Source organism: Pan paniscus, chromosome 5 (assembly GCF_029289425.2).
Source record: "Pan paniscus chromosome 5, NHGRI_mPanPan1-v2.0_pri, whole genome shotgun sequence".
NCBI lineage: Eukaryota > Metazoa > Chordata > Mammalia > Primates > Hominidae > Pan > Pan paniscus.
Window position 1 is genome coordinate 115,589,042 of NC_073254.2, and position 115,959 is coordinate 115,705,000.

Sequence of the window (115,959 nt, forward strand, 5' to 3'; positions counted from 1 at the left end):
CCTGAGAAGAGATGAACTTTTTATTTAAGATAAAACAAATTTTGATAGGAAAATTCATATTTTAAATAAGACCAATACTTACTGGTGAGGAAACGAAGTTTATAATCTTTGTAGGAAGTTATAGTTAAAATACTGAATGCACTAATTATAAACATTCCTTTAAAGTTCTTCATGAAAACCCTGAAACTTGAAATCATAGCCATAAATCACCTCTTTCTAAACTCTCCTAGTGGATCCTGACTAGCAGCACTGAACAGCAGAAATTCCTTGTTTCATTGGTCAGATTTTTGTTAAATCACCAGGTTCTCTCTAAAATACTAGAAATATGAAGACAGGTTAGGTATGATTTTACTTCTTGATAAGGGGCCTACAGTCTAGATAAGAATAAAAGCCGAAAGAAATAGTTCAAATAAAATAATATAGCTGCTATGATAGAAGTCTGTATACAACATAATGCAAACATAAAGAAGTCACTCTACCTGGCAGAGATAAAGGGAAGTAAACATTAATAAAGGAGGTGATATTAGATGTAAACTTTGCTAACGAGGTAGATGTTCTTAAGGTGGACAGGAACAGGAAATGGTAGGTCAGGTAGAGGAGTTGGAATGACCAAAATCATAGATGAATACAATTCTCCAGTAGATCTGAGAATTGTGCATGGGGAAACAGTTTTTGCTTGGGACCAAGACTCAAAGGGAGGGGAGGTAGCTTTTTAACTTGAGCAGATGCAAGCAGATGGTGGAAGAACAGATACGCCATAATGCCAGAGTTTCAGAACTGTGCACCGAGGCAACTCAGGATGCCAGAGAAGACAATCAGTAACACCATAGGATATATTCAATTTCAGGAGGAAACACAGCAATATCTGTGAAACACCATAAACACTACTTCTGTTAAGTTGCCGGAATCTAACTACTCAATAAATAAAACTGCTCAATATTTATTTTGGCTGAGAAGTGCTTTGAAGAATGGACTCCAAGAAGCAAGAAAGTTTGGAAATCATGGCCTGAATGGGTTTTTAAAAATAGGGAAATTCAGAAGAATTTTAAGTAGGGGAATAAAATGGGCAAATATGTATTAAGGGATGCTCATTCTGGCAGCAATGGGAGCATACATTAGAGATTTGCCATTTTGGATAAAATATGAGATGTCTAGTAGATCATGGGAATCAAAAATTAAAGGGACAACTGTTATTACTTAGGTGGCTCTCAATTTCCGTGTTTTCTTTTAATATGCTAGAGGTTTTTGGCAAGAGTCTTGAAATTAGTAAGTTATATTCACATTTACTTAAGATCTTCATTTAGTCACATTTTATTTACTGTTTGGCTATTTGAGTAAAGCCATTTACAGTCTGACACAGAGCAGCAGTCTGGCAGAGAGCAACATTTTTGCATGTCCCAGTAATATGGCGCATTTAAAGTACTAGGTTGGCATCACACTATACCTTTAACTTACTTTACAAAGAAAGTCAATATTCTACTAATTGAAAGCCAGTGATTTAGACCAATCAGACTAATGGAAATCACTTAGCACATATAACTCACACAATATCTTCACACTTAAGCAGAATTCCTGGTTACCCACATCCCAAAGCTTCCCTTGCTACTGAAGTCCTTATTTGTAATATCATTTTATGACTTCAGCAACCCAAGTCCTATATTAAAAGACAGCTGAAAATATGTTATGGTTAATATTTAGTAGGTTAAAATTTATTTCTATGAGCCAGGCACTCTTCTCAACATTTGGCATCCATTATTTTACTTATTCCCTACACCCATACCATGATGAAGATGCTATTATTAGTGTTCCCAATTTACACATAAAGAAACTGAAACACAAATTTAAGTGTTCCAGGTCACATGAATACAAAGGTGGATCTGAGACACAAGCAAGATTTTATGACTCCAGAGTCCATAGTCCTAACAACAACTCTATATCTCTTCCATGTGGGAGCAATAACTAAATTTTGTGTTTATTTGTAATTATTTATTTTAAACATTTTATGTGTACCTATTTGTAAAGTTCTCTTTGACTTAGATAAATTGAATAAAAGTGGTATTAACTTCATTGTAAGGAAAATGTAATTATGGAGACATATGTTAATAAAAAAATATAAGTCTGACTAGAGCAGTTAGAGGGAGATAACATTAAAAAGGCAGCTTCGCTAGCCGTGATACTTTGGTGCTCATGGCATAGTCCTTAAGTTTGTGAATGCAAGAAACGGGCTTTTTAATTCTTTTAGATTTATAAGGTCTTCAGGTGCTGGTTGACATTAATACAGTCATTAAGCATTGATGTTTAATTTCAAATGTTAACATGTGGACACTGACATACTAGACTAGTCACCAGAATTCTTGTGCCTACCAGTTGGGCACTTGATTGTATCAAAGTGCTTGAAAGAAATATTTGAAAAATAAATCAAATGGTTGGAAGATCATATGATGATCATAAAGTTAGATCAAAGAAAAGCAGAAGGTCTTTAGAAGTAATTCATTCTTGCTATGATGAAGCTTAAATACTTATAACAAAGTATATCCTTAAAACTGAGGTGATCAAGGGTGGGGAAAGTTTTTTTTAACTTTTATTTTAGGTGTAGGGGTACATGTCAAGGTTAGTTATATAAGTAAGCTGTGTGTCATGGGGGGTTAGCACACAGATTTTTTTGTCACTCAAGTAATAAGCATACTACCTGATAGATATTTATTCTGATCCTCTATATCCTCCCATCCTCCACCATAATTAGACCCCAGTGTCTATTGTTTCTGTCTTTGTGTCCCTGAGGTCTTACTATTTAGCTCTGACTTATAAATTAGAACACATGATATATTTGGTTTTCCATTTCTGCATTAGTTTGCTTAGGGTAATGACCTCTGGTTCCAACCATGTTAGTGCAAAAATTATTATCTCATTCTTTTTTATGGCTTCATTGTATTCTATGGTGCATATGCACCACATTTTCTTTATCCAGTCTACTATTGATGGAAATTTAGGTTGATTCCATGTCTTTGCTATTGTGAATAGTGCTGCAATGAACATACATGTGCACGTGTCTCTACGATAGAATAATTTATATTCCTTTGGGTATATACCCAATAATGGGATTGCTGAATCGAATGGTAATTCTGTTTTAATTTCTTTGAGGAAATGCCACATTGCCTTCCACAATGGCTGAATTAATATACACTCCCACCAGCAGTGAATAAGCATTCCCTTTTCTCCTCCATCCCAGCAGTATCTGCTATTTTATGACTTTTTAGTAGTAGCCATTCTGACTGATGTGAGATGGTATCTCATGGTTTGGATTTGCATTTCTCTAATGATTAGTGATGTTGAGCATTTTTTAACATGCTTCTTGGGCACATGCATGTCTTCTTTTGAAAAGTGTCTACTTAGGTTCTTTGACTACTTTTTTATGGGATTGTTTTTTGCTTATAAATTTGTTTAAGTTCCTTACAGATTCTGTATATTAGACCTTTGTTGGATCCATAGTTTGCAAATATTTTTCCCATTCTGTAGGTTGTCTGTTTACTCTGTTGATAGTTTCTTTTGCTGTGCAGAAGGTCTTTGGTTTAATAGGTTCCCATTTGCCAATTTTTGGTTTTGTTGCAAATGCATTTGGTGTCTTTGTTTTGAAATCCTTGCCAAGTCCTATGTCCAGAATGGCATTTCCTAGGGTACCTTTCAGAGTTTTTATAGTTTTAGGTTTTACGTTTAAGTCTTTAATCCATCTTGACTCGATTTTTGTATGCGATGTAAGGTAGGAGTCTAGTTTTAATCTTCTACAAATGGCTAGCCATTTATCCCAGCACCATTTATTTATTGAATGGGGGGTCATTTCCCCATTGATTGATATTGTCAGCTTTGTCAAAGATCAGATGGCTGTAGGTGTGCAGCTCTATTTCTGGGCTCTCTGTTCTGTTCCATTGGTCTATGTGTTTGTTTACTGTACCATGCTGTTTTAGTTATTGTAGCCCTGTAGCATAGCTTGAAGTCAGGTAATGTGATACCCCAGCTTTGTTCATGTTGCTGAGGATCTCCTTGGCTATTTAGGCTCTTTTTTGGTTTCACATGAACTTTAAAACAGTTTTATTTTTTAATTATGTGAAGAATATCATTCGTAGTTTGATGGAAATCGCATTGAATCTGTAAATTTCTTTGGGGTATGGTCATTTTAACAATATTGATTCTTCCTATCCATGAGCATGGAATGTCCTTCCATTCATTTGTTTCATTGTTTCATTATTTGACAGTGTTCTGCAATTCTGCTTGTAGAGATCTTTCACCTCCCTGGCTTGCTGTATTCCTATTTTATTATTTTCTGTTGCCATTGTGAAAGGGATTGCATTCCTGAATTGGCTGTCATCTTGTATGTTGTTGGTGTATAGAAGTGCTATAGATTTTTGTATGTTAATTTTGTATCCTAAAACTTTGCTGAAGTTGTTTATCAGATCAAAGAACTTTGGGGCTGAGACTATGGGGCTGTCTAGGTATGGAATCATGTTGTCTGTAAACAGGAATAGTTTGACTTCCTCTCTTCCTATTTGGTTGCCACTTATTTCTTTCTCTTGGCTGATTGCCCTGGCCAGGCTTCCAATACTATCTTGAATAGGAGTGGTGAGAGAGGGTATCCTTGTCTTGTGTCAGTTTTTAGGGTGAATGCTTCCAGCTTTTGCCCATTCAGTATTATGTTGGTGGTGCCGAAGCTGGAGTGCAGTGGCACAATCTTGGCTCACTGCAACCTCCACCTCCCGGGTTCCAGCAATTCTCCTGCCTCAGCTTCCCAAGTAGCTGGATTACACGCGTGCACCACCACACTGGCTAATTTTTTATATTTTTAGTAGAAACGGGGTTTTACCATGTTGCCCAAGCTGGTCTCAAACTCCTGACCTCAAATGATCTGCCCGCCTCAGCCTCCCAAAGTGCTGGGATTACAGGCTTGAGCCACTGTACCTGGCCTGTCATAAATAACTCTTATTATTTTGAATTACGTTCCTTCAATACCTAGTTTATTGAGGGTTCTTAACATGAAGGGATGTTGAATTTTATTGACAGCATTTCTTCATCTATTGAGATAATCATGTGGTTTTTGTTTTTAGTTCTGTTTACGTGACGAATCACATTCACTGATTTCTATATGTTGAGCCATCCTTGCTTCCCAGGGACAAACCCTACTTTATCATGGTGGATTAATTTTTTGATGTGTGCTGGATTTATTTTGCTAGTATTTTGTTGAGGATTTTGAAATATATATACATCAAAGATATTAGCCTGAAGTCTTTTTATTGTTGTTCTGTCTCTGCCTGGTTTTGGTATCAGAATAACGCTGCCCTCATAGAATAAATTGGGGAGGAGTCTCTTATCCTCAATTTTTTGGAGTAGTTTCAGTCAAAATGGTATGGGTTTTTCATTATACTTCTGGTAGAATTTGGCTGTGAATCTGTCTGAGCTTAGTTTTTTATTTTTTATTCGTAGGCATTTTATTACTAATTTGGATTTGGAAACTGTTATTTATCTGTTCCGGGTTTCAATTTCCTCCTGGTTCAATCTTGGGAGGCTGTTTTTGTCCTGGAATTTAAGCATTTCTTCTTAATTCTCTAGTTTGTGTGCATAGAGGTGTTCATAGTAGTCTCTGATTTTTTTTTTTTTTGTATTTCTATGCAGTCAGCAGTAATGTCTTGTCATTTCTAATTGTGTTTATTTGGATATTCTCTTTCTTTCTCTTTATTAGTCTAGTGGGTGGCCTATCTATCTTATTGATTTTTTCCAAAGAACCAACTCCTAGATTCATTGATATTTTGTATGGTTTTTCATGTCTCAATTTCCTTCTGTTCAGATCTGATTTTGGTTATTTCTTGTATTCTACTAGCTTTGGGTTTGGTTTGCTCTTGCTTCTCTAGTTCTTCTCATTGTGATGTTAGGTTTTTAATTTGAAATCTTTCTAATTTTTTTCATACTGACGTTTAGTGATATAAACTTCCCTTTTACCACTGCCTCAGCTATGTCCCAAAGATTCTGGTATGTTTTATCTTTGCTCTCATTAGTTTCAAAGAATGTCTTCATTAATGACTTAATTTTATTATTTACCCAAAGGTATTTCAGGGGCAGCTGTTTAATTTCCATGTAATTGTATGGGTTTCAGTAATTTTCTTATTATTGATTTCTATTTTTATTGTTTTGTGGTCTGAGAGGGTGGTTGGTATGATTTCATTTTTTAAAAATTTGCTGAATATGATTTTATGTTCAATTGTGCAGTTGATTTTAGAGTATAAGCCATGTGGTGATAAGAAGAATGTAAATTCTGTTGTTTTTGTTGGAGTATTCTGCAGATGTCTATTAGGTCTATTTGGTCAAACATTGAGTTCAGGAGTTCAGGTCCTGAATATCTTTGTTAATTTCCTGCCTCAATAATCTGTCTAATACTGTCAGTGGGGTGTTGAAACCTTCCACTATTATTGTGTGGGAATGTAAGTCTCTTTGTAGATCTCTAAGAACTTTCTTCATGAATCTAGGTGTTCCTGTTTTGGGTGCCTACATATTTAGGATAGTTCGGTGTTCTGGTTGAATTGAACCCTTTATCATTATAAAATGCCCTTCTTTGTATTTTTTGATCATTGGTGGTTTAGTTTGTTTTGTCTGAAATTAAAACTACAATCCCTGCTTTTTTTCTGTTTTCCATTTGCTCGGTAGATTTTTCTTCATCTTGTTATTTTGACCCTATAGAAGCCATTGCATAGCAGATGGGTCTCTTGAAGACAGTATACCATTGGATCATGTTCCTTTATCCAGCTTGCCATGCTGTGCCTTTTAATTAAAGCATTTAGCCCTTTTACATTCAAGGTTAGCATTGATAGGTGCAGATTTGATCTAGTCATTGTGTTGTTAGCTGGTTATTATACAGTCTTTTTTTGTGTGGTTGGCTTATAGCATCACTGGTCTGTGTACTTAAGTGTTTTTTTGCAGTGGCTGGTAATGATGTTCCTTTCCATATTTAGTGTTCTTTTCCTCATGTAAGGCAGGTTTGGCAGTACTTATTTCCCTCAGCATTTTCTTGTTTGACAATAATCTTATTTCTCCTTCATTTACAAAGCTTAGTTTGGCTGGATATGAAATTCTTGGTTTGAAATTTTTTTCTTTAAAAATGCTGAATATAGGCCCCCAATCTCTTCTGGCTTGTAGGGTTTCTGCTGGAAAGTCCACTGTTAGCCTGATGAGCTTCCCTTTGTAGGTGACCTGCCCCTTCTCTCTGGCTGCCATTAAAATTTTTTCTTTCCTTTTCACCTTGGAGAATCTAATGATTATGTGTCTTGGGGATGGTCGCCTTGTGTAGTATCTTGCAGAGGTTCTCTGCATATCCTGAATTTGAATGTTGGCCTCCCTAGGGAAGGTTTAAGGTGAAAGTGGATGAAAAAGTAAAGAAAGTAAAAACTTTCTTGGGGATGGTCTCCTTGTGTAGTATCTTGCAGAGGTTCTCTGCATATCCTGAATTTGAATGTTGGCCTCCCTAGGGAAGGTTTAAGGTGAAAGTGGGTGAAAAAGTAAAGAAAGGAGAAAACTTGATAAAGAACAAGGGAAAAGAGGAAATGCAAATTTGGAAACACAAGTATTTTTAAATACCTATTTATCTACTAATTAATAGATAGGAATACAGAGATTATGAGTGACAACTACAAGAAAGGATTTAAGACTGGTTATATAGTGAATAGATGTTTTCTTGAGAGCATTGATAGATTTTAGTGTTTAGCTATAAAGGGGAGAAGTATTTGGAGGTTTTCAACCATAGATATATTTGCGAGGCTTTTAAAAAATTACTACCACTTAATGAATCTTACTCTGTGGCAGTGAGTAAGTGAATACTTTGGATATATTAGTAAAAAGATAACTTTTCATATATTAGCTCATACAATTTAACTATTTTTGGCATAGCATTTATTAGAAATAGAAAACTTTTGTAATAAAGAACAAAAGCTCTTTATAAAAATTGTTATAAAAACTAAATGGAGACTTTTTTAAGTGTAAAGTTATTTCTGTTTTGGGGGGAAATAAATATCAAAGAATCACAGCTACAGTTCCAGGTTCAAGGTGGCAAGCCGACTCCTAAGACAGAGATCAGCTTTAATCTATTGCTACATTTGTTTATTTTTTGACAGGATACAGGCAGAAACTATAGCAACTAGAGCATCTTCAACTTATCTTTTTCTTGCTCAGCAACTTCCAAGTACACAGGTTGTCTGCCTCACTACATGGATATTTAGCTTCCATGGATGAGAGTCAAGATGTGTGTAGATCACCTTGACAGGTAAAAGCAACAGGCTGTGCTTTCCAGTAATCCTTTGTGCTGTTCAAGTCTATAGGCCCAAACATGCATGCCCACTTGTAGCTCTCCTAACCCAGAGCTGACTTCACTCAACATACAGAAATACCATTTCTCATTTTTGTTGCTTCATTCCTCCCAAGACAAGAGTGCTATGGGAAACTGAGGTCACTCTCCGAGAAGTCCATATCAGACCAGGCTAATGTTAAATTCTTACTTACAGTTTCATCTCCATGACCTCAAGTCAATGTTTCACAAAACATACTCCTTAAATGTTCCTTGGTATTTTTTCTGATAGGCACATCTCTAATATTTTGTACACAGGAAAAAACAAACTACTATACTTGTGACCACCAAGTTTGTACTGTTAGTATAGTTATCTTCTTCCCAAAACATGTTCATCTTAACCGACATACTAGACAAGTCTTTTGATGCCTTATTAGTGAATTACAGTCTCCCTCTCACTCAATATCACATATATCTTTTAAAAGTTTTTAGGGACACTTAGACGTGTGTTTAGTTTCTCTAAGGACAATTAGTTTCTATGGGGTTATCATCAAGTGGGGATCTCAAATCAGTTTCTCAAAATATCTTTTGATCCTGAGGGTTCATGATCATTATACATTTTATTTCCTTTAATTTCCATATATGAGGCCATAAAATACTTTATTATACCAAATAGCAGTAGATGAGAGATTAAAGTAATGCTTAGCACACAAACTACTTGTTAACATTGCAGCAGATAGCAGCAGATATTAAAGTAATACATAGCACACCAAACACTTATTTTTATTACAGTATAATTTCCTCATCCTTCCCAACAGAACTATCTCTTGCCCATATGCCATACATTTTCAATGACAGGAATAGTCACTAGAGTATTCAGTAAATCCAGAATTCTTTCTGTCCTGGGGGCCTAATCATACCTCTGCTATGAAGAAGCAGGATTTTATTGACACTGGTTCCCACATATAAAAGTAGAGCACAACCAATTCACCCTATAGAGAGGACACAGTGTTGGTCTTTTGATGGCCACTAATTGCATCACAGGAAATGGTGGCTTTTTTTAAATTCATGGTGTATATATTGTAAGGGAATGATAACAGGATCACTTGTCCCAGTGACATCCTGCTATAGTTCAGGTGGTCCTTACCATTTTAATATTGCATCTGTCCAGCTTGGACTTCTAAAGCACTCAGACATTTTCCTTTAAACACAATAGAAATAAAATGTAGCAGAGAGCACTTCCTGGACGAGCATACAGGCCCTCTCCCATAGGTTTTGTACAGGATAATGTCCCAAATGACTTTTCTTCCCTCCAGATAAAAATAAAGCCTCACCAAATCCTTTTCCCACTCTTATAAATAGATGATAGGTTTGCAAAGGTAAAAGATAACAGGTCTTCCTCTACCACTAGGCAATAAAGCAGTACTTAGGGTCAGTCTTACTTTGGTCACACTGGGCAAAATAACTATCTACATGTCCTTAGGAAAACATATACCCAAGTGCAAAGGAATACAGTATCTTAAGTAGTATGCTTCCTTTCATTGGAAGAAGGGCAAATGCAATGTTTGTCTAATGCACTTGATCTGATAACAGAAAAGGAAAGGTTTGTAAGGTATCAAAGACGAAGATTTATGTCACAGTATCATTTCCCAACCCTTTATTCCTGGTACACAAAAAGCTTTCTTAAGGCTGTTCCGCCCTCAATGTCTCCTATGTTTAGGTGAAGCACATACCCCCTTATAAGCTTCCCAGCCAGCCCTTCTTATCCTTCACTTCCTTAGCATCCTCTGTCTTTCAAAATGAATGTTTTAGTTGACTATTCCAATTTTTAATTAAGCCACTCCTATGTGCCTGGTAGGAGTATATGTCCATTACATATGGTTCTTTTTGTCTCATTTTGGAAACTTGGCCATGGTGAAATTCATTCCCTATGAAATATAGTGGGGGGACTCAAAACACTCATCTATCCCCAGAAAGACTCATTGGAATACTCCAGGAGCAATGAACTGGGTTCGGTATAATCCATCTGCCAGTGATGTGCTTGCCATTGACCTCAGGGAATTCTCTCCAGTGCCATTTTTGGACTTTTTTTTCTTCTTGATTGCATTCAGGACAGCCTGTCACAATAGTAATGGCTTTTCTGGGTAGCACTGGTCTATGCCATTGCTTCCAATTGTCGTGGCATGGCTTGAGCACCACTGTGACAGCTCATCTCATACACTCAACTGATTTTCTCCTTTGGGAGACCAGGGCATCTACTTTGGCTTTCTAGCGCTCCTCTGAGACACTACTGGCTGTTCTTTGTAGGCATCTAGAAATGTGCTTCTCCCCAGGAGTTTCCATAAAGACTTCCACAATTGCATCTCTTCACATGAAGATAATCTTGTGTATCTATGTGTCAAGGAAGCATTTGCCTGTCTGACCCTGCAACACAGTCCTAGGGAAAGCCCAGGAGGCTTTAATATTTAGACACAAGCCTGAGGCCAAGAACCAAGTTCTTCCTGAACCATTAACATATAACATACACTGACCTCTATTCAGGCCACTGTGTATGCTTATCATTGTGTCTTTTTTACAGTACATTGGAGGTTAGCTGTAGCCTTCCATATAGAGTCCCATCATTCAGTGCAAGGACTCTCATTAGCAAATAAGTCAGATATTTTGTCTCAGCAGGGTTCAGAACCTTTGGCAATAAGAGTGGGTAGCTCCTCCAGAGTGCCACTGTAGAGGCAGAGATGTTACCTGCTCATGGATAGAGTGCATTTCCTCAGAGTCGATCTTTTTTAGCATGTTCCCAAATATATTTTATCAGTCCGTTCTCACACTGTTAATAAAGACACACCCAAGACTGGATAATTTATAAAGAAAAGAGGTTTAATTTTTCAGCATGGCTGACAAGGCATCAGGAAACTTAAAATCATGGTGGCAGGAAGGAGAAGAATGAGAGCCAAGTGAAGAGGGAAGTCCCTTATAAAACCACCAGATCTCATAAGAACTTACTATCATGAGAATAGCATAGGGAAACTGCTATCATGATTCAGTTACCTCCCACTGGGTCCCTCCCACGACATGTAGAAATTATGAGAAAGTATGTGGAAGTTATGGGAGCCACAATTCAAGATGGGATTTGTGTGTGGATACAGCCAAACCGTATCATATATCATTCATATTTTACCAGGGAACTTGTTGTACAACTCCCTTTCTATTGGAATCTCTTTTTATATCACCCATGAGACCGTAGATAACTCAAGCCTCAAGTCATCATAGGTAATGCAATGTAATCTGATGCTCTTTGGGTATGAGGGCTGTTTCTCACTAGAGCCAAAAAACATGCTAATGCCTGTATCTCAAATAGGCTGTTCTCAGACACAATATCATGAATTTTTTTTAGTCCAGAACTCCTGCAACCACCTATAAGTAGCATTCTAAGGCTTTGGCTAGGGACTCAAGTCTATGTGTATTTTAGTAGTGGACTTCTCTAAAACTGCTGGTTGTATCAGGATTATAAAATCCCAAAAAGACAGCTTGGCCTACCCTCTGCTCTGGATATCATTCAAATCCATTGCTTTTTCTAGTCACTTTGTATATCGGGGCCAACAGGATTTCCAAATATGGCATATGTGTCCTAGAATCCAACAACTCTTTGAGAGTTTGTGCCTCTCTTGCTAGTAAAAATGGGTCAGGACAATTTGTTCTTTACTGTGTGTGAAGTGCCTGTAGCGGCCAGAGTATTCCTAGAGAAAAGACTGACCAATCTGGGTCCTGAATCTTAATCAGATTTTTTAGACATCTTTACCTAGTCCTATTGCAGCTATTGTTTGTAAATCCTCCTTGCCTCCATTCTCAGCTTACTTTCTGAGAGGGGAGGTATCATCATATCATCAACTTCATGAATCAATGGGCTTTCAGAAATGAAGAGACTCAAATCTTGTCTTATAGGGCAGTAGCTAAATCCTGGAGAATGTGCATAACTTTAGAGGAAGATAGCAAAGTATATGTAATGAAATATCTCTCATGCAGATACAAATGATGCTTGGCATTTTTTCCAGATTCTATTATCAAAGCACATTCCCTGCCGAACCTCCTGGTAGTTTTTAATCATGTCTGGCATAACAGAGACTTTGGGGAAAATTGTTTCACTTAATTCTGCATTTTCTCACAGGACAGACAGGACTAACGTGAAGAGAATTGATGGGGATGAGCACAACTGTTTCCATGACCTCTTTAATCACGACTGAGATTTCCTGCTACTTTCCTGGAAAATGATGCAGTTTAGTATTTATTACAGAAAAGGGCAATTGTAAAGCCTCCCACTTAACAGATCTGATAAAAACCTGGCAAAGGGCAAATCCCTAGCATTCAGCTATAGACCAGTAAGAAGGGCAAGACCTTCTGCTTTTGCTTCATAACCTTTCCAGTTATTCATTCAAGCAGAGAATAGCAGCACTATTCTTATCTATTTCCACTATTTCCTTATCATGTTCCTCTCTGGTGCTCTACTAGGGCCTTGGTGTCTTCCCTCACAGAATCTCCTTCCCACCCCAGCCCTTAGCTTTCTCTTTGGCTTCTTAACATTGTGTTTTTGCTCCCTACATGTATTATAGTACTTTATGTACCGATATTCAATTGTCTCAAAATGTTTTGTTCACCAACCCTAGGATATTCGACTTTAACCAAAGCACATGGTCTTTGAACTGCTCTGTGGGATAGGACAAAATATGCTAGCCTTCAAGTTAATCTTTATTGGTTTCTACTGTTTCTACCAATGGTGTTTATTTAGCACACTTTTTATTCAGCACTTTTGTTAGCACAAAGTTTATTCACAACTTTTGTTCTTACAGCATCATTGGATTTTTTAGTAGTGGACTTCTCTAAAACTACTGGTAATGTCAGGTTTATAAAATGTAATACCAAAGGGACAGCTTGACTTGCTTTCTTCTCTGGATCTCATTCAAATCCATTTATTTTTCTAGTCTCTTTGTATACTGGGGCCAACGTATGTGTCCTCCAGAATCCAAACAGCCCTTTGGGCCTTTGTGCCTCTTTTACTAGTAAAAACGGGTCAGGACAATTTGTTCTTTACCGTTTGTGAAATGCTTCTAGTGGCCCTAGGCCAGATTATTCCCAGAGAAAGGACTGACTAATCTGGGTTAAACTCACACAGATTGGCTTAAAGGGATCATATCTCATGGGATTCATTAAGGAAGGCAGCTGGCAGATACGGAGCAAATGTTCCTTTTCCCAACTGGTGATAATGAGCCAGTAAATCTTTTCAGATAATTCAATAAATTTCTTATCTTTTCATCTTGTGTCTTAACAATAAATTTCTTATCTTTTCATCCTGTGTCTTAACAGCCACCTAATGACAGCTGTATCTGATTCACCCTTTTCTTATATCTTTAACTGCCCCTTCCCCTTGCCTTTCTTTGACTATCCATTTTAACGGTTTCCTAGGAGATAAATCTAGGTAACTCAGCCATCCAGGCATGAAATGTTCATCAAAATCTGCACCCCAACCCTATCCTGTCCTATTTCCTGCATCACAATGATTTGACTCAAGGGCCTGAAAGCCAAGGCTACTTCTGACACCATTGTCTAGCACAGCATTTGTCTTCGGCTAGCAAGCTGAGTCAGGAGACACAGGCAAGCTTTAATATAATACTGTTTACTTAGCATTATAGAAGGAAATAGGCAATACATGAAACAGGTGTACCATCTTCATCTCATCATCACCTCATCTCAGCAGCTACCCAAGTACAAAAAAGTAGTTAAAAAAAAAAAGATTTCCTTTACATCCTCACACACATATGTATGCATGGCTGCCACAAATGATTGCCAAGATGTGTGTGCAACCTTGAAACATGGAAGCTACAGCCTCTATTTCCCACCAACTTTTTATACCATAGTTATCCCACAGGCTCAAAGCCCATGTGCATGACAACTCACAGCCCCTCTAACCTGAGGCAGATGTTGTGTTCCGCAAAACAAATGAGCCAGTCAAAACATTCCTCATTTGTCTTAAAACTACTGTTTCCATGGAAACAGCCCTATGAGAATCTAAGATCTTTCTGAAGCAGTCTTGATATGCAGGCTTAATAGTAACTCTTTATTCACAAAAGCTTTATACATACATATGTATGTATGTATGTATATATGTGGTTAAATGTGATGTGTTAATCACCTTTTTAAAATATCTGTATTTATATATTGTTTTCATTTACCACAATCCTTTTGTCTAACCATTTCTAATTTATGAAACACAACACAAACAGAAAGGTGCACAAAATATTAAATACAGTAAAATATAGTATGTATATATAAATCATCATGCATCCATCCCCCAGATTGAGAAACTGAACACTGTCATCACCTCCAAAGCCTCCAGGCTGTTACTTCCCAAACTAAGACTCCTCAATATTCCTTAGTCTTGTGCCTGTCTTTAACTTTTATAATAATCACAACTACATATTGTTCCAGTTTTATCACTAAGTACACATTGCTAAACAATACAGTTGGGTCTTTCCTATTTCAAATTTTTTATAAATACTACCTACTGATTTGTGTGTTTTTTATTTTTATTTTTTTTGCTCAACATTCTCTTTCTAAGATTGTGCAGTGGCCATTTGTTTTTCATTACTATGCAGTATTCTATTATATAAAAATGTCACAATTTATTTAATTCAGTCTCTTATTAATGGTTATTTGTTTTATTTCAAGTTAGGGTAACACAAAGAGTGCTCCTCATAATATTCTTTGCATTTCTTTAAGGCAAGCATTATCACTTTTGTTTTGTTTTGTTTTTGTTTGTTTGTTTTAAACAAATAGAATAATGGATAAAGAGAGAAAATGTCATTTACTTAATATCATGATGCTGGTAGAATTGGACTTTAAACCTAATTCTGGAGTCTCTGTGACTCCAGAGTCCATGTTCTCAATTTCTTCAATAGTCCTTGTAATAAGAAGCACGTTTTAATGAAAATAGTGACAATTGAGATGAAGAAAATTGACAAATTCAACCAGTTCTAAGAATACAGATTCAATATGATTTTGTGATTGAGGCAGTTGCTGAAGGAGATGCAAAAATCGATAGTAACATTGATTAAGCACCTGGCTTGAGTAAGTGATTGGTGGTGTCATTTAGTGAAATACTAAATACAGAAAAATGACCAGGGTTGGCAGATGAGGAATTTAGATGGACTTGAACACACTGCATTTCGTACCTGCAAGACACCACTTGACTAATAGTAATAGCTAGCATTATTGAAAACTAGCAATATGCCAGGAATTGTTCTGAAGTATTTACATGCATTAATTTGATTCTCACAACAAACCTATGAGGCAGATCCTATTATTGTGTCCATTTTATAGAGGAGGAAAGAAAACTGAGGGAAACAAAAGCTTAGTAGAACCTCAATGTTACAAAGCTAGTAAATGAGATGTTTACATAAGCAGCCACTTCTAAAATTCCTATTCTTAAGCATAAAATATGTAAAGTCTTTTGATAAAATGTCATGGGCAATAGGCAGTGAGCTATACAGAGGCTGAAGCTTAGGTAAGAGATCTGGGCTGGAATATAAATCTGAAAGTATTTACATGTCATTGAATATATGTAAGTTCAATTACATCATTAATTATGAGCCATAGGTGATTTTGCCCCCTAGGAGACATTTGGCAGTGTTTGAAGACATTTTGTTTGTCTTAACTGGGGTGGGTGCTAATAGTATCTAGTCTGGGGGTTGGGGCAGGGAATTTGCTAAACATCCTACAATGCACAGGATTGGCCCTCACCACAAGAAATTATCCTGTTCAAAATGTTAAATTGAGAAACCCTGTCCTACACAGATTCATCATTGGATGGAGGCCCACCTAGGAAGGAAGAGTGATGCGGACTAGGAAACTCTTCAGCTGAGACTTGTCTACTGACAGCACTTACAGCAGCTCTGGTAATAAGTTCTTTATTCCTAACTAGGAATGTATCAGTGTGTCACAGCATCTGCCATGATTATGGAAGGGAGATAAAGAAACACAGCCAGATGGGTCCCTGACGCAGGGGGAACCCTGCTTTCAACCACCTGCTGGGTTCAACAGTGTATGAAGTCATGCCTTTCCATTTCCTGCAATTCTGATGCTTTGACATCTCAGGGTTTTGCTGATCCTGGAAAGCCTACCCCTTCCAGGACTAGCCATCTCCTACATAGTAAATGACTGGCCCAGGACTGTGAGATTCATATGCAAACCAATAATGCAGAGCTTTCACACCCCACAACCTCCTCTACGAGGCTGTCACACTCAGGGCCACTATCCGCTGCCCTAATCACTGCAGAGTCAAATACTAGACAACTAGGGACAGCTCCTATACCCCAGAGTCTGCTGGGATTATTTAAACAAGCCAATTCTAAACCTGTTTACCTTGCTGCAGAAACCAAAATAAAGGCTCTTGCTCACGCTCTCCATCACCCCTCAAATCCTTCTGCCTCCTGATTGAATCTGGTGCTTCCCAGCATGGCCTTGTGTGGCATGGCATACCCCTTCCTCTTGGGAACAAACTGTCTATACAATGGCCAGTGTCTCCTGATTTTTGGCCTCACAATACCTGAATAATAATGAAACCTACATTTTAAACTGACTAGGTTGTTTGAATGATTAACTTATTTCTGTTAGGGTTTTATTTGTACGTATGTCTTTTATTTCTTGTTTTTGTATTGAAAGCATTTAAAAACTCTCTGCACATGATTTGGTGGTCGAGTGGGTGCTATATTTACTATATTAATGCAAATTTTCATTTTTTAAAAATCTGTTTAATCTCCATGAGAAAAAGTATATCCACACATGGTATTTGTTATAAACATTATAGATGCACTGTTGTTGTCTTATTCACTATCTACCTATTGCTAATACATTCCACCTCTCTGATTTTGAGTCAGATAGTTTATGCACATAAAGCTTCTACAAATATTTAATGAAGTATTGTCATTTGTATTGCTTTGTAAACAATCTGTAATCCCCTTTGATCTGTGTTAATGAGTCATGCATTGTTTATTTCCAAATAATTAATTTTTAACTTTAGCTATTAATGGCTATTTTGTATTGTGATCTAATAACATGGCATGCACAACTTCAGCTTTTCTTTTTGTAACTGATTTAACATTTTTCTGGCCTATTAGATGACCAGTTTTTACAAAAGATCCACTGGCTTTTAAAATAAAGTGTATATTCTGTTTATTTGGAATATACTTGATCTCTTTATTTTAAAAATCTATAAATTAGAATAGTATATAGCCTTTACTTTTTTACTTTTTTTTAAATGAGTATTCAAAACCCGGGAGATGTTTCTTCAAAGCTAATTTTTTTTCTTTTCTAACTTCATTTTGTAAAATTTTATAGCACAGCTTTTACTTTAAGTATTTTGTAGCTATGTTATTTTTCATATAAAGGTTTATGATTCTAATATCTTCATTGTGGATATATCATTTTTAAACATAAAACTGAAGTCTTTTATAATTTATGACTTCTTTGCCTCAAAATCTGATATAGCTGATTTTAATGTTATGATCTTTCTTTTGTTTGCCTTTAGATGATGTATCTATGCCAGTCTCTTTTTCTATTTTTCTTTTCTTCCTTTTTTTTACCTCTCTAGGTCATATTCCCTTAGGTACGTCCCTTGGAAACCACATATAATTGGACTGATCTTTAATAGAACAGTTTAACCCATTCAAATTCAAAACTTTTAAGTTGTTATATCTGAAAACTTTGTTCATTTGCCCTTTCAATTTTAACTTAAAAAACGCTTCTTTACTGTCTTTTTCTTATCTGGATCCTTACGGAATACAATGTTCTCACCTGTATTGCTAACGCTTCATATAATATATATCTTATTTTAAAATGTTACAGATACATAAAAGTTAAAAATAAATTCCAATGATCAATTTCACAAACCAAATAATGCTTTGATACCACCTGATAGAATTCTGAATATTAGTATTATTTTACTTTGCTTCCTTTAGCTCTCATTCACCTCTCAGTTGGGTGAAACGAGGTTTTTATAATCAGAAATTTGAGATGTAGATTATTATGGTCATTTTCACATGTTATATATTCTATCTTATTAATTTCCTTTGTATTTTGTTTCAAAACCTATTTAGAATATTTAGTTCAACTTATTTGATTTCACCATTTATAATGCCTAACACTGAGCATTCTTTAGTCTTTTATGTGAATTAATCTCTTAGCTGTATATATGTACATCTTTCAGTAATTTTTTCCTCATGGAGAGAGTTCTTGTTATTATATCTGTCACTTCAATTTTTACCTTCCTCCTTTCAATTAACATCCTTCTTTTGTCAATCTGTTGATATTTCATCTTGTATTTTCTTTTTGTACCAGAGACCATATTTTAAAAATTGTACTAACGACACAAGCAGATGCTTTAAAAAATGTGCTTTAAATTTCTGATAATAAACCTTTTCCAAAGTATGTCCTTGCAGCTTAAATGCTGCTATATTTCTTTTATGTAGCATTTGCTAATATACTCACATATCTTTTATATCTGCTTATCCTGATGAGGAAAATATATATCCAAACAAGATATTTTTCCATAAACATTGTGTGTGAAATTATAGACCATCTGACTCTATTACAACCTCCCCTCACATGGATTTTGAGCCAGAGAGTTTATGGACCTGCAGAGTCTCTATCAAAATTTCTTATGTCCAGAAGACATTTATCTTTTTTGGCTATCTGGTAGTCTTTTGAAAAGGATAATTTATAGTTCGATGATTGGAAATATTCTCTGGCTCTTCAGATACGCTGAGAGGGAAATGGGAGCAATCAGAATACAGGGCTTTGCAGCTCTTTCAACCACAGTACCTTCTACTGCTGCTGCCACATGCCTCAGCAGAGAGCACCAGTTGCCTTCCATGTCTGTCACTGGCAGGAATAATACAATGATCATTTTATTTCTTAAATGAACAGAAAGAGCCACAGATGGGACAAACTGGATGATATGGTGGTCTTAAATGTTTTAGAAAACAGCTCCTTCCACAATATTAGAGGATTAAAAGGTTAGTGTTGTGGTTAGTACAGACATTGGGCATTGAGGCAAGAAACTGTCTGTGGCAGAACAATGCAGACTAATGATCTGTAGGTTTACTCTTTTAATATTCCTCAAGAGACAAAAATAAGTGGCAGTATCACCCATTAATTGAAGTTTTTTTCTTTCAGTATTTTTCACTTGTAGGTGTCTGTCTATCCTCTGCTCCCTGTTCTCTAACAGCTGGGGTTTCCTAACCCCCATCCATAGCCCTGTAGGTTCTAGGGCAAGATTTACCTAGATAGTTTTATCTAGTCCAACCATCTGACACTGAGCTTTGTCATCTGTGCCACTGGTCTTGCTGTTGTTTTGAAATTTGTCTTGCCTTCATTCTCACATGAAGCTCTGAAGAACTGGGCCCCTGCCTTTCCCTCTGTGGATTCAATTCCCTCTCTTGGTTAGTTTCCCAATACTTTAGGTTCACTGGGTTGACCCACGCTTGCGACAAAGAGAGGGATTGTAGTCTTTCCTTGACATTCAAAGCCTGTTGCCTGGTCTGAGGGGGACTTTCAGATGCCACCTGTCTGTCTGTCTTCTTGGCTGCCTCTCTGCCTCCCATCCAGGATTGCTAAATGCGTCCCTATCAGCATGCTTTGTCTCTGACACCACAGCTTCCAAAACTAACATCTATTGTGATTCCTTTTCAACACTGTACTCTATGTCCTGAAATGCACTTTTCCTAACTTCTGGCAGCAAGTTCTATTTTACCACTATGGTTAGGCTCATCTCTAGGTCAAGGTTCCTCTAGGGTTATTCAAACCCCTGTTGTTCAGCCATACATGGTCATATTAAAAATAAGAAAACTCCAGATAGGTCAGTATTCTTATCTCTGGGTTATACTAGGCAGTTTCTTCCTTCTCGTTCCAGCCACCATACAACCAACTGATCACTGATTTAGGTGGTTTCTCATGCAAATTTTTTTTTTTTTTTTTTTTTTTGAGACAGTCTCACTCTGTCGCCCAGGCTGGAGGGCAGTGGCACAATCTCAGCTCACGGCAACCTCTGCCTCCCGGGTTCAAGCAATTCTTCTGCCTCAGTCTCCTGAGTGGCTGGGATTACAGGCGCCCGCCGCCACACCCAGCTAATTTTTGTATTTTTGTAGAGATGGGGTTTCACCATGTTGCCCAGGCTGGTCTTGAACTCCTGACCTCAGGTGAGCCCTCTCAAAGTGCTAGGATTACAGGCGTGAGCCACCACGCCTGGCCGCAAAATGTATTTCATAGCTGACCAATTTTCATGAACTTCACTAGAAGACCCTACATCAAGTCACTGTTATCCTTTACCTAGGATAAAAATGCTTTCAATGTTCTCCCTGTTTATTCCTGCTCCTGCCTCATTCCTTCTCCATAGGGCAGTCAAAAAATCCAGTCACTCCTCTGTTTAAAACCCTTAAGGGACTTCCCACTTCTTTCGCTTATTATTTTTAAAAAAAAATTTTGTTTAGACAGGTTCTCACTCTGTTGCCCAGGCTGGAGTGCAGTGATGCAAACACAGCTAACGGCAGCCTCGATCTCTTTGGCTTAAGCAATCCTCCTGCCTCAGCCTCCCAAGTAGCTGGGACCACAGCCACCACCATGCCTGGCTAATTTTTACAAAAATTTTTGTAAAGACGGGAACTTGATATGTTGCCCAGGCTGATCTTGAACTCCTAAGCTCAAGAGATCCTCCTGCCTGGGCCTCCCAAACTGCTGGAATCACAGGCATGAGCCACCATGCCTGGCCTCACATATTCTTTAAGCTTATGCTGTGACTCATCTTCATCTTCAGCTTCTTTTCCAGCTACTTTCTCTCTTATGCTCTATCCACACTGGACTGCTTTCAAGATTTTTATTTACATTCTCTTCTGTCTGGATTGCTTTCAACTCTTGTGGGCAAATGCTAACAAATTTATCCTTTATCCTCCTCAAATGGCATACCCTCTAAGAGGTTCCTTACTGATTTCCTTATTAGATTACTCTATTAGCACCCTGCAGATTAGATTCTCTGAGAGCACCCTATACTTTTTGTTGGCAGCATTAACTTTTTGAATAATGTATTTGTTTGAATATTTGTTTCATGTTTGTTTCTGATATTATCCTGTAAACTTCATGATGATGTCTGTTTAGCACATCACTTCTTGACTAGGGTCTACCAGTATCTTCAATGAACAGAGACTCAAGCATATTTGCTCAATAAAGAAAAATTGGGGTGAACATGAAATGGAAATAAAATGTTAGCAATTTACCAATAATATTAAATATTTCTTATTAATTATATGTCTAGTGACAATATTAGGTATTCTGTGAAAATAGTGTTAGTTTGTGAGGAAATCTATCAATATTTTCTTCACATACAAGAAAAGGGAGAGGGCGTAGAATAGTTTAGTGAAAGGGAACAATATAATAACAAGTTGTAGGCCTGTGAAGAGAGTCTCATTTCTGAAGATATGCCAGAGTTCTTTGAAATATTTCTTAATTGTTCATATGAATATTTATCTGAGGCTGGAAGGGTGCAACTATTATTTTTTATTCCTTTAGAGCTAACAGTGAAATGAATTTTTTTTTTCAAAATTCATGTAGCAGGTAAGAATATAAATGAAATTTCTTAACTTTCCATCCTAAGTTTTGTCTCCAAAACTGCTGATAAAGCAGGTTCCTGCACCCTCCACCCTCACCCTATTCTGTGCACCTAACTCTCCATTTAACTCTCATCATGTTGTCTTCAAAGAATTGAGACTTAATGTAGCATGGCATATGAGACATCTGAAGTCAGCTGCTCTCAAAGAACAAACTGATGACCCTTGTTTACTCCTCCATGACTTTCCTTTTTCCTCTCCCCTTGATTCTTGCCTATGACCCTATAAGCAGCACTTCCCAGAGGTTAATGTACAAGGCTACTTCAAGGATTTGGTAAGGTTTGGGCAAAAAAAAATCAGATTCCTAGGTCTTACCCCACAAATTTTTATTTGGTAATTCTGAAGCAGGGCCTAAACATCTGAATTTTTTTTCCAACTTTTATTTTAAGTTCTGGGGTACATGTGCAGGATGTGCAGGTTTGTTACATAGGCAAACATGTGTCATGGTGGCTTGCCACACAGATCATCCAATCACCTAGGAATTAAGCTCAGCATTCATTAGCTATTCTTCCTGATGGTCTTCCTCCTCCTACCCCCCACCCTCCGACAGGCCCCAGTGTGTGTTCCCCTGACAATGTGTTCATTTGTTCTCATCATTCAGCTCCCACGTATAAGTGAGAACATGTGGTATTTGGTTTTCTGTTCCTGTGATAGTTTGCTGAGGATAAAGGCTTCCAGCTTCATTTATGTCCCTGTAAAGGACATGATCTGGTTCATTTTTAGGGCTACATGGTATTCCATGGTATATATGTACCAGATTTTATTTATCCAGTCTATCATTGATGGGCATTTAGGTTGATTCCATCTCTTTGCTATTGTGAATACTGCTGCAATGAACATACGTCTGCATGCATATTTATAATAGAATAATTTATATTCCGTTGGGTATATACGTAGTAATGGGATTGCTGGGTCAAATGGTATTTCTGCCTCTAGGTCTTTGAGGAATCGCGACACTGTTTTCCATAATGGTTGAACTAGTTTACACTCCCACCAATGGTGTAGAAGTGTTTCTTTCTCTCCACAACCTTGGCAGCATCTGTTGTTTTTTCAACTTTTTAATAACAGTCATTCTAACTGGTGTAAGATAGTATCTCATTGAGGTTTTGATTTGCATTTCTCTAATGACAGGTTATGTTGAACTTTTTTTCATAAGTTTGTCGATCGCATGCATATCTTCTTTCGAGCAGTGTCTGTTCATGTTCTTTGCTCACTCTTCAATGGGATTGTCTGTTGTTTTCTTGTAAATTTGTTTAAGTTCCTTGTAGATGTTGAATGTTAGACCTTTGTTAGATGAATAGATTACAAGAATTTTCTCCCATTCTGTACATTGTCTGTTCACTCTGTTGATAGTTTATTTTGCTCTGCTAGTTTATTTTGCTGTGCAGAATCTCTTTAATTAGATCCCATTTGTCAACTTTTGCTTTTGTTGCAATTCCTTTTTGGATCTTTGTCATGAAAATTTTGCTCATGCCTATGTCCTGAATGGTATTGCCTAGGTTTTCTTCTAGGGTTTTTATAGTTTTGGATTTTACATTTAAGTCATTAATTCATCTTGAGTTGATTTTTGTATGTGGTATAAGGAAGGGTTCGAGTTTCATTTTTTTGCATATTGCTAGCCAGTTCTCCCAGCACCATTTATTAAATAGGGAATCCTTTCCCCATTGCTTGTTTTTGTCAGGTTTGTCAAAGATCAGATGGTTGTAGGTGTTTGGTTTTATTTCTGGGTTCTCTATTCTGTTCCATTGGTCTATGTGTCTATTCTTGTACCAGGACTATGCTGTTTTGGGTAATGTAGCCTTGTAGATAGTTTGAAGTCAGGCAGCATGATGCCTCCAGCTTTCTTCTTTTTGCTTAGGATTGTCTTGGCTATTCTGGCACCTTTCTGGTTCCATATTTTAAAATAGTTTTTTTCTAATTCTGTGAAGAATGTCTATGGTAGTTTAATGGAAGTAGCATCAAATTATAAATTGCTTTGGGCAATATGGCCATTTTCACGATATTGATTCTTCCTATCTACGAGCATGGAATGTTTTTGCATTTGTTTGTGTCATCTCTGATTTCTTTGAGCAGTGGTTTGTAGTTTTCCTTGAAAAGGTCCTTCACTTCCCTTGTTAGCTGTATTCCTAGGTATTTTATTCTTTTTGTGGCAGCTGTGAATGGGAGTTTATTCATGATTTGGTTCTCTGCTTGACTGTTTTTGGTGTATAGAAATGCTAGCAATTTTGGGACATTGATTTTGTATCCTGAGACTTTGCTGAAGTTGCTTATCACCTTAAGAAGCTTTCGGGCTGAGTTATAGGGTTTTTTAGATACAGGATCATGTCATGTGCAAACAAAGTTTGACTTCCTCCTTCCTATTTGAATACCCTTTATTTCTTTCTCTTGCCTCATTGCACTGGCCAGAACTTCCAATACTATGCTGAATAGGAGAGGTGAGAGAGGGCATCCTTGTCTTTTGCCTGTTTTCAAGGGGAATGGTTCCAGCTTTTGCCCATTCAGTATGAGTATCTGAATTTTTTAAAAAACACAACGGCTACTCCTTATGCTTATGATCTACAGAAACCCACTAAAGAAAATCAGCAGCAGTTTTGTTTTTTACATTTGGCCACCTATTGTCTGAAGTTTTCACAGGCATCAACAAATTTTTTTCACTAAAGCATCCACCTATGTATAGGGTCAGCTTCATTAAAAAAAACATTTTTCACAAATCACCACTCGTTAATTCAGTATTGCTTTTGATAACTTATAAGCATTTACAATTAATGTAGATTTGTTTCTGTTTTTGTTTTAAACCACTTTATTGACATATGATTGACATGTAAAACGCTGTACGTATTTAGCATATACAACTTCATAAGTTTAGCAGTAAGTATACATCCATGACGCATCACCATCTTCAAGGTTATAAATATCCATCACCTCCAAAAGTTTCTTCCCACTCCCTTTTTTTTAATCTGTGTGTGTTTGTGTGTTAGAAAGAATTAACATAAGACCTACTATCTTAATAAATTTTAACAATAAAATAGTATTGCTACTTATGGTCACTATGCTGTATAGATATCCAGAACTTATCTTGAATAACTGAAGCAGTTAGAAACTGTTAATGTTCTGAAAGGCATAAGTTCTTTAATTATTTTATTTTATCCAGCTGTCAATATAATGAATACAGACAAAGTGGATTCAACTTTTGAATTTTTATATAATGTTTCTTATTCTACCACTTTGATTACATAGGTAAAAATGTTTCCAAAGAGTGCATAAAATAACTTAATATACTTTAAGTGATTTTGGCAAGATGACTAAATATCCAATAATTTTTTAAAGTAAATTTTAATAGTTCAAATATACAGATGAAATTTGTATTATGTTACTTTTCAATCTGACTACCATATAGTCCTAGATTACCTCCAAGAAGCCCCTTTCCAGTTGAAAATGATGATAGAAATGTGATGTTTTGCATCAGACACCTGACTGAAGTATCTCTACTCATCAGACTTCTGAGACTCAACCTGCAGGTGGTCCTGCATTTAGATGTCTGCTATATTTCTCCATCTTAAATCTCCTTCGAGTAAAACAACTTAAAGGAATATCAGGAAGCAATTTATGGGAGATTATGTCTTTATTTTAATCAGCATAGAGAATTAACTCAATGACTGTAATACATCATCTGGATTCAGCTACATTCTGTGTGTTCTCATTTTAGATGAAAGACTAAAATTTTCTGCAGTTCATTGTGATATGGTTTCCTTTTTAATTGAATTTGAATCTGTATAAATTATTATTTTTCACATTAAGTACTATTCTTCACTCCAGTTCAAGACATACTACCTCACGTTTCTATCTCATAATCATGTACCATCTGAAATTATTTTCTATGCTTCTCAAAATCTTTGTAAATTTGACTACCTTTATGCTTTGCAAAAATAAAATGAAACCTATATTCTTCTACCTATCTGTGTCAGGGCTGAAGCAGTATAGATGTAATTGCTGATTTTTAAGATTAGGAAACTAGTATACTCATACTTACACCCCCCAATTTTTAGCTGTATAATTGACATGTTTGAAACAACATAACTTTTTAAAGTTATTGAACTTTTCTTTCCAAACTGTTTACATTAATTCCTTTGTTTTATTAAAAAAAAACTATTTTTGGAAATTATTTATTTAAATATTTAAATGATCACAGCCATAAATGACCCAGTTCTTATTAGTTCAAGCTGATTTATTTTTCTATTTTAATAGAAATAAAAGCCCATTGTTAAAAGGAAGGCTATCTAAAATTGCAACAAGAAAATAAAAGTTCCTGTAATTCTGGATAAAAATATCTTTGTTTTTCTTTTCACACATTTTTATACCTATATATAAAAAGTTCTGTATAGCTACCTGTAGCATTTCACTATCTTTGCTGTTACATAGTTGGCTTTCCACGTAACAATGAATCATGAGTATCTTTCCATATCACTCTACTGTACATCTTTACATTTCAAATGTGTGTGTTTATACGTATATTTATATCACATTTAAGGTTGAAGCATAAATGAAACTACAGAAATGTATCCTTCAATATATAACCAATTTTTATGAACATTTAGATTGGTTCACATATTTTTGTTATTATTAGCAATACTGTGATAAATATCCTGATTTTTATGTATGGGTTCAATTAGTTCCTGTAGATGTATTCCTGTAGAAAAAAATGCTCAATAAAAAGTATTCACTTTAAATTTTGATATATGATTCTTGAGTATTTGCAAATGGTTGAACTAAAGGTATATGAGTGTTTCTTTTTCTGCATTCTTGATGTTGTCAAGTAAAAAAAATAAGTGTTTTTATTTTACTGTTTTCAACCTAAAAACAATTTTTAAATTCAGGTTTTAATTTGTATTTCACTCAGTATATGGGAAGGTTAACTAGGATCACTACCTAATTTGCAGGACTGAGTGCAAAACGAAAATCCAGGGCTCTTTGTTCAAAAATTGTTAAGGATTTCAAGACTGTGACAGCAGAATATCAAACCAAGTATGGGGCCATTATTAACTATGGTCCTGTGTGACTCCATAGGTTGGACACTCATAAAGCTAACCCTTTAGCTTTTAAAATACATACTAGCCTTCTGACTTTGATTTCTGGCTACTGTTTATGAGTGGATTTCACCATTTTAAAAAATTAAGTGAGTGAAAATGGTTTTCACCCAGTTAAAATGATTTTAGTATATCTTTTAATTGATTTATTATAAAATTACCGTGTAGACCCACATCTGAAATATAGAAACACTTATCGAATTTTATTTATATATTTATGATTTTTTTGATTTTACATATACACATTTAATCTATTTACATTTTTTTCTGGAGGTCAGATCTTAACTGAATTTTCTTTTCTCTAAACTAGTTATCCAATAGGCCTAATGTCTTTTATCTTATAATCTATAAGTTCCCCTGTGATTAGAAATGCCACAGTTTTCACGTGCCCATAGAAATATAATAATCAATTTCTTGCTTTTCTATGCAATTTCATTAATCTAACTTACTGATCTTTCCCCCCAAACCATCCTATTTTAATTATTGTAGCTCTATGATTCTACTCATTCTTCTGATTTTTTCTAGTATTTTCTTACTATTTAATTTTCTAACATGATTTTAAATAGTTTCAGGTTGTGAAATGGAGCTCTTGGGACTTTGATTTAAAAAATAATGACCATGTTGATCCAGGTGGATAAATGGATGTCTTTAAACATTAACTTTTTATACCTAAAATCAAGCCATAAGCCTTCATTTATCTGTGTATTTTTTCAGGTACCTTGGTAGAGTATAGATTTCTTTATATAGATCCTGCACATTCTTATTTTTATACTGTTTTTTAGATTTGATCTCTTCAAGGAAAAAAAATCTGTTAATTTTCTGTATACATTTTGTGACTGGTCACCATGCTGTTTGTTTCTCGAGGTCTACTTTGTACCTTTCCCCACCATGTTCCGTGCCACAGGAAGAAGTCCTCTGTGAACTGAAATAATCGAGTGCCCTTGTATTCTGATTTCCAATTGGGTTCCGTCAATGAAAAACAGCAAGACAAAACTGGAGGGTGAAAGAGAGTGAGGTTAGGGGAAAGTCTTGATTAGTCTAAAGGAAAGGATTTTTTTCTACTATTTTTCAGCCCAGAGAGGGTACCATTTGCAATTTTCAAAGAAAATAACTTATGTGATACAAGAATTTCGTAGAATTCTTCTAAGTCTTCTATTTATTGTGCTTCATTTTATCATTCACGTAGAACGAAGTTGAAGGGGATGGAGGAGTATAACGTTTTATTATCTGCTTAGTTGTTTAGCTGCCTAAGGAGAGTAAGACCTATTATTTCAGACTATCAAGCAACAGGATTGTTATTTTTTAAATTACTTCATCAGATGCTATATTCACCACTTGTTGCAAGAACTTGTAATATAAACTGTTCTTCCATTTTATGGAAAATTTGCCACATTGTTGAAGAGACAAAAATAATAATAATAATAGCACGATGTTGGTATTCTCTTTGTTGCATGAGTGCCTATTTCCTTTGTATGAAGGGGTGGCCCCTCCACACCTGTGGGCGTTTCTCGTCAGGTGGGACGAGAGACTGAGGAAAGAAAGAGACACACAGAAAAAGTATAGAGAAAGAAAAGTGGGCCCAGGGGACTGGCGCTCAGCATACAGAGGACCAGCACCAGCACTGGTCTCTGAGTTCCCTCAGTAGTTATTGATCATTATCTCCACAATCTCGGAGAGGGGGATGTGGCAAGACAATAGGGTAATAGTGGGTAGAGGGTCAGCAGGAAAACATGTAAACAAAGGTCTCTGTGTCATAAACAAGGTTAAGAAAAGGTGATGTGCCTTGATGTGCACGTATACAAACATCTCGGTGCATTAAAGAGCAGTATTGCTGCTAGCAGTCTTACCTCCAGCCCTAAGGCGGTTTTCTCCTATCTCAGTAAATAGAACACCTAATCGGGTTTTACACCGAGACATTCCATTGCCCAGGGAGGAGCAGGAGACAGATGCCTTCCTCTTATCACAACTGCAAAGAGGCTTTTTGTCTTTTACTAATCCTCCTCAGCACAGACACTTTACAGGTCTTTCCCTTCCCAGGAGGCCATATCTCAGGCTAACACATGGGGAGAAACCTTGGACAATACCTGGTTTTCCTAGACAGAGGTCCCTGTGGCCTTCCACAGTGTATTGTGTCCCCGGGTACTTGAGATTAGAGAATGGTGATGACTTTTAACAAGCATACTGCCTTCAAGCACTTTTTTAACAAAGTACATTCTGCATAGCCCTAAATCCATTAAACCTTGAGTGAACACAGCACATGTCTCTGCAAGCACAGGGTTGGGGCTAGGGTTACAGATTAACAGCATCTCAAGGCAGAAGAATTTTTCTTAGTACACAACAAAATGGAGTCTCTTATGTCTACTTCTTTCTACACAGACACAGTAACAGTCTGATCTCTCTTTCTTTTCTCCTTATCTTTACTTCTACCTTTCTACGTGTAGGTCTTTATTTACGGATTTTGGTCTAAGCAATTTTGGTGCACTCTCATATCCAAGTTTTACATGCCCCTTTATCTTATAAAAACCCCTACTGTTAGCCCACCACCAGACCAGAGAAGCATAACAAAGTATCTTTCTATGGGTAGTTTCCTGTCTAGCCACTCATACAGTCTGACGTCCATAGTCGCTTGCTTTGACAGGTGGTGGGGAATGAAGTCTCACTTATAATATGCATCTTCAGCCCAAATCCCATAAAATTAAGGAATATTAAAGAGTGTTTTGTAGAATTTGAACCCAGTATTTTGTTCATCACTTCATCTTATATTTTTGCTGTAAGAGTCCTTGTGAATTTCTTTGACAGTATAATACAGGCACATTTTAAAAATTTTTGTTTCTAAACGAAGATTTTTTTGAGAACAATCTTTAGACAGTTTTGTTCTACTACTGTTATTAGAAAAATCAATTCCTTTTTGTATTTTCATCTTTGTTTCTCCTTCTTGAATGAAGAGGGGTCATTTATGGCCTGGTATTTGTCCAAACAGCACATGGGAGAAAACCTTTTTGATGTCTTCATTGCACCCCTGAAATATATTTCATGTGTACTACACATTACACATTGCACACACACACACACACACACACATATGCGTATGTATGTATATACATACAATATGCCAAGTATATTTGTATATTTTTTGGAACATCTCTCTAATGTTTTAAACTGGAAAGGCAATTAGTGTAAGTTTTAATAATCCAGCATTCTAAAAAGAATTAAAAGGAGGGTATGGCATGAGCAGATTTAGTGGAACAATTTAATCTGTGTATGATTTCCTCTGTCATTTAAGGTTGCTGTACTAGGGGCCAGTTCTCTGTATCTCCTTTTCCATTTGGCCCAGCCTTCAGTCTAGGAATATCATGGTATCCAATCGCCTTTTCAAGGTTAGTGCCCAAGCTTTAGGAAGAATCGGTAGATCAGAGAAAAGTTACCACATGCTGATTTCCTTTTTGAGTAGCTTACTTTCTTGTACATCTCCCAGTGCAGATAATTCCAAAAGCTGCTTATCAGAGAAAGTAAGGGTCTGGCTTGCTCTAGGCTGTGTTTGCCATTGCCTTCATTCCTCCCTACTGAAAATTATGAAGCGCCAGAATTTCCTGTATTTACTTTCTGTAATGTCACACTACTCTTCAGAAGAAGCAATGCATCTTCCTTGATTTGTTTTAAAGTAAATTACTTCAAGTTCAAAGTAGACTGATTAGCCATGGCTCCTACACCATATAGGCTCACTATTTTCATGTTCCTTTAGACATTTTAGCCTTTAATTACCAGGTAATTAAGAGCATTAGGTAGTCAAAGTGTTTAGGTATACCAGTGTTTAATACATTTATTTGTCTGGAAGTCATTGTCAACAGCTTTTTCTTCTCAAACATTAATTCTTATTAATTTTTAACTGCCTGGAGTCCTTTTTTTTTGGCCTAGAATCCTTAATGGAGTTTTTACTCACTTGATTTCAGGTGTACTGTGCTTTCAGCTAAAAATTGATATAGGTATTTCCAAATGTTTCATCGTTACCTGTCTTCTCTTTTCATCTATATTTTCTATATCCAATTTCATCTAGTCTTATGGCTTCAACTCTCTCTACTTTGTGGATGGCTCTCAGATCTCACTCTCTACTTTTGTACTTCCCATAAGCTCTGCTTTACCCATGCAGATGATTTCCTGCTCCTGCTTGAATATTCTGGTAATGCCTTTAGTCAAAGCAACATGCCCAATACTGAGATCATCATCTTCTACCTTCCCAAATGTCTCTACCTGTTCATTCAGATGTTCATTTGTTTATTTATTCATTGTTGTATTTATCAAATACCTCCTTTGTATCAGCTCCTTTTGCTGGGGGTAATCAGTGAAAGAGGTAGATAAGTTGATTCTCCCGCAGAAGTTTGCACAAAATTAAGAGACACACATGCATATAAGTAAGCAGACAAATACCATGCAACATGATAAGGCCAAGATATAATGAGTTTGGGATAGGATGAAGAACAAAATGGGGAACCTAGTCTTAACTTGGGTGTCAGAAAAATTTCTTAAAAGGAATAATGTCTAAGTTGAGCACTAAGGCTTGAATGGTAATTAGCCATGTAAAGGGGAGAAGGAGAGAACAGCAGTGTGGGTGTAAGAACAAACATGGAACACAAATAAGTCTAGAAACAGAAAATTGTTCATGACAGCTAAAGTGAAGGGAGTATGGAGTAGTGAGTTTTGAGAGTGAAAGGGTAATCACCAGCCAAATCCATAAGGGTTCTATATGTTGTGTTATAGAATTTGGACTTTATCCTGAGAGACAGAGAAAGTACTGGAAGTTTATAAGGACAGGAATCACATGATCAATTTGATTTTTAGAAAGATCATTCTGACTGCAGTGTGGAGGTCGTATTGAAAGGCCAAAGGCAGGTGAAAGATCAATCAGAATGAGAGATCTTACATGAAAGATAATAAAATATTTCATCGGAGTGGTGATATTAGAAATAGAGAAAAGTTAAAGTTAATAGGGAAAGAAATAGAGAAAAGTTAAAGTAAAATTATTTTGAAAGATTTATATTTTCTCTGAGGGGCAAAAAGAGGCCAAAAATTATGGCTTGATCTATAAGATCTATAATTATGGCTTGATCTATAAGATGTATAAGGATACTTTCCACTGAGATATGGACAAGAAGAGCACAAAGTGGTTATTGAAGGCATGAAAATGAAAAGAGACTTCCAACAGTGAGTATGTATCATATGAGAGAGCGCCTAGACAGAAGAGAGTCTATTTAATATCTAGACCAAGAAAGAGAAGTCTACAGGGGAATTGTGGAGTTTAAGAAAAGTAAGAGAAATAATATTAGGACTCAATGTAATATGTTTAGAACATGTGAGTGTGCACAGAGGATTGAGTGCAGTAAGCACTTTACATGGATGCCTAATGTCAAATTGGAGAATGTGAGGTCAAGGAAACTAGAGGGAGAAAATGTTCAAGATGGATGGAGCTGAGTATAGAGCTGAATATAGCCAAGATATCAAGTATGGTATAGACTGAAAATATATTTAGTGCAAGGAAATCACTGGAGACTTTGTGAAAAGCCATTCCTGAGGAGTGCTGGGGGCAGTAACAATTGTACAGCAGGTTTGAGAAGTCAGAGAAGGTGAGAAAATGTTTCCCATGCCTTGCCAGCAACTCCATTAGCCTATGTATCTAGAAGGAACAATATAGAGTCACCTTTGATTCTTTTCTCTCATTTGTCTTCTGCTGCTCATTCTAATTGCACAATAACTCTTGGTTCTCTCTGGCTTCTCCTTGCCATTACCTCCAAAAGAGCCACTCTTGTTCAATCCTGCTTTGATATTGTCACACTACTACTCCATTCTTGTTTATAGAAAATATTCCATAATTAGTTATTATTTAATACCCAGTATAAATAGTACTTGTGTGAGTAACCGCCCCCTCCAAATAACTTTTCTCTGAACTCTTACAACACTTCATTGGAACCCTTTTAAATAACACTCATGACTTTTTGCTTTGAGTGAAGCCATCTACATGCATGTCTTATCCCCGTTCATAGACTGTTAACTTCATGAGGGAAGAAGTCTTATTTATTTTTATATTGTACATAATTCCTAAAACAGATAATCTAAGTACATAGTTTGGTTCTGCATAATTTTGGCCTATTGGACCTTGAGCAAGTCTTATCTAGGTCCTCTAAATATTTTTCCTTCCAAAATGTGATAATTTTCTATGCTGCCTACTTAATATTAAAGATTGTTTTCAGAATTTATAAGAGTAATGTAATTGAAAATGTTTTGAGAGTGATAAAATATAAAAGAAACTATTTTTATATTTTTACTATGATTGCAGGAGTTAGTAGTAGTACTGTTATGATTATTATGTACTGAGAATTGCCACTCTATTTAGACATGCAGCAATTCAGCCAATCAATACTTTAAAGGTTAATTTCTTCAATTTAGAGCATAACACCTACAGTGAAGTCTGCCATTTATTTTGATGAATAATTCATGGAACACATATTTTACTTAGAGATTGTTTCTTTCCCTAGGTGTTTATACTAGGAAATATAGCAACTGAATTTGATCAAGTGCTTGAGCCTAATTGATCAATTAATTTTTTTTTTTACCTTTTAAAGTGCAATATTAATGTGTACTTGTTGTACAAATACAAACCATTCTTAAAAGTATATATAAAAACTGAAACCCACTTTCCATAAAAAACACTGTTAAAGTGTTTGGTATGTTTATTTCTAAAAATTTAGACACATACACATTTGTTTTTTGTTGTTGATGTTCTCTCTCTCTCTTTCCTCATTCCTGTATGTATACATATTTGTATATGTCTATATATTTATATAATATAATTTATATTAAATGTACTTACAGATACTGGGGTAGGTGGAATAATGGGCCCCCAAATATGTACACACCCTATTGCCCAAAACCCGTGACTATGTTACTTTACATGACAAGGGAGCTTTGCACATGTGATTCAGGTTAAAGATTCTGAGATGGGTTGGTTATCCTGGATTATTCAGTTGGACACAATATAATCTGATATCCTTAAATGTGAAAGAGGAAAGCAGATGAGTGGGTCGGATAAATGTGATATGAGAAGAACTGGATCTGACATTGCTGGCTTTGACAATGGAGGCAGAGAGCCATGAGCCAGATAACATGGAGGCCCCTAGGAACTGGAAACTGCCTTCAGTATATAGCCAGCAAGAAAACATATACCTCAGTTATACAACTGAAATCTGCCAAAAAAAAAAAAATTGAACAAGCAAGGAAACAATCTCCCCAAGAACCTCCAGTAAGCAAGGCAACCCTGATGACACCTTGATTTTAGCATAGAGAGACCCATGTCTGACTTCTGACCTACAGAACTGTGAGATAATAAATTTGCATTGCTTAAGCCACTTAACTTGTGGTAATTTATTATGTCAACCATATAAAATTGATACAGATATATCTTTACATAGCTACCTACATAATTTTGCAAATTCATTCTTCTTAAAAACTATATATGGACATCTTTTCATGTCATTTACAAAGAGAGCTCACTGTATGCAGTTTTTTCTCATTATGGGTATAATTTTGTAGGAAAAATAGCTAAATAGAATAGCTCACTCAAAGAGTAGTGCAGCCAAATTTCCCTTCAAGAAGGTTCTACCAATTAATATTCCCACCAATGAAATGTGAGAGTATACATATTCCACATCCTGGCTACAACTGGATATTATCAGTCATCTTAATGCCATGGCCTTTGTCCTTTCAGGACTCAAAACTACTTTTATAGATATTGAGTACCTTTATTTCTTCTTTTTATGACTCTCCCATGTATTCTAATGAGACATTAGAGATCTACACAGGATTTTATAAGACTGTCCTCTTGCCCTAGTAGATTTTCTTACTAAGATGAATTGGCAATATACAAGTTATTAATTAAGAAAATATTTAAGGACAATTTTTAATAAAAAGGTCCATACTCCTAGGTCTCAAAGATTTGTGCTTAAACTCAACTGACTAGGCAGCTAACTCTACACGTTCAACTGGACACTTCCTGTACCACGGTAGATAAAGTTACCTACACTTACCTCATGTGCAAATTCACTCCTCAGTCTGTTGCTACCATGATCACCTCTTCCACTCCATGTTCTGAGACTACTAGTTTCTAAGCGACCTAAATGAAAACAGAAAGGTGTCTTGGGATAATTTATGAACACCTAATAGCTAATATGCACTGAGATAAGCTAAGTCTCCAATCAAGTCTTAGAAAAGTCTTTCATGGAGAATATACTTAAAATTATTCTTGCTTATCAAGTGTTCCCAAATTCCTCCTAGATCTTCCTTTAGTTTTTAAATTACAAAATATTTTTAATTTGCTAAAACTATAAAATGCATATACCCACCACTCAGGTAAAATTTAGCCCTATTTGCCTGAGATACAAAGTTATTTTGTTTGTTTCCCTGAATATTTTTTAGGTACCTCTTGTAAAACTTTGTATGCCTAATGGGTTCTTGATATTATCATTCACACTATTGCCTCTGCAGTTGATGCTATTATTATGACTATTTTGGTTAGTGTGAGTACATGTTTGATTAATGACCCATTCTTTAATTTATATATTTTTATTGGTCTGTTCAGGTTCCCTTTGGTTTTTTTTGTTTTTTTTTTTTGAGACGGAGTCTTGCACTATCACCCAGGCTGGAGTGCAGTGGTGCCATCTTGGCTCACTGCAACCTCCACCTCCCCAGTTCAAGTGATTCTCCTGCCTCAGCATCCCAAGTAGCTGGGATTAACAGGTGCCCGCCACCATGCCCAGCTAATTTTTTCTATTTTTAGTAGAGATGGGGTTTCACCATCTTGGCCAGGCTGGTCTCTAACTCCTGACCTCGTGATTCACCCGCCTAGGCCTCCCAAAGTGCTGGGACGTGTGAGCCACTGTGCATGGCCAGTTTTCCTATTCTTGAGTGTGCTTTCATCATTTATACATTTTTTAAAAATTAACATCTAAGTTTTCAAATGTTCTGGCATTTATTCTTAGCATTCTCTGATGACTTTTTAAAAGCTTACAGTACTTCTGTTACTCCTTTTCCATTCCTGCTATTATTTGTTCCTTTTCTCTTTTTGCCCTCCCCCTCATTTCTGTTGGAGGCCTATTTATTTTTAATTGTTTTTTTTTTAAAGACTCTGGTATCTTTATTTTCTATTTTATTACTTTCTCCTGTTATCACTATTTCTCCCTTTTTTTGACTTTTTGAGTTTACATTAATGCTCATATTTTAACATGAAGTCCTTTTAAAATAATTTTATTCTAAATATAATCTCTACTTTTAGTTTTTTAATCCATGAATCATTGGTCTGTGTCATTTCATTCCTATACCTGATGAATGGCTACTGTTTTGTTATTGTTTTTTAATTTCATTAAATATTTGTCAAAGAATACAGTTTATATGTTGTTATTTGGTATTTCCTGAAACAATCTTTAGTGGCCTAGAATGTGCTAAAGTTTTGTACATACTAATGTTTTCTTAAAATAAAGTGAATTATTTTTCCAGGTACAAGATGATATGTATGTACAATAAATAAATTCCCTTAAGTGCTTCATTGAAATAATCTATATTCTAATAGTTTTATACTTTACCTATTATTTCTGGTAGAAGCATGTTACCAATCTCAATATGATTATTAACTTTGCAAGTTCTCTTGGTAATTCGGTCCAGTTTTTAAAAAATTCTTATGATGCAAGAATAAGTTGTCTCATTTCCTTGGCTGAATGTTACAGCTTCAGAAGTTAGGAAAGAGTCTTTCATCCACATCTAATCTTCTCCACCAAGTCACTGGCTTCAAATTTTCTACTTGTTCTTGACACTTAGAATTTTTTTCTCTCTCATTTTTTCTCTCTCTCCCTCTCAGGCTACATATTAAAACCAAATATTTTAAAATTACACCTGATTTAGCATTTCTTTCTGTGGGAGAGAGGTTGTGTAGCCACATTAGTTAGTTCACCCAGAATTGTGTTCACCAGAAATTTTCCCCGTAAAATTTACAGTGGGGTTGATATGAAGAATCAGTGCCTTTTCTTTCCTCCTGACTGGGCATACCAGGTTGCACTGACAATATTTTCTAAAATAGATTGTATTCTGTACCAGCAACTCGTTTCTTTATTCTATTCTGGCTGTCACACTTAAAGATATTATCAAGATGTTTTGCAAAGTTGCAGAGAATTTTTAAAGGGGTCAAAATGTTTTGAAAGAAAGTTAGAAACATATTCATTTATTTATTTTTGTTGTAGAAGAGGTATTATGGTATTTTGTAAAGCTCAATAAAGAGAGCTAGGAAACCTGTATGGAAGAAATAAGGAAATTCATTTAGAATTATTTTGATAAAAACTTTGCAGCAATTTGTCCTGACTTTGTGAGAATCAGTCACCTATTCTTGGCTGTTCAATGTATGGCTACCACCTGTTTGGAATGTTGTAGAAGAGATTGTTCTACTAAGTAAAATAAACAGTGTCCAGCTCAAACTTAATGTCTCTTAATAGTCTAAAATTCTATGAGTTGCCAAAATCCAACAATGTTCCAGCAGACGTAAGACTGTGGAAATTAGACAGGAAGTTAATAAGTAGCCTAAGCCAGGTACCGCCGGGCAGTAAGTGTTTTGGAGCTACATATTAGAATATAGAGAATACCACTGAGCTGCCCACAGTAGGAGCTTGAGGGAAAATAAATCTCAGGTCTAGATGCAAAAATGCCACAGGAACAACAAGGAAGATGAGTTATCCGGGGAGCTTGAACATATGCAGAAGGAAATCACAATTGAAGGGGAAAAAATTAAGAGAAGCCAAAATATTTTGTTCCTTGGTAAATAAACCCAGAATAAAATTTCCTTATCTTGCGTTTTAATGAAATAATATCATTGATATTCACTTGAAAAATATTTTATACTCAGTATTTTCACATTCTTTTGATCTTTATTCCAATACTTTTCATGATCAAGTTATACAAATTGTAAAAAAAGTCAATGTTGTGGAATAAAGATACACTGTATCTCATAACAAATTCCATACCCACAAAAGCAGTGCAAATGTATGTATGAAATTTGTATTATGTATTTTTAGCACGTATTTTTGGGAGCACATTATCTTTTTCTATGAATCATAAAATACTACAGATAGCACATATATAGAATACATATAAAATTATATATAAATACATATAGATTATATGAATACATATATTTCTATAAAAATAATTTATATTATATACATATTTATATATATAAATATTTGCTGTAAAATTATAAATGGTAACTTGATAAGCTTTGCTTTTATTGTTGCATACTTTTATTTTAACAGATGAGTAGACATCACACTCAGGGAATTTATTTTGAAAGAAGAACAACAAAATGTTACCACCAAATTATCATACATATGTATAAACACACACACACACACACTCCCACACACATACTCTTACACTGTGTTTCCTTCATTCCTTATTCAGTCAATAAAGCATGAATTTCTGGCCACTAGATACATTCAATTAAATATTTCTGAAGTCTTGCTATGTGGAAAGCATTGTGATAGATGCTGTAAATAGATGAATGCAGAAAAGACTGCCTTGCAGGGGCACAAACTCTTTTGAGATATAGACATATACAAAAATAATTAAAGTAACCCAAACAGTGGTAAGCAGATAATCAATATAAACCACACACTGTATATCTCTGTGTTTCTTGGTAGATGGCAAACTCCTAGAAGGTAGAGATTTGTGATGAATATATGTATTCTGAAAGTAGGCACCCCTCAACATTGTGAATAAATGCGTAATCAAATAAAGCCAATTATTATGAAGCTAACATATCTGCCCATCTCAACAAACCAAAACAAAAACAACCAGAATAAAAATTGGTAAATAACAACTCAGTTTATATTAATGCAATTAGCTTTTACTTTGCAGATACATTTAAAGAATGATGTTTCTCTCACATTCAAAGAACCAATCTGGGCATCTTATAATTAATGTAATATTTATTGAATCCCTACTATTCATTGATTTATTTATTCAACACATATTTGTTGAAAACTGTATTAGTTTCCTGTGGCTGCTAGAACAAATTACCAGAAACTTGGTAGCTTAAAAAGCATACATTTATTCTCCTGCAGTTCAGGAGGTCAGAAGTCTGAAGTCAGTTTCACTGGGCTGAAATTGAGGTATTATCATGGTCACTCTCCCTTCTGAAGGTTTTTCTTGCCTTTTCTGGCTTTTAGAGCTTGAATGAAATGCTTGCATTCCTTTACTTTTGGTCCCTAGTCTGATCTTCAAAGCCAGCAGCCTAGCATTTTGTTTCAGTAGTCCCATTGCCACCTTCTTTGTCAAATCTCCCTTTGCCTCCCTGTTATAAAGACGTGTGACTATATTTAGGGTCCATCAAGACAACTCTCATCTCAAGATCCTTCCTCACACCTGCAAAGTCCCTTTTGCCATTTGAATTATTATTCACTGGTTCAGAGGATTAGGACCTCTGTATCTTTGGGAATTATTATCATCCTACTACAAGCACCTACTATGTGTTGGGAGTTGGAGCCCCAGCTCTGAATTAGACTATTTCTGGAACTGCCTTCATGGAACCTGGCATTACAGGGTGTATAAAAGATGTACACAACACAGACCTGCTATTTAATTGGGTTCTCTAACAGAAAAATGTTTATCAGTGAGTAAGTGCATGTTTTTTTCTTTTTCTCTTTTAACAAGAGAAATTGCCAGCTACTTCTTAGAATAAGCAGGCACAGAAAATCACCTTGTAGCTGATACTGTTGAGAAGAATTACTGTGGTCTCTCTTATATAAATAGAAGACAAGTGAGCTCATCATTTTGAGAAATAACAAGGCATTTTTTTTTTCTTTTACTGACTTTTGCAAACTGCTTCTTTTTGCATGGCAGGAGAAGGTGGTACTATGGCAGGAGAAAGATTAGGTTGGTTTGGTTAAAGAATCCATAGCATCCTATGAAGGAAGAAACTCAAACCTAATACCTTAGGAAATTCTCTGTGAAACCTGGAGTTTGAGTGATGCAACATTTGGGGAGTGGCTGACTGCAGTATGACACTAATGCTCAATCATAAAACATAGGACTTCCTTCCTTCAACACACTGAGAGGCCCTATATCAACTGGTGGAGTCATTTCCGAACTCAGGAAGTGCTACATCTCCCTGCTGGCTCTGGTTTCCACTAAAGACATGCATCTGCCTTAGCTGCCACCATGCCTGTTTGCAGAATAGGGTTTCCTTCAGGATAGGGTTTCCTTAAGGAGAAATGTTCCATATCTAGTCAATCAATGCATTAGCATTTAACAGCACCATTCAACCAGAGGTGAACTTTCTGCCTTCTTTATTTGGGAAGGTAGAACACTCTCCCATCTCTGTCACTCAAAGGGCCATGACCTGGGCAAGTACTTGGATCAGAGAATGAGAAAAACTTTCACCAAAGGGGCTTGGCCTGTTTAGTTAGAAGTTACCTACACTGAGTTTAATTCTGGGTTATGTACATCAATTCTTAGAAGAGCCTTATCTAATGCATCAAGAAGTCACCCTAAAACCTGTGACCACTACGAGGCCAGTGAATTTTAATCATGACCTACCAAGGCACGTTTTCTCCCTGGTCTGATAATAGTTCGTGAATTTATGTGGGATAGAGTTAGAATGGATTCCTTGCTGTCAGGATGCTGGTACGTACAGTGAAAGGATCAGAGCATTAGGGGAAACAATGAATTTGGCTCTCTGAATTATCTGCTGCTATAAATTGGTGGAAACTTTAGTGTTTTACTCATGGCACTTATTGGAGTTACATTCTTTGCATCCCAAACTGTGTCAAGGAATACCTTAGTTACACCTTCATAGATACAAGATATGATAAAAAGAACAGAACAATTTAGTTAAGAAATTATTGCTGTTTCATATTACTCCCTATAAATGTATAGGGATTAAAAGAGAATAAAACAGTAAGTATAAAATAGTAAGGGAGAAAGTAGACTTTATATGGACAGTGAAGCATACTGTGATGGATAATTGGACTATTGTTTGGGGATTTAGTTTATTTTATTTTGTTACTACTTAGAATCTAAAAATCCTTCAGGTTTTGTAAGAATAATGTGTTCTGTGTTTTGTGCCCAATTTCCCATTAAAGCCAAAAGTTCTGGGCTCTACTTCAAGGAGGCTAAGGAGGAAAAGACATACAGCCTAGAGTAAGCTAATCAAATGATCTCAATCCGAAATTTGAATCTTGAAGCAACGAGGTAGACAACACAGAGTTGAGAAGTCACTCATAGTGGTGTCAGCAGCTTTGAGTTCAGTGCAGCCCTGAAAGCAGCAGTGCCCTAATCTGTACTGTTATATGAGGCTGTGTTCCCAGTTTCCTAGCCCCTCTTGTTTCCTATCCATTGCCATTACCTAATGTACTAGCCTTCATCTTCATGCTAAATTCTGTAACTTTTTACATAGTCTATTTGTTTTTAGGTTTGCCAGATTCAATTTCTACTGCTTACAAAATATATCTCTGATTAATGTAAGTGGAGAGGATATGGACAGAAATTGATTTCTCATCTTCAGTGACAGGAGTAATGAGCAAAGGTATAAATGGCATATGGCTAGGAAATACTAATGAAACTTCTAGGACAGGGGAAAAATAGACATGAAATAATCAGGAGACAAACAATAGGGCCCATTGAAATAGAGGCAAGAAAAAGATGGTTGAAGGTGTAACTGCTTAGGTCTGGGAAATACAAAGAAGACTCTTCAATGCTGATGCCAAAAGATAAGATAAATGGCTGCTGCTTTTCTAGTAGCAAGATAGGATTAACCTGAAGGATCTTGTGGGGTGGGGACTATGATTTTAATAAATGCTAATTAGGATAAACCAAAGGCTACTATTAGTTTATTGTGTTAGAATCTTTCCATACAAGAATTTGACAAAAAAGAAAAAAAAATGGGGGATTTTTTTTTTTTCTCCATTCTTCCTTCTTTGGATCATTTTTGTCTTTGGACTCTCAGTGACTGATTACCCCTGATGCAACACATTTAAAATGTCTATTTACTACACAAATGAATTTATATGCAGCTCTTTTTCTTTCCAAGAAACCATCTATTAGATGAATGGCATATTCTTCTGGTGCTGTATTTTTAATTAAAAAATACATAAATATGGGCTCATATTAAAAAAGAAAACAGCACTACAGAGAGTAAAAAAGAAAATTCTCCTTCATTCCCCTTCTGTTACATCCCTATAGGTAACAACGCATATATCCTTTCAGATATTTTTATATATCATACATGCACATATATATTTAAAATTTATATTAATATAATGTGAATTTCTCTTGTAAGTATTAACATGCTAATCACTTGCTCATTTATCTTGGAGACCTTTCCCATCAGTGCTTATTAATTTACTAAATTCTACATTGTTTACATTCAGGAAATTATTGAACTAATTAAATCTATATGTATATATGAGAGATAAAAAAATTGGATGTGGCAGTTATTATGGCCATCCCATATTTGAAAATAAAATCAAGATTCAGAATGTAAAAACATTCTATATGTGATAATTACAACAAAACATTGCTGACTTTCCAGTGGTCAAGTAAAAAAAAAAAAGTCTACATAAAAACACTGTGAAAAAAAGTGATGTGAAAGAAAAAAAGAATATTAACAACATTATTTCTATCATTGCCATCTCAACATTCCCTGACAATAGCAGGGGATAGGTAGAGCAGTCAGAGTTACAAGATGGGGCACTAGCAGCAATTCTAATCCAGTTTATAAACACCATTGTGCAATGAATAGAGTGTGATGCAATGAGAATCTGCTTGCCTAATTTATTTACACTGGCAGTCATAAAGTACCCAGTTTTTAAAGCAAGTGAGCATGCATTAACATATTTATAAAATAAAATCCTCTCCCTCTCATTTGACATCAGAAAATGTATTAATCATTCCCATAAATATATTAGAATAGGAAACAATGATTATCTCAATAGATGCAGAAAAAGCATTTAATCAATTAAACTGTCACTCATGGTTTAAAAAAAGCAAACAACAATACATTATGAACTGGAAACAGAACACTTAATAATCTTGATAAAGTATTTACCAAAAACCCACAGCAAACATTGTTATCATTATAAAATGTTAGCAGTATTGCAGTAAAGTGAGGAATGGGACAAGAATGCCATTATTACTTCCATTAAACATTGCACTGGATGCTCTGTTAATAAATAAAAGAAAAAACTGAATAATAAGTGGTTTGAAAGAGAGAAAGAAGGAAACCATTATTCTTATTTACAAATGATATGATTACCTATATAGGCCATCCAAAGATGTAACAGGAAAATAAAGCAAGCAATCAAAAAAATTCAGCAAAGCTTCTGGAGATAGTACCAATATATTGAAATTGATGCTTTTTTAATACAATGTTACTAAACAATTAGAAAATAGGGTTTAAAGAGAGAGATCTCTAATTTTAGTAATAAAACTAGGAGGCAATATAATGAAAGATATTCAATAAATTACAAGGCATAGTAGCACATAAAGTACCTGAATAAAATAAATATACCATGTTCATAGATAAGAAGACATTTCACTAAATCTCTAAATGCAATTCTCAAGTTGAATAAAATGCCCAATTGAAATCCAATTTTTTAAATGGATCTTGGCTGGCTCATCCTAAAATTTCAATGAAAGAGTAAAGAGCCAAGTATAATTAAGGCAATTTTAGACAAGAATCATTAGGAGGAGGGGTTTGCAAAATGTTTTAATACATAGAGTTGAGTGCATGGGTGTTTATTATATTATTATTTGTCCTTTCTGTGTTTAAAGTTGCTACAATTAAACTTTTAAACTTGTAGAAGAAAGAATAGTTTCTGATGTTATGTTGGGAAGAATCTTGTAAGCAAGAAAGCAAAAAGCACAAAATTAAAATGTAAAATATTATTAAATTCAAAAAGCTGTATACTGAAGCATAAAGCTTTTGGCAATCAAGAAACATCATAAAAACTGGAAAGACAGTCCATAAACTAAGAGAAGACATTTGCAACACATGTAACTTACAAGAGAGAATTAAACTAGAAAAAATAAATATTATCTACAAAATAATTTTCAAAAGCACGCAATTTAATAAAAAATTAGATAAAATTAAGAACAGGCTTTAGCAAAAGGGAAAATGCAAATTAAAAGAGCAATCAGATGCTCTTGTCAGCAAAAACTTAAAAAGTCTAACAATAGCATAAGGGTAACGATGTGCCAGTCTAGTTTATGGGAAATGGACTTGTATACAGACGAATCTCAAAACCTAAATTAGTGAAAAAAGGGGAAAAATGAAGAATGATTCACATATAAAATATAAAACTAGGAAAATAGTATTTTTAGGGAATCGTACATATGTAACTATTTTCAGAAATACAACGGAATGAGTAATATAAAATTCAGCATAATGGTGAACGGAAGGAAGGAGATGTTTTTAGAGAGTCCTTTCTAGAAGACTCCAAAAATACTGGCATTTTTTTTTTTTTCTTAAGCTCTGTAGTGGGTACCTGGGCATTTTTCATTCTTCTTTAAGATATGCACATGAGATATACTCATATGTATATTTCCCAATTAAAATTGGTGTACAAAATCTTTTTAAGGAGAGCCCTTATGAAACTGTTCACATCAGCAAGTTCTAGCTTGAATAAGGACTTCCTGTTACTATGTAACCAAAGATAGCATTTTCTTGTTTTCTGAAGCTCATGTAAGATGGAAACCTTCAGTTGTAATCCTATTTCAAAAGTTCTTGCTCTTCACATCTGACTTATCCTCAATTATTTCTAGTACTTCAGTACAGATGTGATTTTATAGAATACATTCGCAAATTATAAAAGCCATCTGCATCTGCCTACCTTGGGCTTCCAAGTAAAGTTCTATTTTTACAAAAATCAAAACAGTTCCTCAACTTAAAAAGTTTGAAAACCAGTGTACTTGTAAAGCACTTGATGCAAGCAACTTCTGAACGTTTCACATAAAAACAAACAAAAATGTGTCCTCCGTAATACAGTTAGAGCCTCCCAACAGAGCCTCAGAAGACCGTTTCTAAAGGCAGTGAGTTCTACTTGCAGAAATAGGGCGGGAGTGCAGTCTGACTCCAATCCACACGTCTTTCCCCTCTGACAGAACGCCCCAAAACGCAGTCCTCTCTTTCTTTCGCGCCGCTCCCGCCCTAGTCCTCTTAGACCCGCGACCGGAGGCTCCGGAAGACCCCGAGCCCCGCCCGCTCCGTGACCCCGCCCCCGCCCGTCCCGCCCCTGAAAGCTCCCGGAACGCTGTGCGCGCGCCTTCGGGGAGGAGGGGCTGTCTGGGCTCGGGGCGCGGCGGCAGTCGGCTCTATGTTCGCGGTCTTAACCTCTCCTCTGGCCGAGTCCTTGCAAGAAGTGAATTACCCGACCCTGGTGAGTAGCTGCAGGAGTCAGACCTCTTGGAGGCGGCGGCGCCAGCAGCGGCGGCAGGCACGAGGTCCACCGCGGGCGCCTGCGCGCTCGCCCGCCAGCCAATCTGGTGGCCGCTTTGCTCCGGGCGCCCTTTGACCCGGCGCCCCTCTGGCAGGCGCTGGTGGCGCCCAGCGGCGAGCCTGTAGCCCCCTCGATTAACCTACGCTGTCACTCTTAGGCCTGTTATAGTCTGCGTTAGTTTTACTGCCTTTTACACTGCTTTATCCCCACCTCACTGGCCTCGTCGCCGCCTCCTCTTTGAAACGGTACCTCCTGTCGCCTCGGATTTTCCTTGTCTCCCCGACAAGTTGGAAATTTCGGGTCGGATGGAAGCCTTTTTCAGCACCTTCTCCTTGTGCCCCTAGACTGCCTCTGGGCCTTGAGCCGACCGGGAGAGTAGAAGGATCGAGGCCTGCTGGGCTCTGGGTGCAAAGGAAAGGTAGCTGTCGCCCGTCTCAGCGCCTCTGGGCATCGGGAGGAGACCGCCCGATGGCGAGGCCGCTAGAGATGGTTTTTCAGTTCACCTGTTAACGTGTTTGGCACTGTCATCTTAGACTCTTAGCCTTTGCTAAGTCTGGGGATGCAACAGTGCTGGATTAGTGTTTTTGTTGTTCCTTTTTTCCAAAGAAGCAACTTGAAGTACAGGCAGTTATAACTGTTTGGTTTTGTTGTTGCAAGACCTTACGGATAAGTGTTAGGAGAAAATGTGGAAGTGCTATAAAACAACAACAAGGGGGGGATAATGTTGATTATGAACTTGAAAATAAGAAAAATGGGACTGGAATAGGCTGTTCACGTTAAAGTATTGAGGCAGTAGTTTGAAACAAAAATATAAAGTAAAACCTAGGTATTGGTGATACTGTATCACGTTGTTTGCAAATCACTTTCATGACAATACATCTATTTCAGGTGTATCACACCTGAAAAAAACATGAGTGCTGTGAATTTGTGGATTTTCAGGCTCAATGCAGAAAAACACCCCCCAAAACAAAAAATCACAACGATGAAAACACCATTTCCAGAGCTGTTGCTGTTATTCGTGTGACGAATAGTGAATGTATGATCATAAAATAGAATAAGCTGTCTTTAGATTAAGTTTGGGCACAGTTTATGGAGTAGGTAACAGTTAATCATTGTTTATTAGATACATAATCCTTAATTAAAAACATAACCATATAGCAGCAGCTTTCATCTTATGTCACAAAAATAACTGTGGTGTATCCTCTAAATTTGATTTGTATAATACCTTAAAGGAAGGCAGAATAGCATGGACAAGAACTTGAGTTCTTGAGCCAGACTCGATCTGCTCCTTGCTAGGCGATTAACCTTAGATTGGTTTCTTGGCCATTTGCTGGCCCACAGATTTTTGAAAAAGTTACCAACTGCTCAGCTTCATCATTTGTAAAATGAGGTTAAAAAAAATTCTGCGGCCTGGCGCGGTGCCTCACGCCTGTAATCCCAGCACTTTGGGAGGCCGAAGTGGGTGGATCATGAGGTCAAGAGATCGAGACCATCCTGGCCAACATGGTGAAACCCTGTCTCTACTAAAAATACAAAAATTAGCTGGGCGTCGTAGCGTGCGCCTGTAGTCCCAGCTACTCTGGAGGCTGAGGCAGGAGAATCGCTTGAACCCGGGAGGTGGAGGTTGTAGTGAGCCAAGATGGCGCCACTGCACTTCAGCATGGCAACAGAGTGAGACTCCATCTCAAAAACAAAACAAAACAAAACAAAAAACAGAAACTAAACCTCACCGAATTTCTGTTAACCAGAGGGTACAAGTGTTTACAATAAAACTGACCTGGGCAAGGATTGATTTTGAAACTGATTTTGAAAGTTCCAGATGTGTCTTCTAGTATTGAGTTATATTTATCTCTGGTGGCTTCATACAAAATAAAATTAGAAGAAAACAATATATTTTTTAAAAAAAGCACCAGAAGTCTGTGTGATTTAATTTAGTTAATAATAATTAAAAGGGAAGTCTTTTTGGCTTTTGTGAGTTACATGATAAAAGCAAATAATTTTTGAAGTACTAATTCATACCACCCTGCTTCTGAATCTCTTGGGGTCTCTTAGCTAGCTGGATATGTCCAATAATTTTTTATTAGACATCACTAAGCTTCAAGTCAGCATTTCAAAGGATTAAAAGCACAAAACTCAAAAAATAGAAGCTACAGGTTCAAAAGAACCTATTGTGTATGAGTAATGTAAACAGTCTTTTGAGGAGAAAACAGATTTTCAGTAGCCAGTACTTTGAGTAGGTCCCTGCCTTGGAAAGATATATCTGCAATAAACTTGTAATATTTTCTCTATGGTGACTTATAATACTTTTCTTTTATTGAAGCTAAATTAGTTCCTCCACCCCTTTCCTGCAATATCAGACATTTTAGGCATCTCAAGGGTCATTGTGGTTTTACAGTGTTGAAGATGATTTTTTTTATTAAATTGGATTTTTAAAATTATTGGATCTTTATGATTCTTTATAATATGTTCAGTATACACTGTAAACTTATCAAGTGTGTGTACGGTTAGTAGTCTATATATACACACACACACAGATATACATATATATATATATACACACACACTGCCTGAATACCAATGAAACAGCAAAGAGTCAGAAATTAACTTTTTTAAAGCTGAACTCTTAATGAACACTATGTGAAAGATATGTTATACTCTACTAGAATGTGAAGATAAAGACTCCATTTCTGAAACTTAAGGAGCAATCTAGTAGGTGATATAAAGATAAATGCACAGCATGATATAATACATAAGGAATGACAATTTGGCTGGGCATGGTGGCTCACGCCTGTAATCCCAGCACTTTGGGAGGCAGAGGCGGGTGGATCACGAGGTCAGGAGATCGAGACCATCCTGGCTAACACGGTGAAACCCCATCTCTACTAAAAATACAAAAAATTAGCCAGGCGTGGTGGCGGGCACCTGTAGTCCCAGCTACTCGGGAGGCTGAAGCAGGAGAATGGCATGAACCCTGGAGGCGGAGCTTGCAGTGAGCAGAGATAGTGCTACTGCACTCCAGCCTGGGCAACAGAGTGAGACGCCGTCTCAAAAAAAAAAAAAAAAAAGAAATGACAATTTATAAACTAAATACTGTTAACAATAAAATATATGAGGAATAAGTAATTTTCACTGTGGAATCAGGAGAGGTATCAAGAAGAGGCAGCATTTCAACTTTGACTTGAAGGTGACTGGTATTTCAATAGTTGGTCATATAGAGAATAGGCACTTAGAATAAAATGTGTTATATTTTAATTGCTTGTCGGACACCCATCTTTAATCATCATCATAAACAATTGCTCATTTATTTAGTCTTATACTAAGCCACATGATTTTGAGAGTTTTACAATATTAACTAATTTCATCCTCACAAAAATCCTATGAGTGAAGTAATAACTCATTCTATAGGTGAGGAAAGGAACTCAGAAAGATCAGGTCAGTTTTGTAGGTCAGATAACTAAAAAATGGCACAGCTGGAATTTGAGCTCAAGCGTTTGAACTAAAGAGCTCATATTTTAAATCTCAATGCCCATCTGTGTTTATTTAGGTTGAGATGACTTAATTGAGACATGGAGGTTGAGCCAGAGCCAACAGAAGATCATCTCTTAAAATTGAGCTTGTGTGTCATCTATAATGATGTGATAAACACACATTTTAATTGAATGAATGAAGTAATGTAAAATGAGAAGACAGAGGATCAGCTTAAGAAATTACATTCATAGGCAAGAGAGAGAGAGAGAGAAAAAAAAACAGCTTCCATAAATGGACATTTTGTGCTTTGTATTCATGAGTATATCCAGAAAATGAACCTAAAATTTTTTAGAGTTTTCAATATTTCTTCACTTTTCATTTATTTATAAATTCATTAGTATTTACTGTTTGATTAAAACATTACTGTTTGAAATTGTCTTGCATGATTCACAGAATAGTTTTATCAGTAGGCAAAACAGATACCCTCTTTTTAAAGAAAAGGCTAAGTGATTTACCCAGGATCACACAACTAAGTGTGACTGATTTGAATTTACATCTTAAGATTTATTATATATCTTGATCTTTCATGAATCTCGCCATTCAGCTGAAGTCAACGTTTCAAAAATCAATGCCTTACTAATTTATAAATCTGTTAGTTATTTCTCCTTTCTCTGTAACTCTTCCAACATTCATTACCATTGTTTTTTTCCTTATAGAATACCTATCCAAATGTTTTCCTTCTGAAGTATAATGTTCTACTTTTAGAAAACAGAGTAAGAAAATATCACTGTTGTCTCATCCAGACATAACTATTTTACATGTTTAAGTATATTTCCTTCTATGTGTATCTTTAATACAGATATGATATTATGTATCATAGTAGTTGATATATTACATCCAAAATATTATTTTTGCTTCATGTCTCATCAAAATTTTCCCTTTCTTCAATCAAAGGGAAATGTTTGTTGTGATGTCAATGATTTGAAAATTTCAGGACAACAAATTACAGTGGCATGCCAAAATGGTTGTACCATCTTTTTTTTTTTTTTTTTTTTTTTTTGAGATGGAGTCTTGCTCTGTCGCCCAGGCTGGAGTGCAGTGGCACGATCTCTGCTCACTACAAGCTCTGCCTCCCAGGTTCACACCATTCTCCTGCCTCAGCCTCCCGAGTAGCTGGGACTACAGGTGCCCACCACCATGCCTGGCTAATTTTTTGTATTTTTAGTAGAGATGGAGTTTCACCGTGTTAGGCAGGATGGTCTTGATCTCCTGACCTCGTGATCTGCCCGCCTCAGCCTCCCAAAGTGCTGGATTACAGGCATTAGCCACCACGCCCAGCCCATCCTTTCATACCTGTTAGTGCAACAGGACTGCCACAGCTCACATGTAGAAATTTCACTTCACAGAGTCATGTAGTGCAGGGTTTGAAAGACTTTGTGACTTAGCCCTTTCCAGAAATAAGCGGATATGTTAACAGCTCACATTCTTCTATTTACTGCTGGGATAAATAGCACAAACAATTTCTGTTTACTTTTCCTGCATATTCACCAAATGGTAATATTTTACCACATTTGCTTACCATTATACACAAACACACATACCCTTACTTATTATATGTTGCATTGTATGTAAGCCATACATTTTATATATAGTGTATGTATGTGGTGTACATATATGTATGAATATGTGTGTATTTATGTGTATGTGTGTATCCTCTCTTTAACATATTGTCTCATGGTTCCTCGTGATTAGATCTGGATTAATTTTTAACAAGAGTACCACAGCAGTGATTCTGTGTTTTTCTCAGTACGGGTTCGCTGAAGACTAATGGCCATACTTATTTATCCAAATTAACTGATAAAGTCAATTTTGATCACTAGTTTAAATTGGTGTTTTGGTAGGTTTTCCACTGTTATTATTTCCCCATTTGCAATTAATTAGATATCTTCTGGAGGAACATTTTGCCAGTATGTATATAGTTATTAAAACAAAATCTCCAGACCTGTCTACCTATTCCTTTACTAAAAGTTCATTTACATAGCTTTTTATTAGAGAGGGAGGGAACTGATGTGATGGAATGCAGGGATGGGGAAGAGTTAGGATACCAGGTAAAGTGTCAGAAAAGATTTAGTAATTAATATTGTTTCCCAAGAGTTTTATAAATTTAAATACATTTAATTATGTATATATAATCATACATATTTATATCTAAATATATATGACACGTATCCATATATAACATAAGATGCACAATACGTAAATACACATATGTGCATGTATGTGTACATATGCACATACACACGTTTATGTATGTACCTGCATGCCTTGATATATTTACAGTATGCATATCGTATATACAGTATACATATATACATATATAACGTATATATGTACACACACCATATTTAAAGTTTGAAACAGACAAAATACAGTTAGCTTTAGTTAGATATGCTTGTGTGCGGTGGGAAAACTATAAAGAAAGAAGAGGTGTAATGGTAAACACAAAATTCAAGCAGTTGCCCTTAGGCAGGGAGAAGGGCAGGACTGATGATTCAGAGGGAGCACGAGAAGTGGAAAGGAGCTTTTAAGCTGGCAGATTTCTTTTTGAATGTTTACTTTATATGTTTTAAACTAGACATGTCTTTATACTATTCTTTTATGTTATTCTTTATAGTATTCACTATTCACAATTAAACAAGATTAACCTTAAAAATAATTCTTATGATTTTAGCTGTTAAAGAAATATACTTGGTTAGTTTAGTGTTTCTTAAATACATGTAGAATAGTGTTGTGGGAAGTCAGGGACCCGGAACGGAGGGACCGGCTGGAGCTGCAGCAGAGGAACATAAATTGTGAAGATTTCATGGACATTTATCACTTCCCTAAGAATACTCTTATAATTTCTTATGCCTGTCTTACTTTAATCTCTTAATCCTCTTATCTTCGTAAACTGAGGATGTACCTCACCTCAGGACCACTATAATTGTGTTAACTGTACAAATTGATTGTAAAACGTGTGTTTGAACAATATGAAATCAGTGCACCTTGAAAAAGAACAGAGTAACAGCGATTTTTAAGACAGCGATAAAGTCTGACTGCCTGTGGGGTCGGGCAAAAAGAGCCATATTTTTCTTCTTGCAGAGAGCCTATAAATGGATGTGCAAGTAGGAGAGATATCACTAAATTCTTTTCCTAGCAAGGAACATTAATATTAAGACCCTAGGAAAAGAATTGCATTCCTCGGGGGAGGTCTATAAGCGGCCGCTCTGGGAGTGTCTGTCCTATGCGGTTGAGATAAGGACTGAGATACGCCCTGGTCTCCTCCAGTACCCCACCCTGGTGAATTTGAGGTCAGACTGGTTCTCTGCTCTCGAACCCTGTTTTCTGTTGTTTAAGATGTTTATCAAGACAGTAGGTGCACAGCTGAACATAGACCCTTACCAGTAGTTCTGTTTTGCCTTTTCTCCTGTTTCCCCAGAAGCATGTGATCTTTGTTCTCCTTTTTGCCCTTTGAAGTATGTGATCTCGTGAGTTACTCCCTGTTCTTGGACCCCCTCCCCTTTTGAAATTCTTAATAAAATTTGCTGGTTTTGTGGCTCAGGTGGGCATCATGGTCCTACCGATATGTGATGTCACCCCTGGTGGCCCAACTGTAAAATTCCTCTCTTTGTACTCTCTCTCTTATTTCTCAGACTGGTCGACATTTATGGAAAATAGAAAGAACCTACGTTGAAATATTGGGGATGGGTTCCCCCGATAGAATAGAAGCAGCAGTTTGTAGGAAGTTTCACTTGTCTTTCTTTTCTATTGGAGTTAAGTCTTTTTTAACTTAATTCTCTATAATAACAGCACCGTATCATAGAACTCATTTTATAAAGCAGTCAATGTCAGCATTGTGCCAAATACCTTTCTAATAAGAAATTTGTATATAAAAAGACTTGAATATTTCATTCATATGGTGTATATGTACCTCTATACTTATACTCATATATATATACACACACAACAATAATGTCTTTTCTTAATCAGCCAAGAAGCACTGCATTAATATATGTCCATAAACATACTTACTAAAACAAAAACACATATAATACCCTTTCAGAAGTTATAAATTACTGTTTATAACCTCTGTTCAGTAAGATTTTCAGAGTCGTAAGTTAATTTTATTTTTGGAGACGTTTTCTTGCACTGTCACCCAGGCTGGAGTGCAGTGGCACAATCATGGCTCACTGCAGCCTTGACCTCCTGGGCTCAAGCAATCCACCTGCCTCAGCCTCATGAGTAGCTGGGGAACTACAGGCACACACCACCATGCCTAGCCAATTTTTTAAAAGTTTGTGTAGGGATGGGGTCTCCCCGTGGTTGTCCAGGCTGGTCTCAAACTGCTGAACTCAAGTGATCCTCCTGCCTCAGCCTTCCAAAGTGCTGGGATTACAGGCATGAGCCATCATGCCCAGCCTAATGAATTTTTTGAAAAAATTGGGAATATCTTACTTGTGATTATTCTTTTTTTCTCTACTGTCATTTAAAAAATTTTGTCTGATGCTATTTCACTTCAAAATGTTATTTAAAATTTGTAATTTTTCCCTTTTATGAAATTGTTAGTTAAAAAATTTTTAGAAAATCTGTTTAATGACTGGGTTTTTCATACACTAGTAAGTATTTCCTTTTTATTAACTGTGATTTGTAAATTTTACACTTAGATTTAGAAAATTTTAGTTCAGGCCAGGGGTGTGGTGACTCATACCTGTAATCCTAGCAATGTGGGAGGCTGAGACAGGAGGATTGCTTGAGCCCAAGAGTTCAAGACCAGCCTGGTCAACATAGTGAGACCTTGTCTCTACAATAAATAAATAAATGATTTTTAAAAAGAATTTTAGTTCACATACATAGAATGTTCCCTTCCTACATTCAGCATACATGTAATCTGTTCAAGTAATGAAAAACATATTTTAATTTCTTAAATAAAATTTCCTAAAGGTTCGTCTGACTAAACATAATTGGCATGTACATGGTGATATATCCAAATGAATATTGCCATTTATTCTAGCCATAGACCCTTATTGTACACATTTATATATGATGATATAATTAATGTCTTACTTCACTTTCTTAATTTCACCAATATGTGATGAAATCAGTATTAATTATTCAATGTAATGAAATTGATGGATTTTAGTTTTCGTGTTGAATATATTGGAAAATACTGTTGATAACACTTACTAATTATATTTTTTCAATAAATTGCAGCAAAACACTTACTATTTTGGAGTTTAAAGTATGTCATCATGGCAAAGTTTCGGAGGAGGACTTGCATCATTTTGGCACTTTTTATTCTATTTATTTTCTCTCTGATGATGGGTTTAAAAATGCTGAGACCAAATACAGCTACTTTTGGAGCTCCTTTTGGACTTGACCTTCTTCCAGAACTTCATCAACGAACTATTCATTTGGGGAAAAATTTTGATTTCCAAAAGAGTGACAGAATCAACAGTGAAACAAATACCAAGAATTTAAAAAGTGTTGAAATCACTATGAAACCTTCCAAAGCCTCTGAACTTAACTTGGATGAACTACCACTGCTGAACAATTATCTACATGTATTTTATTACAGTTGGTATGGAAATCCACAATTTGATGGTAAATATATACATTGGAATCATCCAGTGTTAGAGCATTGGGACCCTAGAATAGCCAAGAATTATCCACAAGGGAGACACAACCCTCCAGAAGACATTGGCTCCAGCTTTTATCCTGAATTGGGAAGTTACAGTTCTCGGGATCCTTCTGTCATAGAAACTCACATGAGACAAATGCGCTCAGCTTCAATTGGTAATTATTGTATATATATATATGTGTGTTTGTGTCTGTATATATGCATATAAATGATTTTTTGTGTAACTTTAAATTACTAGTTAATTTTCTCATTATTATTAATTATATTGTTAAGCTCATACCTCCAAATTAAACTGTATGTATGATCTTAAACATCCAGGCAACCACATTTTAACACTGCCCTTAGTGTATATTGTCTAATTTTTACATTTTGGAGCATTTCTGGATATATTGTTGATTTCTAATTTAATTCACTTTCTCAATTTTATTAAATTATGATTTACATAAAATACAATGAATTTCCCACTTTAAGTTTACAGCTCATTGATGTTACTCAAAAGTATATACCTGTTTGAATACCACCCCAATCAAGAAGTAAAATATTTCTATAGCCCAAAAAGTCTCATCATAATTCCTTTATTCAGGCCTACCTTCTCCCCTACCGCTGAAAACTGTATACATATCAGCTGGATCTGATTTCTATCAGATCTGATTTCTATCACTGGAGAATAGTTGTGAGTGTTCTATTACTTTATGAAAATAGAGTCATTCAGCATTTGTATGTGTGTATGTCTTTTGCTCAGCACAATATTTTGAAATGCACTTAACTATATCAATAGCTTAGTCATTTTTATTGATGAGAAGTCTTCTATTGTTTGATTTTGGCAAATTTGCTTTTATATTCACCTGTTGATAGGTGTTTGGGCTTTTTCAAATTTTAGGCATGTAGCATGTAATTTGGTCCTGCTTTTCTGTTTCTTAAAGTTATTCTGTCAGTCTTAATGTCTGTTTATTTCATTTATGTTTAATGTAATAATGATATGATTTTAAATCTGCCATTTTTCTGTTTATTTTCCATTTGTCCCACACGTCTGTTTCTTTTTTTCCTTCTTTTTCTTCCTTCTCTTACATTACATACGCGTATTATTCTGTTTTATATTTTCTTCTGGCTTATGTTATTCATTTGTTTTATTTATAACTGTACCTTTTTACAATACGCCCCTTTAACTTAACTGATTCTTATTGTTGTTCCCACCTCTTCTCACCTTTCTCTTCTCTTTCCTTCTGGCACTCCAATTACATATATATTTAGATAGAGTCATATTGTCCCACAGGTGAATTACAGAAAAAATATAACTTGGTGCCTGAAAATTCTTCAGTTTGTTAATATAGTCTTTGTAAAACCTTCCAGTTTCAGTTTCATTTATCTTTTTAGTGCCCCTACCAGTAGAGCTAGAACAAGAAATTGGGTATTCTTTTTCCAGCTCTACATAAAGGTATGGATTCACCATGGAGCTGATATGTATTTAGAGAAACACAAGAGTCTTTGATGAAAGAAACAATGTAGAATTCTACGAATCTATATCAGATATGTGCAAGATGAGTTGTTTTCCTTGTATGGACTAACTTTTTTCAAGTATTTATAAAATTTAACTTTATAGTATACTTAGAGCTTTAGTTTCTATGTTCTATATGTATTATGACATAAAATAGGTTGGGTCAGTTAAGACAGCATTGACTTCTGTGTGGTCAATATGTATGTGTGTCTGTCTACTAATTTGCTTTTGGGAGGAGAATCTTTTCAAATGATATTTTTTCTATTTTTTACAAAAAATTTGTATCACATTTAAGTCTTTATTCAAGACTGTCTTGATATGGCTAAAAAAACTATGCTAGATTGACAGAGAAAATGGTTGTTCTTTAAAGTTTTAATTTTCATTTGCAATTTGAATAGTATACAATGAGGGTTTTTTCCCCTCCATTATAAATATAACTAATATTAATACATATTTGTAATACATAAACATATATAAATAATATATGTGGTAAATATAAATTTTAAATAGAAACAATATATGTGTTACACTATGTTTGGTATAGTTTGTGATCAGGAAGAAAAGTTTCAGTAAACATTTTTATGCCTATTCATATTTATAAAGACCTTTTTCCCTGTATAATATTTTAGTATTGTATCATGTATATGAACATTAATTATTTCTAAACATTGACAGTAATACAGTCATTTCAATTTTAAATGTTGACAGCTTCACTACTGATGCAAATATTTTACTTTTTGATGGATTTTCTCCTAGACAAAATTAAAAAAAAAACTTGATAATAAAAGTGACATAATCAATTTATAAATAAAGAAATACTTTCTTAATGAGTTAAATATTGAATTATACTCATTGTTACCAGGCAGAAAATAATTTGACTGTTGGAATACTGACTCAAAACCCTAATTTAATCCATAGAGCTGGCATGCTGACTCTGGCATTCTTTGGATTGAAGAAGATAGTAAATGAAGGCTGTTTAAATTGTTGTATGGTTGACTGTGCTTTGACTACATATTTAACATTCATATTTTTCCTTTGATATAAATGGCCTTCTTTTTATCTTAAGTTGAATTGCTGTGTGAAGTAATTATGCTGTTATATCGCAGAGTACAAGTTGGTTGATTTTCTGCTTTTACAATTAAGTGTGGTTGGCATAAATCCTAATGGCTCAACCCTTCATTGAAAAGAATGATAAAATTAAAATGAACTATTAATGTTATGTTTAAAATCCAATTATTACATATAATGTATCAGATATATTACAATGGCATATGGTAGATTTGTATCCTTTTCAAGTCTTTTAAGTAAAATATTACGTATCATGTATTCTATCCTCTTGTATTGCTGTATTACAACTCTAAAAGTACCAGATGAATGCCTTCTTTTTTTTATACAGTTTACTAAAACTTTAGTAGACTGGTCAGAAAATGGCCCCCATTTTCTGATGTGGACATTGTAATTCCCACAATCTGTGAATATATTATTTTATTTGGCAAAAGGGGAATTAGGGTTGCAGGTGCAAAAGATTGCTAATCATCTGAACTTGAGATGGCATTATCCTTCATTATTTGGGTACAGCTAATCTAGTCACATAAGTCCTTATAAATAGAAGAAGAGGGAAAAGAGAGTCAGAGGGATGCACGAGAGACTCGACCCCCTGTTGCTATCTTTGAAGATGGAACAAGAAGTTCATGAGCCGAAGAATGTGGTAGCCTCTACAAGCTTGAATGGCAAGGAAAGGGATTCTTTCCTAGAGCCTCCAGAAAGGAATGTCATCCAGTCCAATACCTGGCCTTGATCTTAGCATATTAAGACCCATGTCAACACTCCTGACATGCAAAACTGTAAGATAATAAATTTACGTTGTTTTAAGCAACTAAATTTGTGATAATTTGTTATGGCAAAATAGAGAACTGCTACATTTAGCAAAACATAATGTACTCTATGACTTTAAAATTATCTTCCCATTGTTTCAGTTTAGCACTAAATATTTATTGACTTTCCATGACGTTCCAAGCTTGTGCTAGATTCTAGGGACATAAAGATGAGCAAGTCACATTTCCCAGTTCCTTTGTTTTCATCATTGTTGCTTTAAAAACACTGGATGGATTTCAACATTAGAATATTTCCTGAAAGTATGACATATTTGTTTTAGTAAGGTTACAATTCTTACTAATGCATCTCCTGCCTTTAAAAATTTATACATAAAATTAGAAGTCACAATGAGATGAATTAGACGCATAACGTTTAAATGTACCTAATAACATCTAATATGATGTCATAAAATTTCCTTTTATAATAACTATTTGCATTAAGTTTAAAGATTATATTTATAACTGTAGAGTGGTGATATTCCATAAAGCTTTCATATTGCTATAGATGCCCAACCTTTGGCTACAAAAAAAATTTGAAAGTATTCATTGCAAGGAGACAGTCTACTTGCAAATAATATATACTTAATGTGTAATGTAAGGTCTTCACTACTGATATTCCCTATGTTTCCCTCCCATAGTTTGCTATTGTCGTAATTCTGTCACATAAGAAATGGTATTTTACTATCATTGCTGTAGGCCAGAGGTTGGCAAGCATTTTCTGTAAAGGACTACCTAATATATATTTTTGATTTTGTGAGTCCCTCACTCTCTCTCTTTGCAACCACTCAGCTCTATCCTTATAGTGTGAAAATGGTTATAAGCAATAGATAGACAAATATATAGATGAATTGGCCTGTAAAAGGCAAGATTTGGCCGATGGGTCATAGTTTGCTGATCACTCTTTTCAATAATCAGTTGTTTTTCACAGTGATTAAAAGTAAGAATGTTTTTTACATTTATTCCATTTCTAGTGTTCCCCATCCATATTTTAATGTAGATCCAAGTGTATGTCTAGTATCATATTCTTTCTCTCTTAAAAATTTCTTTTATCTTGTTTTACTGGTCTCCTTGCAATGAATATTTTCAAATTTTGTTTGTAGCCTTTATTTTGAAAGATGTTTCATCAGCTGTGGAATTCTCAATGGGCAGGTTTTAGGGGATTGTTTTCTTTTGGAATTTTGAAAATGTATTCCATTTCTTTTTTTCTTCTTTTTCTTCAGTCTTTCATGGTTTCTGATGAGTAGTCTGCCGTAATTTAAAAAAATCTTTTTATATCCTCATTTTCTTGGATGGATATGTTTTGTTGTTGCTGCTGTTGTTTTCTGGCTGCATTTAATTTTTTTCTTTTTTTCTTTTTTCTATTTTGTTTTTTAGCAGTCTAAACATGGTATGGTTACTTGTTACTCCTGTTATTTTTTGTTATTTATCCTTCTTGGTGTTCTCTGAATTTTTAATCTGTTGCTTTGTGTCTTTTATTAATTTTGCTAAATTCTTAGTGATTATTGTTATTGTTTTTTGAGATGGAGTCCCACCCTGTCGCCCAGGCTGGAGTGCAGTGGCCTGATCTCAGCTCACTGTCACTGCAACCTCTGCCTCCTGGGTTCAAGCAATTCTCCTGCCTCACCCTCCCAAGTAGCTGGGACTACAGATGTGCCCCACCACCCGTAGCTAATTTTTGTACTTTTAGTAGAGACAAGGTTTCACCATGTTGTCCAGTATGGTCTCGATCTCCTGACCTCGTTATCCACCTGCCTGGGCCTCCCAAAGTGCTCGGATTACAGGCGTCAGCCACCATGTCCAGCCTGATTATTTTTTCAAATAAACCTCCTGCTTCTGGGTTTCCAATTACATGTGTACTAGAACTTTGATATTTATCTCGCAACTGTTAAATGCATTGTTCTATTGTTTTCCCCAGTCTTTTTTCTCATTATGGTAATTTGGATAAGGTAATTTCTTTTGACTTGCCTTGAAGTTTCCTGATTATCTCCTCAGCTCTGTTAATGAGCCTATTAAAGGCATTAATTCGTCTTTTTAAGTAGTCTTTCATTCCTGGCATTTCTGTTTTATTTATTCTTGTAGTTCCCATATCTCTGCTGAAATTTGCCAGATCTTGTGTGTTAGCTACTTTGCCCATTAGATCCTTTAAGATATTCATTACAGTAATTTTATATTCTCTCTGTGATGATTCCAACATCTGTCTCATTTGTGAGTCTGTTTCTATTGATTGCTTTGTTTCTTGTCAGTGAATTGTTTTTCTTGCTTTTTTTTCTGTACCTTGTAAAATTTTGTTAAAAGTATGTCACCCTGGGTAAGATAGTGAAAATTGTGTTACGTCTAGAGATGAGCTTGCCTTTTTTTCTCTTAAAGGTTTAGTTTGAAAGAATGTTTGAGATGTTCAAAAGAGGCTCTAAATTTCCTATGAACACATAACAAGTTTTCTGGGGCTCAAGGTATCCAAATTTATCCATCATTATACTGTCTTCTTGTTATTAAGTGTTATTTATAACCACTTTTTAGGTGTTTTACTCTGCGTGATGCATTCTCTCATTTGTGCTTTTTAAAACAGGCCTTATCCTACATTTTACAGATGTGGAAACTTAAGTAAAATAACTTACCTAAAGATACTCATCTATCAAATAACAGAATAAGGACTCGATTCTCTAGGCCTATCTGATTTTTATACCCTACATTCTTAACTGTTATCCTATTTGAATGCATCACTTTACTAACAACAAAAAAAATTGACTATCAATTATATTGAAGGTCCTGTAATAAGTGGCATGGAAGGGTGACATGAGCAACATGACATGAGTTTTTGCATTTAGTTTGCTAATATTTCAAGAATGGACTTCAAAGAGCATCCTAGAGTTTGCTAAGCAATTAGGATGACAGAAATACAGAGTAATAGATTTTACTTATAAGTGATACTCAGTTGGCTTATTTTATAGACACTTCTCTGGTTACTACCAAGGATTCACTGCCATTGTAAATTCCCAACAATCCTCAGAAGTAAGACAATCACTGGCGTGGTTCCCAGGCTAGTATTTATTCAGTGCCACAGTCCAGAAGACACTGTATAATGATTAATTGGGCTGTGGATCACAGTATAGGGATAGAATTAGATATCTGGAAGTCATAATTGATGCAATAAAGAAGCTGAAATATAACAACATTGTAAGAGAGAAGAAAGAACATTCCTCCAAAGCCATAGAGTATACTTGCAAAGAGGATAAAAGAGGAAGAGAAATTACTAGACCAAGAATGGGATGGTTAATTTATTAGGAGAATCAGAATAATATGGCAGTGCTATCCAGTAGAATTTTCTGTGATGATGAAAATATTATCTATCTGTGCTGCCTAAAACAGATACATAGTCATATGTGGCTATTGAACACTTGAAATGTAGCTAGTTGAGTGTGCAAGAAAACTTAATTCTTTTAAATTTTAATTTATATGGTAGATATGGGTATTATTTTGGAGAGCATAGGAGTAGAATGTAATCAAGCTTGAGGAAGAGAGTAAAGAAATGGTGGAATGGAGATGATAGTATAAAGATGGAAAAGACTGGCTGGGTGTGGTGGCTCACGCCTGTAATCCCAGCACTTTGGGAGGCCGAGGCGGGAGGATCAGGAGATCAGGAGATCGAGACCATCCTGGCCAACATGGTGAAACCCCATCTCTACTAAAAATACAAAAATTAGCCAGATGTGGTGGTGGGCGCCTGTAATCCCAGAGGAGGAATTCTGTCTGTAATTGACAGAATGAGGCAGGAGAATCACTTGAACCTGGGAGGCGGAGGTTGCAGTGAGCCGAGATTGCGCCACTGCACTCCAGCCTGGCAACAGAGCAAGATTCCGTCTCAAAAAAAAAAAGCAAAAGCTCATGTGTGTGTACATGTGTATGTGCGTGCTAGGAGAGGGGTATGGTTGAAGAGGGAGGGAAAAATGTGAGGAAAAAAACAATATTGTAGTTAAAGGAACAAATATTTCTTGAATACTGTAGTCTAGTAAGTGGAATTTTATGTGTATACTTAAAATATATCCTGAAAGGTAAGAATAATCTGTGTTTTGATGGTGAGGCCACAGAAGCAAGAACTTAACTTGCCCTTAGTTCATGTAGCTGATAAGTGGTGAGATATTTGAATACATGTTCAAAGCGCATGCATATTCTACTATACTGCCCTGCCTCTCACAAAAAGAAATAGAAGAGTGGTAGATGAATTAGGAAAAGGACAAAAGTAATGATTTTCTGCATTTTTCAAGGTAAGTGCTTTTTATCTTTTTTAAACTATGAAGGTAATTTTTAGAAGTGTGTGTAATGGCGATAGCTGAAGTTGTTGCATGTTGCTGTTGTCTTGTTTCTGCCAATTCTTGTGCATGGTGTTTTATTCTTTGTGTTCTTAATTATCTTTGATTGTATACTATTTATTGTTCTTTATAAAATACTTTTTGTAAATAATTCGAGGCCCAGGAAGAAGATGGCTTCCTCCAGAAAGGATTTTCTTTTGCTTCTGCCTGGTGACTGTTTAGAATACCATTTCTGGTTACCTTAAATCAGGTCTAAAGCTAGAGGATTGTACAAGCATTGTGAACCTGCAGTTTAATTCACTGCTTTTGAGAGTTGGTTTACTTGTACCAATTTTGCTTGGGGCAAACAGACCTCCTTGCTCACTTATCTTTCTGGTTTCACATTTTCCCTTCGATTTGGCCAGGACATTTCTTACTCTCTTCAGCTCTTTAAGACATTTTCTCCCCGTGTTTTATATAATAATAATGGTTATTTTCATGGAGAGTGCTTGGTCTACTATTAGACCAACTGTTATTTTAAACTAGTCTGCTATTATTAGAAACAGGAATCTTGTTTTGTTTTTACTTTTATGGAAGAATGTTTTGCTTATAATTTTCATGTGATTCATAGCATAATTTTTCTGTTGTTTAATATTTTTTTCTCATTTTGTTTCTTTCATTTTGTGCATAAAATAATTTTTTGGTAGGTCCCATGTTGAGAAAACTTTTTGTTGTCATTCTTATTTTCATTGGTGATATTCTTCTTATAAGCTGGGCTAGTAATCTTACAAGATTGTAAGTGATCGCTTATAAAATTTTGGATTGTCTCCAGACACTTTTCTCACCAGCATTTCTTTCTAGGATACGCCTTCCTGTGGCTAGCCAGAGTTTCCCTAAAGCCTCATATGTTATAGGTTATTTTTTCTATGTTTTGTTCTAGTTGCCACTCTTATTTTCAGAGTGGATAGGGGATATAAGGATTATTTTTCCATTAACTTTGATTTTGTTGTCCTAGATGGGACTTACTTATTTGTACATGGTGGCTAGCACAAAACTTAGGTCTTAAAATTTAGTTCTCCAGCAGTTTCTTACCTTCAATTTCTTAATTTCCATATGCTTCTCTTTTGGTACCATTATTATTTATTTCTCTGCCTTAAAGAGTCTGTTTATTTATCTAGAAATTTGTGCAATGTTTCTAATGACTGTCCATTTCTTTGTATGTGTAATGAGGCTTTGAATTAATTCATCTTAAATATTCTGTCTCCAGTTAGTGATTTCCATGTAATTTATGCTTCTAACACATAATTTATCAGTTCAAAAATAAGTAGGCAGGCACTACAGAGAGGAACAGTAATTATTTTACTATGTTAGAATCTTCTGTTAAAAGGTATTGATCTACACAAAAACAGCATATAAATGTTTATAGCAGTTTTATTCATAATGGGCAAAAATTGGAAGCAACCAAGATGTCCTTCATTAGGTGAATGTATAAACATAAATACAATGGCATATTATGCAGCAGTAAAAAGAAATGAGCTATCAAGTTATGAAAAGTTATGAAGGAACCTAAAAATTCAAGTTGCTAAATGAATGAAGCCAGTTCTAAAAAGCTACATACTTTGTAATTCCAACTATATGACCTTCTGGAAAAGGCAAAATTATAGGCAGCAAAAAGCTTAGTTATTGCCAGGGGTGAGAGGGAGAGGGAACGGGGATGAATCAGTATAGCACAGGAGGTTTATAGAGCTGGTAAAACTAGTTTTTCAGCTACTCTAATGGAGGGCATATGGTATAATAGATTTGTCAAAACCTGTCGAACTGTACAACACAAAGTGTCAACCCTGATGTAAACTATGGACTTTAGTGAATAAAAATCTTTCAATATTGGGTCATCAATTGTAGCAAATGAAAGATGTTAATTATAGGAGAAACCATGTGGAGGGTAGGGGCAGGTAGGAGGAAGAGTATATGAGAACTCCATATTTTCTTTGCTATTTTTATGTAAACCTAAAACTTACTCTAAAATGTAAAGTCTGTTCACTTTTACAAAAGCTTATTAATGCCTGATAAAGAGGTCATAAATATTGACAAAGTGATCAAATAGCCATATGTATTCTGAAGGAACTTAACAAAACCACCTGGTATAAATATGTTCTTTTATAGTTAACTCTTTGGTACTTACTATGCCTTTTTAAGAAAATCTGCATTCATGTTCTTGTCTTTTCCCTTTCTTTTTGGTCTTTTCTATTAGGTGTACTAGCCCTCTCTTGGTACCCACCTGATGTAAATGATGAAAATGGAGAACCTACTGATAACTTGGTACCCACTATTTTGGATAAAGCTCATAAATATAACCTAAAGGTATTTTATTTTATTTTCAAGCTATACATAAGTTAATTCATTTGGACAAGAGGAGAGTAATAACAATTTTTGAAATAGTAATTTTAATTAAAAATGATAATGACTTAGAATCTTTTAAATACTATATTTCATAAAGAAAATTTCTATAATTAATAGGAATTTCAATCTTATCTAAATTATATTTTAGAGATTCTTTACTATGTTTCTAATGTTTTATTTTTTTTATAGTAGAAAGGGATTGAAAGGTTCTTTTGTGAAGATAATATAGTAGTGAAGATTTATATGTCTAAATATCTTAGATGTCAAAAATCTAAAAACAAGTATTAACCATGTAACTTTGCATATTTATAAAGTAGTTAAAAAATAAACTTGCTCAAATATTTTTCAAAATCCGATTTTCATTGAAACCTTATTTAACGTGCATACACATACACACCTGTGTAAATATAGAATACAGTGGAAAGATCAAGTATATTTGATGCAGAAATTAAGGTGTATTGCAAATGAGGGAACACTTCTGACAGTCTAAGATTTTATTTCTTTTAGAAATTAATGAATCATGGAAACAAATAGGAGTAATGGTTAAAAGGATTTAAATAGCACTACAAAAGAAAATTTTATACTGAATAGCAAGTAAATAAGCACTGTTTTTAATATCCAAAGATACTTTTTAAAAATTGGTCATGTATTTAGGTAGCAACATTAATTCTAATAAATTCATAAAAATTATAACAATAGAGTCTGCATTCTCTGACCACATTCAGTACCATTGAATGTTAATAATTAAGTCCAAACCATTTAGAAAGTATAAAATTATTAAAATTTTAATAACATAATTGAGAATAACTCTGAAATTTAAGTGATATAAATAGCACTGAGATTATTGCATTATCAATACCAATGGGACCTAAATAATAAGACATAGTAGAAGAAAGAACTATGATAGATGAAGTGTGAAATTAATTAAATAGTATACAAGTCCTTCAAAATCAGTAGTCTGGATAAATTAATCTTTACTATTGTCCACTTTTGGGGAAAAAACAATAGGCAAGCCATTGGTGAGATTAAAAAAGAAAAGAAATTGAGAAAACATATCAGCAAAAATTAAAAAGAAATATACCTATAGTTTCAGAAGAGAGTTTAAGATTTTATATCAGTCTATTTAAAATTTCTATGGTAGTTTTTTAGGAAAATACTAAAATTAATTTTTTTTTGGTGCAGAAAGAGGTTTAAAGAATCTGAATTGACTATCCTAGAAAAAAACATATAAAAGATAATTGAACAAATGTCTTCCCCAAAGTATCAGGTTTACCTCTCAGTTGTATTCGGAATAGTTGATTTTTATGATAACTGAAATACAGTGTCAAGTATACTTACTATCTATTGCTGCATAACAAATTATTCCAAAACTTGGTAGCTTAAAACAATAAACATTTGTTACCTCACACAGTTTCTAAGGGTCAAGCGTCTGGAAGTGGCTTATTTGGGAGTGTCTGGTTCAGGGTCTCTCAAGGAGGTTACAGGCAAGCTATTGGCTAGTGCTGTAGTCATCTGAGGCTGGAGGATCCACTAACAAACCTTCTCATGTGGTGGATGACAGACCTCAGTTCTTTGCAGCAGGTGAACTGGAGACTCTGTACTTCTATATATGGGCCTCCGGCTTCACTAGAGTGAAAGATCTGAGAGAGAGTCTAATATAGGGGCTACAGGGTTTTTTTGTTTGTTTTGTTTTTTGACATAAATCTTGGCAATGACGTGTTATCACTTCTGTCCCATTCTGTTGTTTTATCTACTGATAAAACAACCACGGCACAATGTGGGAGGGAACTGCAAAGTTATGAATACCAAGAGATGGGTATCAGGGGGGCCATCTTGAAGAATGGCAACCACAGAAAACTTCCAAATTTATTCCACAATAGCACAATTTTTATTTAAAACTAAGAAAGGATAGAACAAGAAAGAGACAGACTAATCTTACCAATGAAAATAGATTCAAAATTCCTAGAGGGAATTTTGATAAGAAGTGTTTATTAGCAAGGATTTAAGAATGGTTCCAATCATATGAAATCTGAATCTAAATTCAGGTCTGCATTCAATCCTGGCTCAACCACCTTGCAGCTTTATAAATGACTCGTGTCTCAAGCTTCTTCATCTCTAAAATAGAAATAGCAACACAACCTTCCTTACACACAGAGTGGTTATAAAGATTATATTAGATAATATATGTAAAACATAGATTCCTGTCTGGCAGAGAGTAAGCACTAAGTAAATAAAACTTCATTGATTATTTAAAGAAGGTAAAACATGGTTATCTTAACAGATACTGAAAATTTTAGGAAATAAAAATTCATTGTTAATGAAGTCCTTAGTAACCAAAGTTCTTTAGCTTGATAAAGGGTGTCTCTCAGTATCTTATTTCAAACACTATATCTGATGGATATACTACACCTGTAGTCCCAGCTACTACTCAGGAGGCTGAGGCACGAGAATCGCTTGAACCTGGGAGGCAGAGATTGCAGTGAGCTGAGATTGGTGCCACTGCACTCCAGCCTGGGCGACAGAGTGAGAGTCTATCTCAAAAAAAAAAAAAAAAAGTGATGTAGGTTCTTTTAACTAGAGACCACTTACTCTGAGTTCTGAGATTGCAACCACTCTAAAAATTTGCTGAAGCTTTTTATTTGCTCTGTAACTTCTTGCAGTTATATTCTAATGGAGGACAATCTGGTTTGTCCAATACTGGTAATTGATATGTTTGGACCACTTGTAAGATATGTTATGGACCATATCTTGGTCCATATAAGGTATGGACCAATTGTAAGATATGTTATGGACCACTGTTGAAATATTTCGTTTCAAATAAAAATATGAAACATTAGTTTTGTCTTAACTTTCCTTTTGCAGCCTAGAGATTGAGTAGTTATTGGAGAATAGAAATGGAACTCTAGGGAGTGAGAAAGAGCTAAATAGGCAAGCATTTTTTTATTTCTGTCCATAAAGCTGCCTCTTCTTTCTGATTTACTATCCTGAAACTATTAAGACAGCATCTCTCAAATTAGCTGTCTAGCAAGAGCTGTCACCTGCCGTGTCCCTTGGTGCCTTTCAGTGAGTTCTTATTGGCATTTGAAATCTGCAAATAGGCAAGCCTCCAGGTTCTGGTGCCCAGGCTGAGGTTGGGTAAGTGATTGATTTATCTTCCACAAAACAAGCCCAAGAGCTGCTTTTCTGTCCAGGCCCTGCCAAAATCCTGGAAGATGGGAGCTCAAGAAACTGGCTATTTTAGTACTTTCAGGAAGTTTTGAAAGAGAAAATGAAAATGTTATATGAGGATTGGTTGGCTTTTTCTCCTGTTTAAAGTGTCTGTGTAGAGAAGGAGAGTGTGGCAAAGAGCTCGACCACTAATTGCCTATTTAATGTTGCCAGCATACTTGATCTCTCTGTGCTAGGAATTTTATATCTAATGATCAGAAAAACTTGGAACACGATAGACTAATGTTTTCCAAAATTTTTAGAACAGTTTCTTGGCCTCGTGTGTGGTGAGGAACTATGTATAGACAAAGAATAGACCTGGAATCATGAGACTGGAGCTTGTTCCAACTGAGTAGCTCTGGAATCTTATATTAGTTCCTTGATCTTCTTGGCTTATCCCCTTCATTTGTACAATGACAATGAAACCATAAGATAGTTTTATTGGATTTGTCTATGATTTCTGTTGTTGTGGAACAGACATTTTTCCTAATTCAATAAAATGCAGTAAATCCTGCTTTTTTTAAAGAATGGAAAACTTTCCCTTTTCTTGCTAATATAAGGAAATTTTAATATTTTAATTTAATTTAATTTAATTAATTAAAATTTAAAATTTTAATTAATGAATGACAGTACCTTACTAGAATTATTCAATGTGCTAAGGCAATCTGATAGGAAAAGATTAATGATGTTGTAGATTGTGTGCTGACAAATTGGAGCCTCCAATGCACATAACTGACCACATCTAAAACTTTTAAATGTAAAATGTGTTCATTAGTAACATCTCTTTTTTCTTGCTAGTCTTCAAAGCATGGAAATACTAAATGGATGGAGAATTTTTAGGGAATGAATCCGTCTCACAGTTAAGCTTTTGTTATAGTTCATTCATTTTGATTATATAATGTTTTTACTAATATTAGTCATTAAATATTTTGTAATTGTAATTTTGATTTGTTAACTTCAACCAAGAGTTATTTTAAGTAAGTGCCTTTTAAATTATAAACAAACATGCAAGAAAAGGAAATGATTGGTGCTTTAGTTATTTTTCATTATCTTTAGCAAATGTGACTAGGTTTTTTTTTGGAAGTGTAAATGAGTGAAACTAAAATTTAAATCTTGATTTTTCAAAGCGATTTAGTTTCTTTTAAAGTATACTTGTCTGCATGTTTGCTAGAGCAAAGGCTGTTGCACTTATAACTGTCATTTAGTAGGCTGGTTTTGCAGAGAGTGTAAAAATCAGGGCTGGATTCCTTCCTCTATATCCTGCACCATTAAGAACACAGCAACGGAACAATTTTTTGAGTAAGACATGACAGAAATATTTGGTAGATTCCGTCATTGTTTAGCAAATAATCTGGTTTTCCTTCCCCTGCATGCAAAGAGTAAGTATACTTCCTGCCCTGTTGTTGTTGGGTTTGGCCTTATGGCTTGCTTTGGCTGATGAGATGTGAGAAGAGATAATGTATACTATGTGCTTGCATGATTATGCTCCTATTCTCTTTTATGAGAAAAGCATGCCCCTTTCTGCCTAGGACTCAGAATGACGGACACATGGAGCTGATTTGAACCAGCCTGGAGCAGAACCATCATAAGCCAGTTCATAAATTTTATGTTCGAAAAGCAAATGTTTGTCTTTTAGAGCCACTGAGATTGTGGGGTTGTTACATGGCATTATCTAATCAAAACTTGACTGAATTAAATCATTCATCTACGTAAAAGAAAATTAGGCAGATTCAGTGATTTTTTTTTTTGCTTAGGATTATAGGGGAAAGAACCAACTCAGCCCTGGTGATCTTCTTTCATTTTAATAAATTTAGTATGTTATTTTAAAGTAGCATATTTTCTTTCTACTTTATGCAGAAATCACATTTCTTATACTAGGTTTATCAACATCCATTATTTCTTTGCATATGGCTCTAGAGTCATTTTATCTACTTTTCAGGCTTATGCAGATTTCAACCATGTGAAACATGAATATAAGTATGTCCGTGATTCTTTTTTAAATGATTTTCACCTACATTTGGAACATGTTATATTAGTCATGGCCTCTCCTTTTTCTTTTTCCTTGTTAAATGAATATTGTGAATTCATGGCAGAAACTTTGGGAATCTTACCTAAATCCAGTATAAGTGGCAGACTTAAGAGTTTAACTGTTGTTTGTTTTTGCATGAAAATCATTAGTCCATTTATTTATGCATGCATTCATTCATTTAGCACCTGCTACGTGTCAGATGCAGTCCCAGATGCTGACAATATTAAGAAGAAGGATGAAGTATTATCTCTGTCCCTAAAATGCCTTGTAATCTACTGGAGGTCAGACACAAAGACAAGTAAATTTCAGGAAGAGAAAAGTATGAGGTATTATGGCACCACATAGGAGTAGGAAGACCTACCTCAATTTTGTTGTGGCAGGGGATAGGGGAGTGTGCAGGGGTGAAGGTAGAGAATGGAGTTGGAGAAGGAGAAAATTATCAGATTTTCATTCAAAAAAGTTCATTTTATTAAAATTTATTTATTAAAGTTATTAAAATGCAGGGTAGGGAAGAGACAGGAAAGGTCAAAATTAAAAACATGAAATGAGGGTATGTTTATATTCTTATTCTTTAAAGATAAGAAAGACATTTCATTTTATGTATAGAATTCTGTTATTTTAAAATTTATTTTAACATTGATCTAATTGAGTTTTCCAAATGGAATAGAGAGATGGAGACTAGATCACATCATTAATTAAAATTGCAAAGTAATTTTATTATAAGGTAAGAAATTAGAAATACATGAGGGAAAATTTTAAATATTTTATACTTATCAATACTATATTTACTTTAAATATATTGATCTGCGCTTTACAAAAATAGCATCCTATTTGTTGTTTGCAGCTGTAAAAGCAAATTCATTTTGATATAGGATATTTCAAGTTGGATATTGCTTAAATATGGTGTCCTTTATGTATAAAATGGAAATTTAGAAAACACAGTGATGTATCTGAAGGAAGAATTACCCAAGGAAACATTATGTAATAGTATGAAAATACCTATACACTAGGCAATTTGCTTTCAACTGAATTTAAAAAGCAAATACCAAAGTTATTGAGAAATCTAGCTGCCCTAGCAGTTACTACCCTGGCAATACTAACAATATGCTGCAAAAATTAATTTGACCTTAGTTTTTTATGACAGAAACTTACTTTTGTAATATTACTGTAATCTCATTTAAAGTAGAAAATTATATTTTTTTAAATATTATTTAACTTTAAAATTAATTATGTGAAAACAAGTAGCACTGATTAATGTAAAATACATTTTGCTTTAATTGGGTAATTGAAAACAGAGGAGTTTCATATTGCAATAGAAGTCTCTAGTTCCATAAATACATCATAGAGCCTGAAACCTGAAATTAAAACAGTATCAATACATTTATTAGACTGCCATAAAGATTTTTAATTGATGTTGGTAAGTCAGTAAAACTAGGAATAAAAGTGAAAATCCTCATTCTTTGTTTTATGAATCTGAAATAGATTGTCATCTAAGTATCTTCTGTATTTTTTACCTTACTAGTTAGAAGTAGCATACAGAATGGTTTTACTAGCCATAATTAGTTTGTCTTGATTTATGTATAGCCAACCTTAAGTTAAAAAATTTTAGTCTGTGCACAGTATTTTAAAAATATTTGTAATTACTGCTCTCTATGTTTACATATATATATATAATGTATGTATGTGTGTGTATATATTTATGTAGGGGTGTGTGTGTGTGTGTATGGGATATCCAAACCATAAATACCTAGGCATCATGAAAAATGTCCTTTATAACACTAGTGGATATTATTTTTAAGCGATTTCATTATAAATTCTTTAATAGAAGTTAATGTATATTATTTTGTAAAATGCTGTTTTAATGATATGGAAGAATTTATATGTAAATAATTTTGCTAATGACTTCTATTTAAATTTAAGCTTAATGGTCACATGCCTGAAAAAAAATCCAGATTTTTCTGGACCATATTTTTTTGGTTTTTTTCCTAAAAGAAACATATATCTGAATATAGAGTATTTCCTATATATATTATATGGGATACAAATATGTAAGAAACATATTTTTATAAGGAGTAAACATAAAAAGAAACATTGCACAGCAGTTAAGCATTTGAACTCAGAATTCAGATCATCAATATTACCTCCAGCAAACTGGGTGACCTGGAACAACTTACTGAACCTTTCTTAAGGTTCTGTGTATCTTTGATTACCTCACTAAGAAAACAGAAATACCTTAGGGAGTTGTGAAGATTAACCAAGATAATAATATAAAATGTTTAGCATGTTATTTAGCAGTAAATTTTATTGGTAAAAATTCTCTGGTAGTTTCTGTGTTCAATAAATATTCATCTTTAATTAAGGTGATTAAATCAGTTACTTTATTAAATATATTAAATATACTTCTAATTTTACATTATAGATAATTTATCCCCTAACTGATTTTATTGTTTGTTTTAGGTTACTTTTCACATAGAACCATATAGCAATCGAGATGATCAAAACATGTACAAAAATGTCAAGTATATTATAGACAAGTGAGTTTCTTCAATATTTATAAATATTGTTATATTATCCAGTGATAATTATTGTTTTAAGAATAGTACATTAAATTATATTTGAGATTTGAATGATTTATGATTATTCCATTTTTAATAAAATTAAATTGTTATTGTAATGAATGTCACCATCATTTCGAGGAACATTGCTGAAGTTTCTTATAATTCACTTTCTTTTTGGAAGATTGCTGTTTTTACTGTTTTACAGGTTTATAGGCTATTTATGATTTCTGTAGTTTTGATATTTTAAAATGACATTATTTTCTAAACCTTCAGAATATAGCTTTATCTTTTTAAAAAGAAGGTTCAGATTATTAAAAGTGAACTACTTCTTTTAACACAGTAGACCCAGAGCTGATATTTTCATTTATATCTAGCCTGATCAAAAAGAATTTATTAATACAGTTTTCATTTTTTGAAAGAATTTTACTGATAATAGTCTGTGACAGATGCCATAGTCTTACAAAGAAACTTGTCAGCAACAGTAGAACATTTATCACTGATAGATAAAAAAGCAGTTTAGGTATTATGTAGAGTATTATTTATAATGTAGAGAATCATAGGCTTTTTATGGCATTAGTCATCGTTTGTAAACCTCAATATGAGATGGTTAATACTTGTTTGGTAATGCATCCAGTATCTCATTTTCTAATGTGTAAAGTTAAAAATGCATTTTTAATTATTACACTTACACAACTGATTCCCCTAAGAAATGGAGCAGTGTGCTCAAACTGCACTGATTCCTTCATTTTCAGTACATAAACAGTTTTTATCTGTGGCAAATTAGTTGTGAATATTCATTTCACTTTTATATATGCTTATTTTCTAGATATGGAAATCATCCGGCCTTTTACAGGTACAAGACGAAGACTGGCAATGCTCTTCCTATGTTTTATGTCTATGATTCCTATATTACCAAGCCTGAAAAATGGGCCAATCTGTTAACCACCTCAGGGTCTTGGAGTATTCGCAATTCTCCTTATGATGGATTGTTTATTGCCCTTCTGGTAGAAGAAAAACATAAGTATGATATTCTTCAAAGTGGTTTTGATGGAATTTACACATATTTTGCCACAAATGGCTTTACTTATGGCTCATCACATCAGAATTGGGCTAGCCTAAAATTATTTTGTGATAAATACAACTTAATATTTATCCCAAGTGTGGGCCCAGGATACATAGATACCAGCATCCGTCCATGGAACACGCAAAACACTCGGAACCGAATCAATGGGAAGTATTATGAAATTGCTCTGAGTGCTGCGCTTCAGACATGCCCCAGCTTAATTTCTATCACCTCTTTTAATGAGTGGCATGAAGGAACTCAGATTGAAAAAGCTGTTCCCAAAAGAACCAGTAATACAGTGTACCTAGATTACCGTCCTCATAAACCAGGTCTTTACCTAGAACTGACTCGCAAGTGGTCTGAAAAATACAGTAAGGAAAGAGCAACTTATGCATTAGATCACCAGCTGCCTGTTTCTTAATGCATTGATTAAAGTTTAATAGTTATCAAAATCACCTAATTTTTAAAAATAGCTTTCGTTTTGAGTTCTGGAAAGAAAACTGTCAAAATCAGTATATACTATTAGTTATATTTTAAAATATTTTTTTAATTCTTTACAGATAATATTATACTTGTTACCCTTCACAATACCACATGAGAAAATATCTGAGACAAAATGTATACAAATATATTCCTTATGGCATAATTTACTGCATTTCTGACTGAAATCAAAATTCTGATGTGATGGCAATTGAATTTTCATTTTACAATAGATAAATGCTTGTGTTACCTAAAGCACTTAGCACACAGTTAAATTATATTTACATCCTAGACCCAAATAAATAGGATTGTGTGTATATTTGGGATATCTATTGAAGAAAAAAAGAAAACCCCTTAAAGATAATGTACATGCTTCATGTCATATCTTTAAAATAATTTAATCAACTTTATTGTCTTAGTATTTAGACTCTGGATAACTCTACAATAATGAGGAAATTCTTAAGAATAACAAAATCACTGTACCTTCCTTTCAATTTTGCTGTGAACCTGAAATGGCTTTAAATTAATACTCTTATTTTTTATTTAATTTAATTACATAAATTAAACCTTACCATGACCAAATTGTGTTAGGAAGGCCTGCTGTCTACAGCACAGTGTGTCATTTGCAGATTTGTGGTTACCTATACCATGCTAGGTGTTTTGACATGTTTAGTGTTTCTGCTTTACAGTGCTGAATTCCATATTTTAGAAGCTATGAAAGTCCTTTTATGAAAAAGTTACTGATTGCTTCTCAGTTATTAGGAAAACAGTTGTTTCACAATTATTATGTAGATATGATGCCCAAATATCATTTCTAGTATATCTTGTCGATTTTTAAGTTGTTACTATTGTGTTATTCATGTCTTTAAATCAGATACCAAATATTTTTTAGGAAAGAAAAATGTTATTACTGTCATTAGGTTGTCTTTTAATACTTTAAGTTATTTTGACGAAAAGTAATAGAGAAAATTTACTTACCATTTTAGATTCTAGAGACATGGAAATGAAAATTATTTTATGTCTAGGGTAGGTCCTGAAGTTTGGCTTTACGTTAAGTTTAGCACTGTATCAGAATGAAGAAACTAATATTTTACATAAAAACTAATACTTTCAATTTTTTATATAGTAATATCCCCATTTTGTAAATGTTAGACTTTTATCATACCTGTAAGTTAAAATACTTGTTATCAATAACTTGTCATATTGTGACAAATTGATCACTGGTGTACGAAAAATAAATCTCCTTAAAAACTAAATAAAATGCACTGTATTCTTACAGTTAATGTTTATAACTATAGTAAAAAATTAATATATATCCTGTTACATAAATGTTATTTCTTAGGTGTTCCATTAAGAAGAGCAATAGAATAATGCTAAAAAATAATGCCTATAAATCTTGAGTATAAAGACATCCATTCAGAAACAAAAATTAGCACCAGATTTTTTATAAAATAGACCAGATGACAAAATTTATTTTATTTTTAAACAGTGGTTTTGACACAAATTATGTTATTGAAAAGAGGCATTATTAATGTTTAATTTATTTAAAATTTTGGAATTTGCCATTTCTCAGAGAATGATCAGGCCTTAGGAAATTAATACAGTAGTAGTAATCATTTTCTAGGGGAAAATAAAAGAATAAATCACTATACTGATATTTTGATATAACCAAGCACTTACATGGTAATCACTATATAGATACAACCTGTGGATTTTCTTCTTATGTCCATTTAACTAGAATATATTATTTTAGGTATAATTTATAAATGTCACACCTAATAATCTTTTATAATATACCATATTTCATTAAAGTTTTGTTAGAGAAGTATCTACCACAGAGGAGTTTTTATCATTGTGTACGTTGTGTATTTGAACCCACCATGACAGAAAGTAAATTTTAGGAAATAGTTGTGAGATTAAGGGAAAATCTATAAAAACAAGGTTAGCATATTCTCAACACAGATACCACCACTTTCTTTTTCCCATTAAAGACATGGCAAATCCACACAGCATACTTCATCTCTGAGCTTTGTTGTGATTCCTCAACACATTACCCTAACCAGCCAGCAGTAACAGATTTCAGAGTAAGATAAAGCAGATTCTGTCTTCATTGCAAAAAGTTATTCTCAATGGAAGAATGGCATCTGATCTCATAATTACTAGTTTATAATTATATTAATATGGTTTTTTCTCCCTTTTTAATAAAATAATTACAGTCATCCCTCAGTGACAGTGGGGGATTGGTTCCAGTTACCCCTATAGATACCAAAATCTGCAGATGCTCAAGTCCCTGATATAAACTGGCATAGTAGTTGCATATAATCTATGCACATCCTCCTGTATACATTAAGTCATCTCTAGATTACTTATAACACTTAATACAATGTAAATGCTATGTAAATAGTTGTTATACTATACTGGTTAGTGAATAATGACATGAAAAAAAAGAGTCTGTACATCTTCAGAGTTTCAGTCAGCAATTTCTTGGCCATGGATGTAGAACCTACAAATAAGGTGAGCCAACTGCATTAGGAAATAACTCTAATAATTCTGTTAATTCTTAGAGAGGAAAACTTTCAAAATCTTCCTCAGGTATTTATTACAACTGCCTTTACCATTTTATTTGTAACACAGTTTAAATTGTTATGATAACAAGTAAATAAGAGCAAAGAATTTATTTCTTAATTCAAAACAACTATACGTTTGAATTCAATATAGTATAATAACTTAAAGTGGTATAATACATACAATGCATGAATCATAATGGATTCTTTTATAAGTTATTAATTTTTATGGTTTAATCAGTCTAATTGTTTTGACTGTTATAGAAACCAAATATTTTACTGTTTCTTTTAAGGACTAATATTGTCAAAAACTGCTGTTATTAACTTTACTTGAGTTGTTTAACTTCCTTCTGTTTTAAGATTGTAATTAAAAATTACTATTTTGTTATATGGAATGGTTAATTTTTACCTAATAAAAACATAGATGAAATACCTTGATTTTAGATATTAAAGTCTATCATTTCTCTTTATGAAATGTCTTATTTGATTTCCGATTAACAAATGAAAAGGAGTATCCAGTCATCGTTCTTTATATGTTTTCTCTTTTGAGATATGCAGCACTTACAAAGTGGATATCGTTAACTGCACATACTTTTTAAATCTATAAACTTGTGTTAGGTTAATATACACACATACATGCACACAAAGTTTTTATTTTTTTTCATTTGAGAGCTGTTTTTCTATTTTTTTTCTTCTTTGGGTATAATCATATATTAGCTCCAACATCCGTTAGGAAATTAATCTTCTAAAACAGCAAAGTAACAAACCAGTAGAGAACTTACCAAGTTCATGCACTTTTTCAAACTGACCACAGTTAGCCAGTTTAAACATGACTGTTCCTAAACTCTACAGTGCTTACAGAAACAGTCTTTAAAAATCTATATTTAAAATTTGAATTACACTGTCACATACCATAGTGAAGAAAAGCAATAATTTACAACCAGCAAGATTTCAGTTATTTTTTAAATATTTATAATTTCTAAATGAAAACTTGATGTAGCCACAAGCAAAAAGGCTTTATGGCTCAAAGCATTACTTTTTAAATATTAAAATATTAATAAAATTTAAAAATTATACTAACATTTTTAGTCTTTAAAAAAATGTACTCCAAATTAAATTTTATACTATGTTGTTGTATATTCACATAAAGGCTAAATATTATTGTGGGTTTGTTGCCAGGTTATTATCCTTGAGAATTTAGGTACTATTTTGGCTTAATTACCTTATAGAGACTCATTCATGCTTAGTCAAATCAAAGAACTGAGTAGTAGCGCTGTTATATTCCAACTATCAATGAAGGGAGGAACATTTTTTCAAAGTGATTAGCTTTTTTAGTTGTTATTACTACTTACGGTATCAGACAAAGTAAGGGCTAATGAGCAAAAATAGTCATACATCTACAATTTATTGAAATCAAAACATAATGGCACTTTTATATTGGATATTCTATATTTCATTTAAAAGATACTGAATTTCAGGTTTCTCAGGTTACATTAAATTACCCATAAATTTTACCATAAAGTCAAAAAATCTTTAGAAGCTAAACCCCATATAAATATTTTATGATAGAAGAGAATGATGCCCTCTACTAAGATAAAACTGCTTACAATTCAACTTATGGTATATGACTGTATTATGCTTTTGTGTTTTTGTTTTTAAAAATAATAGGTTAAAAATCTGAGCAAAGATCACTATCAGCAACACAATAAGAATTATGAGCTACTCAATTATATTTAGAATAAATGATTACAATTATGTTATTGTATAAAAGTGCTTTTGAGTTTTACCAAAAGCCACTATCAAAACACTGTAGTTGTGTTAATTTGATAATAGAGTCTAATATAATACAAATTTTGCCCTGAAATTGCCTTGAAAATGTCAAATACAAAAAAAAAGGAAAATATATTTGGAAGAAATTCAGCTGAAATGCATGTAGTAAACTTTAGAAATTTTTATGTTTGAACACAGTCACGTAAAAGAGTAGCATGCCACAATTTTTAAAAAAGATATTAGGATTTAGTTTTTCCGCTCTGTTAAAATACTATGCATCTCTTCGGGGTTAGAAGACAAATTAATAGAAACCCTTAATCTTGTAAAACTGAAACATTAAGAAAACACCAATTATAGATAGATGATAGATGGATGGATAGATAGATAGATAGGCAGATAGATGGATAGAATTGTGTTAACTACTCAAGCCTACCATTGGCAAGTAAAAACATCCTTTCATTAAATATTGTTTGTGGTTACATAAAGAAGTGTTTCCAGAGAAAAGCCTCTTGAAATATTATTCTTTTTCTTGAAAAATTAACTGTATTTTAAGGTCAGAAACCAAATGGGAACAAAAAGTGGCAGTATGGTGCATTTATTTTTATATACGTGAAAACAATATAAAGGATAACAAATACTATTTCAGTTATTTCTATCTTGAGAGATACAGAAAATAAGAAAAATTTCATTAACCGGAGAAAAGAACCATTAAATGTTGAAATAGAAACTAAACAAATAACATATATCATTAAAAAGTAGTTACTCTGATATTAAGAATGCATCTGCCATAACCAAAAATTATAAGGGAACATTCCTCACGAGGCTGGTATAGCATAACGCCAAAATAAAATCATAGGACCATGTCATTTATTCACATAGATAGCAAAATTCTAATACGAGCAAATCAAATACCACAGTGTAAAGAAAAGCTGCCATGATCAAGTTGAAGTTAGTCTAGACTGAAAGAAGTGCTTTAACATGAGAAAAGCAATGAATTACATTAACAACAGACCAAAGGTAAAGTGTTGTGGTGAAGAATTGATAAAATTCAATATTTGTACATGTTTACTCTTGGCAAATTAGAAACAGGAACATTTTTAATCTGAAAAAGGATATCTACCAAAAACCCTACAGCAAGTATCATAATTAGCAGTAAAACTTGCCATTTTTCTCTTTGAGATAGGGAACCAAGCAAGGCTGCCCATTTTCATGAATGCTACCCAACATTGTAGTGGAGGTCCTAGCCACTGCAGTAAAGCAGGAATGATTTAGTGAATGAAACACTTTTTATGTATAAAATTTGAAATAATCTACAAATAAATTAGAGTATTTAGCAAGTGTTATGTATAGTCCTATAGAAAAATCAGTTATAAAACCTCACAAAGTTCCCTTATGAAATTTAAAATCAAAAGGAAGTTTAGATTAAAGCTATTTTTTTGCATATACTAAATTTATTGAATGCTGCTTTTCTATATATCATTTTTAATTACCTAGTCTTAAATATTAGCCACATGGCAGAATATTCAGTCATTAATATTAAAATGGAACAGTCTAATCTCTGATTTTATGTAAAAAATTAACTGCAATTATGATTGTTTGCTAAATTCTTACTTGAAAATCTGCTTTGCTGTAATATTTAGGTAAAGTACATTATTGAAAATTGCTCTTATTAGGTATCTTATAAATATCTTAAAAATATTTAGTGGCAATCATTATATGAACAGTAACTGAGCTCAAATTCTCCTATTTTTCCACCTATTAGTATTATGTGTTGGTAGCTAAAGACTTAAATTAATCCCCTGATGAAATATTCTGGTAATGCAACACTATTTTCTCATTTTTTTCCTTGATTCATTCTTAATTAGCGTTTACATAAAGGTTCCTGTTATTAGAATACAGTCACTGTCTTTGCAAAAAGGATTTGAAGTATTTTTCTACAAAGGCAAATATTACAAAATTAATATATAAATAATGATGGATGGAATTTTTTAAAAGAATACCTATATATAGTGCTGGTGGTATGTATGGTTGAGTACACGTTTGTAATTGAGCTTCCTGGTAGTCAGTCCAAGAGGCTATATGGCTCTTTATGCCAGAAAAAAAGCACTTCCTTTCCCATTGGAGGCAAACTTCACCTTGTCAATACATTTTAACATAAATTTCTCAAGTAGAAATTACACCTAGGGTCAAAAATGCAAATGGTTATGGGAACCTGTCAGGGAATGTAAGTGAATTCATCGGGTTTAAAACCTTAGAGAGTCCCAGGGACTGTGGACAATTCTCACCTAAAAGGAGTGCTTGGCCGGGCTCGGTGGCTCACGCCTGTAATCCCAGCACTTTGGGGACCGAGGCGGGTGGATCATGAGGTCAGGAGTTCAAGATCAGCCTGGCCAAGATGGTGAAACCCCATCTCTACTAAAAATACAAAAATTAGCTGGGCATGGTGGCAGAAGGAGTTCTCAACAGCTCCTGTCATCATTGCCCCTTTGTTGCTATGGGTCCCTAAAATGAGGAAGTATATTGTGTGTTTGTTAATTTTTCTGATTATAATATGGTCAAATCTTATAAAATATTTTTTAAATGTTCTCTGGCTGGATCCGGCTAATGGATCACTAATGAGTCACTAATTTGTGACCTGTGATACAAAGAATATAAAACTATGTAATTTATGAAAAATGGCCTCAACATTTTGTAACATTGAGAAGGGAATTTCATATGATGAGTCATTGTATGGTGACTTGAATAAATTCTAAGCATATAACAATAAAAAAACAAGTCAGTGAAAGTGAATCCATGAGGGGCTCTGTTTTTGGGATAGTTTCCTTCAGCTGTTATCTGATGCAAAATCATAGATTAAAGCATCTAAAGAAGTGAGCTAGATGAATATCTCTTAGCTAATCTCTATTATTCCTTCTAATTTGGCTTTTGCCTGCCTGCCCACCACTGGACTTTTCTTTCTCATTCCCACCTTACCTGCCTTTCTTTCTTATCTGCTTTGTTTCAGAAAGGATGTGATTTATTAGACTGAATACCATATGACAATACAGTTTCGGTCAAAAGTAGAGCAAGAATAGGAACGTACCTATTGAGTCCACATTAAGCCCAGTATTAAATGAAAACAATATTGTAACATACATTGCTATGCTGGTGGTCACAAATTTAAGACTTTGAATAGCCAATGTGAAAAAGGATATCTAGTCATCTACATGGTATACAATGTTCATAGTATAAGAAACAAATTTCTCAAGAAAAGTATAATTGCCTTGGTATTAAAGGAGAATTCTTCTGAGGGTTCTCATAAAGAAGATACAGTAATATAATGTACATTATCTTGATCAGTACATTCCCTAAAATAAGACAAAGACAAATTTCATAAGTCTTTCCTATAAATATCTTTATAGTATGTGATTACGGTATCACACCAAAGCACAGTTCACTAAAAGTAATTATTTTGGAAGAGGAGTGTGTGTGTCTGTGTGTGTGTGTGTGTGTGTGTGTAAGATGCCCACGTACCTTCAAGCATTTTTTCTGAGTATTCATTAATGAAATATTTCTTGAATTTCTGCCAGAGAATGTAGTAGTTAAGGGAGTATATGCATGAATAAGACACTAGTTTCCTGCTTTCATGGTGTTGACAGTTTTTAACCGTTAAAGCACTTCTTTTTTGTCACGTAGATTTTTATTTATTGATTCCTTAAGTCTAATTAGTTATGCCTTTCTCATAAATCAAAAAATAAGCAAAAATGTTTGCTAATGACTGATCTGCTCTGTTTCCATATCTTTAAAATTAAGTCATTGCACTGGATGCCTGCTGAGATTGCTATTTAATATTAACAACAATTTTATGTTAAACATATCAATGTCATGAAAACTGGAAAAAAAAGAGTGCATTTCTCTAAAACAGCTATAAAGCTCTTTTGGGGAAAAAGTAAATTCTATAAAATTATAAACCTTAAATTCACATTGTTATCCACTCTGGATTTTGTTACTTTATTTGCCTTTCAAGTAACATTTCACTCACTTTCAAAAACTACTTGGTGGTTTCTTTTAAAATTAAGTATATCTTTACCATGACCAACAATTTTACTCCCACTAGAGTAAAATTTCTTCTCTTCCCTCCTCCTTCTCTTTCCCTGTATCAATTGATACATTCTCATTCATGTCACATAACCAGAAACCTAGAGTCATTCTTTGCCTTATCACACTTTGTCATGCCCAAAATTCCATATAGCACTAAATATGACTTCTTTTTTCTCAAAAATATTTCTCAAGTGTTTACTCTACTCTCCATCTGTGCTATCTCTGACCAAGTCCAGAACATAATCGTTGTCCACTTGGCCTATTATATCGTAACTAATTTGTTTATATCTATGGTATTGATTAATTTAAATTAATATCCAGAATAAGAGTCTATGTAATTCTCTTGCTTCAAATCTTTCAATGATTTCACATTGCCTGCAGAATGAAGCACAAACTTCTTCAAAAGGTATATAAAATGTCCCATTACTATTCTATGCCCACAACTGCAGTCTCATCTCCTGGTTTCTATTACAGCAATATTTTACGTGAGCTCGATAACCAACACAACTTGTTATTTCATAACCTTGTGAAGATCACTTTTGTGTGTGTGATGTCTTTTCCATTGTTCCTCACTAGTTTACTTCTACTGGAAACAGGGCAAGAATGGCAGAGAAGGCAAAGGAGGAAAAGAAATAAACATTTCTAATAAGTATCTAATGTGTGTCAAACACTGTATTAGGTGTTGTACGTTACTTAATGTAATATTAATTCAACATTCTAAGTTTTGTTTGTCTTATGGTTAAGGAAACTATATGCTGTAACTTGCCAATGTCTCACATCTGAAAAGAGATGAATCTGAACAAACTGTCCTTCTACTATAAGGTCAACTCATCCAGAAATATTTCCCTACATCCAACCCTCCTCCTACTCTTACAGACATTAGGCACTTAGAGTACACCTCTATTCCAGCATTTATTATATTCTATTGAGATAAGCTTCATACCAGAATATCTTTGTCTCTATTACAAGCACCCTGAGGGTCAGGCATATCTTTGGTTTCATTTAAGAATATAAAATGTCATAGATAGAAAAGAGAAAACAGTGCTGTGGTTTGAATATATGCCCCAATACTCATGTGTTGGAAACTTAATCCCTAAAACAAAAGTGTTAAGAGGTGAAAACGTTCAGAGGTGAATAGGTCAGGAGGGCTCTGCTTTCATGAATCGATTAAAGCCATTATCATTGGAGTGGGTTTGTTATTACAAGAGTGCATTTATTATAAATGTCAGTTTGGCTTTTCTCTTTCTGTTACTTCCTTGCTCTGCTGTCTCTTGCCTTTCTGCCTTTGACTATGGATGAGGCAGCCTGAAGACCCTCACCAGATGTGGTTCCTCAATCTTGGAAATCCCAACTTCCAGGGCCTTGAGACAAATAAACTTCTTTTCTTTATAAATTACTCAGTATATGGTATTCCCATCTTGGATCTCTGCTCCCTATATTTAAGTGCAATTTTCATCAGCTGCTCTAGCCATGGCTCAAGTGGTCCCAGGTGCAGCTCGACCTGCCACTCCAGAGGGTACAAGTCATAAACCATGGCAGATGTACAGAATGTAAGTGGTGGGGGCATGGCTTCCTCTACCTAGATTTCAAAGGATGTCTTGGACAGCCTGAGGGCCCAGGCACAGACTTGTCACAGGAGCAGAACCAGACCATCATAGAAAGCCCCTACCACAGCACTGCTAAGCAGAAGCATGAGGTTTCTCTGTGCCACCACAGAGAGTGGCAATGCCACTCACACTAGTTTGTTCCTACTGGGAAGAGGACAATAGTGAGAGAGAATGGCAGTGCTTAGTGGAGCCCTGGGAGTAGGGTCACACCTAAGACCCAGGAACTATAGCGATGTCGGCTTACAGAATCAGCCCAGGAGAGCTGCAGACAGGAGACTCCAACCTCCCTCTCTCTGCTGCCTTTATATTCCAGTGTTTGATAAAAGTAGGTGCAAATTGAGGGCATGTTGAATTGAAAAAAAAAATTCACATGAAGCTTTACATATACAAAAAATGTGCTATAAGAAGTTTCTGTTCATGAATATTTCTTATTAGTCATTATTCTATTTTCTACAGCAAGAAGATTGTACATGTGTTCCATGATTTGATGGTTATAGCCAGATAATACTATACTGGCATATAAAATTTCCCTTTATCTTCTTTAAATAAAATATTAATAATAAAATTGTAGTTATACTTCAGGGTTTTTAAATAAATGAGCTATTTATACACAGTCAATTTCAGAAAGGTATAAGAACAATAAAAAACAATAAACAAAATAATAATTGCTTACATAAATAAGGCAATTGTGTTGATATAACAAATTAGTGGCAGAAATTCTGGAAGTGGCCCATTTAAACCAACTTTCAATCAGTCATTTACTTTAAGAGTATAATGTTTGAGATACTCATAGCTTCCAACCTATTTGCATAATCCCTGTGCTCTCTCCACTAAATGTTTTGCCAAAATTAACACCGCTATTAAAACAGAACATGCACTAGAAATTATTAAAGAGTAAATATTGACATGCTTTTCAGTCAGTATAACAATTTAGAAAACAATATGTTGAATATTAACCTCATTTCTTCATTAATCGTGATTCCTAATATACAAATAATTCTTTAAAAGGAGAGCAGAACCAATTCTTTTTGTTTATGACAAAGTCCTACAAACACTACTCAGAATATTTAGTAACTGACCTAAGTATGAAAATCGGGTTGGATAAGCAGTTATCCTAGGAAATCACATGGAGAAGCCCTGCAAATTTTGAAGATATTGTTTAGAGTCAAAAGATAGATAGACTCATATATTTCATTCATGTTCCTATTTCCTGAAACCGTCACTACTTTCTCCTCTATCTTCACTTAGAATTGATAATTTTGCTTCTTACTTAACTGAGAAAATACAAGCAATTGAAGATGACACCTAATGAGCCATCCTTTATATAATTCCCTTCTTTTGAGTGTGAGCCAAATCTGTAATTTACTTAGAACAGAGTATAGCAAAGATGGAGGCTTTTGAGGATGTAATCGAGAGCTTTAATCAGTTTAAGTTGATCAACAGGTAGATAATGCTGGGTGGGCTGACCTAATCAGGTGAGCCCTTTAAAACAGATCTAGAGGTTAGAGACAGAAGAAATTAGAGACGCTGTCCTGTTGGCCTTGAAGAAGTAAGCCACCATGAGTCTACAACTTCAATGAAAGAAATTCTGCCAAAAAAAAAAAAAAAAACCCAAAAAAGAACCAAAAAAAAAAAAAAAAAAGTCAGCTTGGAAGAGTACCCTGAGCTTACATGAGTCCTCAGTGCTGGTTGACACCTTAATTGTAGCTATGTGAGACCCTGAGCAGAGGACCTAGTGAAGCCATTCCTGGTATACTGCCTCATGGGAACTGACATAATAAAAACATTGTTTCAAGCTACTGAATTTCAATAATTTGTTACACTGCCTTATAAATTTAATATGCAATCAAAAGAAAATATCTATATGCTTCTACCACCAAAGTACCCTCTTGCACATATGTGTTCTTTGCTCTGCCAGCCCTTCTTTTCACTGTGAATAAACTGTCCTTTTCTTCATCAAAACCAATCCCTCTTTGGGGTCCTAAATCCTATTTCCTCATGTCTGCTCAAAGGCATCTCTATGACCATGGTCCTTTCTCACTCCTACCTTATTAATTTACCCCTTCTCTTTTCTTGTAAATAGTTCACAAATAGGATCTGTTTTTTTCCAAATTCAAAAACCATGCTTCCTCTGGTATTCTTTCAAAGAAAATAACCCCAGACTAGACATGTACAAAAAACATCTGACAAACCCAAATTGAGAGTCATTCTGCAAAATATTGACCAGTAGTACATAAAACATAAGATTATGTAACAAAGAAAAGATAGAGAAACTGTCATAGACCAGAGGAGATTAAGGAGATATGACAAGAAAATGAAATATAGTATCTGAAATTGGATCCTGGAACAGTAAAGTGACATTAGGAAAGAACTGCTGAAATCTGAAGAAAGTATAAGGTAACCAATGTTAGTTTCTTAGATTCAACAAATATACCATGGTCAACCCCACTTTCTTCAGATCTTACTCAAATACCATCTTCCCAGCAAGGCCTTCTTTTACACTCTATTTTATTAAAGATTATACCCCTTACTTCTATTTAATAAACATACACAGTGTGCTTACTTTTCTACGATGAGGAAATAAAATGAACATAATTCTCCATTCCCAAGGAGTTCAGAGTTTTGAAGCAAAATAATAATTTTCTCAGAAGATATCTGGTTTTTGTTTTTTCATTGTTTGTTCTGCCAAGTGTTTTGTTGTTTTGTTTTGTTTTTTAACACTTTCTGATAAAAAAATCTCACCTTTAAATTTGAGGAACCACCCTTCCCTACTCTTTGTGGTCTCAGTGGGGTCATTCATCCCTGGACCTTTAGGGTGCACATATGATATTAACTGGCAAATTGATCTACTCCCTTTCCTACAATGACAGCTCCAGGGTGAGGCATGTGAACCAAGCCCCACTGAGCTTTAATAACATAGGCTCGTAGCACTCAACAGATAGATTTTGTCCCACATGGGAAGCTTCTATGAACAAAATCAACAGAGAGGAAAGCAAAAGCAATAGGTGGGCAAAAAGACAACTTGATGACATATTTTGAACCCTCAGATTCTACCTTGGATCATGTCTGCCTTTAGCCTCTCTATTCCCTTAGCCAATAAACTTTTCTTTTTTGATGAAGCTAATTTAAGTTGATTTTATGTTATGGAACTCAAAGAGTTCTTACTAATAAAATCTTACATAGTGTTATAAGTCTTAAAATAGAGGTAGATATGGTGGACGCATAAGGAAGAGTCAATACTTTTTGAAATGCCAAAGAAATACTCACAGAGGAGTCACCCCTAAGTTTTAAAGTCTCAATAAGAACATATGAACAAGCACAGGAGCAACCTTATTAAATTATTGAGTTCCTACTGTGTGCCAGGCACTGTTTCAAGTATGTTACATACATCATGGATTAGATCTTATTATTCTCACCAGTTTACTAACTGAGGGAGAAAGCAGTTAAGTAAACTTGCCCAAATTTATATCTGAGAATTAAATTCTTATCCACTGAATTCCATAGGATGCTATTTTCAAGAAAACAAATTTTATAATATGTAATTTTTAAAACGTTTGCCATTTTGTTCTTATAACTCAGGAAAGTGGCACACAAAATCTTTATTATGAATTGGAATATCTTACAAGAGGAATGACTTGAGCTGTCTAAAACCATCTAACTTCGGTTCAATTAAGGTGAAGAATATACTGAAGAACAAAGGGGAAAACAGATACGTTGCATAGTTGATAAGAGAAAAATTACTATTATTTCATTGATCAGTTTTCTGCTACATGTGTGCTTCTACTCCCTGATTAGAGCAGTTATTGAGGAGCATGAACAATTGTATATAAATCCTTATGAGAATCAAGCATTTCCTCTAGTGTGGCTGATGTATTTAACCAGGTAATGCTGACAACACCTGCTTGGATGGGTTAGGGGGTATTTTTTGTAGGAGTGCAACTAGTGAATCAAAGAAGACATATTTTGAGAAACTTTAGGGTAATTTTTTTGTTGTTGTTTATTTTTGAGTTTTTTTTTTTTGAGACAGGTCCTCACTCTGTTGCCCAGGCTTTAGTGCAGTAGTGTGATCACGGCTCAGTGCAGCCTTGAACTCTGGGGTTCACGTGATCTTTCAGACTCAACCTCCCAAATAGCTGGGATTAGGCATGTGCCATCACACCTGGCTACTTTTTTTAAATGTATTTTTTTGGAGATCGGGGTCTCACTATATTGCCTTAGCTATTCTCAAACTCCTGGGCTCAAGTGATCCTCCTGCCTCAGCCTCCCAAAGTGCTTGGATTACAGGCATGAGCCACCACATCCTGCCTTATTTTAACAAAACAATATGCTAAATTCCTTAAGGAAAAGTGACAAATATTTTCGAAGATGCATGAATACTCCTATAAAACTTGTCAGTTTTGAGAGACCTTCAAGTTTCTTTTATTTGCTCACAAAATTTAGTAACATCTAATACCAGTTGATATGTGGTCTCAGTGGGGTCATTTTTCTATTTGCTCTAGCTTGTTTAACTTTTTGTCTTGTACATATTCCTCTTATAAAATAAGTCATTCATTCTATTCAAATACTAACTCATATGTCTTTGCTGTGTCCCCACCTAAATCTCATCTTGAATTGTAGCTCATATAGTCCCCATGTGTCATGGAAGGGACCTGGTAGGAGATACTTGAATCATGGGGTGTGTTTTTCCTGGGCTGTTCTTGTAATAGTGAATAAGTCTCATTAGATCTGATTATAAAGGGCAGTTCCCCTGCACACACTGTCTTGCCTGCTGCCATGTAAGACATGCCTTTGCTTCTCCTTTGTTTTTCGCCATGATTGTGAGGCCTCCTCAGCCATGTGGAAGTGTGAGTCCATTAAACCTCTTTTTCTTTATAAATTACCTAGTCTTGGGTATTTCTTCATAGCAGTATGAAAATGGACTGATAGAATAACTGATTAGCTGCAAATGTGATTAGAGTACCATGAATAGATCTCAGACATCTCTTTATCATTAATGAAACACCCCAAACTTTTCCTTTAATTAAAGTGTCTTTCATTAATTGACAACTGTTCTTTTATTGCTCAGCATTATGGCAGCATATGTTATTAAGGAAAAATGGAGAAAATATTGTTTTTCTTTAATGATGCCCTGCAACACTTTGGTCTTTTTTCAAAGTTTAACTTTCACAGGCACTAATCCAAGAATTTATAAGCTGAGATATTTCTTCGTTATTGTGCACGTATTTCCATGAACACTAGAGGAATGTGTTTTTATTCACCATTTAGAAGCATCATGCCATCTTAATTACTGTGCTCCAAGAAATAAAACATTTTAAGCTATGAATTGAAAAACCAATTTTATCTAACTAGCCTTGAGTAAGTTGACAATTTATTAGTGGTACTTCACTGAAACCTAAGCACTTTGGGAATAAGTTAAAAAACACTTCATTTTCCAATTTTAAAAATATAGAGTTCTTTCTCTTCTTCTTTCATTTTCCCCTTCTTTCTCTTTACTCCTTCATTACTTTCTGTCTTTTCCACCTATTTCCTACTTCTTCCCTTCCTCCCTCCCTTCTTTCTTTCCTAATTTTTTGTTTCTTTTTAAAAAAACAGTCTAGTATTACAAATGACATTTCTTCAGACCAGATTGGTTATAGGAAGAAAAACTGAGATGAAATGCAGGATGTCATGCTTTTAAAAATTTTTTATTCAGTTTATAAATTGAAATAACAAATTAATTTTTACATTTTATAATGTGCCTTAACTTTATTGGTTTTGAAAGTAAACTGTAGTTTTATGGTCTATCACACTTTTTCATAAATTACAAACTCTGAATAAGATAATAGCTTGATATTACATCACTTCCTACATATATTTTGGGTTACAGCATGTTGATTACTGATTTATCATAGATGAAGATGAAATTCATGACTAATATTTTTGAGTTCCTACCAACTCTGCTTTAACTTTGTTATCTCTTTAGCCTTCAAAGCATCCTCTATGCCAAGGGAGTTATCCTCAGCTTCATTTTTATTTTCCTCACCTATAAAATGAAAATAATAGTAGCACTTACCTCATGGAGTGATGTGCTAATAGTTGAAATAAATGATGCATGGTAACCTGCCTAAAGTGGCTGAGCTAACAAGAGAAAAGACCAAGGCTTTTTAAACCTAAATCTGTCCAGTTCTAGAGCATGTGTGCTTAACTATAAACTATTGTGCTGTAGCGACATACGAAAGCTCACTGCTGCTGGAAAAATCACCCTCCCTAGCTCCTGCACTGCTCTCTATTAGATTGAGGAGAGGGAAACAGAGCTTGTCTTACTCTCACTATGACCATGGTGCCCATTCTCCAGTTACCCCAACCTGTTTCCAAGAAGGATATACAATTAGAGTTAATCATCTATCTCTCTATAAGATACCATCAGGACCAATACCACTGTGTCCTACAACCCTGTTTATCTTAGTCCTTGACAAGAAGTCCAAACCTGCATATCCTTCCTCAACTTATCTCCAAATGGCACTGAACAATCCTTTATCATTTTTCCCTGTAGCAAATGAGTCTAAAATGACCCCCAATTATCCTAACCTCCTGGTACTGAAGTTTTTGTGTGTTTTTTTTTTCCTCTCAAGAGTGGGTGTGTCTTTTGAATTACTTCTAATAACAAAACACAATACTGCAAAGGTGATGGCTTATCATGTCTGTGATTATGATACATAAGATTGTAATGTCCATTTTTCTAGAAGACCCTCCTCCTTGTTGGTTTTGATGAAGCCTTACTGAGGAGGCCTACATGGCAAAGAACTGAGGGTGACCAGTCAACAGCCAGCAGGAAACTAAGGCCCTCAATGTACCAATCTACATGGATCCACATCATCCCAACAACCACATGAGCTTAGAAATGAATACTTCCCCAGTCAAGTCTTGAGAAGACAGCTTTGGCTGGTATCTTTTTTTAATTGAAAAATAATTTAATGATGAAATATCTCATATTAGTTAATATCTTGCTTGCCACAATGTTTCATATTATCATTGGCCTACATCTCAAAATACAACATATAGAGGGCAAAGTTTATCATTAATAAAAGTAAATGTAAACCTATAACTCAATGGAAGGGAGGAGCTGAATTCTTGTAAGTCTGAATTAGATAGATCATCAGGGTTTTTTTCTTTATTTCTTTTAAAAGGAAAAATAACAGGATACATATATAGAACATGCAGGTTTGTTACATAGGTATACATGTGCCATGGTGACTTGCTGCACTTACTGACCCGTCTTCTAAGTTCCGTCCCCTCACCCCTCTACCCCCAACAGGCCCTGGTGTGTGTCGTTCCCCTCTCTGTGTCCATGTGTTCTCAATGTTCAACTCCCACTTGTGAGTGAGAACATGTGGTGTTTGGTTTTCTGTTCCTGTGTTAGTTTGCTGAGGATGATGGCTTCCAGTTTCATCCGTATCCCTGAAAAGGACATGATCTCATTCCTTTTTTTTTTTTTTTTTTTTTTTTGTGACAGTCTTGCTCTGTCTCCCAGGCTGGCTGGAGTGCAGTAGTGGGATCTTTGCTCACTGCAAGCTCTGCCTCCTGGGTTCACGCCATTCTCCTGCCTCAGCCTCCCGAGTAGCTGGGACTACAGGTGCCAGCCACCACCTCCGGCTAATTTTGTGTATTTTTAGTAGAGATGGGGTTTCACTGTGTTAGCCAGGATGGTCTTGATCTCCTGACCTCATGATCTGCCCACCTCAGCCTCCCAAAGTGCTGGGATTACAGGATCTCATTCCTTTTTATGGCTGCATAGTATTTCATGGCATATATTACCACATTTTCTGTATCCAGTCTACCATTGATGGGCATTTGGGTTGGTTCCATGTCTTTGCCATTGTAAATAGTGCTTCAGTAAACATATGTGCACATGTGTCTTTATAGTAGAATGATTTCTATTCCTTTGGGTATATACCCAGTAATGGGATTGCTGGGTCAAAAGGTATTTCTGGTGGCTAAAATCTTGACTGCTGTCTTGAGGAGAATCATATAAGCCATAACTGGGCTCCTGAACCACAGAGATTGGAAGATAAAAATGTAGGTTGTTTTAAGCTGCTGAGTTTATGATAATATTAATACCGAGCAATATGCAATTCATATACTCCTGAATCCCTGAAACTCTATCAATGCCCTCTGGAATTTACTCAGGAAATAGAGGTCATCAGAAAAGTATTTCTACAGCTTCTCATCAGCAAGTATTACAAAATCCTACATATATTTTTCTTTACTATTCAACCATTTCTCTCTTATAGTGTATGAACTTTCCATGTTCCTAAGACTGTAATTTGAATTGTATGTTTGATCCCATTATCTCACTGCTTCTTAAAGGCTTTGATTCCAGAATTATTTTTTCTCTCACCATCATCCTCACCATCACATTTTTTCCCTATGGTATATTTCCCATTCATGTAGAAGAATGTGTAATAGTGCCATCATAAGACAACAAAACCTTTTCTTGACCCCATGTCCTGCCAGATATAGCCATCTGCTCCTTTTTACAGCAAATTTCTCAGAATGATGGCTTTACTCTCTTACCTACTTCTCCTGCCAGTCTCTTTTGGATCCAGTTCATTTTATTTTCCTACCACTCCAATAAAAAGGCTCTTATTAACCTTCCTGATGACTTCCAAATTGACAAATTCCAAAGGTAATCTGTAGTCTACATCTTATTGTAACTCACAGCTGGGACACAATTGATCCCTTCCTTCTCCTTGAAGCACTTTCTTCCCTTAGTTTTGGTGACATCACCCACACTCCTGGGCTCAAGTGATCTTCCTGCCTTGGCTTCCCAAAGTGCTGGGATTATAGAAGTGAGTCTCCACCATACCTGGCCCCTCCTGCCTTTCTTAACCACTGAAGCTTGCAATGCTTCATAACTCTGCTCTTGCACATCTTCTCTTCCACATCCACATTCCTTTCCTAGATGGTCTTTTCTAATTACATGGGTTTAACAATCATAGATACGCATATAATATCCAAAACTGTATCTGTAGCCCTGAATTTTCTTCTGATCTCCAGGCTCATACATCTAATCTGCAGTTGGATTTTTAAGAGACAACTCAAATTTAACTTTGGAAATTGAACTCATAATTTTTCCCATCCCCTAAACATTTGGTTTCCCAAGAAGTGGCATCAGCATACTTTCTGTTCCTCATGCCCAAATCCTTGGAATCAATCTTGATTCCTCTTCTTATTTCACAGCTCATATCCATTCCTTTGTTCAGAATCTTCCGGTTCTACTTTTAGAATATGTTGTAAATACAAACCTTTCTGTTAGTAGCTGTGTAATCCTTTCTCAAATCTTAAGTTTCATCATGATATTTCATTTCTCAAAACCATCCAATGACTTCCCTCAGCACTAGGAATAATATTCTAAGTATTTACAGTAGCTGATAAAGCCCCAATGAGTTTTTAACTCATAGTCAGTTTGTCACTTAATGCCTAGAAATGCCATTATGCTTCTGTCCTGACCGTTTTTCCTTCATTCTCCCCTTCCTCACTCAACCGCAGCCATACAGACCTCTTTGCTATCCTTAGAACATTTCTATGCAGGTGTGATCTTCAGGTTCCTGCTTCCTCTCTCCTTGCTTTTTCCCCTTCCCAGAATGATTGTCCCCCAAAATAATCACAAGGCTCTCTGCTCCCTTATTCCATTTAGGTCTCTGCTCAAAAGTTTTTCCCCATTCACAACGGACAATGTAAAGTAGCAGTCCAGTTTTTCTCTATTTCCTTCATTACTTCACTTTTCTTCGAGGGTCTTTTCCCCCAAAGACAGTATTATATAGCTATGTTTTTAGAGCTTGCCACCTCTTGTGGAATGTTAGCTCCATATCCTACTGGGTCCTTTGTTTACTCACTGATGTAATGCAATGCAGACGACTTCATGCAGGTGGGTGAAGCACGAGCATAGATGCAAATCGTAAAAATAGAAATACCAAATTACCATCATTTGGTGAATTACAGAAAAGATAGGTTTCCTTTAAAATTTTTATAGCTTGATGAAGAATTTGCTGCTGTGCAATAGATCCATTACCTGAGTGTCGTGGTTTATTTATAGCTCTTTATGTGATTTCAATGATCTTATTACTTTGCTGATAGTTTTTTCTTTTTCTTTTTTTCTTCTGGAAGGTAGAAGGCTTTGTCTCCATTCTCCTTGTCCCGGGCCATCATGAGTCACTTAAAATAATCCCTCTTATAACTTAGCAAACTGTCAAAGCAGTATATAACAAGGTTGTTAAAAAATTCTCATCAGTTTTCTGTACCTAGAAAACCCCATAGTCTCTGACCAAAATCAATGTACAAAAATCAATAGCATTTCTATAAACTAATAATATCCAAGCTGAGAACCAAATAAAAAATTCAGTCCCATTCGCAATGGACACAGAAAGAATAGAATACCTAGGGATATGACTAACTAGGGATGTGAAAGATCTGTACAAACAGAATTACAAAACACTGCTGAATGAAATTGGAGATGACATAAACAAATGGAAAAACACTCCATCCTCATGGATGGGAAGGATCAGTACTGTTAAAAAGCAATTTACTCTATTTCTATCAAACTACCCAAAGACATTTTCCACAGAATTAGAAAAAAACTGTTCTAAAATGTACACAGAGCCAAAAAAGAGCCCCAAATAGCCAAAGCAAAGAAGAACAAAGCAGGAAAAAATCACATTACACAACTTCAAACTATACTACAAGGCTATGGAAACTAAAACTTCATGGTACTGGTAAAAAAATAGACACAGGCCAATTGAACATGTTAGAGAATGCGGAAATAAAGCCACATAACTACAAACACCTGATCTTCAACAAAGTTAATCATATCAAGTAATGGAGAAAGGGCTCCCTATTCTGTAAATGGTGCTGGGGTAACTGGCTAGCTACATGAAGAAAATTAAAACTACACTTTTTCCTTTCACCATCTACAAAAATCAACTCAAGATGGATTAAACACTTACATGAAAACCTAAAACTATAAAAACTTTGGAAGACACGGTAGGAAATACCATTCTGGATATAGGACCGGACTCAAACAGCAATTGCAAGAAAAACAAAAAATTGACAATTGGTACTAACTAAAGAGCTCTGACCAGCACACATAGTCACACACACACACAAACTATCAACAGAGTAAATATACAACCTACAGAAGGGGAGAAAATATTTCCAAACTATGCATCTGACAAAGGTCTAATATCCAGAATCTATAAAGAACATAAACAACTGAATATGCAAAAAAGAAAAAACATTAAAAATGGGCAAAAGACATTAATAGAGACTTTTCAAAAGAAGACATACATATGTCCATTCAACATATGAAAAGATGCTCAACATCACTAATCATTAGATAATTGCAATTCCACACCACAATGGGATACCATTTCAGTATCAGAAGGGCTATTGTTAAAAAGTCAAAAAGTAACAGCTGCTGGTGAGGTTGAAGAGAAAAGGGAACACTTATTCACTGCTACTGGGAATGTAAATTGATTCAGCCACTGTAGAAAACAGTCTGGAGATTTCTCAAAAAACTTAAAACAGAACTGTCATTTGACCCAACAATCCCATTACTGAGTATATACCCCAAGGAATATAAATCATTCTACCACAAAGACATATGCATGTGTATGTGCATTCATGATAGCAAAGACATGAAATCAACCTAGATGCCCATCAGCAGTGGACTGGATACAGAAAATATGGTTTATACATACCATGGAATACTATGCAGCTATAACAAAAATTAGATCATGTCCTTTGCAGCAACATGGATGGACTTGGAGGCCATTATCCTAAGCAAACTAATGTAGTAACAGAAAACCAAATACCACATGTTCTCACTTGTAAGTGGGAGAAAAATATTGAGTTCACATGGAGACAAAGAAATGAACAACAGACACTGAGGTCTACTTGAGGGTGCAGGGTGGAAGGAGGGAAGGATGGAAAAAATACCTAAGGGGTACTATGTTCACTACTTAGGTAACAGAGTGATCTGTAAACTGAACCCCCACAACACAAAATCCACCCATGTAATAAACCTGCACATGTACCCTGTTAACCAAAAAGCTGGAAATTTAAAAAATAGTATTTACTGAGAAAAATTAAGCTATAAAAAATATTGAGATTGGAAGGAAAAAGAAAAAAATTCTCATCATTTGATCCTTTTGTGTGCTAGGCCTTTCCCTGAGGTAAAATATTTCATTAGGAAATTTTGTAAAATTTGTTACCTAATCAGTAATCCTCTAATTCGCTGTGATCTTTTCCAGATGATAAAAAAAATTAAAACGATTTTTCAACACTTTTTAAAGAACTTTTTTTTGTCCTACCTCCTTCTAACTTACTCTTTAAATGTGCCAATTTACCCAAGAATGTTTCTGAGTATATCACAAATGTTTTCTGTTTCATCAATTGTTTTTTTCATTATTTATATGTTACAAAAGAATCCTACTCACTTTTTCTGAGCCTTCGTTTCTTTAACATACGTCTCACATACCTGCTATCCTCATAGTAACTTTTTAACACACAGCCAATTTGTCACTTAGTGCCTAGAAATAGTGTTATGCTTCCACAAAGATGAGTCTATGCCATGCTTTCACAACTCCACAGTGAATAATATAAACACAAAACTGTCCTTTGCAGTGCTTTTACGTTTAAATGGCTTTCTTGAGTTCCCTCTGAAGATGAGAGTCTCTCATTAAAAACATTTCAATTTTTTTTTTGAGTCAAAGTCTCGCTCTGTCGCCCACGCTGGAGGGCAGTGGCACCATCTTGGCTCACTGCAACCTCCGCCTCCCGGGTTTAAGTGATTCTCCTGTCTCAGCCTCCGAAGTAGCTGGAACTACAGGTGCGTGCCACTGCGCCCAGCTAATTTTTTGTATTTTTAGTAGAGATGGGGTTTCATCATGTTAGCCAGACTGGTTGTGAACTCCTGACCTCAGGTGATCCACCCCCATGAGCCTCCCAAAGTGCTGGGATTACAGGCGTGAGCCACTGCGTCCGGCCACATTTCACTTTCAATATGCCTAGACCTCTGATAAAATCAAACTTGCACACACTATTTGTAAACTATTTACGTAAAACAAAAACACATAACTTTAGAACTAGGCTTTAAACTTGCAGAAAACAATCACTCAATGGCTTCAAATTAGCATTTTTCCCATTACCCCATTTCTCTTCCCCCATTTAGAAAGTGTAGTTCTGTGCTTCGTGCATTTGAGATTGAAATCTGGCACTAAGACTTGTTCTTATAACTGCAAATAGTTTCCATGGAAACACAGCATGGCTTCTCAAATGTCAGCTTCTCAAACTCTCACTTGCAGTTGATGTAGGATCCTTCACTGAAGTGTGACCATCTCTTCCACCTCTGTGAAGTAGGTAGGGAATGCTGGAAGAGGAAGAACCATCAAGGCTAAACTATAGAGTTAAATAGAATGTCCACATCTAAAAATATGAGGAAAACCCATCAATTAAAAATTGGTGTTTTAAGAAGGAATAATTGGCCTCCTGCATACTAATCAAAAAGCAGTGGTAAGGAAAAAAACACAGGAAGCATACTGAGTTCCTTTTTCAGAGAATATATTAAAATAGCTGTCCCCTGCATCTTCCATTGCTCTCAAATCTATTTACATAGCAAAGCCTCTATGCTCCTCCCACAGTTTAGGAGGCCTGGCCAAGCACTGGGGTCAAAATGTGTAAAATGGGCATTAACAGAGTAGACAGGGATGTGGGTGTTTTGCCCAGTGGACCTCACACTCTGAGCAGGACCCCTGTATTGCAGGAAGGTTGGCAAGTGTTAAGCTGAGCCTGGGGCCTCACTCTTCCTGGACAATACCATTGGAAAGAAACTCAAACACAGGGCTGTTTCGAGTAAAGAAAAGGGGGATGATTGGTTTGACATTCTGTACATCTGGATTTATTTTCATGAGCACAGCTAAATGCTTCCTGCTGGGGCATCAGACCATGAAGTGAGTCTTTGCCTGATATGGTTTGGCTGTGTCCCCACCCAAATCTCATCTTGAATTGTAACTCCCACAAGGCCCATGTGTCATGGGGGGGACCCAGTGGGAAGTGATTGTTATGGGGGCAGGTCCTTCCTGTGCTGTTCTCATGATAGTGAATGAGTTCATGAGATCTGATGGTTTTAAAAATGGGAGTTTCCCCGTACAAGCTCTTTTTGCTTACTGCCATCCATGTAAGACATGATTTGCTCCTCATTGCCTTCTGCCAAGATTGTGATGCCTCCCCAGCCATGTGGAACTATAAGTCCATTATGTCTTTCTTTTGTAAATTGCCCAGTCTCAGATATGCTTTTATCAGCAGTGTGAAGATGGACTAATATAATAAATTGGTACAGTAGAGTGGGACTCTGCTGTAGATACCCAAAATTGTGGAAGTAACTTTGGAACTGGGAAACAGGCAAGGGTTGGAACAGTTTGGAGGGCTCAGAAGAAGACAGGAAAATGTGGGAAAATTTGAAACTTCATAGAAACTTGTTGAATGGCATTGCCCAAAATTCTGACAGTGATATGGACAATAAAGTCCAGGCTGAAGTGGTTTCAGATGGAAATGAGCAACTTGTTGGGAACTGGAGCAAAGGTGGCTCTTGTTATGTTTTATCAAAGAGACTGGCAGCATTTAGCCCCTGCCCTAGAGATTTGTGGAACTTTGGACTTGAGAGAGACAACTTAGGGTATCTAGTGGAAGAAATTTTTAAGCGACAAAGCATTCAAGATGTGACATGGGTGCTGTTAAAGACATTCTGTTTTAAAGGAGAAATGGCATAAAAGTTCAGAAAATTTGTAGCCTGACAAATCAGTGGCTACAAATTTCTCCTCAGAAAATCCCATTTTCTGAGGAGAAATTCAAGCCAGCTGCAACAACTTGCATAAGTAATGAGGAGCCGAATGTTAATCCCCAAGACAACAGGGAAAATGTCTCCAGGACATGTCAGAGGTTTTCATGGCAGTCCCTCCCAACACAGGCCTGGAGGCCTAGAAGAAAAATACGGTTTCATGTGCGGGGCCCAGGGTCCCTGTGCTGTGTGCAGTCAGGGGATTTGGTGCCCTGCAGCCAAGCTGTTCCAGCTGTGAGTAAAAGGGGCCAAGGTACAGCTTAGGCTGTGAGGATGCAAGCCCCAAGCCTTGGCAGCTTCCATGTGGTGTTGAGCCTGAAGGTGCACAAAAGTCAAGAAATGAGGTTTGGGAACCTCCACCTAGATTTCAGAAGATGTATGGAAATGCCTGGATGTTCAGGCAGAAGTTTGCTGCACGGGCAGGGATCTCATGGATAACTTCTGCCAGGGCAGTGCAGAAGAGAAATGTGGGGTCAGAGCCCCCACACAGAGTCCCTACTGGGGTGCTGCCTAGTGGAACTGTGAGAAGAGGGCCACTATCTATCTTCCAGAGCCCAGAATGGTAGATCTACCTATAGCTTGCACTGTGCACCTGGAAAAGCCACATACACTCAACACCAGCCCGTGAAAGCAGCTGAGAGGGAGGTGGCACCCTGCAAAGACACAAGAGTGGAGCTGCCCAAGACCATAGGAACCCACCTCTTGCATCAGTGTGACCTGGATGTGAGATATGGAGTGAAAGGAGATCATTTTGGAGCTTTAAGATTAGACTGCCCCACTGGATTTCAGACTTGCATGGGCCATGTAGCCACTTTTGTTTTGGCCAATTTCTCCCATTTGGAATGGCTATATTTACCCAATACCTGTACTCCCATTATATCTAGGAAGTAACTAACTTGCTCTTAATTTTACAGGCTCATAAGCACAAGGGTCTTGCCTTGTCTCAGATGAGACCTTGGACTGTGGACTTTTGAGTTAATGCTGAATTGAGTTAAGACTTTAGGGGAACTGTTGGGAAGGCTTAATTGGTTTTGAAATGTGATGACATGAGGTTTGGGAGGGGCCAGGGCAGAATGATATGTTTTGGCTGTGTCCCCACCCAAATCTCATCTTGACTTGTAACTCCCATAATTCCCATGTGTCATGGGAGGAACCTGGTGGGAGGTGATTAAATTATGGGGGAGGATCTGTCCTGTACTGTTCTTGTGATAGTGAATAAGTCTCACAAGATCTGTCGGTTTTAAATACAGGAGTTTTCCTGCACAAGCTCTCTTTTTGCCTGCTGCCATCCATGTAAGATGTGACTTGCTCCTCCTTGCCTACCACCATGATTGTGAGGCCTCCCCAGCCATGTGGAACTGTAAATCCATTAAACCTCTTTCTTTTGTAAATTGCCCATTCTTGGTTATGTCTTTATCAGCAATGTGAAAACAAACTGATACACTCCCCCATTTCTTCTTGCCATCGAGTTACTGTACTGTTTTCTCAGATGGATCTGCTACAGTCCTTGCTGACTTCACACCTTCAATATGTCTGCTTCCCTCATCACAATGTTATGTGAATGACAAGGAGTAAATCAGTGGTTCCACCAATATAGGTGTATGCTAGCCTGTAGGATCCCCCCTGCAGATCTTTCACAGGATTTAGATAGATATAAGAAAGTCATTTGGGGCTTTCCTCTCTATCAGTTCCAAAACAGGCAAAGAAGAAAAATATTAGCGTATTCATGTCACTGCAGCCAGAATTCTGGTAGTAAAATTAAGCAGAAAATTGAGGCCATGAATTCAAATAACCATAAGCAAAATAGGCTTTTGATTAAAGTACATTGTAAAATCTTGTTTGGGGAGTTTCTGTGAACATTCCTTAAGCCTGAAATTTACCTTCTTTATTTTGATTGTTGATTTCTTCATGTTAAAGAAAGACTTAAAATAACTATGAGGACTGGTCAATAACTTAAAAAGTTTTGTTTTATTTTCCCCCATTCTGGGACTCTCATTGATCAAACTTTGGCCTAAGATACTACATTAGTTGGCTAGAGAATAGCCCTAGTCTTTCTCCTCCTTCCCTTTTTCTTTCTCCTTCTCTTCCTTTTCTTTTTTGTTTCCTCCTCTTCTTCATCATTTGCATTCCTCCACCCTACGTTTCCCCCTCATCTTTCCAAATCTTTTTGGTAACTGTCACCTTGTTTTTTTTAAACTTAGTTTTATTTTTAAGTTTGCATATGATTTAAAGAATTAAATAGTTCTATGAATTATTTTATGAAAAAACTGTATTCCCTTCCTACCCAGTTTCCTTTACACTATAAACAACCACTCTTAAATCTTTAAGTTGATTTTCTTTGAATTTACTTTTATATCTCTAAGTAGCATGTTAATATTGCCACTTGTTAATTTTATCAGTTTTAGGCATTATTAGTTTACTCTTATTATGGACCATTGTTTAGCATTCACTCTCCATGTTTTCATCCACTCCTGCATGCTTCCTGTTTATTGAAATTTTGAGTGAACTTCTGCAGCATTTTGTAAAAAATTGCTTGGCTTTTGGTTTCCAGTGTTACTTTTGAAAAGTTCAATATTAATTTTGCTGTTTCTATGAAATCTGGTTTTGTTTTTGTTTTGGGTCACTGTTGTTGTTTTTTGTTGTTCCACTTCTAGAAGCTGATAAGATGGTTTTTATCCCCAGTCTTCTGAGATTTCACAATCACATGTCTTGGTGTTGGTTATTTCATTCATTGTGCTAAACTCTCTGTGATCCATTTCAAAAGGAAATGACATATTCTCAGTTCTATAATTGATTTTTGATTTATTTCTTTCATGATTTTCTTCTTCGTTGTTTTTTACACTATGTTTATGCTGTTTTCTTTCTGTTCTCCCTTTCTAGAAACTCTTACTATTTTGATGTGGTAACTCCTGGACTTTCTAATTTTAATATCTTTTGTTCTTTACATCTTTTAGCCCTTTTGCTCTATATCTTAATATATGCCCTAAATTTTAACTTCTCATCTTTTCCTTGAAATTTTATTTTCTTCTGTATACTTTTTAATTTTTAAGAAATGTTTCTTCCTCCAAACACTCCTTTTTTAATAGCATCCTATTCTGGCCTAGTGGATGCTATATAATTTTTATGTCTCTGGAGAGGTTAGAACTAGTCATTTTGAAGGTATTTTTCTCATCATGTAGTATTTCCTCCAAGTTACCTTTTTACTCTGTTTTTAGTGTTTGTTTTGGCCTCTGTATTTCATGTCAAGTGCACTCCTCAAATGTCAGGTTACTCTTGAAAGAACTGAAGATTATTTCTTTCAATTTCTTGCCTGGCTGCTAATTTGCCAGGGGCCAAGTGAGAAAAAAACTTTGGGGACTCAATAATACGTGTATTTTACTTACTTCTTTTCTTTATGGACTCCAATCTTCTGCTTGGCCTGTTTTCCTCCAGTCCAGAAACCCTTAGTTTGACCCAATACAGAAACTTAGAACCTTAATCCCTTTCTGGATAGAGCAGGAGCATTACATACCTGCAAGAATAGGGTACGTGAAGGTCTACTGCACCTCACAAAGATTTTTTCAGCAGCCATTTACTGTCCTACCTTTTGCCCACTTCCAAGGGTAACTATTAAAGTAATTCTGGAGCCTTTTATAGGTTCCAAGGTATAAATATGATTGTTTCTCTGTTTTGCTCACTGTTGCCTTAGGGTTCAGTCTTCTTGGGTGGACCCAATCAGTAATCCTTCCTATTTCAGCTTTCCAGCTTTTACATTTTTTTGCCATTGTGTCTTCTTCCATCTCTTTGTCCTTGTTATTTTTTACCTCGTGAACATTTTTTTCCAGGTGTCATTAATAGTATTTAAGGAAAGAGTAGAATAAAATATATACATCCAACACGCCATCACTTGTAGTTTTCTTTATATCTCACTGCTACTATATATGAATCTAGTAACTTATGTTACTAGTTATAACATTAAAAGATACATAACTACATGACTTGAAGAAAGGGTGGAGAGACATCAGGGAGATGACGGGTCAACCAGCTGCAGAGAGGAGCTGCCCACCACAGGTGGCAGCTTATATAACTTATGTTTTAACTGGAAAAGCACATGAAGATCTGATACTGTTACAGGATCTTTGGGGTGTTGCTTTCCTGGTTGGAAAACTCTGTGGCTAGTGGCACCTTTGCTCAAGTTTTTCTTAGGCCCACTGGCCTCATGCTGCCCTCTCAGCCTGGCAGACTACATTGGGCTCACACTACTAGCTTGGATCCCACACCTCCAAGGGAGACTGTGAGTCAGGCATGGAGCAGTGAGGGATGTGTGAGCAAGTGTGGGGTCAGGCCACTGTGCACAGTTAGGTGTGCCGGCTACTGTCATGGAGTGGGCAGCTCCAAGTGTTGGTACAGATGCCAGCTCTCTGAGAGGCTGCAGCTGAACCAGGGGCACCATAAGCAGCTTCCCCAGCTGGCACCAGAGATTGTGGTGGTGCCTAGAAGTTTGGAGACACCAGGAACCACAGGGTCCCAAAGAGGGAGTCATGGCCTTTGTTTGGGGAGCTCCTATGTCTGGGATCCCTGAAGGGCCACAGCTCTTCTCTCCTTCTTTTTCCCTGAAATGTGGTGAGCAAGAGATACGTTTCTGTCCTATTTGTGTTACAATTCTTTTAGCCTTTCCATTCAATGGGCCCTGAGTTCTTCTCCTGCATCTAGGAAGAATGAGGTACATGGACAAGTGGAGGTTAAGCAAGACAAAGAGGAGCTTTATTGAGCAACAGAAGAGCTCAGATGAGGCCTGCAGTGAGCAGCTCCTCTCCATAGCCAGGGTGTCCCGACAAATGGTCAACTATGGGTTGGCAGGTCATCCTGATGAGAGTTCATCTTTCACCAGAGAGGGTAGTTCCTCTCTGCAGCTAGTCGTACCATTGTCTCCTCAGCTCTCAGCAGACAGGAGAACCTGGGGCGGGCAGCTCCTCTCTGCAGCTGGTTGACCTGTCGTCTCCCTGACCTCTCTCTGCCCTTTCTTCAAGTTAGGCTGAGTCCAGGGTTTTTATGGATCTCAGAGGGGAGGAAATGTGTGCTGATTGGTCCATGGGAGGCCATGCGTGGGCCCAGGGAAAAGCACCACACATTCCCACTCCAGTCCAGAGGACTGGCTGCCTGGCCCCCAGGCTTCAGGCTTGAAGGTAGGGCTTCACTGGGTACCCACTTCCTTCTACCCAGGAGCCTGTCTGCCTCCTGCCACCATTTATGGCACGCAGGCTGTTCATGTCAGGAGCACCTGCAGTCCAGCTCCGGGCTGTCCTCAGTCCTTCCTACCTCAGCCTCCCTCCCATGCTCGTTGGTGCCCGAAGTCTGGAGTGGGCTAAGGAAGCAGGGGGCTGGCATGCCAGCAGTGCCCCTAGCGTGCACACACCCGACCTGGCTGTGATAGCACCCAGGCCCATACTTGCTCTGAGATCAGAGCAGACACCAGGAGCAGGGAGAGGCCAGGCAGTGGAAGCAGACACTTCTGAGCCTGTGCGGGGCAGAGGGCCCCCGTAGATCCCTAAGAGTGCAAAGATGCCTGGGTCCACAGCGGTGGCACAGAGGCTGCCACTGCACCTGGCGAGCTTTCACCCTGCCAACTCGAAAGGGGCAGGGCTCTCACTTGTCCCTGGCTCCTGACAGCTCTGTGGAGCGTGCAACCCAAACCATGCCTCCTCGTAGCCTAAGGTGGGGGCTCCAGGTCCTCACTGGGTCCCTCTCTGCCTGCTCCTCCGTGCCTGACCACACTGCTTTCCTGCCAAGAGCAATGCGCTGGCTCCCAGGGCAGCGGGCTCTGGCAGGCTGCTCCCAGGGTCAGGCTCTGAGGACTACCCTCCTCCTCTCCATGTTTACCCTGCAGCATACAGCGGGGGAGAGCGGTGATGCAGTACCAGGGTTCAGAGTGGCAGAGGCTCTGGGCCTGGGAGTGGGTCCTGCTCAACCATGCGAGAGTGGGGGTGGTGTAGTCGCTTGCCTCGGGGATGCAGGGCACAGGGCACTGTTACCACTGCTGCTCCTGCAGCCACTCCTGCCGCCAACAACCTTGCCTCCCCGCTGCAGCTGGTGTGATGGCAGCGACCGCTCTAGACAGACCACCGCTGCCATCAATATCTTGTTTCACAGATGAGAAATCTAACCTCAGGAAAGTTAATTGGCCAGCTAACAGAGCTAATCAGAATAGATTTGGGATTTAGACACAGGATTTTTGACATTGAAATTTTAACTCTTACAATCTGAAAATTTTAAAACAAAACAAGACAATAAATTATCTGTCAAAACCTTCATACCGTGAACTGAATTTTACAGAAGTCAAAAGATTTTTTTCTTGGACAGACTGCCAGCTAGGACTTAGGCCTCTTGACAATGAATCCATGTTATCACAAATTCTTTTTAGAGTATTTCCTTCAAAGGTAGGAAAGGTGGATTTACAAGACAGAGTGGACATGGTTTATGTTTTGGAAAGTGAAAGTAAGTGACATTTGTTCATTGGAGTTGTCCTTGTGTCTGTAAATTTTTAAGACTGGCTGAGTGTTGGCCCTTAGCAAAGTTCTGAAAAGGTCTATCTCTGCTACAAGAACACTACTTAGAACTAGTTGGATTGTTCAGAGCCCACACAAATGGTGAGGTAAAGATGGTACCACAGATGGTAAAGGTGGTTTTCATATAGAAAATGCTACTTCAAATATATATGAACCAAACTAATTTTAGTAAAGATAAAGCAACTGTTAATGAAAATGCTCAATAATGATAAAACCGGAGTAAATCTTGACTTAAAACTAAGAAATTAAAATAAAACAAATATGAAACTTTCTAAACTTTTTACCATCCCCATACTTTGAGAAAATACCCAGAAACAAATTTACATTTCAATATATAAAAAATAAATGCAAATAATTGGATAGGTTATTATTAGCTTCAGGGAATATTTACTGTCATGCTGTAAAACTTAGGTAATAGGATTTTATAATAAAATGCTAACTTTAATTATAGCAAAGAGAGTAACAGCATAATAGTTAACATGTAAATCATATGCAATAGACTATTATTACATAAAAATCAAGCTGAGTTTCCCTGCAAAAAAACCTGCATGTTTATTGAAAACAAATTTTAAAATATGATCAAGTCACTTTAGCCTCAAGATAGCCCAAGAGACTATCCTAGAGTTTTATGAAAATTAAAGGAAAAGATGTGGGCTTGATAATCTGTTTAAGTAAAATGTATGACTCTCGTTTATAAACACATGTAAAACTGACCCAAGTATGGCTTAAGAAATAAAACATAAGTTACAAAACTGACTGAATATATAAGTGGTGGTGGGGGGGTTTCAATCTTTTAGCTACAGTTATTTGTCTGGTTGATTGCCATCAATTAATACTGTAAAATAATTTGCCTTCTCTTTTTAAAATTTGCTTTACCCAGAAGTGACTTGCAAATTACTTGGGCTGGAAAAAAACAACAACGACAAAAACAAACAAACAAAACATGTTAGAGGCCTTCCTACATGGTTCCTGGAGTAAATACTTGACTTGGCACCATCTGGAACATCCAGTGTCAGCTCCAGGCTCTAGAGAGACTGATACTCAAAGTCAAGCAAGTTGCCTTTCTTGCTGTTCATTGAATAACTTTCCATTGGCACTTAGCAAAATATATGAGAAAATAAAAGTCAGTTAAAGAATGCATTCAGAAATCTTCTGCCTTCTTTCCTTCAAACCCTTGTTTTACTCTGTTTTTTAGTCTCTTTATTATTGGTGGCTGTCTCAAATGGTCAATCGAGTTCTCTTTTTTGGTGCATCTCTAGCCAGAGATTCATAATATTTTCTGAGCTTTCAAATTAAAAAAAAAACCCTGTGTTATCACAAGGGTGATTGTGATTAGGTAGTAACATAAGTCTGTCAAACTCTTACTATGTGTCTATCAATCACTGGGCTCTGGGTATTAACATATATTGGAAATTACTTATAGAAGTATTAATCAATCTTGTTATTTTCTCTAATTCTATATGTAGTCCTCTGCTCTTACAGTTGCAACGCATCTTAATAAAATTACAAGACATTTATTTTTTAAAGCAAAGTTAAACTTTTATTGTGTCTTGATGTTTTCAGCAGTCTCTCACCTTTAAAAAGGCCTGAAATAATAACTATCTTCTTCAACTCATTTTTAGCTTCTGCAATTTTTTTTCTTTCTCCCTTAGGTTCTAACTGCTGTTGTGGTCTGATGCTAAAAATGTTTTATCTTAAAGGTCTAAAGGAAATGTTTTCTTCCAACATAACATTCTGTGCTCTTGGCTTGAAATTGTTCTATGAATCTGAAAATTTTCACTTATGACCCAGGAAACATTCCTCCTATGTTTAACTAACTCAAATACCCTTTTCCTTGGTTTTGATTTGCAGGTTAACTAAATGGACTCCCCATGGAGAACAGCAATCACTGCATGTCTTTTCTTTTGCCTTTTGGTAACTGGCCTAACCATTTATCAGAATAATTCCTATGTCATTGTTATTAAGTTTTGATTTGTTTAAAAAAACTGAGATTAAAAAATTAATTAAGGTTATTATGTCCATGTAATTTTCTGTATTTGCTTTTAAAGTCCTCTGCCATTAAGTTATAGCGCTTTGACTCCTGGGTTTAAAAAAAAACAACAAATCCTGCTAAATCTGAAACACTGACTGTAGTTAAAGCCTCATCTTTAGACCCAATAAAAGATGCCAATCAAAAGAAATTGTGTTTGTGAGACACAGGGTCAGAATTTAAAACTATTCAAATCTTCAAGGCCCAGAGACTGTCATGGAAGAGGTGGGTGTGAGATTGTAAGGGCCAATTTTGAGACAAAATTAGTTCTGTTTTTAAATAAATTAACTTAATTTCAAAGGCACACTGACGCAAAACCAATATTTGGGCCCATGTGTCAGATTAACAAGGTTTTCTTGGAGCATTAACCCACTCCTTAATAAATAACTATAAAGATTATAAAAAGATTTATGGAAATCATATCTTATGAGCAAGATGATTAAAATTTAATAGATTTTGTTTATAAAATTTTGAGAGATGGGTTTAATTGGCCTCATGCTGTCTTTATTATTAGGGATTATTGTTTGGGAAATAAAGCCTCCTCTCTCAAAGAATGAGATTTTTGCCTTTTTTTGAAATCTTTGAGTTATCACTTTGGCTAAATTAATGACTTATTTTACAATAACCTGTGATTCTACTTTGTGATATCAAGTATTTTAAGCTATTTATATTTGACAAACTTTCCAAAATCAAACTCTAACTTTGGTTGTCATTAACTTTGATGTTAGGTCCCCTTGAAGTCCAAAAGAGAGATATTTGGCTTGCTTGATATAATAAAATCATTGTCAAATAAAATCATTTCATTATAACAAAGCTGAATATGATTCTTTTGGATTTCAGGCTATTGTATTGTCAAATATGAAATGGGGTTTAACCTTATTTGGATTATATTCATATAAATGTGTTATTAGTGTCTGTTCCAGGATTGCATGAGGTTCCTGTGATTCTAATATATCTTAGCATACATTTTTAGTAGTAATTATGATTATTATATAAGATCTTTGTATGCCACAGAAGTAACAAAATTTCCTTGTGAATTGTGTTTTTAACCTTGACTGTTTTGAGACTCTTGTAATCCACAGTTGTTTTACTTTTCTCTTTTTCAATAAATGTTTTTATAATCAGCTATAAGACTCTGACAGATGCTCTTGAATGCAGGCTTCTGATAACTTTGGAGATTGTGACCTGAGAATAGAGGAAAAACTTCCAAGACTCCCATAGAGAGCTAATGTGTTCATAAACATGAAGTAGAAGAGGAGTTAATTACATAGACTAAAACTAATGGAAGATTGAAATAATCTCTTTATGACTTTGTTTGAAATATTGGTAACTCTTTTGTTTCAGAGTCCAGAAAACCCTTTGTCTGTGGGCTATTTACGGCTTTTAACAATTGGGTAAACTACAGTCCTGTGCACAAAATCTGAAGAATAATTCTCTCTACCATATTTCTTCAAAGTTTGAAAACTATCTGTAAGTATACTTAGTTTATTGCAGTACAGTTATTTACATAAGTTCAATAAGAATCTGTTTTTTTTATTGACCTCAAAGCCCCTGAAGGACTTTAATTTTAATGGCATACTTTCAGGTATAAACACATTGCTTTATGGGATCTGAGTTGACTTACAGAGACAGTAAAAGCCCCTTGGGAAAGCTGCCCTAATATCTTTTCTACACAGCCCCTGTACAGGTTCCTGACCTGTGGTGAATAAAGAATATCACTTTCTGACCAGTCCATGCTCCCCAAGTCATTTTGAGACTTTGCAGTGAAGAATTCACCCAATTAATACAGGTGTTTGCAGGCACAGGCTGGGCTCAAGGCACTAAAGTCTAATCTGAGATTCCTTATTAAATAAAGTTCCAGCAGAGCCATTAAAAAGAGCCTATATAGCAAATGATTATTCTTGCTGACTCTATGCAAATATTCAGGCCAAGTATGATAAGACTAACATTTATTTTAGACGTAACTTTGTCCTATGATTTGTCATTAATGAAAACAAGGATTGGAGAGAGAAGAATTATATTTCAAAATAAACTATAGTACACCTATTATTAGACTCTTGTCTTGCCTAATGTTTTTCATTTTTTATTATTTTCTACAGTTTAATTATTTCCTTCTTTTATTTCTTTTTCCCCATTTGTCCATAATTGAAATTACTAAAACTTAAGATGTGCTTTTTAAAAACCCTGTGAACTGAAGCTGGAAAAACTTCTGAAGAAAATATTAGCAACTTTGGTGACTTTCTGGCAGACACTGGGGACACTGTGAACAGCAGCTCAGGAAAACAATTCATGAGGCAAAAGTGTACATCCAGTGGATGGAGCATGGTGAAGCGGTTATGAGTCCAAACTCTGGAGCTAGACTGCTTGGGAAAGAATTGTGTGTTTCAGGTTCTTGCGTTGGGATTGAGTGGGCAAACCACTCGACCTAGGATGAATGAAGAAAAGCATGGTGGTGTGATGGCCTACCTGGGGGTGGCACAGAGTCAGAGTCAACTTCCCACCCTCATCCAAGGGAAATGGTGAGTGATTATGAGACTCTGCTCAGGAAAGCAGGGGTCCTCCCATGGATCTTTGCAACCTGTGGATCAGGAGATCCCTTCGTGACCTCACGCCACCAAGGCCTTAGGTCTGATAAACAGAGCCGTGTGGAGTTTCGGCAGAGTAGTCACTCAGGCACACACAGAGACCCAGCAGTTTTACATACTCCACCCTAAGATTCCTGACAAGGCAGGAAATCTGTCTGTACATATCCCTAGGAAGGGGGCTGAATCCATGGAACCAGGTAGCATTGTTCTCTGGGCCTCACTTCCATGGCACCTCATAAGTTAAAACCTAATGGATTGGAATTCCAGTCAGCCAATGGCAACAGGCTGGAGTCTGCCTGAGAAAGGACTGAGTTTCTGGGGAGAGAGGTCACCACCATCTCTGTGGTTTGGTCAACTTGGCCATTCCAGCCCACCAGATTTGGAGAATCCAAATGGTCCAGACAAGGAAGCATCACCCACAGTGCAGCACAATTGCTTTGCCACATTGTGACCAGACTGCCTTTTAAAGCAGGACCCCAATTCATTCCTTCTCACTGGGAAGGACCTCCCTGTGAGGGCTTCAGCCACTCTAGCCAGGGTTATATGAACAGAGCTCTGAACCCTACCTGGAATGGAGCTCCCATGGGAAGGGGCAGCTGCCATCTGTGCAGTTCTATTGACTCAGCCATTCCAGCCTGCCAGCTTTGGAGAATCCAAATGGTGCAGAAAAGGAAGGATTCTCCCTCTCCCAAGTGCAGCACACTGGATATACCAAAAATCAGCCAGACTACTTCTTTAAGTGGGTTCCAGATTCTGTTCCTCCGGAATGGTTGAGACCTCACAACAGGGATCTCCAGTCACCTCCTACAAATACATTTGGCTGACAATAGGTCAGTACACCCTGGAATGGAGCTTCCGGAGGAAGGAGCAGGGTGCCATCTGTGCCATTTCACAGCCTTCATTGGTGATACCTCCAGGTATGGGAATAAATGAGACACCTAGGATCTGGAGTAAACACCCAACAAACTGCAGCAGTGCTATGAAAGAGTGGCCTGATTCTAAAAGAAGAAAAAACAAACAGAAAACACCAACAGCAACATCAATGAAAAAGACCCACAAAACTCCATTTAAAGGTCAGCAACCTCAAAGATCAAAGGTGGGTTAGTCCACAAAGATGAGGAAGAATCAACACCAAAATGCCAGAGTGCCTATTCTCTTCCAAATGACTGCAACACCTGTTCAGCAAGGGCAAAGAACTGGGCTGAGGCTGAGATGGCTGAATTGACAGAAGTAGGTTTCAGAAGGTGGTTAATAATGAAATTCACTGAGCTAAAGCAGCATGTTATAACCCAATGCAAAAAAAGCTAAGAATCATGATGAAACAATACAGGAGCTGATAGCCAGAATAGCCAGCTTAGAGAAGACACAGCCAACCTGATGGAGCTAAAAACACAACACAAGAACTTCATGATGCAATCACAAGCATCGATAGCAGAATAGACCAAGTAGAGGAAAGAATCTCAGAGCTTGAAGACTATCATTCTGGAATAAGACAGGCAGACAAGAATAGAGAAAAAAAGAACAAAAAGGAATGAACAAAACCTATGAGATATATGGGATATGTGAAGAGACCAAACCTACTATTGATTGGGATACCTGAAAAAGACAGGGAGAATGGAACCAAGTTGGAAAACATACTTCAGGATATCCTCCAGGAGAACTTCCTCAACCTAGCAAGACAGGCCAACATTCAAATTTAGGAAATGCAGAGAAGCCTAGTAAGATACTCTGAGAAGATCAACCCCAATACACATAATTATGAGATTATTCAAGGTAGAAATGAAAGAAAAAATGTTAAGGACAGCCAGAGAGAAAGGCCAGGTCACCTACAAGGGTAACCCCATCAGAATAACCAGTGGACCTCTCAGCAGAATTCCTACAAGACAAAAGAGATTGGGGACAAATATTCAACATTCTTAAAAAAAAGAATTTCCAACCCCAAATTTCATATATCCAGCCGAACTAAGCTTTATAAGCAAAGGAGAAATAAGATCCTTTTCAGACAAGCAAAGGCTAGGGAATTCATCACCACTAGGCCTACCTAGCAAGCACTCCTGAAGGAAGCACTAAATATGGAAAATAAAAACCATTACCAGCCACTACAAAAACTCACTGAAGTGTGAAGACCAGTGACACTATGCAGCAACTACATAAACAAATCTGCAAAATAACAAGCTAACATCATGTTGTCAGGATCAAATTCACACATAAAAATACCGATCTTAAATTTAAATGGGCTAAATGCCCCAATTAAAAGGCACAGTATGGCAAACTGGATAAAGAACCAAGGCCCATCAGTATGCTGTCTTCAAGAGACCCTACTCACATGAAAAGGCACACATAGGCTCAAAATAAAGGGATGTAGAAAAATTTGCCAAGCAATTGGAAAACAAACAAACAGAAAAACAGGGGTTGCAATCCTAGTTTCTGACAAAATAGACTTTAAACCAACAAAGATCAAAGAAGACAAAGAAGAGGCTGGGTGCAGTAGCTCACACCTGTAATCCCAGTACTTTGGGAGGCTGAGGTGGGTGGATCACTTGAGGTGGAGTTTGAGACCAGCCTTGCCAACAGGGCAAAACCCCATCTCTACTAAAAATACAGAAATTAGCTGGGTATGGTGGTGCATGCTTGTAATCCCAGCTAGTAGGGAGGCTGAGGCAGGAGAATTGCTTGAACCCAGGGGGCGAAGGTTGTAGTGAGCCAAGATTGCACCACTGCACTTCAGCCTGGGAAACAGAATGAGACTCCATCTCAAAAAAAAAAAAAAAAAAAAAAAAAAAAAGAAGGGCATTACATATTGGTAAACAGTTCAATTCAACAAGAAGAACTAACTCTCCTAAATATATATACACTCAATACAGGAGAAATCAGATTTATAAAGCAAGTTCTAAAAGACATACAAAGAGACTTAGACTCCCACACAATAATAGTGGGAAACTTTAACATCCCACTGACAATATTAGACAGAGCATCTACACAGAAAATTAACAAAAATATTCGGGACCTGAACTCAGCTCTAGATCACATGGGCCTGATAGGTATCTACAGAAATCTTCATCCCAAAACAACATAATATACATTCTTCTCATTGCCACATGACACTTACTCTAAAATTTATTTCATAATCAGAAAATACTCCTCAGCAAATGCAAAATAACTGAAATCATAACAAACAATCTCTCAGATCACAGAGCAATCATGTTGCAACTTAAGATTAAGAAACTCATTCATAACCACACAGTTACATGAAAATTGAATAACCTGCTCATGAATGACTCTGGTAAATAATGAAATTAAGTCAAAAGTCAAGAAGTTCTTTGAAACGAATGAGAACAAAAAGACAAATGCCAGAATCTCTGGAATGCAGCTAAATAAAGCAGTGTTAAGAGGGAAATTTGTAGCACTAAATGCCCACATCAAAAAGGTAGAAAGAGCTCAAGTTAACATACTAAATCATAATTAAAGAACTAGACAACTAATAGCAAACAAGCCCCAAAGCTTGCAGAAGACAGGAAATAATCAAGATCAGAGCTGAACTGAAGGAGATAGAGACATGAAAAACCCTTCAAAAGATAAATGAATCCAAACACTGTATTTTGAAAAAGTTAATAAAATAGACCACTAGCTAGACTAATAAAGACAAAAAGAGAGAAGAATCAAATAAACACAATCAGAAATGATAAGGAGGATATTACCACTGACCCCACAGAAATACAAACAACTATCAGAGAATACTGTAAATACCTCTGTGCACATAACTAGAGAATTTAGATGAAATGGATAAATTCCTGGACACATACACTCTCTCAATACAAAACTAGGTAGAAATTCAGTCCTGAACAGGCCAATAATGAGTTCTAAAATTGAGGCAGTAATAACTAGCCTACCAACCAAAAGAAGCCAATGACTAGACAGATTCACAGCTGAATTCTACCAGAGGCACAAAGAAGGGCTGGTACCATTCCTACTGCAATTATTCCAAAAAAAAAAGAAAACACAAAGGAGTGAATACTCCCTAACTCATCCTATGAGGCCAGCATCATCCTGATACCAAAACCTGGTGGAGATACAACAACAAAAAAGAAAAGTTCGGGCCAGTATTCTTGATGAACATTGATGGCAAAATCCTCAATAAAATACAGGCAAACTGAATCCAGCAGCACACCAAAAAGCTTATGCACCACAATCAAGCTGGCTTCATCCCTGGGATGCAAGGTTGGTTCAACATATGCAAATAAGTAAATGTAATACATCACATAAACAGAAAGACAAAAACCACATGTTTATCTCCGTAGACACAGAAAAGTACTTTGATAAAATTCAACATCCCTTTATGTTAAAAACGATTTATAAGCTAGGTATTGAAGGAACATAACTCAAAATAATAAGAGCCATATATGACAAAACACAGCCAATATCATGCTGAATAAGCAAAAGCTAGAAGAATTCCCCATGAAAACTGTCATGCAAGGATGCACTCTGTCACCACTCCTACTGAATATAGTATTGGAAATTCTTGCCAGGGTAATTAAGGCAGGCAAAATAAATAAATAAATAAAGTTATACAAATAGGAAGATAGAAAGTCAGACTATCTTTGTGGCATTTGCAGATGACATAATCCTATAGTTAGAAAACCCCATTGTCTTAGCCCAAAAGCTTCTTAAGCTGATAAGCAACTTCAGCAAAGTCTCCAGATACTAAATCAATTGCAAAAATCACTAGCATTCCTTCAACCAATAACAGGCAAGAAAAGAGCCAAATCATGAATGAACTCCCATTCACGGTTGCTACAAAAAGAATAGAATATCTAGGAATACAGCTAACAAAAGAAGTGAAGGACCTCTTCAAGGACAACTACAACCTACTGCTCAAGGATATCAGAGAGGACAGAAAGAAATGGAAAAACATTACATGCTAGTGGATAGGAAAAATCAATATCATAAAAATACCCATAATGCTCAAAGTAATTTATAATTCAATGTTATTCTCATTAAACTACCATTGATATTCTTCACAGAATTAGAAAAAAACTATTTTAAAATTCTTATGGAACTAAAAATGAGCCTGAATATCCAACACAATTCTAAGCAAGCAGTTCAAAGCTGGAGGCATCATGTTACCTGACTTCAAACTATACTACAAGGCTACAGCACCCAAAACAGCATGGTACCGGTACAAGAGCAGACACATAGACCAATGGAACAAAATAGAGAACTCAGAAATAAGAACATACACCTATAACCATCTGATTTTTGACAAACCTGACAAAAACAAGCATTGGGGAAAGTATTCCCTATTTAATAAATGGTGCTGGGAGAACTGGCTAGCCATATGCAGAAAATTGAAACTGGACCTCTTCCTTACACCATATACAAAAATTAACTCAAGATGGATTAAAGACTTACACATAAAACCTAAAACTATAATAACCTTAGAAGAAAATCTAGGCAACACCATTCAGGACGTGGGCACAGGTGAAGATTTCATGATGAAAACACTGAAAACAATTGCAACAAAAGCAAAAATTGCCAAATGGGATCTAACTAAGCTAAAGAGCTTTGGCACAGCAAAAGAAACTATTATTAGATAGAACAGACAACCTACATCATGGGAGAATATTTTCATAATCTATTCTTCTAACAAAAGTCTAATATTCAGCATCTACAAAGAAATTAAACAAATTTACAAGAAAAAAACAAACCACCCCATTAAAAAGTGGGCAAAGTACATGAACAGACACT

The 115,959-nt window shown here is 35.7% G+C and overlaps 1 protein-coding gene and 1 long non-coding RNA gene across 2 annotated transcripts; one reads left to right on the top strand and one right to left on the bottom strand.

Annotated features, from left to right (window-relative positions):
• Positions 1–22,720: 22,720 nt before the first annotated feature.
• LOC103787074 (uncharacterized) lies at positions 22,721–45,361 on the bottom strand. Its single transcript, XR_612849.6, has 3 exons — positions 45,020–45,361; positions 35,180–35,265; positions 22,721–28,097 (listed from the first exon to the last, which is right to left on the bottom strand). It is a non-coding gene; the product is annotated as an uncharacterized LOC103787074 (long non-coding RNA).
• Positions 38,373–77,162, top strand: MANEA (mannosidase endo-alpha). The gene is made up of 5 exons (XM_003824376.6): positions 38,373–45,565; positions 54,344–54,925; positions 64,677–64,786; positions 72,519–72,595; positions 73,446–77,162. Exons 2-5 carry the CDS (start codon positions 54,382–54,384, stop codon positions 74,101–74,103), a joined length of 1,389 nt encoding a protein of 462 aa, XP_003824424.4. The 5' UTR covers positions 38,373–45,565; positions 54,344–54,381; the 3' UTR covers positions 74,104–77,162.
• The last annotated feature ends 38,797 nt before the right edge of the window (positions 77,163–115,959 follow it).

What these genes read in the sequence shown, in the direction of transcription:
- MANEA (XM_003824376.6), top strand. Translation starts at nt 54,382, where the DNA reads ATGGCAAAGTTTCGGAGGAGGACTTGCATCATTTTGGCACTTTTTATT. An exon ending in AATGCGCTCAGCTTCAATTG is followed by an intron (nt 54,926 to 64,676) that starts GTAATTATTGTA and finishes CTTTTCTATTAG; the next exon opens with GTGTACTAGCCCTCTCTTGG. An exon ending in CTCATAAATATAACCTAAAG is followed by an intron (nt 64,787 to 72,518) that starts GTATTTTATTTT and finishes TGTTTGTTTTAG; the next exon opens with GTTACTTTTCACATAGAACC.